Source organism: Phodopus roborovskii, unplaced genomic scaffold (genome assembly GCF_943737965.1).
Source record: "Phodopus roborovskii unplaced genomic scaffold, PHOROB, whole genome shotgun sequence".
NCBI lineage: Eukaryota > Metazoa > Chordata > Mammalia > Rodentia > Cricetidae > Phodopus > Phodopus roborovskii.
This window is the reverse complement of record NW_026125281.1, coordinates 41,137,462-41,269,534: the sequence shown is the minus strand read 5'-3', so window position 1 is coordinate 41,269,534 and position 132,073 is coordinate 41,137,462. Positions and strand designations below refer to the sequence as shown.

The window sequence follows — 132,073 nt, the reverse complement described above, 5'->3', positions numbered from 1 at the left end:
CCGCTCTGGTGTGAGTCCCTGCCCTGCTGTGCCGCTCACCTGCCACTAGAGGTCCCCATGCAACGATGTCTGCAGGCAGGGCCTGGCACCTCCAAACTGCGATCCACGATAAACTTCCAGTTAACACACACAGCTTAACGTTATCAAACACCAGAAAACAGGGAACCACAAGCAGTTCATGGATAAACACTGAAAAATTATTTATTCATAGACAGACTCTCATGTAACACAAGGTGGCCTCAAACTCATTATGTAGCCAAGGATGGCCTCGAACTTATGATCTTCGTGCCCCCTGCTCCCTAGGGCTGGGGTTACAGGCATTTGCTATTTCCCTCTCCCTCGTGTGGAGGTTACTGGCTTATGCCATCATATCCATTTTTGTTTGGTACTGAGTGTTGTTCTTTTGCTACAGTTATAGGAATAGAGCTGGAGAAAGGGGTGAGTGGTGGTCCCACGTGGGAGAGCATAGCAGGCTCCATAACAGGTGAGGGTGACCGAGGCGGGAGGGAACAGCACACCAGGCAGACAGAGCTTAAATGGGGAGTTTATTTAGAAAGGGGAGTGAGGGGGGAGGGAAGAGAGGCACGGGGAACAGGAGAGAGAGGGAGAGAGAGAGAGGGGAAGAGAGAGAGAGAGAGAGGGAGGCAGGGAGGGAGAGAGGAGCCGGCTGTGGGGCGCTTGCTTAAAAAAGAGAAACCTGCACATGCATAACTGCATCCCTATGCAGCCCCCCCCCACGTAATGAGTGACACATGGATGACATGGCTATGCAAGTCCCGCCCATCGTTGTCGTTAGGGGGCGGGGTCAGCAGACTGCCAGTTTCCAACACTGGGGATGGAGCATAAGGTCTTGTATTTATTAGGCAAGCACTTTACTAACCAAGCCCTAGGTCAGAAGCTTGGGTGGAGGGGAGAGACAGCTCTGTGGCTAAGAGCACTGGCTGTGCTTACAGAGGGCCCAGATTCACCCAGCCCACAGCGCCCACGTGGTGGCTCACAACCACCTGTTGCTCCAGTTCCAGGGGACCTAACACATGCTTCTGGCCTATAGGCATCCGTGTGGTGCCTGTACATGTATGCAGGCAAAACATTCATATACATAGAAATAATAAAAATTAAATGTTGTCTTGTGGTGGTGCACGCCTTTAATCAGGGCTTGGGAGGTAGAGGCAGGCTAGTCTACAGAGCAAATTCCGGGACGGCCAATGCTACACAAGAAACCCTGACTCGGAAAACCAAGAAAGAAAAAGAAAACAGATTTAAACGATTTAAATGCTGATTGTTTTCCACAGTAATCCATCTTTGTGGGACCTAGAGTGTAGAAGCAGACTCCTGAAGCGGTCAGCACATTCAGGACTTACATGTTAACGCAGAAGAATTAACAAAAGAACCTCACAACTCCCAAACAAACTCACCTCCATTCTCTGCAGAGTCTGCTTCTCAGGAATGAACTTCCGGCCCACCACCACCATCACTGCAGTGATGGTTTGCTCCTCAGACCCTAGGAAGACCGGGGGGGGGGGGGGGGGGGGGGGGGGGGGGGGGGGGGGGGGGGGGGGGGGGGGGGGGGGGGGGGGGGGGGGGTTGAAGGGGGAGTCCAACCGGAAAAAGACAACGTCAGACCCTCAGAGAACATGAAAATCCTCTTTCCTCTTTAATCAAGTATTTTTTATTTTTATTTATGTGTGTGCATGTGTGCCAGTGTGTGTGTAATGTTTGTGAGTGCGCCTGTGAAGGCCAGAAGATAGCACAGATCCCTTGGAACTGGAGGTACAGGCAGCTCTGAACCACTCTACATGGGGTTGACGGCTAGCTAGCAACTGACCTGAGCTCTATCTCCAGAACATGCGTGTTGGAAGGAGAGAACCGACTCCTGAAAGTTGTCTTCTGACAACATGTGTGCTAAGCTGGGCGTTGTCCCCCACCCCCCTTCTCTGTCCCCACATACAAGTGAGCGAATATGTGTAATAGCAAGATCATTTCAAACTGCCTCACATACCATCTTCCAATGGCCTGTTCTAGACTAACGACTGGTCATGCTCCCTGAAGGCCGACCCTGGAGACTTTGTGTTGGATCACAGCACAGAAGAGGAAATGATGACCTCAGATGATCACTCAACCGCTGCCCAGGAAAAGCGGCACAAAAGAACCCTAGAGTGACAAAATCCCTACAAGTCTGCAGCAATAAGGATGAAGAGATTGGCTTGCGGACTTGGGTAGAGAATATATGGCTTAGGCCCTGGCCTCCAGCTCTGTTTCAAAATGACTCATTTGGGGCATCTCTTTCATCTCCTGGGAAGACTCAGAAGATAGCGTATGTCAAACAGTTTTGTCCAGGATTCAAAGCTCATGGAGTGCTGGAAGCGCTCCCTCTATTTGCGGGAGGTGTCGATAAGGCTGTTAGCAGAATTCGGCAGTGAGAGGGCCAGTGAGACAGATCTGTGGGTAAAGCGAAATCCTGACAACCAGAGAGGCCAGGCCCTGCACCCAGGGAAGAGGCAGATGCGGTGGCGTGGAGAGTTACCATCAGCCGGAAGCTTGTGGGCCAGCTAGCCTGCTGTGCTGGAGCACAGACTACTGGAGAGATCTAGGCTCAAAGCCGTAGAAGGTGAGGACCAACTCCTGGCACACTTCCGCTTTCCCGCGGCACCCCGCATTCCCTCCCCGTTCCTCTGTCGGTCTGTCTCTCTCACACAGAGCATAATAAAAAAAATTAAAATCTACCGGATTAAAAGAATTCCACTGTAAATGAAGTGTCGGGTACAGGTTACCAAGCACAAGCAAATACTAGTCAGGAAAATGCATGCGACTATCTTATTTCCTCCCTCCCTCCCTCCTTCCCACCCTCTTCACTGTAACTGGGGCCTTTTATGCCCCTCACCCCCAAGCCCTGCAGCCATTTCTCAATAATCATTCAGAGATTTATTATTAATTATAAGTGTTTGGCAGATGGCTCAGGCTTATTATTACACAGCTCTTACATTTAAATTAACCCATTTCTATTAATCTGTGTATTACTCATGGCCCATGGTGCTGTGCTCTGGTGTGCTGCTCCTCGGGAGACTGCTTTACATGTATTATGTACTTATGATGAGTACATACTGTATTTGTCTTTCTGGCTCTGGGTTAGCTCACTCAGTAAGTTTTTTTTCCTAGTTCCATCCATTTGTCTGAAAATTTCATGATGCCATTGCATTTATATCTGAGCAATACTCTATTTTATAAATGTACCACCTTTATCTATGGGTTGGCTGAGGGGCACCTAGGTTGTCTAGAGGCTTAGGGAAAAAGAGAGAAGAACCTAGCCAGCTGGGCAGTGACTCCAGCTGGAGCCCCACTCACAGCCCCAGCCTGTGTCAATGTCTGCAAAGCCACAGGCAAGCAGCTTTTTCATGAATTCATGCCTTCAGGTTGGGCGCCAAATGTTGCACGAGTTCTAACTGGCTTTAATAATAAAAACCCAGAGTCAGATCCTGGGGGTGAATGGTGAAAGATCAGGGTAGCAGAGCAGCCAGACACTAGAGCTCTTACTTCCATAAAATCCTCAGACTGAAGAGACCAAGTTCCTGTCTCTTCCCAGCTTATACTCCTCTCTCTGCCTATACCTACCTGCCTTGGCTTCCTGGCTGGGCATACCTTCCCTCCACTTGGTGCGAACCTATTTCAAAACCTTGCTGCAGGTAGTATGCATGTTTGGAAAGTAATCTGAACAAATAACAGATAGTTTGCACTAGGGGAGATCAACTAGATTTCCCCAGGGTTACCATATCTGCTTGCTGAGCCCGTGGCTTTAATGGTTTCTAAAAAAAAAAAAAAAAAAAAAAAAAAAGAAAGACAGAAAAAGAAATCCATTTCATTATTTGCTTTTTCTCAAGCCAAGGAGAAATATCCTTACTTCACTGTTTATTAAATACCCTTTTTTGATAGCTTTGAATTTGAACCCATAGTCTTGAAAAGGTTATTTATGGTGCTTGTGTGGTTGTTCTGAGACCGGCTCTCAGTCCACAGTCTAGGCTGACTCTAATTTACTGTGAAGCTCAGGACAGCTTCCGATCCTCCTGCCCCAGCATCCAAGCACTGGAATTACAGGTATGTGCCACCATGCCTGGTTTAATATCTAGCCTATTAGCAATTGGCATGTGAAACAGAACGGACTCGGGGCTCCGGATTCGTCTGCCTGCGCCTCCTGACTGCTGGGCTGCAGGTGTGAGCCGGCTTACACTGCCCATTCACTTATTAAGAGTAGAAGATATTTTTCTTGACTTATTTCATTTTTATTCTCGTCTTTCTTCTCTACTTTTACTTTTTCCTTTGGGCCTGCAGATCTTATTGCAGCTGCTTTCTTCATCATCCTCTTTTTATTGACATCTTTTATGGTTCTAAACTGTTTAATAACAGACATTCTGAAATGTAATCCAAACACCGAAACACCTGTCCATGTAAGTCACGTTAACTCAAGGCTTCCACAGCACTCACAGACTTGAAACCCTAACACTTATTGGAGAATGCTTGCATAAGCAAACATTTTATTGTTTTTAAGACAGGGGCTCACTATGTAGCCTTGGCTGTTCTGGAACTAGCTCTGCAGACCAGGCTGGCCTCAAACTCTGCCTCACAAGTGCTTGGATTAAAGGTATGGAAGCCCACCCCCTGCTTTATTGAAGTCTTATTACAAACAAACAAACCTCTGAGTGATTCTCATTTCCAACTAGAATTTTTCTTTCTGTTTTTTTGAAACTGTAAGCACTACATAAATGAGAAACAAGGATGACTATTTTCTTTCTTTTTTAAAAAGTTTTTCTTATTTTACATATCCATCCCAGTTCCCTCTCCCTCCCTCCTTGCCTCTCTCTCACCCTCCAATGCCCCCAGACCACCCTCCCCTCTCATCCCCCCCTCCACATGTAGGGCGATGCCCTCCAGGAGGGGTCATCTACATCTGTCAAGTCATTTGGAGTAGGGACTAGGCCCTCCCTCCTGCCTCTAGGTTAAGGGAGTGTCCCTCCATGGGGAATGTGCTCCCAAAGTTCTTTCGTGCACCAGGGATACATCCTGGCTCCACTGTCTGAGGTCTCTTAGACTGCTCAGTCCTTCTAACTGAGACCCATGTTCAGGGGGTCTGAGTCAGTCCCATGCTGGATTCCCAGCTATCAGTCTGGGGGCCCATTAGCTCTTCCTTGTTTGTTCAGGCCAGCTGTCTCTATGTGTTTCTGTAGCCTGGTCTGGTGTAGCCCAGGTATGGTGCAATTGCACATTGTTCAGTTTCTATGAGTTTGTAGGGTTTTTGCGATTTGTGTTGTTGGTGAATTCCAATTTTAAAACATGGTGGTCTGATAAGATACAGGGGACTATTCCAATTTTTTTTGTATCTGTTGAGATTTGTCATGTCACCTAGGATGTGGTCGATTTTAGAGAAGGTATATTCTTTTGTGTTTGGATGGAATGTTCTGTAGATGTCTGTTAAACCCAATTGAGACATAACCTCTGTTAGTTCTTTTGTGTCTTTGTTAAGTTTCTGTCTGGTGGTCCTTTCTAGTTTTGAGAGTGGTGTGTTCAAGTCTCCCACTATAAGTGTGTGAGGTTTTATATGAGCTTTGAGTTTTATTAGTGCTTCATGAATGTGGGTGCCTTTGTATTTGGGGCATAGATATTCAGAATTGAGACTTTGTGCTGATGGATCTCTCCTGTGATGAATAGGAAATGACTGTCTTCATCTCTCTTGATTAATTTTGGTTTGAAGTCTAACTTGTTAGATATTAGGGTAGCTATACCTGCTTGGTTCTTGGGTCCATTTGATTGGAAGATCTTTCCCCAACCTTTTATCCTGAGGTAATGCCTGTCTTTGAAGCTTAGATGTGTTTCTTGTATGCAGCAGAAGGATGGATTCTGTCTTAGTATCCATTCTGTTAGCTTGTGACTTTTTATAGATGAGTTAAGACTATTAATGTTGAGGGTGAGTAAGGACCATTGATTGTTGATGCTTGTTTGTTTTAGATTTTTTGTTGTTGTTGGGATTGTGAATATATTTGCTCTGCTTTACCCTTGAGTTGTGGTTAAGTGGTATTATCTATTGCCTATATCTTTGTAAGTGAAGTTAACTTACCTGGGTTGGAGCTTTCCTTCCAGATCTTTCTGTAGGGATAGATTTGTGGATATGTATTGTGAAATTCTGGCTTTGTCATTAAACACATTTTCTCTGTCTATAGTGACTGAGAGTTTTGCTGCATATAGTAGCGTGGGCTACTTGTAGAACATCTATCCAGGACCTTCTGGCCTTGAGAGTTTCCATGGAGAAGTCAGGTGTAATTTTGATAGGTCTGCCTTTATATGTTACCTGTCCTTTTTCCTTCGCTGCTCTTAATACTCTTTCCTTTTTCTTTGGTCCGGTCTATTTGGTGTTTGGTATGCTCCTTGTACTTTCATAGGCATGTCCTTCTTCAGATTGGGAAAGTTTTCCTCAATGATTTTGTAGAATATGTTTTTGCACCTTTGAGCTGGTCTTCTTTGCCTTCTTCTATGCATATTATTCTTAGGTTTGGCCTTTTCATGGTGTCCCACATTTCCTGGATGTTTTGTGTTAAGGATTTGTTGGATTTATGATTTTCTTTGGTCAATGAATCTATTTCCTCTAGTTTATCTTCAGCGCCTAAGGTTCTCTCTTCAATCTCTTGTATTCTGTTGGTTATGCTTGCATCTGTAGTTCCTGATCATTTGCCCAGTTTTTCTATTTCCCCCCACTCCCTCAGTTTGTGTTTTCTTTACTGTCTCTATTTCAGTTTTGAAGTCTTGAACTGTTTGAGTTGTTTTCTTCAACTGTTTGTTTTTCCTTGGCTTTCCTTACTTTCTTGAAGAGATTTGTTCATTTCTTGCATTTTTTTTTTTTTTTGGTGTGGTCTTTTCCTCTATTTCTTCCAAGTTTTTCTTTGTGTTTTCTTCAATTTCTTTAAAGGATTTTCTTTGTCATATCATCTTTGAGGGTCTCTATCATTTTTATGAAGGTGATTTTTAAGTCATTTTCTTTGGCTTCATCTGCTTTGGAGTGTTCAGGTCTAGTTGGTGTAGAGTCCCTAGATTCTGGTGGTGTCATGCTCTTCTTTCTATTGTTGGGTGTTTTCTTGTATTGCTGTCTTCCCATAGCTTCTTCCAGTGGGTGCAGGTGGGCTCTCTCTCTCTCTCTCTCTCTCTCTCTCTCTCTCTCTCTCTCTCTCTCTCTCTCTCTCTCTCTCTCTCTCTCTCTGTTACTCCCCCATTGGGCTTAGCTGGGTCAGGAGTTCCATGTCTGTAGCTCTGGCTGTTCAAGCTCTCTAGGCAGTCTCTCCTCAGGCAGGGGCCTGGCGATGGGGGTCAAAGACCAGGCAGGTGGAGACTCAGGGTGGTCCTGCCTGGATAGGTGGGTCTAGTGTGCTCAGAGCAGATCCAGGAAGTTCACAGGAGGTGGTGGGATTGTTGGACTCACCCTCAACCAATGCAGCGGGGCAGTGAGCTAGGTAGGGCACAGGGAGGGGGGAGGGCAGACTCTGGGTGGGGGTGAGGTTATGGATGAGAGCACGGGGGGGGGGGGGCAGCGCTCTCGCTGGGGACAGGACACAGGATGGGGGAGCGAGGTTCCGGGCCAACCCAGGGAGTTCCCAGGGAAGGGCGTGGATCGGATTCAACCTGAAGTGGTCTCAGACTCACCTCAGGCAGAGGCCCAGCGATGGGGGTCAAAGATCAGGCAGGCAGGGACCCAGGGTGGTCCTACATGGATAGGCGGGTCTCCAGCAGAGGTCCGGAGCTCTGGCGTATGTCTACTTTTTTCACAGAATACATTTTTATTTATGTTTTGGTTTTTGTTGGCTCAAACCCATATGCATGCTTTGCAAATATGTCCCCAGCTCCAGAATGTTTTTTAATTGCTCTCGGTGTCTGGATGCTCTCCTCAGTGCACTTTGATTGGGAAATGTATGGAGTAAGGGTGGGGAAGGGAAGTATGGAGAGTATGGGGTGAATATGCTCGGTGTGTAAATGTCCTACATAACAGAGAACCATGTACAATGAGTACACACAGAAGAAAGTTAAAAAGATAAAAACCTTGTGTATCCAAATTTAAAACCAAACTAAACCCAACTGACCCAAATCTACCAGTTTTGTCTGACAAGAACATTTATTTTTCTGTCACCCCTAGAGGGCAGTACACTAATACTGTACAGCTTAACACCGGCATACTTGACTTTACAACTGTTCTTGGCGGGTACCATGTCACTGTCAATGTATTGGTACTTGAGACTTTACTCATTGCTTGTTGGTGTAAGCTCACACGGGTAAAGAAGGTTGTTCTATTACTTGGTAAGGTGACAACTGTGCCGCCAACAAGACAGCTACCTATGCTGTTTTGGCTTGGTTTTCTTTTTCTTCCACCATGTTGGCCCTGGAGTAAAATTCAAGTTGCCAGGTTTGGTGTGAAGTGCCTTTATCTACTGAGCTATCTAGCTGCCCATTTTAACCTACCATCAGTTAGTTTTGTGCTGAAGTTTTGTTCAGGTGTAGTATTCTCAGAGATCTGCTAATTTTTACTTATCTTCAAATATGAGTTAGAACAAATATTGAGGAGGATTGTAACTCCTATAAAACTTTTGTTGAGGAGATTGTCCAGTCTCAATGAATGTTCACAGCATTTTAAAGAGTGTTGGCTGTGGTGCCTGAGTCCATGCCTTAGGTTTTGACCCTTTGCTGGCATGCCTGCCTTTATGCTCAGATTGGGATTTTGATTGAGTGTTTGGAAGTTATGTTTTAGAATGATTTTTGCTAAAATGGTACGCAGTATCTCCTCGTGGCGCCTCTCTGTCTCTCTCCCCAGCCTTCTCCTCATCTCCTAGCCCCTCCTCCCTTCTTGCTTTTACTGGACAACAGTGTTGTATTCATCAACCAGTAAGAGAAACATATGTACAGAAGGACATCCCCATCAGTTTGATTCTTTGTATTGTTTCTTTTATTTCTATTATATTGATTTCAGCCCTCAATTTGATTATTTCCAGCCATCTACTCATCCTGGTGAGTTTGCTTTTTGTTCTAAGCTTTGTTGTTCTGTTATTTTGCTAGTGTGGGATTTCTCCAGCTTCTTTATGTAGGCATTTAGTGCTATGAACTTTGCTGTAACCACTGTTTTCATTGTGTCCCATAAGTTTGGGTTATGTTGTGCATTCATTTTGATTGAATTTTAGGAAGTCTTCAATTTCTTTATTTATTCCTTGACCTAGTGGTGATTCATTTGAGCTTCTCAGTTTCAGGAGGTCCCATTTATTAATTATCAATCTCAGTGTCTGTGCTACTGTGCTACTGTTCAGGAAGCAGTCTCCTGTACCAATTTGTTCAAGCGTACCTCCTACTTTCTCTTCTAAGAGGTTCAATGTGGCTGGATTGATGTTGAGGTCTTTGATCCATTTGGACTTGAGTTTTGCGCATGGCGATAGACATGGGTCTATCTGCAGTTTTCTTTACAACATCATCCAGTTATGCCAGCACCATTTGTTGAAGATGCTTTCCTCCCCCCATTGTATACTCTTAGCTGTTTTATTAAAATTAAGGTGTTGGTAGATGTGTGGGTTAATATCAGGATTTTCAGTAGATTCCATTGGTCTATCTGTTTAATTTTGTGCCAATACCAAGCTGGGTATAGTATCCTGGGCTGGCATCTGTGTACTCTTTTAGTATTTGTTAAACATCTATCTATCCAGGACCTTCTGGCCTTCAGCGTTTCCATGGAGAAGTCAGGTGTAATTCTGATAGGTTTGCCTTTATATGTTACTTGGCCTTTTTCCTTTGCTGCTCTTAATATTCTTTCTTTATTGTGTATGTTTGGTGTTTTGATTAGTATGTGGTGAGGGAACTTTTTTGTGTTCCACTCTATTTGGTGTTCTGTAAGCTTCTTGACTTTCATTGACATGTCTTTCTTTAGGTTGGGAGAGTTTTCTTCTATGATTTTGTTGAATATGTTTCCTGCACCTTTGAGTTGGGTTTCTTCACCTTCTTGTGTATCTATTATTCTTAGGTTTGATCTCTTCATGGTTTCCCATATTTCCTGGATATTTTGTCTTAGGGATTTGGTCGACGTACCTATTTCTCCTAGTATATCTTCAACACCTGGTTATATCTTGTACTCTGTTGGTTATTATGCTTGCATCTGTAATATCTTATCATTTACCTAGCTTTTTTCTATGTCCAGCATTCCCTGTGACTGTGGGTTTTTTTTTTTGTTTGTTTGTTTTTCTTCCATTTCTTGAATTTCTTGTTTGTTTTTTCTTCCATTTCCTTAAGGGATTTTCTCATTTCCTCTTTTAGGGTCTCTATCATCTTTATGGAGTTGTTTTTAGGGTCATTCTCTTCTGCTTCATCTGTGTTGGGATGTTCAGGTCTTGCTGGGGTGGAGACCCTAGATTCTGGTGGAGACACATCAATCTTTCTGATGTTGACTGTGTTCTGTACTGTTGTCTACCCATCCCTTCTTCCAGTGTGTACTGGTGGGGGCTCTCCCTCTCCTGGTGGGTATGGGAATCACAGTTTTCTTCCAGTGTGTGCAAGTAGGTCCAATCCAATGGCTCTTCTCTTCCAGTGGATGGAGGCGGGACTAGGATGCTGGCAGATTCTAGACCAGCTTGTCTTCCGGGACACCTTCCCCCATGCACAGCTCCCAGGCCTCAGGAGTCTCTGAGCAGGGCACCAGAAGGCCCTCTGAATGTACTCTTGCAGGGGCATCTACCCATTTCTTCCTCTACTCGTGCCGGTGGTGTTTGTGCCTGGGTGGGAGGGGCCCTGATGCATAGGTGTTGTCTGTGTCTCAGGAGGCCATTGATGCCATGGTGGATGTTTTTGTTTGTGGGGCAGAGTGGGACTTGTAGATTACCGGGTCCTTTGTGGGGTGGTGGAGTGGCCTCCCCACGGGATTGCCACCTGCTGACCAGCTATGGCTGCAGTGGGTAAGGGAGGGGCCCTGAAAATGCCCCCAGGCCTAGGGTCTAGAGATGGGACTGTGCGGCTGGAAGGCCATCTCTCACCCCTTTGCTCAGTCAGTGCAGGCAGGTTTGTACCTCCTGGGACCACTGATGCTGAGGTGGGCGCGTGGGTTTGTGGTGGCAGAGTGGGACTTGTAGATTACAGGGTCCAATGGGTGGTGCTAGTGTAGTAGCCTGCAGGCAGAAGTCTTACCTGTTGATGAGCTAATGGGATTGTGATGGCTTGAGGAGGAGCTCCAAATATCATTACTCACATTGATAACTACCTCACAGCTTAGTTTAAATATTTAAAACTTTCATTTCTCATGTAAACTACATTCTGTTTTCTTTTCTATATTTAGTACAGAATGACTGAGTGTTTTCTCCTGTATTCATTATTAGTGTCTTCTATAATGTGTGCTATTTTGTTTAGAGAACACAAATGACAATATGGACTTTCCAGGGAAGAAGAGTCACATGTGTGCAAGTAAATTCAGTTTATGGTAAAATACATCATTTTTTTGCAGTAAAGAGTAGAGATGATCATTAGGAAAAAAAAAATCTGGATGAAGTTCTACCTCACAGGATTTAATACAGTGAATGAATGATTACTGGGAGATTATGAGGGGTGTGGGGAGCCCTTTCCAACACTGAATGAACAGGCACGGAAGTATGAAACAACAGGCTTTATTTGGGGGAATTATAAACAGTTTGATTAACTGTCATTGTAGAACAGGTGGCAACCAAGGCGGTAGAGAGTAAAAGAGCACTGATAAGCTCTGCTAAGGGCAAGGAGCGGGTGTGTGTCCAGCAGAGAGAGGTCTGTCTTTGGTATCAGCATGTAATTCTCACTTTTGAGAGCCTATCAGAAGCAAGAGCTTTAGCTGGAATAACCCACATGAGGGTTTGAAGTACAAGTACTTGGGAAAGTAAAACAGTGAGAGATGACCATTCTTTGTTGTGGTTGCTTCGCTCTTTGAGACAGGGTTTCTGTGTGACAGCCCTGGCTACCTTGGAACTCACGATGTCGACCAGGCTGGCCCCAAACTCACACAGATCGACTTTTCTCTGTCTCCCAAGTGTTGGACCACCACATTTGGGCCTATCATGATTAACCCTTTTGAAAGGTTATGTAACTTTTGTCTTTGACTCAATATTTTAGAAAACAAATTTCTAGTATCAGTCTAGTACAAGTGAATATTCCTAATGGGGGATAAAATATACTTATTAGAGAAAAGTTACCCAGCACACTTCAGTTTTCATAAAATTGTGTTGTTTACGTGTGTGTGTGTGTGTGTGTGCGCGCGCATGCGCGCATGTTCCTGTGGAAGCCAGAAGAAGGTGTCAGATCTCTAGGAGCTCCAGTTGCTTACTGATTGTTGTGAGTCACCAAGAGTGACTCCTGGGAGCTACACTCTGGTCCTCTTAAATGCCAAGCCATCTTTCTAGTTCTTACTATGAAGTTTTAAAATGTTGTCAGTTTTTTTTTTATTTGTTGAGATTCCATTGACCCATGAATAAAATGGTATTAATTACTGAATGTGCAAGCTAGTAACTGAACCTCCTAGTAATACAAAAAGGCAGAGGTCTTACAAAGTCTTAGACAAATAGGTTTATTATTTGTGGGGGGTGTTTTTAATCATAAGCTTCTTGGATACTTGTACAAAAATTTATTAGAATTAGGAATTTTAGAACACAAAGCTTCACTATCATACCTAATACATAATTTGAATAATAAAATAGCCTCTTTTATTTTTAAATAGAGAAAATTGATATTCATTAGCATGCTTATTGAAAACAATGAAGTATTTCATTCATTAAAAATGTGTCAGGAAAATACATAATAAAGTATAATTTGTAGCATAAATATAAGCTAGTAAATTCATTTCTATTACTTATATTATGATTTACTTTTATAAACATAAAAGTCTAATATTTTTAATCATTAGTAAATGCAGAAATACAGAATTTATTTGCAGGATTCTCAAAAATAATGATTCTCTTAAGTAGTGACTGTCACAGTTGATCAGTATTTTTTCTGCACTCTGGATCCAGCATCAGGGGAGAGCCTGGCCCTTGGCTGGGCATTCTGTAAGAGAGTTCAGAGAGTTCGCTTATTGTCAGACCCACAGATGTTAGCAGGTCATTCATCAATGCCAAAGGCGCTGTGCCTGCTCTCTGTAATAATTCACAGTCTGAATGTGTTGCCTTTGGTAATGTGCTTCAAAGGAGTTTCCGCTGAGCGTGTGCATGGTTGTGGTTGTGCGTGGGCAGGTGTACTTGTCTGTGTGCACTTGGAGCCCAGAGGTTGACTTCAGGCATCTTTTTCTCCTCCCACTCATTTTATTATTTCCTTTTCGAGATAGGCTCCCTTCACTGAACCCGAGGGTCACCATTTTGACTGCCTGGCTGCCTGGCTGGACAGCAGAGCCCTGAGATTCACCTGTGTCCACACTAAGGATGGGGTCACAGACTATATATCCTGTTTGTACGTGGGCTGGGATCTGAACTCATGTCCCTACGCTCACTGAGCCACTCTCGTCTCCAGACCCTTGAGAGCAGCTTTCTAAATCCAGGGGTGCTACACCCTGTAACCTCAGCAAGTGAGAGGCAAGAGGCCGGCAGATCAAGAGTTCAAGGCTAACTGCATGATGCCCTGTCTCAAAACGCACAGACTCTGCAGAGGGACTCACGTCATCTGCTGAGGTATAATAGTTCCTTCTTCCTTTTTTTTTTTTTTTTTTTAAACAAAAGCACTTGGAAGTCATGTAAGGCCTTAGGGATGTTTAACATATATTTTAGACCAAAAATAACATTGCTTCTTAAAAATTCACTAAATCTATCTTATTTTAAGCCAGGTGGTATCAGTGAATACCTTTAATCTCAGCTCTAGGGAGGCAAAGGCAGGCAGATCTCTGAGTTCTGGTGTACAGAATGAGTTCTTGGACAGCTGTCTTGAAAAATGAAAGAAAAAAAAATCCACTAAACCAGCATTTGGACCTAACGTAGTTAGATGGTTATCCATCATTAGTGGGTTAGTACCCATCATGGTAAAACTCTTTTTCATAACTCACTGAAGTTATGCTTGCATAAATGCTAAAGACTTAAGTATCTGTGTCACAGATGTGATATTCTAGGTCATTAGTTGACATTTCTCCATAGATTCTGATGCCCTTTGAGGAAAAAGGCACTTAAAGTTTGAATTGAACAATGTGTCATAATGCACAAATCAAAGATATTTAAAATTTGCAAATTTTGAATACATTACATTTTTATTGGGAAGAAAAGGTATCACTGGAAATACTACCATATTAGGTAATATTTAGGTAATATTAGGTAACAAAAAACGTAGGGAACTACCAAGCTAGTACGAAACAAGTACTTGCCAACAAGGATGCTCCAATCCTGTGTGCCTGAGGGTGAGCGGTGCAACACTGCGCCACAGAAAAAAGGACTAAGAGGTGTGGAAGCTTCAACAACCTTCCTCTGTCCTGTCAAGATTTTAGAACTCAGGGCGCTCAGCCTTCATCTTCTCTCAAAGCCTCGCAAGGCTCTCACATTAGAAAAGACTTATGTATTTTATTCTGTGTGAGTGCACACCATGTATCTCTCCAAACCTTGCAAGGCTCTCACATTAGAAAAGACCTATGTATTTTATTCTGTGTGAGTGCACACCATGTGTCCCTGGTTCCCATGAGGTCAGAAAAGGGCATCGGATCCCCAGGAACTAAAATTACTGATGATTGTGAACCACCACCCTGGTCCTTTGCAAAAACAAGTGCTCTTAACTGCTGAGCTCTCTCTCCAGGCTCCCTGTGACGTCTTTACCTCAGTAATGTCTACATGAAACAACCACAGGAGGGACTTAGCAAATACTTACCAGAAGTGGTATTAACTGCAAAGTATTTTTGATGGATGGGTTTTTGCAAATGGCTTCTTGTACATCTGAAAAATCATACCATAACACAAAAATAGTTATGTATATAAAGAGAATCACTAAAGAATTAATGACAAAATTGTGATGTGTCAAAATATTCAAAATTTAATGGTACTCTTTTCTTACTGACCCCAGAAATAGTCCTTGTATGTAAATACAAGCAATTTGATTAGGAACAGTTTTATAAAGCTGAAAAGAGGAGTTTATAAAACAATCTTCATTCAAATGTCAGATTTCCTTTTGTTTTGGTGGTTTTGGTAGCTCATACCTTTAATGACAATAGTCAGAATGCAGAGGCAGGCCGCTCTCTATGAGTTTGAGCTATCCTGGTCTACGTAGTGAGTTCCAGGCTAGCCAGTCTTACACAATCAGCTTCCCCCATTTCCTGTGCTGGGACTTGAACTCAGAACCCCTCTCACATTCTTTTTAAAATGAATTTCATGTGCACTTGTGTTTCGCCTGCATGTGTCTGTGTGAGGGTGTTGGATCCCCTGGAAATGGGGTTTCACACAGTTGTGAGCTGCCATGTGGGTGCTGGGACTTGAACCCAGGTCTTCTGGAAAAGCAGCCAGTGCTCTTAATCACTGAGCCATCTCTCCAGTCCCTAAGAGTTTCTTCTTTCTTGTTTTGAAATGGGCTTTTCACTCTCCATGTTGGTAGTGCTCATTAAATTGGAAAGCCATGACCCAGTCTCGGGTCTTACAGCTTTGTCATTTAGGATCTCCTTTGCTATTTCCCACCGTGTGTACCTTATTCTCGACAGGCTTTTCTGATTTATAGTCTAGTTATTAATTCTCCCTTCACATGTCTATAATCTGTTGTTTATAAATAATCAGCTGAATTTTAAATGTATTTTTTTCTCTTCCGCTCACAGGCTTTGTAATTTTCCAAACAAGCTACATCATTTTATATTGCATATTTCCTTACTGGATTTTGAAACATATTTCTGATTTTATTATATTTTTTGTGTCTGGTAAAACGTTCTTGGGGTCTATTTAGAATGTACTGTGATTTCTTTTAAAGGTATATATTTATTTTATGTATGCAAGTGTTCTATCTACATGTACTCCTGCACTCCAGAAGAGGGCATCAGATCTCACTACAGATAGTTGTGAGCCACCACGTGGTTGCTGGGAATTGAATCTAGGACCTGTGGAAGAGCAGCCAATGCTCTTAACTTCTGAGACATCTCTCCATCCATCTTTTGATTTTTAATGGATTTTTTTCTTTATGGATTAGCTTTTTTTGGTCACTATTGAGTATTCATTTTCCTTAGATCTCATTTGTGATAATTCTTTGAAGACTGGAATATAGGCCATATCTCAAATAACATCAAAAGGAATATTAGTATGCATTTTATAAATTATTCTGGAGGTGTCAGCGGTTTGGGATCATTTTCAATTATGTCCTTTGCTTCAGGCTTTATAGACACACAGGTACTATGGGCATGGGCTGTAATTACTGAGGTACACTCTAGGCTCCATCCCTAGGGATGCTTTCCTCCCTTCCCTTGGCTGCTCAATACTGAAGTTCAAGAACGGTGAAGCTTTGTTTTTTTAAAAACCTCCCCACTTTTTGTGGTTGAAAGGCATAGATCTTTTGATGGCTCAAGTTAATGGTGGACCATCTTGTCTGAAACTACAGGGAAACTATTGTTCCCTCTTGATTATTCCACTAACCAAATATCTTCAGCTTGAAAGTTCGCTGTGGCTCTACCATTATTTTCCTAGTGAAAATATCTTGTCCCTTAGGGACAGGGTCTCATCAAAGTGGCCTGGGGCTTGGTAGGCCACCCAGGCTGGTCTCCAGCTGTGCTGCTGCCCCTGCCTTAGGCACTCATGTGCAGGTATCACAGGCATTGCTCCATGCCCACATGGAGCTGAGGATTAAAAAGCACTTGATAAGGTTATTTCCATGATGGTAGGTATAGATACTTAGTCTGTTATTGTTAAAACACAAGTAGTATGCTCATATTTTTCTTTTCTTTCTTTCAAGACAGGGTTTCTCTGTGTAGCCCTGCCTGTCCTGGAACTCACTCTGTAGACCAGGCTGGACTCAACCTCAGAGATCTGCCTGCTTCTGCCTCCCAAGTGTTGGAATTAAAGGTTTGTACCACCATGCTCAGCTTATGTTCAGATACTTCTAAAACAGAATAAAGTACAGAAGTTGGTATCATTATAAAAGATATGTTATATAATCTAAAATATTAACAATATTCTCAATTTTAGATGATTTATTAAGGTGATAACTAGATATATCTTGTATTTTTACTTCAAAGTCTTAAATTAAAGATTTGACATAAGCTTATGCATAGCATGTTCCTGTCTTACAGAAGTTGTGCCCCTGAACTTACAGTATAGCCTTTCATTGAGGCGATGGAGGGACCGAAGGACCTTCTGCTCTTCAGCTGACACTGCACACATGTTGGATGGCTGGGCCTTACTCAAGGACAGGTTTGGTTTCTGTAGCTGCTTGCTGTGTATAGCAGTTAGAATTTCATCCTCAGGTACTGAAGAAATCACGGGGTTTTCTGCCACCAAACACTCAGAAGTATTACCTGAAACTACAGAACTGACATGACTCTTTGATCACTTAGTTTGGTTTTTCGAGACAGTTTCTCTGTATAACAACCCTAGCTGTCTGGAACTAGCTCTGTAGACCAGGCTGGCCTCAAACTCACAGAGATCAACCTGTCTCTGCCTCCCAAGTGCTGGGATTAAAGGTGCAACCACTACCATCTGGCTTTTTTTTTTTTTAATTGTTTTTTTGAGACAGGGTTTCTCTGTGTAGCCCTGGCTATCCCGGGACTTGCTCTGTAGACCAGGCTGGCCTCAAACTCAGAGCTTTGCCTGCTTCTGATTCTCAAGTTCTTTTTATTACACACACACACACACACACACACACACACACACACACACACACACACGGTGTATCAACTTAGTGTTGCATATATATGAAATTTATATCTGTCTATCTATCTATCTATCTATCTACCTACCTACCTACCTACCTACCTATATCTATCTATCTTTCTATATATCTCCATCCATCCATCCATCCATCCATCCATCCATCCATCCATCCATCCATCCATCCAATTAGGGGAAGACTAATTTTTCCCCTCTCAGCATTTCTTAGTTGCCTGTTCTTTGTTTAGGGGTGGGACCTATGATATTCCCACCCTTCCATGTTAGTATGTCTGTTGGTGGTGTCCTTGTTCAAGTCTTAGGCAGACATATTGCTGGCATAATATTTATTTACTTATTTGTATGAGTGTGTTGCCTCTTAAGTATATCTGTATCCCACGTGCTTGCAGTACCCAAGGAGGCCAGGAGAGGGTGGTGGATCCCCTGGGACTGCAGTTACAGCTGACGGCGAGCCTCCATATGAATGCTGGTAATTGATCCTAGGTCCTCTGAAAGAAAAGCCAGTATTCCAGCTCTCCAGCTCAGTGTACATTTTAATTTTCAGGATCCTCTATATTTGGCATTTTCTCACCTCCAGTTAAGAAAGTATTGGCACACACCTTTAATCCCAGTACTTGGGAGGCAGAGGCAGGCAGATCTCTGTGAGTCTGAGGCTATCTTGGTCTACTTTGTGAGTTCCTGGATGCCGGAGCTACACATTGAGACCCTGTCTATGTCTACTCCAAATTTAGTTCTGAGAACCTATCCTACATAAACATTTGACAAGTCAGGAGATAGTTTGCTATAGAAAGATGTTTAATAAGTACATTAGCATTCCAAACAACAGCTAACTGTGAATGAACTGAATATTCCCTCATAAAGAGAGTTCAGGTCTATGTAAGTGCACAATACACAAGTACTTGAGAAAATACAGCACTTGTGAGTTTGAGGCTAGCCTGGTCTACACTGCTAGTTCTAGGATAGCTAAGGGTTCACAAAGAAACCATGTCTCAAAAAACAAAACAAACGAACAACCTCCCCAACACCCAGAATAACAACAACAACAACAGAAAAAGGATAAACCACTGGGAACAAAACACCAATAAGAGGCTTCCAGCAGCACTCCTGTAGGTTAACTACAGATCTCTCCCTCTGCTCCTCCAAGCCCAATCCCCCATTTCTGTGGCAGAGCACCAGCGGCAGCCTCCCCGATCCCTCCAACCTTCCTTCCTACTCGTCTTGTTATTCCATCCCCAGCTCCAGCCAGCATTCTCTGGGAACCTTCCAGCCAAGCCTGATAGGGAAGCAAGTGGGCCAGCTTAGCGGGTAGAGGAGCTTCAGACCTCCACTCACCCTCCTGTCCTCCATAGCCAATGCCCCATAACATTCTCAACTCTATAGCAGACTACCTGCTAATGCCTCTCCTTATGCCCCATCCCCTGGAGACTAAGCAGATCCTGGAGGAACACCTAGCTCTCCTACCTCCAGCACAGCTTGAGAACTTGAATCTCCTAGCCCATCCCCATTCCCAAGTGTCAGCTCTCAATACCCAGACACACATTTTACACAGAACTCCCAGTGGACATACCTAGCAGGCAACAAACAGCTACCACCATCCCCTAAGGACCAGACAGAGCAAGAGAAGCCAAGGAATAAAGCATACACCCAACAAAGACACAACCAAGTATCAGCACCTAGAATTATAATCTCTTTGAACCCAGAAGCCTAGACACCAGAGAAAAAACACAGTCTATAAAAGTAAGGACAGTATATCTTTGCTAGTGGTCAGAAACCTTACCACAATAGAACCTGAGTATTGCAACACAATTGGAATACAAGACAAAGACTTAAAATAGCCTTTATGAATCTGAGAGTTCCTTAAAGAGGAAATGAATAAATCCCTCAAAGAAATCTATAAAACACAAACAGTGGAAGGAAATGAAGAAAACCATTCATGACCTGAAAGTGGAAATAGAAACAATAAAGAAACAATAAACAAAGAGAAATCTGGACATGAAAAATTTAGGAATTCAAACAGGAAATCTCAGGAGGCAAGGCTGACCAACAGAATAGATAGAATAGAGATCTCAGGCCTAGAAGACAATAGAAGAAATGGATAGCTCAGCCAAAGAAAATGTTAAGTCTAAAGCATTCCTGACACAAAACATCCAGGAAGTCTGGGACACTATGGAAAGACCAAATCTAAGAATAATAGAATTAGAGGAAGGAGAAGAAACTCAGGTCAGTGCAGAAAACATTTTTTTTTAATGAAACAATAGAAGAAAATTTCCTTAATCCAAAGAAGATGCCTTCTTTATCAAGGTACAAGAAGCAACCAGAGCACTGAATAGAATGAACCCGAAAAGAAAGCCTCCTCAGCACACAATAATCAAATCACTAAATTTACAGAACGAAAGAATATTAAAAACTGCATGAGAGAAAGACCAACATATAAAGACAGACCTATTAGAACAACACCTGATTTCTCAATGAGGACTAAAAGTCAGAAGGGCCTGGACGGATGCGCTGCACACTCTGAGAGACCACAGATGCCAGCCCAGACTACTGCACCTAACAAAACTTTCAATCACTATTGATGGAGAAACAAAAGCAATTTTAATCAATATCTATAAATAAATCCAACCTCAAAGAAGGTGCTGGAAGGTAAACTCCAACCTAACAAGGTTAACTACATCCAAGAAAACAGAATAAATAATTCCAGATCAGAACACACATAATCAATCTCTCTCTCTCTCTCTCTCTCTCTCTCTCTCTCTCTCTCTCTCTCTCTCTCTTAAAAACATGCATACCACCACCACAACCAACAACAAAATAGCACGAGTCAATAATCATTGGCCATTGATATCTTTCAATAACAATGGCCTCCATTCCCCAATAAAAAGACAGAGGGTAATAGAGTGGGAGTGAAGACAAGATAAAAGAAATACATGTTAACATTTGGCTTCTTCCTCCGTTTAAAATGATGCTTATATGTGTATATTAGGTGTTAAGTAAATGATAACTAAGATATAACCACAGAAGTCAGGCATAAGTAAGGGACTGGCTTGGGGTAGGGGCAGATAGAGCTCTCTAAGAAAGGAAAATATAATAGCTATGGATGACTGGAAGACTGGGATGAGAGAATCAAGTTGAGAGAGGGAAGGAATACTTAGAGACAGCTAAAATTTAGGGCCATTTGAGGGATAGTATAGAAATCTAGTACAGAAGAAGCTTCCTAAAATATACACATACATGAAGACCCAGGCTGTTGGCAAGACCATTGGTTGCTCTCTACAAACTGATGCAAGGCCTCATTACTGAAGACAAAACCTATATGACTGGCTGAATGTGGAGAATTAAAACTGGGACCTAGCTTCTCCCTTACGTACAGGAAGGTACTATGAAGATCACCAGAGGAGAAATGTAAACACCAACTCAGTTACAAACCCTTTGATCTAAAATAATGTCCTACATGCAAGATATAGTAGTGCAATGGTGGTGGCACAAAGCTTGTTGCAGTAAGCAAGCAATATCTGACTTGACTTAAGTCTCACTACCCAATGGCTGGGTGACTAAGAACCAGAAACTAGATTGCCCCAGGGACCTACAGTAAAACCTAATACTATTGTTCTAACACAAAAAGCAAAACCAAACTGTAGCAATGGAATGACTCCTAATGACATTTTGCTGTGGTCATAGCTACGGCCTTTCTCGGCTACCATCAGATGGGACAAACAGACACACCCACAGGCAGACATCATGCAGGGTGAGACCTCGGAACACCCAGCTCTAACTGGATGTCCCCATCCAATCCCTGTACTCAAGGGAGAAGAGTAAGCAGTAAGAGTGAGCCAGGGGCGAAGGAGGACACCAAGAAAACAAGGCCATCGACATCGAGACTGACGCACAGACGGGCTCACAGAGTCTGAGGCAGCATGCACAGGACCTGCATGGCTCTGCACCAGATGGGGTCCTAGAGCAGAAAGAAAAGCACACATGCCCCATCCCTAACCTAGGAGCTATCTCCAATTGATAACCAATTGCAAATAAAAATTTAGTTCCTTTCAAGGGAATCTGTCTCTGGGTAAGCGAATTACTCCCTGCTCCTCTCAAGACAGGGTTTCTCTGTGTAGTTCTGACTGTCCTGGGACTCAACTCTATATACCAGGATGGCTTTGAACTCAGAGACCTGCTTCCCTCTGCCTCCCGAGTGCTGGGATTAAAGCCATGTACCACCACTGTCCAGTGGAAACAAAGTACTCTTAAGGGTAGGCCAGGTGCAGATTGTTAACAGAAAACAAACTCAGTGGCATCCTTGTCTTATAATGTTGTGGCAGGAATTTTTATTTTTTTTTAGTGTGTGTGTGTGTGTGTTAACCTACAGGTCTTTTTCTCTTGGGCTTTGTTTGTCTAATGTATTAGTTTGTGTTTTACCTTATTATATTGTATTATTATTATTGTCCCTTAGAATTGTTCAGTTTCTTTTCTTTTTTTTTTTTTTTTTTTTTTTTTTTTTTTTTTTTTTTTTTTTTTTTTTTTGAGATAGGGTCTCTGTGTAGCTCTGGCTGTCCTAGAACTTGCTCTGTAGACCAGGCTGGCTATCACTCATGGAGATCCACTGCCTCTGCCTCCCAAATGCTGGGATTAAAGGCATGTGCCACCACTGTCCGGCTACAAGAGTTCATTTTCTAATGTGAGACAGAAAGGGGATGGATTCAGGTGGGAGAGGAGGTAGAGAGGAGCTGGGAGGAGGAGGGGGAGAGGAGCTGTAATCAGGGTATACTGTGTGATATAAAAATCTATTTACAGTAAAAGGAAAAAGAGAAAGCGCTTACAGTCAAACATACCTTCTTCAGTCTTGAGGCCTCTTTTAGCGTGTATTGGCTCACTTGCACTTAGTGGGACACTTTGTCCAAACTGTTATAAAAATAGGTGAAATACAAATATAATTCCACATTTAAAATTCATGATATGGTCATGGCCTTTAAAGAACCTTTAATTGTTGCCTGCGTTTTTAGTTGTCACTGTTTGTATAACTTGCCTTTCTCTTTTGTTTTGGAGCAGAAATCAAGAATACTAGATTAAAGCCTTTCATGGTGAATAAATATTTAAAAATGTCTTAAGTCTAATACAAAAGTCCAGGTTGTGCTGTTCTCTTGGATAGCAAGAAGAACAAAGTATGCTGGGTGGCAATCAACTGCTTGGAATACAATACTATTAAAGCCCACCACACTTTACACTTAGATGGCTTTGCAAATGCCAGGTACCACTAGCCCCGTTCTGGGTGTGGCTGGCATGGATGACGGGAGTTCTCTCCAAGCCTGCAAGCAGAAGCAGCTGCCTCTTTGCTGCAGAGGCTCTGACCGACATCACCCCCTGTCTACCTGGCAGGGGCTTACACTTAGCTCTGTCAGGCTGATCTGGGGAGTAGCTGAAAAAGGCAGCTGCGCCAGCCGTCCGCCAGCGCCAGCCCTACCTGAGCCCCTCTCACACTTTTGGAGACATCTCAGACTGAAAACCGGCTGTAAAATGGCAAGTGTGACTTTATAGCTCTCATGATCTGCTTCACATTCTTTGCACACAGAGTTGGGCAAAAGGTGGCACAATAAAGCACATTCCCTAAGACATGGTGACAAGGACCACCGCTGTAGCAACTGAAGTTTCATCAGGCTCTAGAGAAAAAAAAAAAAAAAAAAAAAAAAACCAAACAAAATAGTAATGCTCTGCGATTTTCAAATTTGATTTTGGTCCAGAACACTCACGTAGTCTAAGAGTGGCAGGCCCTTGTGAGATGCCTTAGGAGATGAGCCAATAACAGACATGGGAAAGAAGAAGCAGAGCATTATACTGGAGGAAAAGAAAACTTGAAAGACAGAATGCAAAAAAGCAAGAAAGAATCCAACAGCACCCGGGACAGTAAAAACGACAATGGAGAGGAGACTAAGCACAGGCATAAGAAACTTGTTCAGTGCTTTGTGGTTGTAACAACTACATGTTACTTCAAAACTGAGACATCTTTTTTTAAAATTTTTGAGTCAGGATTCCATTATGTACCTCTGACTAGCCTGAAACTCATACAGATCTACTGACCCCTGCCTCCCAAGTGCTGGGATTATAGGTGGGTGATACAACCAGCAAATATGATATAGCTTAATACAAGTTTAGTAAAAGATAATGTTTTCTCCTTATAGATTTTGATATGAATGGTGGGAATAATATGGAAGCTCAAAGAGGAACTTGCTAGTTATTACTACATTTGTAATCTGGAAGGTACATTCATGTTTATTACTAAGCTATAATAATATACTGATAATAACACAACTTCACAAACATAAAGTAAATGACTCACTTTGCTAGGAAGATTAGATCATAGTTGTCATCTATAATAACAGTCTTATAAAAATTAATACCTCTTGAGCTGTGGGTATAGTTCAGGGTTTTTCTTGCATGTAAGATTTGCTCCCCAGTGCTGGGAAGAAGTGTGTAAAATAACCCCTATACAAATGCTAAGACTCTCAACTTCTTTTCAGGGCACTCTAATCCAGTTCTGCAAAAAATTAGAAGTGATACGGTAGAAGCTCCAAGTGAAATGCCCTTTACTTATTCATCTCATGGTTCTAAATATCCTAAAATCAATCCCTAACCAGACCTCTATCATATTAGACTATAGTTATTCAGCTCTTGTGTAATTTTCACATCTTTTAAAACTGGTATTACCTTTGGTTTTACTCAAGATCTCTGTCCCAAAAGCCATATTAGGGACTGTTGGACTGTTCTTAAAGACAAAACCATTATGCAATTCAAAGTTTCATATAAAAGGTCCCTAGACGATGAAAATTAGGGTAGCCTAATCTGATTAAAGGGGAAGGCCCACTTAGATGCCTTCTCCATTAGGGCTAGGGGTCTTAGCTGGTGTCATCCTTAAGGGTTCCTAAGAATTTCTCTAGCACCTGTTGTTCTCCAATCATGTAATGGCTCCCTCTATCAATAGATGTCTCTTTCATTGCTCTCTCCCCCTCAGCCCCTCCCCAACTTTCCTCCCGAACTCCTTTTCTTGACTACCCGTGCTCCTATCCCTCACCCTCTCCCTTCTACCCGCCCTCCCACTTTACCCAGATTTTAACTATTTTCCCTTCCTGGGATCCACCATGTAACTAATGACAGCAGATGCAATGGCCCACTGCCAGGCACTGGGCTGAGCTCCTGGAGGACGATCATATAAAAAGGGGTGAGGGGGTCAAGGCCATATGGGGAACACAGAGATGGGTGTCCGGAGCTGGTAGGAGCTCACGGGCTATGGACTGATGGCTGGGGAACCTGCATGGGACTGAACTACACCCTCCGGATGTGGGTGCCGGTTACGTGACTTGATCTGTTTGGGGGGGGGATGGCAGTGGTACCAGCACCCAATCCCAGGACCCAATCCAGGGGCTTGAACTGGCTTTTGGAGCCCACTCCCTATGGTGGGATACCTTCCTCAGCCTTGATACAGGAGCGCACTGATGTATTACTTGTAATCTAGCAAATAAAGTTTGCCTGGAGATCAGAATGAAGAGCTACACCACTAGTTAGCTACACACACACACACCAAGCCACTAATAGCCATAGAGGACAGGTAGTGGTGGCCACACCTTTAATTCCAGGACTCAGGAGACACAGGCAGATGGATCTCTGTGAGTTCAAGGCCACCCAGGGCTATATGAGACTGAATCAGTCTGAAAGGGAAACTGAGCTCACGGCTCTAATCTCGGCATTTGGGATGACCGGCACTAGAGGGGAATGTAAGGCAGGAGCTCAGCGCAGTCTCAGGGCGGTCTGATTTTGGTGGAGACCATTGCAGTCTGCTGTCATGCTGAGGACAGGATCCTGCCCCTCACCTTGGGTTTTAGCCTTGGGAGACGTGAGAACTTTTTAGTGGCCGGCTACTTCGCTCTTCTGCTCTTCAGCTGGAGTCCCATTATCTGTCTCTGGGTTTTTATTATTTGTGCTACACAGAGGAAGGGGCTTTGTCCTACCTCAACTTGGTATGCCAGGTTTTTTTGACTCCCCAAGGGAGTCCTAACCCCCTATGAGGGATGTTGGGGGGTGGGTGGGAAGGGGAGAAGGCTGGGGGCGGGGAGGAGGGGAGGGAGAGGGAACTGGGGTTGGTATGTAAAATGAAAGATAATTTTTTTTTAAAATAAAAAAGGTCCTTAGATGGAAAATGTCTTTTAAAAAATACCGTGTAACATACAATAGTACCAGGACTTACCCTTCTTTCCTCACCCTCTTTCATCCTGTCCATTTATTACATTTTAAATAACTTCAGGGAATTTTGTTCCAAATGGCTTTTCTACAGAATTATCTATAAGTAGTAAGTTAAACAATACCTTTTCTTATTTAGAAAAACCCCTAAATTATGTATATGGATGTTTTGCCTAACTCTATGTGTGTGTGCCACTTGTGTGCCCTTATGGGCCAGAAGACTTTGCATCTCCCGAGACTGGAGTTAGAGATGGTTGTGAAACACCATGTAGGCACTGGGAATTGAACCCGGGTCCTTTGGAAGAGCAGTCGGTGCTTTTAATATTTCTCTAGCCCCAGGAATAATTGCTTAAAGGTAGTTAAATACCTTCATTGGTAACTGATTGCATGAACTCATCCGAATACAGCAAATAATTACAGTAAGCTGCCAGCATAAGATTCCAAGATTGAATCACGAATGGTTTTGGCAACATTCACATTGATGTTGAGGAACAGTTTACACCAAAAGCATCTGTCTTTCAAGTATGCTAAGACTATACTTACAATCATTTGCTCGGTGTACTTCGTTCCTGTAGATCCAGAGGTTTTTCTTTTCTGCTCTAACAGGCTTCTCCACTTACTTTCAACAACTTGCTTTCTTCTTGTAACAGAATCTTAACAAATGTCAATATAAAATATTATGAAAGTTGAGTAGGTAATATGTATCCACTCAAAATTTCAAGTTACTGTCAAGCAGTGCAGAAAGTTCTATGTATTCCCTCCACTTGGCCAGCAGTCTTCCATTAGTTTTCCTCTAAGTTCTATGCGTGGCACACAAGCAAGGATGAATGAAACACAGTTCCTGCTATGGGCAGAATATGGGCAATGTCAAGAAGATACACAAACATGGAGATTCCTACAAGATCTCCAGGCTGTTAATGATTGTATGCAAATTATGGGAGCCACACGACCTGGCTTACCTTCCCCTGTAAGTATTCCTCAAGGCTATCATTTATTAGTTATAGACCTAAGAGATTGCTTTTTTAGCATTGGCTTGCATCCTCAGGATAGTGAGCGATTTACATTTAGCATTCCTTTTATCTATTAACTTTAAAGAACCCTATAAGAGATATCAATGGGTGGTGTTGCCTCAGGGAATGGCCAATAGTCCCACTGTTTGTCAAATTTATGTATCTTTGGCCATTGCCCCCATTAGGGAAAAATCTTCAATCCCTGTATATTATATATTATACAGATGATATTCTTTTAGCCGGCCTAGATCCTAAGGAAGTGAATGAGGCTTCTGGGGAATTGCAACATCATCTTCAACTAGCTGGCTTAAGAGTAGCCCCAGAAAAGGTGCAACAAGAATTTCTCTATCAATACCTGGTTCATCAATTGTTATATTCTGGTATCTGTGCTCAATAGATTACTTTAAGGCTGGATAGACTGACCACCCTTAATGATTTTCAAAAATTATTGGGAGATATAAATTGGGTTTGATCTAGTATGCCCTTGCTTATACTAGTCAGGGTTTCAACTCCTTTTGCAATTTTTTTTTTAATCTCATATAAGTTGGGCATAATTCTCAAGGTCAGGCCACGGTGGAGCTTGCACATCCCACAATTAAAGCCTATCTTTATAAAACAAAAAAGGGGGGACTTACAGAGCCTCATAATCACCTCTCTCATCCTTTATATTTAAAATTTTTTCAACTATTGATGCACCTGCTCGATCTGCGGCCAACAGGCATTGGCGCCCTCGGCCCTCTGACTATGGCTCAGTCATGTGGAAGGATGTCACTATTGGACAATGGTGCGGCCTCAACCCAGTTCTAGTATGGGCCCGAGGGTCAGTTTGTGTCTTTCCACAAGAGGCAGATAACCCTGTTTGGGTGCCTGAGCATCTGGCTCACTCTATGGGGAGGGACCATGATTGTCGCAGCCAGTGAGATGATCCAATGGGCCTTCATCAAGGATCTACCCATTCTGATGCCTGTGGGTCTGAGTGGCCCTGTATGGCCCCTTTTTTCCTGACCACTAATTACAATTTGGGTCGAGCGGCTATAAATTTACACTTTGATCCAAAGGATAAGAATTTCACTTTCATCTCAGGCATTTGTTCATGCTCCCTTCTTTTTTGTTGTAACCAATGCTACTAATTTTGGAGGACATTTGTTTCAATCATTCTCAGCAGCTCTGCCGACTGGTTAGCTGCTGGACATATCAAGTAACAGCTGTCGTGGGCCCCATACCCCAGGTGGTCCCTATGCCAGAGACCTCTACAGATGACCAACTTGTGCAGCAGAGAGGAAAGGAGATTTCAGGATCACAGTTGCCAGTGCCGCCTCCGACACTGAAGCAACAGTTTCTAGGATAGCCCTCTCCCAGTCTGTAAATACTGCACGCACAGTGGATCAACTATCAGGTGATTTGGATGAAGCCTTAGCCACCCAAAACACACTCAATTATTTAGTACAAATTGGCATTTTTAAACTAAATCTACAAACTGGCCTCCTATATGAACACTTGGATTTTTTGTTCTCTCTTTCACACGTGTCTGTTAATGCATCAGTTTTTAAATTATACACATGCTTTAACCATGCAGATCATTAACATCAATAAAACCTGAGTACCACCTGCCAGTACAGAAGACCCTTTACAAGGACTTCAGCTTGCGGGCAGATTATTTAGAGATTGGGCAAGCTCTCTCTCACTGGGGTTCGTAACCCTTGCACGTGGTGCTACTTCGCCACAGCATTCGACAGGCCCAGGCCAACTTTCTAACAAGACAGATTCTACTGTCTTTGGCTCAAGAGAACTCCTCTGCCCATGTGTGGCTGACAGACAAACTATTCACCAAAGATGGGTAAGGCAGAAGGGGGCAAATATCCAACCTAAGACTGGAGGGTTCCGGGCCTGGGTGACCTCTCCAATGACGGGTAAGGAAATATGCTGACTTCCTCTGCCACCTAAGACAGGTGATAGTTTATATTAAAAGAAAGGGGGACCTGTAGGGCTCTGTATGGACCCCTGAGGCGCCTTGAACAAGCCTGAAGCTGTTGGCTGGAACTCCTTGCCCCAAAGCTGTTATTGGTACTCTTCCTGTTTCGATAACACACACCTCGTGGGGAGGAGCTAAGCCTAAAAATCCTGTAATTTTCCATTGTGCTGTAAATCAGTATTTAAGCCCGTTCCATCCCCTCAATAAACGGCACTTGGCATATGGCATTTCGACATTGCCATTGAATGAATGACCCGCTGTCCTGTCTATTTCAATCTCTAGGCCTTTGCCTGATTCGTGAACAGACCATAGGGTGGGCGCTACAATCCTTATTGAATGTGCTATCTTCTAGCACACTGGTGATTTTTTTGATGTGTTACCTGTAGTCTGCAGTTGTTCAATTAAAAAATTACTATCAAACACAGGGGAGGGCCTAGGTCCTGCCTCAAATGATATGACAGACTTTGATGATCCCCCCATGGGAGTCCTCACCCTCCATGGGGAGTGGATGGGAGGTGGGAAGAGTTGGTTTGGTGTGTGGGAGGCTGGGAGAGGGAACTGGGATTGGCATGTAAAATAAGATTGTTTTTAATTTAAATAAACTTATTTAAAAATCACTATCAAATATTGCTATTTTTTTTGATGGAGACAATCAAGGTGAGATTTGATCCAATCACCGTGGATACGGGTATTAGCCCTTTATTACAGCTTTTTAGTCTGTTCTTTACAACCTGTCCTATGAATGTTAGATTTGCCTAGCCAAGCCCCATATTAATTTAAATCAGTGCTTTGCAACAGACCTCTTTACACATCTTTACTAGGGACTGCTTCTCTAGCTTGGTGTAATTGATCCATATTTTTATATTTATTGTAGTCTTTTATACATTCTGCCTACGAGTCTTGATAAGTAAAAAACATTACAAATACCTTTCCCTAGTAAGTGGTGTATCATATTTTAACTTAATTTTTTTGTATGAAAAAACTCCAATTTTATTGTATAAGTATTATTCTTCTTAATAGGTTATATTTTACATACAGCATAAGAAATATGACTATTCAGCTGGGTGGTGGTGGCACACACCTTTAATCCCAGCACTCGGGAGGCAGAGGCGGGTGAATCTCCCTGAGTTCAAGACCAGCCTAGTCTACAAGAGTAGCCTCCAAAGCCACAGAGAAACCCTGTCTCGAAACAACAACAACAACAAAAGAAATCTGACTACTTTTTATTTTTCATATTTACATCTATAATTTACATGGAATTGATTTGTATGTATGAGTGAAGAATGGTTTACTTTTACTGATTATATTCAGTTATCCCACCGAATTATAAAATGAACCCCCTTTCCCTGCTACGCATTGCCACCTTTGTTAAAAATCGAGCAATTAATTAAGTGGGACTGGGTTCTATTATCATTCAGCAGAGGCCACACTGTGCTGTTGTAGATTTAGATAGATTATCTAGAAATGAAAATTCCAAGACAGGGTTTCTCTGTACACCTGGCTGTCCTGGAACTTGCTCAGTAGACATCTGCCTGCCTCTGCTTCTTGAGTGCTGGGATTGAAGGTGTGTGCCACCACCACCTGGCTTTAGAAATGAGACTGTCTCAGCTGTTCTTGGCCCATGCCTGACAATTTTCACAGAGCCTGTTGGAACGTCATGGCCTCAACAGGCACACACCTTCTTCTCCATCCAGGCCTTCGCTCATCATCCTCACGGGGCTTTTAGACTCCCCTACAGGTCCTTAAAATCTTTACATTCAATTTTTCTCATAGGCTTCTATTTTAATGTTATTTAAAAGATACCATTAGTAAAATTTCTAGGTCTGTCCCTCGGCAATCCTAAAACATTTCTATTATTATTCAGCTTTGTTTCAGCTGCCTAGTCGCACTCAGCTCTGTATTCAGTTTCGGGTCCTGCCCCATCTGGGGAGGACAGCATGCTGTGTTTATCAGCAGCAGGCAACACCATGTTCTCAGTGTCTTTCCCACCACGTTTGCTTTGCCCCAGAGGGTTACTTTGACCTTTATTTGAACCCTCTACATTTTTGTTCATTTTCAGATGAAGGTAAGCATAATTATTTCACTGTAAGGAATTTGTCTGCGCTTTAGAGTATGATCTCATATAACAAATGTTTCAAGGTATGTTTCTGTTAGCTTTAAAACTTCCTCAATCACTTTACTTATTTTTATCAACATTTTTCTTCTCTTAGTTCCTCTTCATTCTTTAAACACCCCAGCTTCTAACTCCAATTAAAACTTAGGTTTTTGTAGTAAAGAGATTTAGGTTACACATTTTGCATTTAATTTTCCATCTGCTAATGTAGTCTGTACCCATCCAATTCATGAAACGTCTCAGGGCTGGAGAGACAGCTCACTTGTTAAGAGCCCTTGCTACCATTACAGAGCACCTGAATTGTTCTCAGGTTTCATGGGGATCTGGCACCCTCTTTAGGCCTCCATAGACACCCCTACACATGTGGCGTAGACGACATACAAAGACCAAGTGACAAATAAAAATAATTAAAACATTAAGTCAGGTGTGGCTTTACACACCTTTAAATCCTGGCACCCAGGAGGCAGAAGTGGGCAACTCTGTGTGAGTTCAAGGGTAGCATGGCCAACTGACTGAGCTCTAGGCCAGTCAGTGCCACAGAGTGAGAGCCTTGTCTCAAAAACCAAATAAGTCTCAACAAAACAAAACGAAACAAAAACAACAACACAGCAAAACAACAGCCACAAAACAAAACCCCCTAGAATGGAAAATCAGGGTGCGGACAAAGTGTCAGGCCCTGTTGGGATCTGGAGTGTGAGGTAGCACACACAGAAAACCCCTGCTCTTTGAAAGCTTACGGCCTAATTAAAGAGGACACCAAGTATGAATCTGTAAAGTCCAAGCGTATCATTACTTGTTATCACTGTACTGCCCCCTCCCTCTATGGACGATCCTTGCTTTTTCTCAGTAGGGCACTAATTCCCACTGGCGTTCCCTTAGAGGAAGGAAGTGATGACTTCACAAGCTGTGACAGGACAATGGCATTCAACAAGGAAGTAAACCTTAGAACTGTTCAAAACAATGGTGTCTGTTCTTTCCCTACATGAAAATAGAAAACACAAAGCCAACAGTAGCAGAGCTGCAGTGTTCTGGAAAGGACAGAGGGCTGTGTATGTATTTAAAACCTTTTCTTTCTTTAATCTGCAGGCATTGTGCCTTATTATCTTGTGTGTGCGTGTGTACACCCATGCCGGCGATGCTACATGGAGTTTGGAGGTCCTTAGAAGGAGCCAGTTCTCTCCATCCATCATGCAGGCTTCAGGGGCTGAAACCAGGTGGCACATGCCTTTAATCCCAGGGGACAGATGCAGGAGGACCTCTGTGGGCTTGAGGCCAGTTGGTTTACATCGTGAGTTCTAGGCCAGTCAGAGCTACAATACACTCTGTGTCAAACAAAACAAAACAAAAATAAATAAGTGGTGATATTTATCTATTCAAATAAACAGTTCTCCCCCCCCCCATGGTGTTCACGTGACAGAACCACATGGGATAAGGGCCAGATGCTATTTGTTGTAGAGCTAGCAGAAGTTTCCAATTTTAACTGAGTACAGGTTGGGCAATTCTCTGAAGCACTCCAGTTGCTAGAGTGAGTTAGAGCATCGCGAGCTAAGATACCCTCATACGGCTAAACTGGAACTCACTAGCTAGTATATACACGGCCATGCACAATGTGGGAAATGCCACAGGGCTCTGAAAGGTTGTACACTTTTTTGCCATAAGAAGGTGTAAGCGTTTTCCTTACCAGTGGCCCTGTCACTTTGGCTCCCATTGTTCCTCCTTCTCCATGGGAGAATCGGGTCCTCTCCGGTGTTCCTATGAGTCAACACCTGGCTGCTCTCTTCACAAATAGGACTTCTCTGGGTGAAATACAGTGTCCCTTCTTGCTGGGAGCCTGTGCGAGTGCCACTGGAATAGTTTGCCTTTGCTGAGCTTTGGCACTCAGAACGGTAAGGAGATGATAGGGCTGGGGCCAAAGCGAGTAGGTTGGAACAAGCGTCTGAGAATGGGAGATGACTTTCCTGAGTCCGCTGGTTCAAACGGTACTCTGTTGGGAGCACACATGAACTTACACAGTTCTGTGTCATGACGTTTGGAGACTGTTCAGGTGTAGCTAACTGACGTGGAGACATTTGCATATTTTTACTAGTTTTACTATTTGTTGGTAGTTTAGGCGGAGAATGAGGTATAATTAGTTTATCCTGAGTTTGGGCCTGTGCGTTGGCTTTGCTTGAAGACGATGGCTGGTTGACAGTGGCTTTTCTGTTCCCATGTACAAGGCCTGTCTGGACCTTTGCAGACCCTGTCCTCCTAGTCCCCTTTGCTGCCCTTGGAGGCTTAGACTTCTGAGTCTTCGCGTCACCAGCACACACAGGGGCTCTGCTCTCGTCTCTTCTGCAGGCCAACCAGGCTTGTTTAGCGAAGCTACAGCCTGAAGGTGGAGAAGAGGTCAAAGGCACACTGTCCATTTCATACCCTCCCGGGTCAGTGACATGTTCGGGGACACCGTCAGCCTTGGCTTTCTTTCCACCAGCAGAGTGTGCAGTACAGTCAGGGACGCTGGTCAGGTTGCAGGTTGGCATTTGCACACTGTTGGTGTGACAGTGCTGTAACCACTGTGCAGCCACCCCTGCCCTGTTCCTCACTGGGTGGCTATCATCTACACAGCTGTCTATGATGTCACTTTCATCAAGCCACCGTAGCTTTTTAATAGTCTTTGGGGTTCCTGTCCCTTTCCCTTTCTGTTTTGTTAATTCAATACTATCTCGAATAGCTTCTGCCTTTTGATGTCTAAACCTAAAACTCTGATTTACAACTAGTGCCTTGAGGTAATCATGATCGTATCTGGATTCTTTCTTTAATATACTCTTAAGCAGCCTCGCGCCACTTTGTTCATGGACGGTGTGCTTCGGGATGTGCTGCTCAGGCAAGTCACAGGCAGGCGTTGCGCTACACAGTGCGGCTGACGGTCCACTTGCTTTATGTTTTCTATCTTTTGAATTTGAATTTGGAGGGGCACAGGTGGCCTGGACACTGTCTTTATTACCGTTAGAATCGTTTATCTTTTCACATTTCACATCCTTCAGTTCATCTAACTTATCAGAACACTGCACGGGTTCAACTTCTTTTATGTGTGTGTTGCTCTCTGATAGGGGCCCTCCCGGCTGCGGATGAGGCGACGAAAGTACAGACGAGGGAGGGTTGGGAGCACTCCCGCTGTCTAGACTTGGCGCCGCCGACAGTGTCTCCTGGGTGGGCAGTGAAGCTGCTTCCTGGGTTGGAGACTCTGGAGTAGTCCAGGCCCCACTGACTTTAAACACGGGCTCCTCAGCGCCCAACAGCCTCTCCCTCTGGGCTGTTCCACACGTGGCATCACTGGTCCTCACAGTACTCCCTTCAGGCGTCTTCTCTCTGCTTTTATCTAGAGTAACCACGGAAGGACTACATACAAAGAGTACCGAGTCATTAGCCGTTCTGGTGGCTCTGTCCACAGTTCTGCTCAGAGGAGGCGGATTTTGTTCTTTATTACTCAAACATTCCCATGAGGGCAGAACACTAGATTTACTTAAAATGTCTGAAAAAGATGTGACAGGCTGAGTATTTTGGGCATCTAAGTTTGTAAGCCAATTGTTTATATGCTGGGTTTTAGAGAAAGACAGTCTACCTTCGTCACAGCAGTTTAGATGTGCTGACTGCAGACTTGCTGACTGGAGGGGAACAGAGTTCTGCTGGGCTGAGGTGGAAGGAGTCATACTAAGTGTTATGTATATTTCTTCACGCTCTCCGGCCTCGAGGCTGTCTATACTCGAGAGAGTTTCAGAATTGGTTATCTGATTAACTTCATCACAAAATTTCTGGAGGGGGAAAAAAAAAAAAACAACACTGTTTTACGCTGTAGACTCACTGTTACTGAGTTCAATTCTCCTTGACAGGGAAAATAATGTGAGTATAAACAGTACAGGTACAAGCTACACCCCTGCAGCAGACCTCATGGTAAAAAGTAAGAAAGGCATAAAAAAGTTTTTCCTTTCCTTTCACCAAAATAAGTGCTTAATTATACTGGCTACTATGATAGCTTAGAAGTATGCTATTCCACATAGGGGATGGAGTTTCTTTATGGTCTCATACTACTAGATTAATTCTGAAAAATACTTGCTGAACCCTTCATTGGACTTAAGAGACTCTTGGAAGTTATGTGATACAGTAGCCATCAATTACACCAGCCCTTCCATGATGAGATTGTGCATGGTCCCAGGGAGGCTACCCATAATCCAACAGGCGATTCTACATACATGCCCATTCAGACAGCACTAAGTGGACTCAGTCGGTTTAAAAAACAAAGCACATCAAGTTGGGATGGAAAAGTGGTGGGTGGCTGGGACGGGAGGAGACAGAAGGGTGAGATCAAAGCACATTTATGCACATATGAAATTCTAAAAACAAATAAATAAAGAGAATTTAAAAATAGAAAGTAAAGTTCTGTGTCCCTAATGTGAACTTTCTCTTGGTAGGAATTATATCATATATATATATACACACACACACACACATATATATATATATCTGAAATAGGATTTTCAACTCTGGCTGTATGTAAGAGACAGAGAGTTTCATAAAAATAAATGCTATGCCAGGGAGGATCAGAGGTTCAAGGATAGCCTTGGTTACATACAAGTTTGAGGCCAGCCTGGGATAAATTATAACTTATGTCCAAACAAAATACTGACGTGGTTCATTTCCCATGCGAGAGTCACACAGTAGTCTTACACTTACTTAACAATTTCAATGAAGCATGTGGATTCAGGTTTAAGAACTATTGATTCTAGGGGTTGGAGAGATGGTTCAGAAGCATCTATATGCATCATAAGTTTGTTTCTTTTTAAAATATAATTTCTCATAATAATAGTTATATTACACTATACTTTCAGTTTTTATATTTGTCAGAAAATAACATTCATACAGCCTAATTTTTTTAATAGATGGATAACGAGGAAGAGCAGAAAGAAAAATGGGAAGATGTCAGGGACAAAACCCAGTTTTAGCATCTGTGATGAGTTGAGCTGACTCATCCGCAGTATTTCTATGAGCTCCTTTTAGTGGCATGAAGAGCCCTGGGAAGTAGGACAGAATTATTACTACAAACGAAAGCACTAGTAACGTAAGTCATACTTGCAAACTGCTTAAATGTTGATTCTCTAGGAGCTTCTGAGTCTCCTCCAGTTTAAGCTGGAACACATTTTTGTTAGTAGCTACGTTTGCTATGTTGTTTTCCTTCATTTCTTTTTCACAGTTAATTCTGCGTACGAGATATTTTTGATGTTTGTGGTCATTTTTTGACAACGCTGAAGGCAAGGCAGAATCTATAGCTCTGTGAACCAGATATGAAAAGATTTAGTACATTTAACTGAAATTAACTTATTTCTGTAAGTATATAAATGACACAATTGTATATATAGTATGTGCACATGTGTCCAGATAATTACATATAAGGATATTGGAGAAATCTACAGACATACTAGAACAGGACTCTAGGGCGATGAACAACAGTAAAAACGACTGTGAGAGCAGGGTGCCAATGAAGAAGCTTCACACAGGGATGCCCACCCGTTCCTGGATACGGTACTCCACTCTATCACTCGGGCGGGGGAGGCATCCTGTGCATCTGTTGTCTGTTTTTACTCTCTACACACATTTTATATGGAGAATGCCTATTAACTTTTGTTTTTAGTTGATGTCACAGCCGGTGGTTATTCCTATATCCCAAACTGAACTGGCCGAGATTCTAGCAGAAAGAAAATATGGACTAGCTTTGTTGGGGATAGGTATGAATGTCCTCCATGCATGACTAGCTATGGGAGTGTAGCTCTTACTCAATCAAGAATACAAACCTTTGTTTTCAGTTTGTTTCAGGAACATAATCAGAAATATAAGCATATATTTTTTTAAAGATTTATTTTTTAAATGTACATTGGGGTTTTAGGGTGTCAGATTCCCTGGAACTGGAGTCAAAGATATCTGTGAAGTGCCACATTGTTGGTGGGAATCGAACCTGGGTCCTTTGGAAGAGCAGCTAGTGCTCTTAACTCCTAAGCCATCTCTCAGGCCCCATATAAGAGTATTTTTTTTATGCTACAAAAGTGGCTTCAGTAGTCTACCTTTGGTGTGTCCAATCAGGACAATAGCTTTGTTTTATTTTTTTACAGTGCTGCACTGTAAACTCAGGACACCTTTTCTATTAGATTTTTGTGCTGTCTAGAAACTGATAAATTGTTACATTTCAGTACATATATACAGTGAAAAAAAAATCCAATTCCTTCAAGGATAAGTGGATGATGAAAGATACAGCTGATTGAGGGGCATTTATTACCAACTCAGTTAAATTATTTCCAATTAAATCAGGATAAAGAAACATTTTGGAAGGTGGCTTATTGCCACATGTGACATATAACTATCTCCAATACCCATATATGTTTTTATTTAGACAGACCAGAAACATCAAGGTCAGTGATTACAACATTCCTAATTATTCCTTTGTCATCATCACCAGGGGATCATGGCTAGTGAGAAGGCATTTAGTACACATTCCTGAACATTGAGGGCATGTTTCTATTTTTGTTTTTATACTTTTCTACTCTTACATAATCCTTCCCCTTTAGTGACCCTTCCCAAACAAAATAGAAGTAAATCTACAAAAATGTCTAATAAACTCAATTTATTTACCTTTAAAGTTGTCGTCTCTCAACTTTTTCTTCTCTATTCCTTTCTTCTCTACTCCACTTTCTTCTCTCCTCTTCTCTACTTTCTTCCCCCAGGGAGGAGGATTGAAGGGATGGATAGGAATAAAAGGAGACGGGGAGGAAGAAATCGAGGTAGAGTGAAGCATGGGAGGAAAGGAAGAAGAAATGATAAAAGAGGAGGAAGCAGGAGACACCGGAGAGGGAAAAGCCAGGTAAGTCGGAGGCCAACACGGAGAGGGAGATGGATGCAAAGGACAGGGCGACAGAGGGACCGATGGAGTAGGCAAGGGAGGGGAGGTAGAGGAAGAGGGCGGCGAAGGAGAAGAAAGTAGAGATGAAGAGGAAGAAACTACTGCCAAGGGCGAAGAGGACGTGGAAGCAGAAGGCGATGAAGGCACAGTAGAGGGTGGAGAGTGACGTGGAGGTGGGTGGGAGGGAGTCAAGGAAGGCAGACGGTCTACGGAGGCCTGAGGCTCATCTGACACCGCTGTGGTTTGTGGCACAGGTTTCTGAGCGGAATGGCAAGCATCAAACCTAGCGGAGTGCTCAGGCCAAGGAGTGACACAAGAGCGGGGTGGGGCTGGCTGGGCTGAGTGACTGCATAAACTGGAAGGCTTCAGAACAGGGAGACATCCCAAGGGGCTCGGGGAGACAAGCAGGTGAGCTGGAAGGGAGCGGCGGACGAGGGCTGGCTTCAGAGTTGCTGGGGGAGCATGCTGTGGCGCGAGCAAATGTTTGGGTCTCAAAGTTCTGTGAAATAATCTATTCTGTGAGTCAGGGTCGGGAATGACTGGAGAACTTCGGGATGGGGGAGGCTGAGGGACAGGTGGCCCCGAAGGAACAGAGGCCGGGAGACTAGGGAAGCTGCTGGAAGAGCTACAAGTGACTGGGGTTGCAGGGTGAGGGGGATAGCCGATAGGATAAGATAGTAATGGGGCTGGTAAAAATGTCTTTGGAAGAGTAGAGGGGACAGATGGAAGGACACAGGTCCGCGGGCCAGGAAAAGCATCAGGGTAGCTAGGAAGAATTTGAGGGTGATGGGGTAGCAATGGGGCCCGTGAAGCAGACGGCTGACCAGGTAGGTAGGGATCAGGATTGGAGATAGCTGGACAGGCAGGAATGGATCTGCATAGGTGGGAAAGTATTTGGACAGGCAAGTAGAAAGAACCTCATTAAGATTTAAAAAAAAAAAAAAAAGAAAAAAACCTTTATTACTGGGCTGCCTGTGGGCTTTTGATGGATTTTGATTTTATCCTTTGGGTCCATGCTTGATCTTCCATTTGTCAGCCAGATTCCTCTCATTCTGACTGACTGAAGCAGGTACACAGATGATTCAAGTTCACCTTTCCTCTCTTTTCAAAAGTCTGATGCACCGATATAGGCAGGAAATCTAGTTCAAACCACTAGTGTGAAGGCCACATGCAGACATCTCGGGCAGTGGGTGGTTCAGGAGGGACTATCTCATGACAAATACATGGATATTGGAGATAGATGTCTAACAAATTGTTTTGTTACACTATGCCCTCTCTACTCTACATCCACCAGAAATGCCAAACAGATTAGCTTTGTGATAAGAACTTAATTGTGATGGAAGGTTGATTATTTCTGTATTTTAAAAGTTAATGCCTTATTAACATTTTTAGATCTCATTACTCCCTGAGGTGGTTTCTTTATTCCTTAAAACATATTTGCCGATTTTTATCGAGGCTTAAGAACTAGCCCCCACTTTTCCAAACAGATTTTCATTTTAGATTATAACATTAGCATCTTAATATAGTTTTATTTACCATTAGCATTCTCTATGTCAGAACCACCTCTTGGGCTGACGCTGTGGCTGCTCAGTCCCAGCAGAAGTACTGCTATCCTCTGCTTCTCTGGAACTGTTTCATGGCCTCAGTTTATTTCTTAACCTACTCTAGGTTTATATTCCACTGGAATGCATTTGTGACATGACAATAGCTTATTAATCCTTGTATAAATATTTGTAAGAAATTTATTTCCATAAAACCAATAAATGATCATTAAGAGACTAAAATTTCATATTTATATGGCATTTATAATTTTTAGAAAACTTAATATACAGTATTTAACACAGCTATTTGGGGAGGGAAGTCAAACTTTTTATTAGTTAATCCTGATATCTTCTTTCATAGATTATATATATATATACATATATATAATATACTATATATATTATATACATATACATACACATAGATATCACAAAAATAATAGTTAAAATATATTATGAAAACTAGGTACTTTATATAGAATGCAGGTTATTTCTCACAGTGACAGTACTTACTACTTGTTATTTTAGTACATACTTGCTAAAATGATAACATACTTGTTTGCTTTGGAAGAATTGAAGTTATCTTGACAGTTTAACCCTTCTAAGATTTTAAACAACTGCACATTGCTGATCAAGAAAACCCACCATGCTTTCATTTATTGCACAAAAGAGGTGCTTTTGAAATGGAAAATATCTGGTCAGAGCAAGATAACGGTTGATACACAGAAAAAGAGGCAGAAAAGTGAAGGGTCTCTGTACAAAAATGCTAAGTCGTTCAGAAGTTTTAAGGCCAAAGCTCCCCTGAGCCTTGCCTGCCTTGGCCATTATGTGCCATCTTTTATCAGGATAAGCTTTCCTAGAATATTCTAAAATCATATAGCCTTCATGTCTCCAACTTTGGTTTCTTAACACACATTTCAAACTTGTTTCACTTCAATGTGTTGCTTTGCTTATGATTAACTACTAACCCAATAAGTGTAAAAGCAGAAATCTGAGCACTGTCTTTAATGGCTTTGGTTTCCCACTATCTTTTTCAACTTCTCTGGCTGCTCCTTTGAGGCTTACTCTTGAGGCCAGCCTTCTGGAAGTTCTGAGAGTGGCCACCCTTTTCTTACTCTACCAGAGCTCCTCATGGCATCCTGTGGAAATTGACTGTGATGTTCTCTATATCTCTGTGGCTGTACAGGGTTAATGATGTCCTTTTGTCCTTCTCAATGGACTAATTCAGCTTTCGAAGGCGATTCCTTGGGAAGTGGTTCATCATTTGTGATCACATTGTTTTACAGTGGTGCTGTCATTTGTAGGAGGTATGAACTCAGCAAAAACTAGCTTTAAACTGCTTTGTGGCCCGCCCTGAAGAATTCTCATATCCGAGGATATGGCATTCTGATTGTTGAACTCAAAACCACCACAGATATAGACCACTGTTGTGTTTTTATGTGTGATGACTGTCACATTTGTATTCATGGCCTAGACTACCTTTTTCTCTTTTCCTCCTCCTCTTCTTTCTTTTATTATAAGTGAGCCACTACAGTATTTGTTATTTACATGGATACTGGGGACCTGAACTCTGGTCTTCTTGCTTTTGAAGCAAGCATTTTAACCACTGAGTCATCTCCCTAGCCCCAGCCTAGACGTATCATGAGAAACTGGTTCCTGAATACCTTGTACTCCAAACTTACAACTTACCCTATCTTCCTTTCAACTTCCCTTTCCCTAAACCTGTTGCTTCTTCCTTCATAGTCATATTCTTTTTATTGTGGCAAAATGCTTATCATGAGCTCCACCTCTTTATCTGCATCCTTAAGTTTTCATAAATGGTCACTATCTACTTGCTGACCAAATCCTGTCTCTGCAGTCATCCCTGACTCTTCCTCATCTTCTAGTTCCCTCCTTGGAAGTTCTGAAGAAGTCATTGTTTTGTTAACTTAAGTACCAGTTTATCTGATTTCCCCACAGTTAGTCTGACCCTACTCATTTGGCAAAACTTCCAAAACATTGAGAGCTTGTTTCAATTTTTTTCAATTATTTCAAGAACACTTTACTTCACAGGCTCTTCCTGGTTTAACTCGGTTTCCTTTGTAATTTCCTACTGACAACTCTCTTTTCATTGTACATGTAAGCCAAATTAAACTAATTAAACTGTAGTAATCTTGCCTCTGATGAATATCCTCCTCATTTGTATAGCTTCAGGCCAACTTTTACCCTCAGAGTGTTTACTTATATCTATGATACTCTCCCCTTATTTCTGGAATTCGTCCAACATGTGTAACACTATAGGTAATGTATGTGTAAGACCTAGTCACTATACTGAACAAAATGACATCTGTCTTGGGAAACAAAAATACAAAACAAAGAAATGAGTAACAATAAAACCACAACCTACATGTCTCTTTCTAGTCCTCTTATCTCAACTTGGATAAAAAATTTTTACATTTATAATTGGACTCCCATCTTCTGATTAAAAAAGCTTAAATAAAAAATTTAAAGTCTCACCAAATTCTCTTTTAAAATAAATTTGTTGTAAAATACTTGCAAATAAATAAAAGCATTACACATCAAAATTAACCAGACCCAAAATCTATACAACTTAACGAACTTACATAAAGTTGGAGTTGGCATTTGATATGGAAGTTGTGAAGCTTCACATTAAATTTTATATTTTTAGTATTGAATGTGTTTTATGCATGCATCCACCACCAATTCCTCCCCCCCATGACAGAATTAGCACTAGAAAAACAGTTTTGTATCTTTTTTTATAACTCATGGCCATTTCCTGCATTCATTCCTTTCTCATCTTAATTATATTTAGCTTTACTTTCTTGTAATGCTGTAACCACATGTACATTTGCTTATACATATACATATATTATTGGCTAGAGAGAAAATATGTAGTTTATTCCTTGCCCAGATTATGTGACATCACTTAATATTGTACATATTCATTCACTTTCCTATACATTTTTAACTTAATTTTCCTTTACAACTTAGTGCACACACGCACGCACACACACGCGCACACACACACACACACACATCCCATTTTCGTTACCCATTCATCTGTTGATGAACAATAGGGCTGATTCCAATTCTTTGTTATGGTGAAGAAAGCAACAATAAACAAGGGGTCCAAACATCTCTATGGTAGGGTTAGAGTTGTCTGGGGATATTCTCAAAAGTGAAATAGCTCAATTATATGGTAATTAAATTTTTATTTTTATTTTGAGAAATCTCTAAACTTTTACTCACCAAATTCTCCCCTTTACCTTTATTGTTTTCATTGCCCTTATGGTATCATACCAAATTCATAATCTATTCTTTTCAAGCAATGTTTTCTTCCCCCCTCTCTTCCTCTCTCCATTATCTACTTTCTCTCCCCATTATCCACAATGTTCTATAATGATTGTAATGATATGTTAAAAAGAAGACTTTGTGCATTTGCTTAAAATTATCTTTAAAAATCTCAGAAGTTTATATTTCATTTCTTCTCTAGATTCCATTTATTTGTATGTGTTTCTATGTGCATACAAAAATGAGAGGTCAGCTTGTATTAGTTTGTCTCCTTTGACCATGGGGTCCTGGGGATCAAATGCAGGGTGTCAAGTTTGGTGGCCAGTGTGTTTACTCCCTAAGCCATCTCGGTTGCCCTCAAATTTGTACTTCTTAGCATACAGACGCATCTCTCTTTGTACTCTCAGATCTAGTTAAGGTCTTCGTATTTGTATTCTCTGCTTCATCTACGTTATTATTATTGTTGTTGCTGTTGTTTTGGATAGGGTCTCATGTAGCTGAAGTAGGCTCTCAACTCTTGATCTTCTTGATTCCACATCATGAACTCTGGGATTGCAGGCATGCATCTCTGCTCCTACCTCAAAATACAGGGTCTCTCTTTGTCTCTTGCCTACCTCTGCCTTCTTCCGTCACCTTCTCTCTGTAGAGGGCGGGTCAAACCCAGGGTCTGGAGCATGCTCAGTAAGCATGCTCCCACTGAACTACAGCACCAGCTGACTCAGCTCACCTTTTCCTGACAGCATCACTGCTACTTTAGCATTTGTGGTCTTAGCATGTGCTCATCTATATAGCACCACTCACCATTACCTCATACTTTCTTCAGAGCTTGGCTGAAGCATTCCTTTTTAATGAGACTCTAACAGACTCTAATGACTAGTGACCACATTGAATATCTGTTTTTTAGCTCTAGTCAGGAGAGTTATTGACCAGAGGAATTCTAAGAGCAGAATGATAAACTACATAGGTAAAATATTAACACAATTTATAGCCTGAATTATTAATAACTCCATTCAGGTAAGTGTTCTGATTATTACTACTCATGTGTGATAGGGGATGTTCTCTGTATCTGCGACTATATGCTTTTCTTATTGGTTGATGAATAAAGCTGTTTTGGCCAATGGACAGGCAGAATTTGGCTAGGCAGGAATTCCGAAGAGGCAGGGAGGAGACAGAGTGAGGGGATGCCATGTAGCCACCAGGGAGGCAGGATGCCAGGGCATCATCTAGGTAAGCCATAGCCACATAGAGATACATAGGTGAATAGAAATGGGTTCATACTTGAGAGAGCTAGCCAGTAAGAAGCCTAAGTCACTGACCACACATCCATAAACATATATTAAATCTCTGAGCGGTTATCAGGGACCCAATGGGCGGGGCAGAGAGAAAGCAGTTCAAGTAGGACCCAGACTAGACAGAGAAAAGTATCTCTTATTTTTTTTTGTTTGTTTTTGTTTTTTGTAGTGCTGGGGATCAATCCCAGGCCCTTACACATGTGGGGCAAGTGCTCTTCCACTGAACTACATACAACCACAGTGCTGATCATTTCCAAAGAATTTTAACTTCTCTCTAAGGTTCTATACGAGGTATTGTCTGTCTGTATCAGTCGATCTAGCTACATGTAGTGCTCTTAATCACTGAGCCATCTCTCCCTCCAGCTCCTAGGGATAGAATTTTTAGCAGTCTACTCCTAATTGCTTTCCAATGCTTCATCTAGTTCTCTGCATATAGTAACATCAAAAAATATTTGGAAAAAATGGAAAAGACATTTATTGGAGGAAATATATAGTGACTGGCTAGTCCATGCTATTGCTTTTATATGACTTATTTATGCAACTCTGGAGATAAACTACAGACATTGTAGTTTTGAGACAATAACAACAAAAAAATCTGAGAAGAAAACCACTGCAATAACAAAATTATTTTTTAAACTAAATTTGTATCAATACATTTTAAACAATTTTATCTATTCAATGAACAATAAACATCAATATATTTAAATAGCTTTGATATTTTTCATAGAACATTATTCACTATTGGCAGTATTTGTTTTATTACTGACTGTAAGACCGCAAATTATAATTGACATAATTCTTAATTAATTTGTAAAATGAACAAATTCTAAAACAGGGATAAGAAGTAACCAATGAGCCAAGCGGTTGTGGTGCATGCTTTTAATCCCAACCCTAGGGAGGCAGAGGCAAGTGGATCTCTGTGAGTTTGAGGCCAGCCCATTATACAAGGTGAGTTCCAGGACTGCTAGGACCATACAGAGAAACCATGTCTTGAACCAATGAAAAAGACTACACATTTGGTGATCAGAAAGCCATATGGTTATTGTATGTTAAGTGATAACAGTCTAATAATATTAAAACAGTAATAATAAATTACTTACCGCCAACTTGTTGCTGGTCTGTGGGAAAGAGGAATGTTTACTTCTGATTTTAAGTTGGATTCCTGAATTTGTTTAAGGGCCTCTTCTAATGGAGGAACTGGATTGTGAAAAACTAAGGGAATAAAAAAAAACAAATAATAATAATTTTATCACCAATGGTTTATTGGTATATAATTTAATTGGCCAATAAAATATTTCAAAGTTCTTGTATAAAATTTACAATAGAATACAAATTTAAACTTTGATATGTAAGTCCTAAGAAAGGTATTGTTACTTTGAGATCTTTATCATCAATTTTATTTGAAAAAAAATTTGAAAAATGTGTAGGTTTTTCTGATGTATGAACTTCTCTATATTTAATCTCATGGTCTTAAAATTTTTACATATTCCTCTGAATAAAATGAAAAAAATAAACTTACACTCCATCGCTGTGCCTCTGCTAGACCCTCAGCTGTAGAGTGCCAGGTCCCGGCTAGATCCGCCTCTCTGTGCAGGGACATCCTGAGTCCCTGCCTGCTGGATCTTTGTCCTATAGGCAGGCCTCTGCTAGAGGTGAGTCTGGTAACAGTTCTGGTTGAATCTCGCCCAACACCCTTCCCTGGGACCTCCCCGGACTGGCCCCGAACCTCGCTCCCCCCTTTGTCATTAAATATCTTGCAAAGGAAGAAGTCAAACTTTCTCTATTTGCAAATGATATGATAGTTTACAAAAGCGACCCAAAAAACTCTACCAGGGAACAGCTGATAAACACCTTCAGCAAACTAGCAGGATACAAGATAAACTTAAAAAAAAAATCAGCTGTAGTTCTGAAAACAGCCTGGTATTGGCACAAAAATAGACAGGTAGACCAATGGAATCGAATTGAAAATCCTGACATTAACCCACACGCCTATGAACACCTGATTTTTGACAAAACAGCTAAGAGTATACAATGGAAGGAGGAAAGCATCTTCAGCAAATGTGCTGGCACAACTGGATGAAGGTGTGTAGAAGACTGCAGATAGACCCATGTCTATCACTATGTACAAAACTCAAGTTCAAATACATCAAGGACCTCAGCATAAATCCAGCCACACTGAACCTCCTAGAAGAGAAAGTAGGAGGTTCCCTTGAACAAACTGGTACAGGAGACCATTTCCTGAACATAACTCCAGTAGCACAGACACTGAGATGGACAGTTAATAAATGGGACATTCTCAAACTGAGAAGCTTCTGTAAGGCAAAGGACACAGTCAATAAGACAAAACAGCAGCCCACAGACTGGGGAAAGATCTTCATCAATCCACATCTGACAGAGGGCTGATCTCCAAAATATACAAAGAACTCAAGAAGCTAGTCAACAAAACACCAAATAACCCTATTAAAAAATGGAGCACAGAACTGAAGAAAGAATTCTCAATAGAGGAAATCAAAAAGGCTGAAAGACACTTAAGAAAATGCTCCATATCCTTAGCTATCAGGGAAATGCAAATCAAAACAACTTTGAGATACCATCTTACCCCTGCCAGAATGGCTAAAATTAGAAACACCAGTGATGACTTATGTTGGAGGGGATGTGGAGAAAGGGGAACACTCCTCCACTGCTGGTGGGAGTGGCAAACTCATTCAGCCATTTTAGAGATCAGTATGGCGGTTCCTCAGGAAAATGGGAATTAGTTTACCACAGGACCCGGCAATCCCCCTCTTAGGCATATACCCAAAGGATTCACATCCATGCAACAAAGACATCTGTTCAACTATATTCATAGCAGCACTATTTGTAATAGCAAGAACCTGGAAGCAACCTAGATGCCCCTTAACTGAAGAATGGATAAAGAAGATGTGGTACATCTACACAATGGAATACTACTCTGCAGAAAAAAATAATGGAATCTTGAAATTCGCAGGCAAGTGGATGGAACTTGAAGAAACCAGTCACAAAAAGAGGAACATGGTATGCACTTGATCACATATGGATTTTAGACATAGAACAAAGGATCACCAGCCTATAATTCACACTGCCAGAGAAACTAAGATACAAGGAGGATTCTAAGAGATTCATATAAGGTCCCTCACCAGAGGGGAAAGGGACAAAATCTCCTGAGCACATGGCGAGTGGGGGCAGTGAGTGGAGAGGGAACTGGGAGAAAGAGAGGGGGAGGAGAGGAGAGCATGTGGGACTAGGAAGATTGAGTCAGGGAGGAACAGACTAGAGGAGGGGGGGCATAAGAGAGGGGGAGCCATCATAGGTTTGAAGAGAAAACTGACTCTAGAGAAATGTCCAGTACAAGTCTGACCCCAACTAACAATCTGAGCAACAGTGGAAAGGCTACCATAAATGCTCTTCTCTGATAATGAGATTGGTAACTAACTTATCCACCATCATGGATCCCTCATCTAGTAGCTGATGGAAACAGAAGCAGACACCAGAAGTAAACACTGAGCCGACCTGGAATCCAGATGCAGAGAGGGAGGACAAGACCAGGTTGCAGAAACACATAGAGACAGCTGACCTGAACAAGGAGGAGCTAAGGGGCCCCCAAATGGATAGCTGGGAATCTAGCATGGGACTGACTCAGACCCCCTGAACATGGGTCTCAGTTAGAAGGCCTGGGCAGTCTAAGGGGCCTCAGACAGCGGAACCAGGATGTATTCCTGGTGCACGAGAGGACTTTGGGAGCACATTCCCCATGGAGGGACACTCCCTTAACCGAGATGCAGGAGAGAAGGCCTAGTCCCTACTCCAAATGACTTGACAGATTTAGATGACCCCTCCTGTGGAGTGGGGGGGGTGGTAGTGGGGGGCATGAGACGGTGGGAGAGAGGGAAAGAGGGTGGGAGGAAAGGAGGGAGAGGGAACTGGGATTGATATGTAAAATAAAAACAAAAAATAAATTAATATATTAAAAAAAATGAACTTACTTTGGGCCTTTACTGCTACACAGCTTATTGGAAGTGTGTTCGCCCTGGCTATGGCACAGGTGTTATTTGAATTTTACAACTGAGGAGGATCTATGAGGAAGGCAAGCTATGTCTTCATGACAATATGGTGCACAGACACTAGCCCACACTGCTCTTTAGACCCTCGCTCATTCTTGATTCCCGTGTACACCCACGTTCATTCAAAGCCCTCCAATGTGCATCGCGGTACTCAACATGTTCCTTTCCTTCTAATGTCCCTTCCACCGTTGGGTAAAACACAGCTGTTTTTAAAAAATGCTTTCCCTTACAGCCTTTGCATATGGAAACATGTTCCACTCATTAAATTCTATACACAATTCAAAGCCTGTGGTAGAGGACATGATTTTCTAGCTCAAACTCTTTGTGGAAACCTAGTATTTTTTAAAAGAACAGCTATACTTTTGAAACATCCATGTCACTATACTTCCTCACTATTCTATTGGCAGGGATTTTTTCCGAAGCACTTAAGGAAAGCCAGCATACCGTTACCCAGGTGTTAGGTCAAACTTTAACTCTAAACATGAGAGAGGGTAATAGGTGTGAATAAGATAATATTTTATACACGTATAAAGATATTATGAGACAGAATGAATACATGCTAGTAAAATACTGCCATTTATTAATGCAGATTATGTGGGATGCTGTCTGCCAAGTTCCTAAGGCATTGTTCTTGTAGCTTTTCTTCTCCTGTACTAAGTAATTCTACCAATTGTGGTGTCTGAGTAGATTACCCCTTCTGTGTATACACAGTTACTGCTCAGCTGAGGAACTTAATGCATCTTCCCAGAGGTCTTCTCCCCCTAGCCTTTAGCTTCCATCCACATCCCATGCTGTCACTATAATTACCCTTCTAACAAACAGATCTTACCATGGGAGGACTGCCTTATAGTCATTTCCTTTTGTTAGCAACGAAGCTTATACTGTTAGGAGTAGAAACAGCGCCAACATTGAGAATGTTTCAGCTTCCCTTACAAATGCAGCCAAATAGATAAAATTACACAAATGGAGGCTGGCCTCTAAGAAAGTGACTTAAAGGGAAAGGTTCAGAGGCATAACCTTTATGTCCTTTTTTTTTTTTAAAAATATTTCTGTCTAGTATACCAATTTTATGGTTGGCGATGTAGTAGCTACCATATCCAAGAGTAAAGAGAGAAACCACTTGTAGAAAGTGGCTAGCTGAAAGACAGCAGGCATCCATAGAGCCATGGAACCAGCTCTTGACCTCTGTCTAGTATACCAATTTTATGGTTGGCGATGTAGTAGCTACCATATCCAAGAGTAAAGAGAGAAACCACTTGTAGAAAGTGGCTAGCTGAAAGACAGCAGGCATCCATAGAGCCATGGAACCAGCTCTTGACCTTATGAGAGGAAAAGAAAACCCTACCATGTTTTGGTGTCTTCACGCTATCAGTGTTCTTTGCAGCACCTATTAATACTAAGATACCTTAGTAACACAGACATGGATTTCTTTCCAGTTCAAAAATGGCATTCTGTATAAAGATGAACTTCCTAGCATGGCATACAAAGTTCTTCAGGAGTTGGCTCCAACTCACTTCTAGTTTCAAATTAATATTCTTCTCTTCTTACCCACTAACTTATGCTTCTGACACACTGAAAGACACAGTGCATGTGTATGAGCTGTCCCTTCTGTCTGGCAAGATACTGATTCAAGAGTCATGCATGTCATTATTCTAGAAACAATGACCTAATGTCCTGATACATGCTAACGTTCTTTCCTGTGTTTTCACAGTAGTTACACATTCTGCTATCACATCAATTATTGTACCAATGATACTGCTTAAATTCTTATCCACAATAAGTTGTGGTTTTTAGTGTTAGAGCACAATTCCAGTTTCTGTAGCTCAGTACAGCTGAGGGCAGAATAGAGCACAGTAGAGTCCATGATGGCTGGGTCCATCACAGTACTGCCAACTCTCTTTCTTTAGTAAGCTTTGGCATACTGTTAGCTCTCTCTTGCTATCTAAGGTCTAAAATTGTGGCTGTGATATGAAAACATCAATTACGGTCATACTTAAATTCCTTTTTAATGTGTGTGCCTGTGTGTATACGTGCTGATATGTGGAAGGCAGGTATGTGTGGGTATTTGCAAAGGTGAGTCTGCTGCAATCACATTCCACTGTTTACTCAGGCAGGATCTCTCACCTGAACAGAGAGCTTGCCAAGCCTAGCTAGCCTCTTGCTCCAGGGATCCTGTCTGTGCTTCTTAAGTACAGGCCGTGGCCACATCTGCCTGGCTTATTTAGTTCTGGTGATGCAAACTTCAGCCCTCAGGCTTCACAAGTGCTTTATACCAAAGCCATCTCCCTGGTCCAATTACTTCAATTCTTAATTGGTTTGGGGCCTTATATTGCTGGATTATATTATTTTGTATGTTGTGCTTTACCAATCTCTCAAATAAGAATTGGAAGTGAACCAGAAGTAAAATACCAGAATGAATGTGACAGCAATTTCCTGAGCCCAACTGCTACATTTTCTGTTAAGTTACTTAAAAAAAGTTGATTTTAAAAACACAAACATTGTGAACTAGCATGAAGTTGAGAAAAACCTGTGGGTGAATAGAGAATTTACTAATGTAGCCAACACAGTATTCTCCAAATTCAATTTAAATCCAATTCCTGATCTTCATTTGGTTAAAGTGCCTGCTACCCAGACAGCACACCAGGCTGCCGTGGTTTTGCTTTCTACTTGTTCTTAATGTGTAATTTTATTGTTTACTCTATTTCAGTCCTATTACAACTTTCGGTTTTGTTTCAGAATTGTTCCAGAAATGAAGGTACCTGCCCTCCTCCTCTGAGAGAGAGGGACATGGGCACGCTGAAATTTTTCCGTGACTTCCTCAAACTTCTGCTTCCTCTGTTGCAGGATGCGCTCTCTCATTTGATGCTCTCTTTCCTCTTGCTCTCTGCGTCTCTCTTCGAAAGCTCTAGATTTAAGATATGAAGGAGATGGGAGAGACAGACAAGAAACTGAATGAAACAACAAATCATTTGAAAGTATCACTACTTATGAAATAACAGTATTTACATTGTACTTAGAGACAACACATTTGTGATTTTTAACAGGGCATTGGCTAAGAATTTACATGTATAAAATGGTAATTTCAGGCTCTGCAGTGAGGCCCCTTTCTGATTTCTGGCAGGCACGCCACTGTCTCATGCCCTCCCGTGGTAAAAAGCCTTTTCTAAGAGTCATGCTGTTTCTGGCGTTCACTGGTGAAAGAAGTAGCCTTGCCAATTATGGGGAAGTCAGGGAAATGGCTTCGTCCTTTTACATCAAAAGTTTAAAATTGGCTGTCATATAAGTCTTAACTACTAAAATTACAACTTTTTATAAAAATAAGTGTTGGTTTTCAGCTTCTGTTATAAATATGAAACCCAGAACTCTTCAGTAGACAAAGTTACAAACATCTGCCCTGTAATATTCAGTTTTTAAAAGTATTTATTATTATTATTGGGGTGGGATACATATTCTATAGCATCCTGTGGAGGTCATAGGTCAACTCTGAGGCACTGGATTTTCTCCTTCCATCTATACGGGATTCTAGTGGTCAAACTCAGGTGTGTTAAATTAAAGCACTGTTAGAATGTGGCCTGCAAGCCAATGCTTCTCTTGAGCAATGCGACATGCCGTAAAAGCGAGTCTGAAAAGTTAATGCAGTGGTGTTTACACTGTGCTTCTTGCCTTCCTCAGTCAGGATCTGCAGGGTTTCTCTTATTTGCTGATGTGTCAGGCACTCTGATAAGCAATGGAGATGTAGAAGCAGTGTGGAAGCGAGGAAGAAAGCTCCCCACCTCTACAGAGCTGACACTAGGGAAGCCATGTTGTCATTCCATCGCCTCTGGGCTTGGCAGTTTCCACAGAAGACACACAGTCTGTCGTGGTGACTTCTGAAGGGTCTGTTCAACCTGTGGAGTTCTGCTTCATGAAATACGTGCAACACCTTGGCTCAAGGTAATCGACCTCATTAAACGACAATCACATGCCAGGCTGTTGGTTTTGCTTTCCCAAGAGCCTATCACTGTGTGATATCATTTGCTCCTGCTGGAAGTATTCCTAGGGACAAATAATGTGCCATGGTGACAGTTTTCAGTAGCAACACAATAAGCAGTAGCACTAAGAGCACTCGAGGCCCCAAGGGATGGCGCATGGAGCTGGAGGTTGCCGTTGTGATACCTTTCCTTTTCCTTAACAAAATCCTATCTCAGATGTAGTAGTTACAACCTTAAACATGACACTTAACTTTAAAGCTCTACCACATTGAGGCATTAGAAATTAAAAACTAGGGTCAGAATATCTTTTAAAATTGAAAATGCAATTGGAAGAAATCATTTTCAAGGATGAAATATATTAAATGATGGTGCTGACAGCCTTGCAAGAGGCAAAGTCAAGAAGATTCTGAATTTTCTACATGGCAAAGAGGCACATGCTTCACATTATTAGCCCTGTTCTTGTCAAGATAAAAAAATATTTGAAATCCCCCAAATCTATACTGAAATTCCTATTTTTTCAGTGGGTAAGTTTTCACTTGACTAGAAAACCAGCCAGCCAAACAAACAAACTGGTGAAGTAAACATCCAAATACAGAACCCCCACATTCTGATTACCAGACAGAATTAATACTGTATATAAAACAAAGAAAATGAGCAAGGCATTCCTCTAAAGACTGCAATATCAGTAAAAATAAGCATGTCACTATCAATTAACCAAAGCTTATAACTTGTAATCCCGAGATTAAGATCCTTAAGTCCTAGTCACATGTCTTCTTAGGCTCAGTTCTAACACAAATCTTACAGATCATATCAGAAGTATCAGGGGTAGAAAAGAAAAGCAATGCCACTTCCAAACGGAGGCACACGGACATCAGAGAGGACCGCTGCTCTGGGCAGATGAGGCTCAGGTAAGCACTGATGTTCACATGGCAGTGAAATCGTCCAGTGAAACCCTTCTGAGGATAGACACACTGCTAAAAGTTCATCTATCTGTCTCCTACCTACCCATCCACCCATCGATTGATCTGTGTTTTTTCTTTCAAGCGGAATCTGAGATGAAGAACAAAAAACGGATAGGCTAGGACTTTTGGACCTGAAGAACAACATGGTGATAAGTTCTAGAATAAAGAACCTAAAACTTAACAAAGACAAGCAATTCGGAAAAAAAAAAATCACAAAATCATCTGCCTATACACCACAAAACGTGGAATAGAAATATCCAACAAATATATGAGAAAACACTCACTACTATTAGCCAACAGGAGAATACAGAAAGCTACAATGAAATAGCATCTTACCCCCACTGGAATAATACATTATGACAAGTACTGGTAATGGTGTGGAGAAACAAGGTTCTTTCATGCTGCTGGCAGGAATGAAAGTGAACACAGTCTACTGATAAAAATAAAACCAAACAACAACAACAACAACAACAACACCCACAACTCTCACCTCAAAGGGAATAAGAGATTATTAGTGCTGGAGTCAAATGTAAGTGGCCAATGCCTGGCAGTGTAGATTTGAGTTATTCCAAGTATCATGTTCCAATATGGTAGTAGTTTCATGATGTTTTCAGTAAAAAGGACATAACAAATTAAGATACTTGAAATATATATTGTTAGAAACATCAGGGGGGTGGCTTCTAGCAAATCAGGGAAATTGCTGCTATTATGCTTAGATTGTGTTTGCAAACTGCTTAGCTCTAGAGTTAGTGGAAGCTAGACATCTTTAGTGGAAGCTAGACATCTGTTTATATATTTTTGAAAGGGCTTACCAAGTAGCCACAGGATATTAGGTTAAACAGAGGTGGGCAATAGATTGTTCTTTAGAAAACTAAGAATAGAAAACTAAGAACTAGAATAATTTGGTTCTGGACCGGCAGTCTTCCAACTCTCCACATTCACCAAAATTATAAAATCCACAAATCACCATGTAAAAAGTGTGGATGTCTCTCAAATAACTGGAAGCAATATCCTATGAGACAGCTATGAGACAGGGTTTTTCTGTGACTTTGGAAGCTGTCTTGGAACCAACTTTGTAGACCAGGCTGGCCTCAAACTCACAGAGATACACCTGCCCCCCCTCCCCAGTGCTGGGATTAAAGGCCTGTGGAACCACCACCTGCCTCTGGGTTTTTATTATTAAGACCAACTAGAATTTGTGCTACACAGAAGGAAGAATAAGACCCTGTCACTTGCAGGAAAATGGATGGAGATAGAGGATACTATGCTACACAAATAATCCAGATGCAGAAAGTCAAGTAGTAGCTTTTCTTTCTTTTGTATGTGAAAACTTAAACAAAACAAAGCAAGGGACCTAAAACTTCAGAGGAGATACCGGGGCTGGGATGTGAGTGGGGCAGAAGACAGAGTTCAGTGGGTGGAGGGGAATGTGACTAGTGCTGGGAGACACAGTACAGACAGCAGAAAGGACCTGACCGTTGAAAGCTGCATGTCTGTATGAAGACACACACACCACACACTCACACACACACACACTCACACACTCACACACACACTCACACACACACACACACTCACACACCATACACACACACATACACCATACACACACACACTCACACCATACACACACACCACACACTCACACACACACCATACACACACACCACATACACACACACACACACTCTCACACACACACTCACACATACACTCACACACCATACACACACACCACACACTCACACACACACACCATACACACACACCACACACACACACATCATACACACACACATCATACACACACACACTCACACACCACACACACACCACACACTCACACACACTCACACACACACACACTCACACACCATACACACACACCACACACACACTCACACACCATACACACACCACACACACACACACACCACACACTCACACACACACTCACACACACTCACACACACACCATACACACACACCACACACTCACACACACACACACTCACACACACACACCATACACACACACCACACTCACACATACATACCATACACACACACACCACATACACAAACACACACACACCACACACTCACACACACCATACACACCACACACACACACAAACACACACACACCACACACTCACACATACCATACACATACACCACATACACACACAAACAATACACACACCACACACACACAAATAACACACACCACACACACCACATACACACACAAACAACACACACCACACACACCACATACACAAACACACACACACCACACACACACCACATACACACAAACAACACACACCACACACTCACACACACACACCATACACACACAAACACACACACACCATACACACACACCACACACACACACCATACACACACACCACACACCACACACACACACACCACACACCACATACACACACAAACAACACACACAACACACACACCACATACACACCACACACACATACACACACACACCACACACAAACACACACACCACACACCACATACACACACATACAGTAAAAGTGTCAGTATGCAAACAGATTAAAATTACAGAAAAGGAAAGACAGAAGGCAAACAAGTGCATGAAGAATCTTCTATGCCACTAGCCGTCAGGGATCTGCAAACATAAACCTCAGTGAGAGCTTTCTATACCCCTAGCAGAATGGCAAACATAAAGATAGTGACAACAGCAAGCAGTGAGCTATGTTATAATGTTGTGGGTGCAGTGGGTCACTCTGTAAAACACTACATGTTTTTTAAAAGGAGTAAGCATATAGCGGTCATGCATATGAGTCAGTAATGTACTCCTTGCCATTCATTCCAGAGAAATAAAAGCCTTATGCTCATACAAAAACTAGACATGAATGCTTACAGCTTCTACCCACAATACCCCCACCCCTACAACCAGAAATGACTCAGATGTCCATCAGTGGGTAAGCAGTTAAAAAAAATTCTGCTGCAGGGCTGTGGCTGTAGCTCTGTGGTAGAACTATGGCAACAAACAAACACAACTGCCACCCAAAACTCAACCAACCACCCCCACCAGTCTCTCACCAGCTGGAGCTCAACACATCTCTGGTACGTGTGGGGGAACACTACCCCGCAATGTAAATGAAAGAGCTCCTGAGGAGCGAAACAACGTGGATGAATGTCACAGAACTGTCCCGAGAGGGACAAACGTCAGTCACCAAAGGCTAAATAGGACATGATTTTATTTATTTAAAGGTGTAAAAATAAACCAAACCAAACCAAAGCAAACTAGAAATGAAGAACAAGAGATCAGCGGTCAGGAGGGAAAGGTTGTAACTATGAAGGGGACACATGAGTGACCTTTGCAGTCATGGCAATGTTGTGTCTTGGCCATCTCAATGTTACTACTTATTGTTACAGGCAGTCTTCCTGGTGGCCTGGTCCCACAGCTGCACCAGCCCCAAATAACACACAGACACACTGTATTAGATATAAAGCTGTTAGCTTGTTACTAGTATTTCTTATTGGCTAGCTAATATTTAAGTATTCCCATGTGATCTCATCTTACCGGAGAGAGATCTGGACCTCTGTTCTCTTGGTCCTACATTTTGAATCTCCTCCCTACTTCTTCCTCTCTCCTCCTAGTCTCCTAGTCCGGCTTTCCTATTGGCCAACAGGACTTTATTCATTAACTAATAAGAGAAACATATTTACAGAATGACATCTCCCATTAACCTGTTTTTGGTATCATATTGTAATTTTGTAAAACACAAGTCATTAGAGGAAACTGGCTCAAAAGCATATGGAAAACTCAGAATTCCCAATGAAGTTAAAATTATGTCATTAGAAAGTGCTGAGAAGCAGCAACAAAGTATTTCATTACACAAGCCACAGCTTCTATAATCTTTCTACTAGCCATTACAATAAACTTCAAATTTTTAGGAACATGAGTAATTAGCTCTCAGACAGACAACACAATTATTACGTTAATATTTATCTCCCTAGCAATCAAACTAGGAAATCTTTAAGTAGGTTACATCATTGTTATAGACGAAGACAGGTTGTATTTAGTATTCTTACTTTCCAATTTCTGCATTTTAAATTACTGAAATTAAAATTGTATTACTTCAGTTTAATAAAGAGCTGAATTTCAAAAAAGTTAGAGAAGTAATAAAGTCTTCAATAGAAGAGTTCACCAGTTACCTCTCAGAGCCAGCTATTGTACATTGCATGCGCATATGAAAAAAAAAAAAAAAAAAAAAAAGGCTTGGCCCTCCTACACCCTCTGCTTGAGGTGAGGATTTGGTCAGCTCAGGTCCAACCCCCACCCAACCTTTCCTTTGAACCTCCTGGGTCTGCCCTGCATCTTGACCCCCTTCGACTGCTGCCTGAGTGGTCCCTCCTCTCAGTTTTAACCCTCCTACACCTTCTGCATGAGGTGAGTGTTTGGCCAGCTCAGGTCCAACACCCCTGACCCTCTCCTTGGAACTTCCTGGGACGGCTCTGCACATAGTGGACCCGCCTCAATCTTGGACCTCCTATGCCCTCTGCTTTAGACCTCCAAGAGAGCTTGGACCATCCAGAGTTATTGACATCGAAGTCCTGATCCACCTACACCCACCTGGAGAGGTGAGAAGAGAGAGAGACCCCACCAGCACCCACTGGAGAAGTGATGGGAAGACGGCAGTATGAGAACACATTCAACAGTAGAAAGACGAATATGACATCACCAGAATCTAGGGACTCTACACCAACAAGACCTGAACATAACAACACAGAAGAAGCAGAAGAGAACGACTTAAAAACAACTTCATGAAAATGATAGAGGAATCCCTTAAAGAAATGGAGGAAAAAAACAAACAAAAAATTGGAATAGAGGAAAAGACAAAACAAAACAAAAAAAAAAATGCAAGAAATCAACAAATCTCCTAAAGAAAGCAAGGAAAGCCAAGAAAAAACAATCAAACAGATGAAGGACATAATTCAAAAGTTCAAGACCTGAAAACTGAAATAGAGACAATAAAGAAAACAAAATCTGAGGGAATGCTGGAAATAATAAAGCTGGGTAAATGATCAGGAACTACAGATGCAAGCATAACCAACAGAATACAGCAGATTGAAGAGAGAATCGCAGGCACTGAAGATAAATTAGAGAAAACAGATTCATCGACCCAAGAAAATCTTTTTTTTCTCTTTGTTTATTCTTATTTTACATATCGATCCCAGTTCCCTCTTCCTCCCTCCCCCTACTCCACCCTCCCATCCCACTGCACCCCCACTCCACAGAGAGGGTGATCCTTCCAGGAGGGGTCATATAAATCTGTCATTTGGAGTAGGGACTAGGGCCTCCCTCCTGCCTCTAGGTTAAGGGAGTGTCCCTCCATGGGGAATGTGCTCCCAAAGTCCTTTCGTGCACCAGGGATACATCCTGGTTCCACTGTCTGAGGTCCCTTAGACTGCCCAGGCCTTCTAACTGAGTCCCATATTCAGGGAGGCCTGAGTCAGTCCCATGCTGGATTCCCAGCTATCAGTCTGGGGGCCCTGTTAGCTCCTCCTTGTTCATGTCAGCTGTCTCTGTGGGTTTCTGTGTAGCCTGGTCTTGTCCTCCCTCTCTGCATTTGGATTGCAGTTCGGCTCAGTGTTTAGCTGTGGGTGTCTGCTTCTGTTTTCCAACAGCTACTATATGAGGGCTCCATGATGGTAGATGAGTTAGACATCAATCTCATTATCAGGGAAGAGCATTTAAGGTAGCCTTTCCACTGTTGTTCAAATTGTTAGTTGGGGTCAGTCTTGTAGGTCTCTGGACATTTGTCTAGAGTTAGTTTTCTCTTCAAACCTATAATGGCTCCTTCTTTTATGGTATCTTTGTCTTTTCTCTCTCGTCTATTTCTCCCCTGAGTCAATCTTCCTAGTCTCATGTGCTTTCCTCTCCTCCCCTTTTCTTTCTCCTAGCTCCCTCTCTACTCACTGCTCCCCCACTCCCAATATGCTCAGGAGATCTTGTTCCTTTAAATCTTAAATCCAACAAATCCTTAACACAAGATATCCAAGAAATGTGGGACACCCTGAAAAGACCAATCCTGAGAATAATAAATACAGAAGAAGGCAAAGAAACCCAGCTCAAAGGTGCAGAAGATGTATTAAACAAAATCATAGCTGAAAACTTTCCCATCCTGAAGAAGGACATGCTTATGAAAGTACAAGAAGCATACCTAGCACCAAATAGACTGGACAAAAAAAAAAAAAAAAAGTCCCCTTGCCTTGTGCCTCGCCACATAATAATCAAAACACCAAACATATAGAATAAAGAAATAATATTAGGAGCAGTGAAAGAAAAATGCCAAGTAACATATCTATCAGAATTATACCTGACTTCTCCATGGAAAAACTGAAAGCCAGAATAGATGTTCTACAAACATTAAAAGACCATGGATGCCCAGACTATTATACCCAGCTATACTCTCAATCACTGTAGATGGAGAAAACAAGATATTCTATGATAAAACCTGATTTAAATAATACATACCCAAAAATTCAGCCCTACAGAAAGTTTTGGAAGAAAAACTCCAACCCAAAGAAGTTCACTATACTCACAAAAAAAAAAAAAAAAAAAAAAAAAAAAAAAAAAGCAATAGATAATCCCACTTTACTAGAAGCTAAAAAAAACCCAACAAATCCAAAACAAACAATAATTAATAATCAATGGTCCTTAATTTGCCCCACTATTAATTGTCTTAACTCACCTATAAAACAACACAGGTTAACAGAATGGATATGAAGACAGACTCATCCTTCTGCTGCATAAAAGAAACGCACCTCAACTTCAAAGATAGACATTACCTCAGAGTTAAGGGTTGAGAAAAGATTTTCCAATTAAATGAACCCGACACAAGTGGTTGTAGCTGTCCTAATATCAAACAAGTTAGACTTCAAAATAAAATCCATCAAAAGAGATAAAGGTTATTTCATTTCATCATAGGAGAAATCCATTAGGATGAAGTCTCAATTCTGAACATCTATGCTCCAAATACAAAGGCACCTCACATTAGTAAAAGAAATATCACTAAAACTCAAATCACACATAAAACCTCACACACTTATAGTGGGAGATTTTAATACCCTACTCTCACCATTAGACAGGATCACCAGACACAAACTTACGAAACAAAAGAACTAACAGAAGTTATGACCCAATTGGGTTTAACAGACACCTATAATATATTCCATCCAAACATAGAAGAATATACCTTCCTCTCTACTTCACATGGAACCTTTTCTAAAATTGACTTCATAATGTGTAACATAGAAAACCTCAACAATACAAAAACTTGGGATAGTTCCCTGTATCTTATCAGACCACCATGCTTTTAAGTTAGAATTCAACAACAACACAGATCGTAGAAACCCTACAAACTCATGGAAACTGAACAATGCACAATTGCACCATTCCTGGGTCAAGGAATAAATAAAGAAAGTAAGGACTTCCTAGAATTCAGCCAGAATGAAGACACAACATACCCGAACTTATGAGACACTTTGAAAGCCATTCTGACAGGAAAGTTTATAGCACTAAGTACTCACATGAAGAAAATGGAGGATAGTCACATTAGAGAATTAACAGCAGAACTGAAAGCTCTAGAACAAAAAGAATCAAACTCACTCTAGAGAAGCAGACCCCAAGAAATAATCAAATTGAAGGCTGAAATCAATAAAGTAGAAACAATACAAAGAATCAATAAAACAAAGAGTTGGATCTTCGAGAAAATCAACAAGACAGACAAACTTTTATCCAAACTAACCAAAAAGCAGAGAGAGAACATGCAAATTAGCAAAATCAGAATTGAAAAAGGGGACATAACAACAGACACCGAGGAAATCCAGAGACTCTTCAGGTCATACTTAGAACACCTGCACTCCACATAATTTGAAAATTCAAAGGAAACAGACACATTTCTAGATAGATATAACTTACCAAAATTAAATCAAAACCAGATATGCACTTTAAATAGACCCCTAATTAAATAGAAGCAGTTATCAAAAGTCTCTCAACCAAAAACAGCCCAGGGCCAGATAGCTTCAGTGCAGAATGCTACCAGAAATTCAAAGAAGAACTAATACCAATATTCCTCAAATTGTTCCACACAATAGAAACAGAAGGGTCACTGCCAAAGTACTGTTATGAAGCTACAATTACCCTGGTACCCAAGCCACACAAAGACACAACTAAGAAGAGAAATACAGACCAACATCCCTCATGAACATTGATGCAAAAGTACTCAATAAAATACTGGCAAATCAAATCCAAGAACACATCAGAGAAATCATCCACCATGACCAAGTAGGCTTCATCCTGGGTCACAGGGATGGTTCAATATATGAAAACCTATCAATGTAATCTACCATATAAACAAACTGAAAAAGAAAAATCATATGACCCTCTCATTAGATGCTGAAAAAGCCTTTGACAATCTATTACCTCTTCATGATAAAGGTCTTGGAGAGAATAGGGATAACAGGAACATGCCTAAACACAATAAAAGCAATATACAGCAAACCAACAGCCAACATCAAACTAAATGGAGAGAAATTCAATGCAATTCCTCTAAAATCAGAAACAAGACAAGATTATACACTCTCTCCATATCTCTTCAATATTGTACTTGAAGTTTTAGCTAGATCAATAAGAAGACAAAAGGAGATCGTGGGATACAAATTGGAAAGGAAGATGTTAAAGTTTCACTATTTGCAGATGATACGATAGTTTACATAAGTGACCCAAAACACTCTACCAAGGAAGTCCTACAGCTGATAAACACCTTCAAAGTGGCAGGATATAAGTTTAACTCAAAAAAAAAAAAAATCACTCGCCCTACTATATGCAGACAATAAAGGGGCTGAGAAAGAAATCAGAGAAACATCACCCTTTACAATAGCCACAGACACATAAAATATCTTGGGGCAATGCTAATCAAACAACTGAAAGACCTATACAGAAGAACTTTGAGTCTCACAAGAAAGTAACTAAAGATACCAGAAAATGGAAAGATCTCTCATGCTTATAGATAGGTAGGATAAACTTAGTAAAATTGGCAATCTTGCCAAAAGCAATCAACAGATTCAATGAAATTCCCACAAAAATCCTGGCACAATTATTCATAGACCTTGAAAAAACAATACCCAACTTTACATGGAAAAACAAAAGACCCAGGATAGCAAAACAACCCTGTATACTAAAGGAATTTCCAGAGGCATCACCATCCCTGACTTCAAGCTCTACTATAGAGCTATAGTCCTGAAAACAGTTTGGTACTGGCACAAAAATAGACAGGTAGACAAATGGAATTGAATTGAAAATTCTGACATTAACCCACACACCAATGAACATCTGATTTTTGACAAAGCATCTAAAATTATACAATGGAAGAAAAGAAAGCATCTTCAACAAATAGTGCTGTCACAAACTGGATGCTGGCGTGTAAAAGACTGCAGCTAGATCCATATCTATCGCCATGCACAAAACTTAAGTCCAAATGGATAAAAGATCTCAACATCAATCCAGCCACACTGAACAGGAGAAAGTAGGAGGTACCCTTGAACAAATTGGTACAGGAGACCATTTCCTGAACATAACACCAGTAGCACAGACACTGAGATTGACAGTTAATAAATGGAACCTCCTGAAACTGAGAAGCTTCTGTAAGGCAAAGGACACAGTTGACAAGACCAAATGGCAGCCCACACACTGGGAAAATATCTCCACCAATCCTACATCTGACAGAGGGCTGATCTCCAAAATATACAAAGAACTCAAGAAGCTAGTCACCAAAACACCAAATAAACCAATTAAAAAGTGGGGGTACAGAACTAAATAGAGAATTCTCAATAGAGGAATCTAAAATGGCCAAAAGACACTTAAGAAAGTTCTCAACATCCTTAGCCATCAGGGAAATGCAAATCAAAACAACTCAGAGGGAACATCTTACTCCTGTCAGTATGGCTAAAATTAGAAACACCAATGACAACTTATGCTGGAGAGGAACACTCCTCCACTGCTGGTGGGAGTGCAAACTTGTACAGCCATTTTGGAGATCAGTATGGCGGTTCCTCAGGAAAATGAGAATCAGTCTACCACAGGATTTAGCAGTTCCACTCAGGCATATACCCAAAAGATGCACATTCATGTAACAAAGACATCTGTTTATCTATGTTAATAGCAGCATTATTTGTAATAGCTAGGACCTGGAAGCAAGGTAGATGTCCCTCCACTGTAGAATGGATAAAGAAAATGTGGTAAATTTTCACAATGGAATACTACTCATCAGGAAAAAAAAACAAAAACAAAAACAAAAACCAAAAACTGGAATCTTGAAATCTGCAGGTAAATGGATGCAACTAGAAGAAACCTTCCTGAGTAAGGTAACCTGGTTACAAAAAGACAAACATGGTATGCACTCACTCATATGTGGATTTTAGACATAGATCAAAACAACACCACCCTACAATGTAAACCACCAGAGAAGCTAGGAAACAAGGAGGTCCTAAGAGAGACATACATTGTCCCTCACACGCGGGGAAAGGGACAAGATGTCCTCCTAAATTGGAAGCTGGGGAAGAGGGGAGAGGAGTTAGGAGAAAGAGAAGGGGAGGAGAGGATGGGAGAGGAGACCATGAAGGAACAGGAAGAATGGGGGAGAATAGAGGAGAGCAAGCAAAACCATACCATAATAGAGGGAGCCATTATAGGTTTAAAGAGAAATCTTGTACTAGGGAAATGTTCAGGGACCTACAACTAACAATCTAAGCAATAGTGGAGAGGCTATCTTGATGACTACCTTATATGCCATCCTAGAGCCTTCATCCAGTAGCTGATGGAAGCTGAAGTAGACACTCACAGCTAAACACTGAGCCAAACTCATGGAATCCAGTTGCAGAGAGGGAGGAGTGATGAGCAAAGGGGTCAAGAGCAGGCTACAGAAACCCACAGAGACAGCTGACCTGAACAAGAGGGAGCTCATGGACCCCAGTCTGATAGCTGGGAAACCAGCATAGGACTGACTCAGATCCCATGAACATGGCTATTTTTTGGAAGGACTGGGCAGTCTAAGGGACCTCTGACAATGAAACCAGGATGTATCCCTAGTGCAGTAACTTCGGGAGCCCATTCCCAATGGAGGGACACTCCCTTAGTCTAGAGACACAGGGGAGGGCCTAGGCCCTACCCAAAGCGACTTGACAGACTTTGATGATCCCTTATGGAAGGCCTCACCTTCGCTGGAGGTTGGATGGGGGATGGGATTAGGGGGGTCTATGGGGGCATGGGAGGATGGAAGGGAGAGGGAAAGAAAAAATTAAATAAAGAAAACCATTGACTAAGTCAGCGTGCAGGTAGTTAATATTTAAGAGAAGGAAAGGCATGGAGAGCACAGGCAAGCAGACATACAGTAATATGACAGCACAGGCAATCTCACGCTAGCTATACCCACAAGTCTAAGGAACAAGATCAAACTAGTTTTATCAATGCAGATAGAAGCTTAAAATCTGAAGTTATTCTAGAAAGGTTTGCATTAAAACATCATTTTCCTGACTGCTAAGGATTCTGACCATTGTCTTTGAGGTCATTTATAACTGCCTCTTGGCTACGGTCTAAGTTCATCTCCACGCTCATTCACTTGTCTAGACAGTGTAGCAGCTTTCTTATGGAACGTTTGTGTCACATCTGTTGTTTGTTTGTTTTTATTCTGCTGCTTCTTTGGTATAATGAGCTCAGATACAAATTTGATCATAGACCATCTCTAATTTTACTTCATTATAAGCTAAAGATAATTTCTTTATAATCTAGCATGGGGCAAATTCTTTAATTTCTTTAGATTGGTATAGATATTATTTCATAAATTATCTCTGTCATCTGATACTCATCCACATTTTTCCACACAGCACTTACATCTTCTGCCACATTTTCTAACATAGACTTTCCTTGTATGTTCCTTGGTTAACATGTGGCTAACTGTTCTTCCAGGGACTCTTCCTTGTCCTACAGTCTATGAGATGTGTTTCTGTTCTATGTCACAGAAAATTTAATCACAGAATTTACTGACTGTCATCTTTCATTACTATAATGTTAACAATTTGAGGGTATAATGTCTTTTACTTTCTATGTTTTAGAATATGAACTCTTAGAGATTCTTAGTCTATGACATTTTAAGTAGTTAAACATAACTTCCAAAGATAATTGAAAAAAATAGCAGGTATTTTTCTTCTATCTGAAGGGAAAATACTAAATACTGAAAACCTACAATTCTCTGACTCCAACTTGAGTAGACAGCATAAACTAGATAAACATATATAATCATCTCTACAGTAGACAGTTGTTATGTGCCTTCTATGACCTTCAGGAGTCAAAAGGTAACAGGAGAGCAGAAACATACAAACAAGATCAAAATATTCATTGAATAATTTTAACATTGCTGGATAATGAAAGGATTAAGCACAAAAGAAATACAAAGGCAGAGAAAAATGACAGGTAAACAATTCTGCATCCCCCAGATGGGATTTGTAGCATATGTCCAATGATAGAGTTAATAACTCCAGGGATTTCCCACTACTATGAAGTACAGGAATATGGGTAAGGCTCCAATAGAAATTTTAAAAATTGTATAACCACCTTGCCTTAAACAATTTAATACAAATTTTAAGCAGCAGGGTTAGAAAGATGGCCTGGTGGTTAAGAGCACTTGCCAAGGACTTGCTGAGGACAGGAGGCTCACTACCATCTGGAACTGGAGCTTCAGGGAATCTGACAGTTTCTTCTGGTCTCTGTTAAGTGTCAGGCATGCATGAGTGAACTTACATACATTCAAACACTCACACACACTTACATGAAAATGCCTTTACAATGTTAAGCCATGTCTTGAAGCGTTCTGCAGGCAGAGGCAGGAGGTCAGACTGTCTACAGAGTCAGTTCTAGGACAGTTAGGGCTACATAGAAAAATCCTGTCTTCAAGAAACGAAACAATTTGATTATTAAAAATCCTAAAAATGATAACAAGTGGTTGGACACTTTTGATTTTACTTTATTTTAGTTTATAATCTCCACAGACAGCTTTGTCTGTAATGACATAAATACTTTTTTTAAGGCATCCTATCAGTGTTCATCTTTCTCCTCTTTCTGTAATTGAATGGAGAAGCTTAGCACATAAGTTATATGAATTGAAGAGTAAATCAAGTCATTATAGTCTAGTTGAAGTTAAATACTTGTTGATCTTTTAGTTAATTATGATATGATATGAAACCAATAAGACATTAATATATTTCACAGTCATTTTAATAAACATCGCTGTCAGTGTAACAAACTGTTTTGTAACAAGAAAAAACCATGATAGTCACAATTAGTAGCTAGAAAATAGATGTGATCTTTGTTGTGCCTACTGGGATTCCTCTCAACTTCCAAGGAATTGACTCCCAACTGCAAATGCAATAGGTTTTTGCTCTATCGGAAGGGTAAGGCGCCCACTTACAACTGTAAAGCATGTTTAAAAGGAAAAAGGGAACGGGAGACTTGAGACCACTAGTCTCAGCTACCAAGGTTTCCAAGGTTACAGAGATTTTACAGAGTACAAAGTTTCTTTACAAGGCTCAGTGGCCTTGTTCTCGAGATAATGGGACAGGGAGGATGCTGGTGGTGGGCTCTGGCTTTCTTCTGTATCTCCCGAGAACAGCATGCGGGCTCTGTACTCTGTAGTCAAGGAGTTATCTACTGGCAGAAATTCTTGTTCTCTCTAGTTTTCCCTTCTGGCCATAAGCCCCAATTTTATACCTTTTAAATTTTTCCATCACAGTCCTCTAGGCAGAAAAAGAAAACTTACAAAATCATGAGGATCTTTAAATAAACTATGGTCATGACTCAGGTCTGGGAAGCACCTCAAAGTGGACAAACTATTAACTTAGAGTATCTTTCAGTTTCTATATTTCTGAATAAAATACAATTACTTACTTCCTTCTCCGGTTTGACTCCATGAAATATTTACGTGCTCGATTCCTGCATATTTTTTGTTGCTGTAGTAGTATCTGGCGTTCTTCTTCTAAATTTTTCTCCAGATGGATTTTCATATCTCTAGTGATGCCATTTAGTTAAGACCAACAGTTTACATCTTTGGTGGTTAAGTTTCAAGACTGATGTAATCAGAGCCTCATGGTAATGCTTTTGTGGGACAGCTAATATTTGTTAGTATATGATAGCAAAATGATATGTATATGTAAATACATATATGTATATATACACATACACACACACACACAAATACACATCTATAATCTTCCCTCAGGCTGATCTCCAAAACATACAAAGAACTCAAGAAGCTACTCAAGAAAACACCAATTAAAACGTGGGGTACAGAGAATTCTCAATAGAGGAATCTAAAATGGCTGAAAAACACTTAAGTTCTCAACATCCTTAGCCATCAGGGAAATGCAAATCAAAACAACTCTGAGATACCATCTTACTCCTATCAGAATGGCTAAAATCAGAAACACCAATGACAGTTTATGCTGGAGAGAATGTTGAGGGAGGGGGATACTCCTCCATGCTGGTGGGAGTGCGAACTTGTACAGCCATTTTGGAGATCAGTATGGCGGTTCCTCAGGAAAATAGGAACCAGTCTACCACAGGATACAGCAATTCAACTCTTAGGCATATACCCAAATGATCCACATTCATACAACAAGGACTTCAGTTCAACTATGTTCATAGCAACATTATTTGTAATAGCTAGAACCTGGAAGCAACCTAGGTGCCTCTCAACTGAAGAATGGATAAAGAAGATGTGGCACATCTACACAATATACTACTACTCAGCAGGAAAAAAAAAAAAAAACCAATGGAATCTTGAAATTCGCAGGCAAATAGATGGATCTTGAAGAAACTGAGTGAGGTAACCCAATCATAAAAAGAACATGGTATGTACTCACTCATATATGGATTTTAGACATAGAGCAAATGATCACCAGCCTACAATTCACATTGCCAGAGAAGCGAGGATACAAGAAGGACCCTAAAAGCAGAATACGAGGTCCCCCACAGAAGGGGAAAGGGACAAGATCTCCTGAGCATATTGGGAGGGGGCAGTGAGTGGAGAGGGAGATAGGAGAAAGAGAAGGGGAGAAGAGAAGGGGAGAGGAGACCATGAGGGACCAGGAACACTGAGTTGGGGGACAAATAGAGGAGAGCAAGAAAAGAGGTACCATAATAGAGGGAGCCATTATAGGTTTGAAGAGAAATCTGGCACTAGGGAAATGTCCAGAGACCTACAAGGATGACCCCAACTAACAATCTAAGGAATAGTGGAGAGGCTACCTTAAATGTCCTTCCCTGATAATGAGATTAATGACAACCTTATATGCCATCCTAGGGCTCTCATCTAGTAGTTGATGGAAGCAGAAGCAGACACCCACAGCTAAACACTGAGCTGAACTCCTGGAATCCAGTTGCAGAGAGGGAGAAGTGATGAGCAAAGGGGTCAAGACCAGGCTACTGAAACCCACAGAGACAGCTGACCTGAACAAGGGGGATCTCATGGACACCAGAGTGATAGCTGAGAAACCAGCATTGAACTGATTCAGACCCCCTGAACATGGGTCTCAGTTAGAAGGCCTGGGCAGTCTAAGGGACCTCTGACAGTGGAACCAGGATGTATCCCTGGTGCAAGAAAGGACTTTGGGAGCACATTCCCCATGGAGGGACACTCCCTTAACCTACAGACAGGAGGAAGGGCCTAGATCATACTCCAAATAACTTAACAGATTTTGATGATCCCTCCTGGAAGGCATCACCCTCCCTGTGGAGTGGGTGGGGAATGGGATGTGAAGGGGTGGTTGCGGGTATCGGAGGATGAGAGGGAGAGGGAACTGGGATGGATGTGTAAAATAAGAAAAAATAACAATAAAAAATAAAGATAAAAAATTTTTCCTTCAGACTTTCCCAGAGTTGAAAATAAATCACCTTTAGAAATCATGAACTTAATAAAAATGCATATTTTTGCTCATTATCAGATATTTGGATAGCTACTGGCAAGGTATTTTTTGGGGCTATATGTAAGGAAATGAAAGATTTAGTAACAGGGAGTAGATGAGTTAAATGTTTCAACAGATCCTTTAGTCTACAGTATAAAATAAAAAATTGCAGTGTTTAGGATTAAAGCTTTCCTCCTCCCAAATCCCTGCTGATGGCTTATGAAAAGGCCCTGGGAAAGCCCTGTCGGTGGTGGTGGCACATCTAGTCTCCGAACTTGGGATGCAGGCAGATTTCTGAGTTGAGGCCAACCTGGTCTACAAAGCGAGTTCCAGGACAGCCAGGGCTATGCAAAGGAACCCTGTCTTGGAAGAACAAAAGAAAAAAAAAAGTAAAAACAGAAAAAAGTACAGGAAACAAAACAAAACAAACAAACAAACAAAAAAAAAAAAACAGGGGGGGGGAGTAAAGAATAAGTCATCACACCATTCCTGTAGTTTTCATGATTCTGAATTTCAATAAATGGTCAATGAATTACCACTTAACTCTGGTTCTCAATCTCCCTAACCCTGTGACCCTTCAATAGTTCCTCATGTTGTGGTAACCCTCAACCATAAATTTTGCTGCTACTTAGTAACTGTAACTTTGCTACTGTTATGAATTGTAATGTAAATATCTGATATGCAACCCCTGTGAAAAGGTCACTTGAAGGCCAAAGGAATTGTGACCCACAGGTTGAGAACTGCTGACTTTAACTATTTACACCACCCCATTATGAAATGAGTGAGATTTCAGCAAAGTTTCAAATCATATGACATGACTATTTGTCTGTTTTATAATAAACAGCCGTTCAAAAGCTTTTCCCAAAAAACTGAGGTCCAAAATTGTTTGTTGACAGTAATGTAGACTACAATAAATATATATAATAATGTTCTGATATATATGATTTGTTAATTCAAAATGTGTCAATTCCAGGACCTTATAGTGTTTTGGCATGAATATTAAAAAGAGACGGTATTTCAAAATAATATTCATTTGAACTTTGTGTTTGATCCCTTTATAATGGGGAGCTTACTTGTTTTTAATAGTTTTGTCATTTTATCAACTTCCTTCACAGGCAAGAATTAATTTTGCTTTCATTTTAACTAAAATTCTGTGATTAACATAAACACAAAGACACACATATAATATCTTTAAAGGTGTCTTTCAAAGGCTTTTTAACAATTATGTAAAAGGGAAGGGAATGTAATTTTAACAGCACTAAAACAGGTCTAGCTGTATCTTCCTTTTCTGGTTGAGTCCTCTATTAGGATCAGACCCTGAAGATGGTTAGCTTTTCAAAGTCAGCAGCAGAAGCAAATATAGCATTGTTCTTTCAAGAGAACATTGCAGGAGGGACTCTTTGGGCCAGATGGGAAGGATGGGGGTAGATGCATGAGGAGAGGACAATTTTGCTCAATATGTTTGTGATCTTACCTTAAGAACATATAGAAAATCACAAATGTAATGTTCTGAAACCCATATAGTCCTAAATTTATCCAGATAATTATACTACACTGAAAACCTAGTTCATACATTAGCGGATACACTACTTGGGGCATCCTTAATAGTGCAGTGTGATCTTACTTACTATGCCATAAAGAATGCTTCTCTTCCCACCACTTAAAAATGGTATTGAAGTTTTTAAGATGCTCAAATACTTTTTGTAAGCATCATCACAACAACTGTCCCTAAACATCTACCTCCAAGGATGTAATTTCTATGTAGTTAATATTAAAAAATAACAAAGAATACTACAGGCATTCGCCTCCCCACTTAGTTTTTTTTTTTTCCATTTACGTTATCAACAAAAGTAACTATTTGCCATACAATGCATTTCCTACTAAACCATACCCTCTTACTACTGTCTCCACTTAAATACTCTTGAACTATATCAGTGCCTTTTAAATCCATCTCCTTACTCATTCTTGCTCAGTTCAATATTCCTATCACATAGATTTTAAAAAACTGGTATGTCATTAATGAAAATAATGCAAGAGATAGATGTTTTGTCAATGAGCCATTTTCTTGTATTCTGAATTAGAGATAAGTTAGGGGCACTATATTAAGAGTTCAGTATATAATGTCATCGGGGGTGGCACACACCTTTAAATCCCAGTTTTCAGGAGGCAGAGGCAGGTGGCTCTCTATGAGTTCAGGAGCCCACCTGGTCTATAGAGTGAGTTCCAAGACAGCGAGGGGCTACACAGAGAAACACTGTTTTGAAAAAGAAAGACGAAAATACAGTGTCAAGCATGAAAAGTCAAATTCATAAGACAGTAGTATTTACTTCAGACCACAGCAGAAAGGCAAAGGACAAGATGACAAGATGACAAGAGCTAGCAGCTGCTATTGCAGGCTGCTGTCCCAGTGAACAAAGGACTTAGGGAGGGAAGCTTGGGGAAGCACCATCTGAGGGGGTGTTTTGGCATTAATGGAGCCCTAACACACCTGTCTTCTCTAGTAGGTATGTGTGAGTCCTTAGAACCCAAAGCAAGGTCTGGTGATGAAGAGCCCCTCAGCGAAAATTGGTGATTTGCTGTTAAAACTGTAATTCCAGAAGAAGTTGGGACCTAAGGAGCTAAGGAGATGGAGAGAGCTGGTGGTGGTGGAAGGAACCCAACTGAAGATATTCCATCATCGCCATCAGCCAAAGTCCTTTGAGAATACAAAGGCTAAATTCTAATTATCACGGCGTTCTCTGAAGAATAAAAGTGCTCTATATTCTTTTAAAACAAAGCTCACTGACATTCCCACCACAGTAACAACAAATGCGAGCTCAACTATTCCTTAGGGGGAAAAAAAATCAGAAATAATCCAGATTGTCAAGGCTCGGGCCCCCCGCTTTTCCTTTCCTCTGTTGGACCACAGAATAGGCAGAGGAGGAAACAAAACGATCAGAACCTGTTTGGGTTCAGCAGCTCCGGGGGGGGGGGGGACGGGGTGGGAGGTCAACTACTAAAGCAGAACAGCGCAAGATTGTTCTCTGCGTTTCTCTAAGAGACCCGAGTCAGCACGGAGTGTATGAAAGTAAGAGCATTAATTCATGGCCGATGCACCTCAAAATTCACAAAGATGTGTCAGCCAAGTCCAGGTCCGGGTGTGGGGAGCCCGGGTGGCAGGGGACGAGGGGTCACACCATAGGACAAGAACGTCTAACTTCGGGCCAGGGTGGGTGGGTTCAGGGTGGGATGGGCGGGGTGGGGGTGGGTTCAGGGTGGGATGGGGTGGGCGTGGGATGGGGTGGGTCGGGTGGGATGGGGTGGGCGTGGGATGGGGTGGGTCGGGTGGGATGGGGCAGGATGGGATGGGGTGGGGGGATGGGATTGGGATGGGGCGGGATGGGATGGGGCAGGGCGGGATGGGATGGGGTGGGGCGGGATGGGATGGGGTGGGGTGGGCGGGGTGGGGGTGGGATGGGATAGGGTGGGATGGGTCAGGTGGGGTGGGATGGGTCGGGATGGGACGGCATGGGATGGGGTGGGTCGGGGATGGGTTCAGGGTGGGATGGGCGGGGTGGGGGGTGGGTTCAGGGTGGGATGGGGTGGGGGTGGGCGGGGTGGGGGTGGGATGGGATAGGGTGGGATGGGGTCGGGGTGGGATGGGGTCTGGATGGGATGGGGTGGGTCGGGATGGGTTCGGGGTGGGATGGGATGTGTTGGGGTCGGGATGGGGTCGGGATGGGATGGGGTGGGATGGGTTGGGGTCGGGTGGGATGGGCGGGGTGGGGGTGGGTTCAGGGTGGGATGGGATGGGTCGGGATGGGATAGGGTGGGATGGGGTCGGCATGGGATGGGGTCGGGGATGGGTTCGGGGTGGGATGGGGTGGGTCGGGATGGGATGGGTTGGGGTCGGGTGGCATGGGATGGGGTGGGATGGGGTGGGTCGGGATGGGGTGGGATGGGATGGGTTCGGGGTGGGCGCAGCTGCCCAAGCGAACGTCCCTACTCAGAATGGCTTGCCAGGCCCCTTGCCCTGCGCGCTGCCCCGCCGAGGGCCGGGAAGGATACAGGAAAGCGCCGGGTCGCGGCCGCCCGCCGTCCCGGGCGCCCAGCGGGTCCGAGGGCCGCGCTCCCGGGCCCGCGCCTGCGCTCTGGGCTCCGGGCCTGCCGGCCAGCATCCTTCACCCCAGCGCCGCCCGCATGGCCGCTCGGCCTCCCTCCTCCTCGGCGCTCCCGGCCCCGCGCGTCTCCCGCCCCGCGTCACGGGCTCGGCCGCGGCAGCGCTGGCTTCGCGGCCCCGGCGACGGTGGCGACGGCAGCGGTGAGGGCGGCGACCTCGCGGGGCGACAGCGGCGCTAGCGGCTGCGACCCCGCCGCAGCCATCTTGACAACCAACCGACGCCGCGTCCTTCGCGACGGAAACCAGGCGGAACGCGGGGCGGGGCCTGGGCGGGCGGGGCGGGGCCTGGAACGGGGGCGGGGCCTGAGCGAGGGCGGAGCCGGGGCGGGCGGGGGCGGGGCCTGGGGCAGGCGGGGCCTGGGGCGGGCTGAGGTCGGGGCGGGGCCTGGGCGGAAGAGGGCGGGGCGGAGCCTGGGCGGGAGGGGCGGGGCCTGGAACGGGGGCGGGGCCTGAGCGAGGGCGGAGCCGGGGCGGGCGCGGGCGGGGCCTGGGGCAGGCGGGGCCTGGGGCAGGCGGGGCCTGGGGCGGGCTGAGGTCGGGGCGGGGCCTGGGGGGGGCTGAGGTCGGGGCGGGGCCTGGGCGGAAGAGGGCGGGGCGGAGCCTGGGCGGGAGGGGCGGGGCGGGGCGGGCTGAGGTCGGGGCGGGGCCTGGGCGGGGCGGCCCATTGGGGTCAGCTCGCTCAAAGTGGGCGGTTGTCTGCCAAGGTAAACTGAGGCGAGCCGAGGTTAAACCGGGGTAAACTGAGGTAAGCTGAGGTATACTGTGGGGCTGGCTCTAAGGTGAACTGAGGCGGGCCGAGGTTAAACCGGGGTAAACTGAGGTAAGCTGAGGTATACTGTGGGGCTGGCTCTAAGGTGAACTGAGGCGGGCCGAGGTTAAACCGGGGTAAACTGAGGTAAGCTGAGGTATACTGCGGGGCTGGCTCTAAGGTGAACTGAGGCGGGCTGAGGTTCCAGTGGGGTGAGCTGAAGCAAGCTGAGCTAAGCGGAGGTGAGCTGGAGCAAGCCGAGGCAGAACCTAAGTAAACAGGCAAGCTAAAGCAAGCTGACTTGTGCACTCGTCGTTTCTCGCCAGCCCGCAAATCAAGGCCCCGAGACTTCTTATTAATCGTGAAAGCTTGGCCTGTAGCCAAGGCTGGCCCCCGACTAGCTCTTATAACAAGTTACCCATGTACAGGTTGTCTGTACAGACCTCCAGACCTCTGTAGTTAGCTACTGGCACGCTCTACCCTGTGGTCTTCACACAGCCTTTATTTGTACAAACAAGATATCAACACATTAATCTGCATTCTATCTTGTGTTGCCCTGCATCCATTTTGCACCTCCAGCTTCTCCTGGCATCTTTGTGGATCTAGATTATCTCCTCCTACTTCCTGTTCCTACCAGGAAGTCCTGCCAATACCTCCTGCTTAGCTATTGGCGGTTCAGCTCTTTATTAAACCAACCACAGCAATATATCTTCACACAGTGTACAAATACCCGACAACAGAGTTGGGCAGATGGCCGCCCCTTTCTTCCTGAGACTCGAGGCTGTGAGAGAGTACAGCTGAACTATGCTTTAGATCTTGATTCAGTTCTCTCCTTTTCTAAGAGTTTTCTTGAGAGTATTCACAGGTGAAAGACAGGGAATGGAAAAAAATCCCCAAATATGGACAAATAATACTTGGCAGCTTGGGGATAAGTATCTGGTGCAGAATTTGTTAGGCATGGGATGTTGTTAGTGAAGTTTTAGGTCATGAGATGTTCCTGTCGTGGAAATCACTATCTCTTTTTTGAAAAGGAAAAAAAAAAAAAATAGAAAAGAAACAAGAAAGCTTCACAAAGTAGAAAATGTCTTTCCCTACTTGCTGCCACCCAATGCCTCGGTACTTCTGTCACCCTCTCTACTGCCCTACTTATAACGGCTTCACTTCAAAGCATCATCATGGGCCTTGCTTGGCTGCCAGCTTCTGCAAATGGACCATCACAGCAAAAGAGGCCTGGAAAGAAACCAGACTTAGCTTAATAACCTCCTGGGAAGAGATGCCGGAGAGATCATAGCATTGAAATGGTTTCTGTATTGGAAATTAAACTGAGTGAGCCACTAGGCTAGTGGCTATGTAAGGGAAAATTTGGAACAAGGCTGAGCTTTTTGTTGGAGTTCAGTGTAAAAACATAAATTTTGACTGGATCTTAGTTAAAAGTTAATTAATTTTTTTTTGTGTGTATAAAAACTTCCAGATTGCTTAGCAGATTGTACAGACCAAAGAAAGAGCTCCTCATCGTTCCAGCATCTTCACCTTTGTGAACCTCTAACAATTCAAACGGCAAACTTTTTCAACTGAAACTATTTAAAACAGACTTTTCTTTTTTCTTCCAAATGGAGATATACTGATTCAAATTGCAACGTGTTCAGGGGACTGAGCTTTTTAAGCTGCCACAAGTCCTGGTTTGATTTTTAATTGCAAAGTGTTTAAGTTTCATTCAATATCATGGCAAGATGACAAAAACAAAGCATTTAACCCTAACAAAGAAAGGGCAAACATGTATGCTTAGACAGTTAGCTATGTTGGCAACTTTTTGAATGTCCTAGCCACAAGCACCAGCCCTGATTCTGTTCCCAATGCTAACATGAGAACTCTGTCTCTCCAGGACTAGTTTGAATCTTAGCAAAGTAGGACACTGCAAAGGGCAAAGAAAAGTGAGAAATTTATGGTTGCTCTTTGCAACATTTGCATTTTAGCTTTCCTAAAAGTTTTTCTTAGACTGTATTATTTAGTAAGTGGAAAACCCTAGCCACATTACCATTGCTTTGTGCTATATATTGATTAACATCAGCATGATATCATTCCCGTAATCCCAGCACTTGGGAAATGGGGCCAGGAAGATCAGTAATTCAAGTTCATCCTTAGCTACATAGTGAATTTGATGCTAGCCTGTGCTACTGGAGGACCTGTCTAAAAAACCCCACAAAGAAAAAAAGGGGGGGGTCATGATTTGTTTTCTCCATTATGTACAGATGCTTGCTCACATAATTATTCTTCGTTTAAGTGTTGCTTTACAAAGGTAATAAAAAGTAAAAGAAAACTTTAACTTAGATTCATTTGCTGCCAGGTCCGATGACGTGAATGGAATGCCCGTTGTGGCAGGTGTGAACCTAGTCATGAAAGTTGTCTTTTGGCCTCCATAGCCATGCAAGGGCATGTTGCATGGGTGCATGTGCACACTGATGTAATAAAATTAAAACATGACCTTCCGATTCTGGATTTAATAAAATGAAGCAGCCCCATCCATGCCCCAGTGCCAACCGGCTCCATCCTCTGTGTGAACTGTCCCAGCTGCTGTGGAGGGAAATAATTATGGGTTAAAGAAATGAATAAGAGGCTTCAACTTCATTAACACTTCCCCATAACTTAATAATGCTCTACTTACAAAAGAAACTAAAAGTCATTTTGTTATGAAATGATCTCAGTGGAATACTGTACCAATTAATAGGAAAACTTGAGACAAATTAAATTTAATAGGGTTTATTGAGAAATGAGTAATTATTGAATCAGGCAACCCTCAGAATCAGGAGCAGCTCAGAGAGCTCCAGCCAGCAATGCAGCCACAGACTTTTATATGCTCCACACAGAAATAAGACAGAGAAATCTGACTGGGCACTAGGCATTTTTAAACGAGTTAAAAAACTAAAGATGCATTTTATATGTAGAAGTAGGCTTGCATGTCTACATTGTGTATGTGGTAGGGCCTGTGGAGGCCAGAGGACAGCACTGGATCACCTAGAACTGGAGTTCTGGATAATTGTGAGCCACCACATGGGTTCTGAGAATGGATAGGTCCTCGGAAAGAACAGGTGCTTGTAACTGCACATCAGCCATCTCTCCGGTCCTAGCCAGGCATTTGTTACAGCGCTCGTGGTTTACTCTGTTAGGTATCTGCTACTGGCTGGAGCTCAACTGTTTATGTTAAGCTGAAACATAGCTTTTCATAACGAAAAATATATTCTGAGGGTAGGTTATAGTATTCTTCATAAAGGGAGTCTCAAAGTATGAGTGAGCCTAGCCAATGACTCCTGCTTATTTAATCTAGCAGCTGTTACACACTGGCAAGTCACGTGGCAGCCTGTGATGCTCGAGCTCTTGTGCTTCCAGTTTGGTCTTGTCTGCAAACAGCTTTTTTTTTTTTTTTTTTTTTTTTTTTTTTTCCTGTTTTCTGCAGAAGTATTTCCCTGCACAAATGAGTTTCCTGAGTTTATCTCTGGAAAAGCTGTGAAAGAACAAAGTATTTTAAGTTCTATCTGATTTAGAGTGCTGAAGATAATTCCTTCTTCATTGACTTTCATAATAATTTAACTAGAAGCTTAAAATTAAAAGTACATGCCGATCTATTAATGTATTATTAAGGTTACCAATATTGCCAATAGTGTTGGAATTGTATATAGATGGAGTGAAATAATAAAAAGTGACACTACATCATATTTGATTGCTTGTTGCTTCTAACATAGTGTGTTAAGTATGGATCTATTTTACCAGATTTAATCCACACAATGATTCCAATTCCATAAAAGGGCCAACTGAGCTATGGCAATATTGGGGAAATTTCTCCAAGGCTCAAGAGTAAAGGAGTGATGGAATGAAGATTCAGACCAGGCACACTCCAGCCACTTGTGTTTCTTTGCTGGTGACCCTAAGAAAGTAGTTTCAGTAAATGATGGTTAGGAGTGTTTGGGTTTACACAGCTGGTAGCGAGGAAGTAAAGGGAAAAAGAGGTAAATAGTTTAAACTAGTTCTTTGTTAACTAAATATTTGTATACCTATTATATACAAGCCACTGTGCCAGCACCATAAAAACAATGTCTCTCTTTTGACTCTGGAAGGAGGTAGAGAAGATAGTATCTCAAATGAAAAGACAGACCCAAGGAAGCCTTACTTCCTTTTTTTATTTTTGGAATTAGTGGTCTTAAGTATATTTCTAGAATGAAAAGAAGCAATTGTAAAGGAAAAACTTAAGACTCATGTTAGCTATGGATCTTTTAGAAAGTGATCTCTTTTTGAAGGTGAAGTTCTTATTAGCCACGTTGAAGGCGCCATTTTGTTACGAGTAGTTTTTCCTGCCAGCCTGGTCCCAGAGCTGTGCCACCCCAAATAACACACAATGGAGTCTTTTGGATATATTCTCAGAGGTGTTGTAGCTGGGTCACCATTTTCAGTTCAGGATTTCTGAACTGTTTTTACTAATGTAGTTGTAAAATACATCAACACATTTCTAGCTCTAATGTGGTATTTAACTGGTTAATATAACCATTGATGATTAAAACACTTTTTTTTTAAAGTTTAGTTATCAACTTTGGATATAGACATAGAACATAGAACAATACTCAAAGATAAGTCAACATAATAGCGTTCTTGTTCTGCCAATTATCTCTACTTCATATTTTTACGAAAGCCATTGTTATAATTAAAAACTTTAATTTTATGTGTATGGGTCTGCGTGTATGTCTGTGCACCATATGTTTGCTTGCTGCCTAAGAAGGCAAGAAGACAATAAAGGATCAAAAGACCCACAAGAATCAACACATGTGCTTATAAATATCCCAGACCCACATGGGTAAATGTCAGTGTAAGAATACATCCAACAATATCAAGAGCAACATGGCACCACCAGAATCTAGTCATTCTACAACAGCAAGACTGAGACATCCCAATGCAGATGAAGCAGAAGAAAATAACCTTACAATAACTTTATGAAGATGATAGAGACTCTTAAAGAGGAAATGGAAAATTCCCTTTAAGAAATTGAGTAAAAGACTAACAAAAAATTGAAAGAGATAATAAATCCCTCAAAGAAAGCCAAGAAAAAAATAATCAATCAGGTAAAGAAAACAGTTCAAGACTTGAAAACTGAAATAGACACAATAAAGAAAATATAAACCAAGGGAATTCTGGAAATGAAAAATCTGGGTAAATGAATAGGAACTACATACAGATGCAAGCATAAGCAACAGAATGCAAAAGATGGAAGAGAGAATCTCAAGCCTTGAACATACAATACAGGAAATGTTTAATACAAAACATTCAGAAAATCTAGGACATCATGAAAACACCAACACTAAGAATAATAGGAGAACACCAGATCAAAAACCACAGAAAATATATTCTACGAAATCATAGAAGAAAACTTTCCCAACCTAAAGAAGGACATGCCTATGAAAATGCAAGAAGCTACAGAAGACCAAATAGCCTAAACCAAAAGAAAAGTCCAAGGAACATATAAAGGCAAACTTTCTATCAGAATTACACCTGACTTCTCAGTGGAGGTTTTGAAAGCCAGCGGGTCCTGGACAGATGTTCTGCAGACACTAAGAGACCATGGCTGCCACCCAGACTACTATATCCAGTAAAACTTTCAATAACCATAGACAGAGGAAACAAGATATTCCATGATAAAACCAGATTTAAACAATACCTATCCAGAAAGCCAGCCCTATAGAAAGTACTAGAAGGAAAACTCCAACCCAAGAAAGTTAGTTCTACCCACAAAAATGCAAGCAATATATAATTCCATACCAGAAAATCCCAAAAAAGTGAAATACACATACACTACCACAAAAAGAAGAAAACCAAAACAAACAAAAATAACTGGTCATTAATATCCCTTAATATCAATGGACTCGATTCACTTATAAGAAGACACAGGATAACAAAATGTATACAAAAACATGAACTGACCTGTTGTTGCATGCAAGAAACACACCTAAACTTCAAAGACAGACATTTCCTCAGAGTAAATGGTTTGGAAAAGACTTTCCAATCAAGTAGACCTAAGAAGCAAGCTGGCATAGCCATCCTTGTAGTGAGATAGTCCTTCTGTGGCACTGACCACGCCCATTGGGGGGTGCCATGGGCAGAAGTGACCTGTGGAAGAAGGTCGGAGGAAGAGCCAGGAAAAGCTCTCTTGCTGGCGGGACTTGGACAGGAGAGCATCGGGTGGAATTTCCTGGTGTTCATCTGTCTAGGTTGTAAGTAATTTCTCCCTGAATAAACATCTATTCGGCCTATTTGTTTATCCTGATCCTTATTTAACCACGATACATCCTAATATCTAACAAAATAAACTTCAAATTAAAATTAATCAAAAAAGATGAAGAAGGGCATTTCATATTCATCACAGGAAAAATCCATCAAGATAAAGTCTCAGTTCTGAACATTTATGCCCCAAATACAAGGGCACCTACATTTGTAAAAGAAACGTTACTAAAACTCAAATCACATATAAAAACCCATAAACCTTTAGTGGGAGACTTCAAAAACCCACTCTCACCAGTGGACATGTCTGCCAGACAGAAACTTAACAGAGAAATAAGGGAACTAACAGATGTTATGACTCAAATGGGAGTAACAGACATCTACAGAACCTTCTCAGCACCTCATGGAACCTTCTCCAAAATTGACCAAAAATCTCAACAGATTTAAAAAAAACCAAAAAAATGAGGCCACAGTTACCCTGATACCAAATCCACATAAATATGCAGCTAAGAAAGAGAATTACAGACCAGTCTCCCTCATGAACATTAATGTAAAAATACTCAATAAAACTGGATGAAGTAGGCTTCATTCCATAGATGCAGAGTTGGTTCAACATATGGAAATCTGTCAATGTAATCCACCATATAAGCAAACTGACAAACAAAAAAATGTATGATCATCTGATTAGATGCTGAAAAAGCCTTTGACAAAAATCTAACAATCCTTCATAATAAAGGTCTTGGAGACATAATAAAAGCAATATACAGAAATCTGACAGCCAACACCAAATTAAATAGAGAGAAACTCAAATTGATTCCACTAAAATCAGGAAGAAGACAGGGTTGTCCATTTTCACCATATTTATTCAATATAGTACTTGAAGTTTTAGCTAGAATAATAAGACAACAAAAAGAGATCAAGGAAATACAAATTGGAAAGGAAGAAGTCAAACTTTTGCTATTTGCATATGATATGATAGTTTTGGTAAGTGACCCCAAAAACTCTACCTGGGAACTCATACAGCTGATTAACACCTTTAGTAATGTGGCAGGACACAAGATTAACTAAAAAGAACCAAATCAGTAGTCCTCCTATATACAAATGACAAAGAGGCTAAGGGGTAACTCTAACCAAACAGGGGAAAGGCCTGTATGACAAGAACTTGAAGTCTCTGAAGAAAGAAATTAAAGAAGATATTAGAAAATGGAAAATCACCCATGCTGTTGGATAGGTAAGATTAACATAGTAAAAATGATAATCTTACCAAAAGAAATCTACAGATTCAGTGCAACCCTCATCAAAATCCCAATACAATTCTTCACAGACCTCAAAAGAATAATACTTAACTTCATATGGAAAAACAAAAAACCAAGGATAGCCAAAACAATCCTGTACAATAAAGGAACTTCTGGGGGCATCACCATCTCTGACTTCTATAGAGCTATAGTAATAAAAACAACTTGGTAATGGTATAAAAACAGAGAGGTGGACCAATGGAATAAAACTGAAGTCCCTAATATTAATCCACACACTTATGAACACCTGAGTTTTGACAACCAAGTTAAAATTATGAAATGTAAATAAGAAAGCATCTTCAACAAAAGGTGCTGGAATATTGGATGCTGACATGTAGAAGAAAGCAAATAGATCCACGTGTATTGCTGTGCACAAAACTCAAGTCCAAATGGATCAAAGACCTCAATATAAAACTAACCACACTGAACCTCTTAGAAGAGAACGTGGGAAGTATTCACGAACCCATTGGCACAGGAGACCACTTTCTAGTAGCACAGACACTGAGAGTAGTAATAAATGGGACCTTCTGAAACTGAAAAGTTTCTGTAATGCAGAGGACATGGTAAATAAGACAAAATAGCAGCCTACAGAATGGGAAAAGATCTTTACCAACCCCACATATGACAGAGGGCTGATCTACAAAGTATACAGTGCACTCAAGAAACTAGACACCAAAATACCAAATAATCCAATTAAAAATGGGGTACAGATGTAAACAGAATTCTCAAAGAAGAATCTCAAATGGCTGAAAGACATTCAAGGAATTGCTCAACATCCTTAGTCATCAGGGAAGTGCAACCCAAAACAACTCTGTGATATCATTTTATACCTGACAGAATCAAAAACTCTGATGACATCTTATTCTGGAGAGGTTATGGAGTAAGGGGAATACTCCCCTACTGCTGGTTGGTGTGAAAACATGTCCAACCACTTTGGAAATCAGTCTGGTGGTTTCTCAGAAAATTTGTAATTAATTCATCTCAAGACCCAGCAATACCACTCTTTGGCATATACCCAAAGGATGCTCAATCATATCACAAGGATACTTGGTTAACTATGTTCATAGCAGTATTATTCACAATAGCCAGAACTTGGAAACAACCTAGATGCCCCTCAACCAAATAATGGATAAAGAAAACTTGGTACATTTATGAAATGGTGTATTACTCAGTGGTAAAAAGCAATGACATAAAATTTGCAGGCAAATGAATAGAACTAGGAAAAAAACATGCTGACTGAGGTAACCCAGATCCAGAAAGACAAACATGGTATGTACTCACTGATAAATGGATAATGCATGTAAAACAAAGGTTAGCCAGACTACACTCCATAGACCCAGAGAAGCTAGGTAAAAAGGGGACCCTAAGAGGGATGCATGGATCACCCTGGGAAGGAGAAATAGATGAGATTTCCTGTGTAAACTGGGGAACATGAGGGAATGGGATGGTTGAGTTGGGGGAGGCGTGGAGAGGGAGGGCAATGAAAGAGATTCCTTGATAGAGAGAGCCATTATGGGGTTGGGGAGAAACCTGGTGCTAAAGAAATTCCCAGGAATCCACAAGAATAACCCCAGCTAAGACTCCTAGCAGTAGTGGGGAAGGTGCCTGAACTGGATTTCCCCTGTAATCAGATGGGTAATTACATTAAATATCATCACAGAACTTACATCCAGTAACTGATGGAAGCAGATGCCGAGGTCCACAGCCAAGCACCTGGCTGTGCTCCAGAAGTCTAATTGTAGAGAGGAAGGAAGGACTATATGAGCAAGGGCGGTCAAGATCATGATGGGAGAAACCCACAGAGAGAGATGATCCTAGTTCACGGGAGCCCAGGGACTCTAGACCCACAGCTGGGAGCCTGCATGGGATGGAACCAGACCCTCTGCATGGAGGTGACAGTTGTGTGCCTTGATCTGTCTGTGGGGCCCTCCACAGTGGGACCTGAATATGTCCTTGGTGTATGAGCTGGCTTTTTGAACCTATTCCCTATGGTGGGATGCCCCACTCAGCCATGATGCAGGGGGGAAGAACTTGTTCCTGCCTCAACTTGATGTGTCATGCTTTGTTGACTCCCATGGGAGGCCTTACTCTTTCTGGAGAATGGATGGGGGGTGGTGGTAGAAAGGAGGTGGAGGGAGGGAACAGAAGGAGAGGAGGGAGGGGAAACTGGTCAGTATACAAAATAAAATATTTAGTAAAAAATGTATTTGATGACTTTATAAAACGTGGGTTTGCTGTAGGTAGGAAGCAATGGGAAAGGCATGCGTCAAGGTATGAGTGTTGCTAGGCGCTGACTTGTTTTTCATCAAAGGGTGTTTTTTGAGACTAGAGCATGGAAGCTGGTAAGTACTGGTATGTATAACACTATAGATAACACTAACTCCATGAGCGGTTATGTTTTAAAATTATTTTAAATAAAAACAAATCTTCTTCCTATGCATCATTTTTCTACAATTTTTAAACAGTTGGTGGCTGAAAGTTCATTTGGCTAGAGGTATTGGGGATATATCTGAGGAATCTCCTTAGTCCTTTTCAAGGGATTGTTGCGTGCGAATTTGTAGGAAGTAAAGGTCGAAGTCATGGTGTCATAGACGTGGAAGCAAATCCTAAGGGAATTGGTTTGGAGTTTGAGAAGAAAAGGAGATATGCACGTACTGAACTATCTATCACATGCTCACTGACCACTACCAAATTGTCCCTTTAAACTAATTGGGTCAGCATTTATTTTAAGTGATCATCTTCATTGTATAGTCCAAGTGCCAGTCTGTTTTCTGTAGTTTTCTTACTGCGTAGGAGGTCTGACGGCATATTTTCATGCATTGTTCTCATTTCTATCTTAACAACTTGAAGGATTCCCGAGTCGGTAACAATGTGGAAGATAAAGTGAATTTCGAAGATGAAAGTCAAACTGTGTACATGGAAGACTGCAAGGAGTCACGTGATACTAAGAACAAAGTAACCGGAGAAGGAAAACATTTTACGGGCAGTATGTTTTAAACATTACCACAATTGCAAAGATATCAAACTTTGACAGAAAAATATGCCTTCATTATTTTATATTCACCTGATCCAAGGCCAGATGCTTGGTGTTTGACATTTAGTAAGTATGTGCTTAATAGATACTTGTTAAGAATCGTCTTCCTTCCAGAGTACAGTGATGGCAACATGATCACAAGTGCCTTAAGGGAAAGTATTTATAGTATTTGTGCAGCCTTTTAAAAGTAAGGAATACCAAGTATTTTCTCTGAAATCAAAGGGAAATGTATTGTGCAAGTTCAGCCAGAAATGAGCAAACCAGCCAAACCAGAATCTTAATGTTTCTTAACGTGCATGCGTGTGCGTGCGTGCATGCGCGCGCGTGTGTGTGTGTGTGTGTGTGTGTGTGTGTGTCCCCACATTCCAGGACACACTTGTGGAGGCCAGAGGGCAATTTTTAGGAGTCAGTTCTTTCCGTTTACCATGTGATTCCCGGAATTGAACAGATTTTTCAAGATTGGTGGCAAGTGCCTTACCCATTGAGCTATCTTGATGGCCTCCAAAGCTTTGGTTAATATTTATTATGCATATGTATGCTATTCATTTGGCTATATAAAATATAGAACTAGAAAAAATAAGACAGATTTATTTTTAAAATTAACTGGCATGGTATATAAGTAAAGTATAATTGCATTTTCTTTATTGTATAATAGTAATTAATATCTCAGCAGGCTGGCAGAGGTCACAGGTATGTAATCCTAACATTTGAGAGTTTGAGAGGTGGAGGCTGGAGGATCAGGAAGGCGTTAAAAGCCAGCCTGGACTACATGAGACCCTGTCCCCCACCCACTTTCTGTACCTTCCTGCCTCTAAACATCTCACAAAGTAAGAGTAAGGCATTGAGCACATTGTTTCTTAAGCAAATGAATAATTTGAGGGAATCTATATTATTAGGAAGTGTAATTTCGTTAAGAACGTTGAAGCAATTGCTTTTTGGCCAATCCCACTTTAAATACATATATACTAACTAAAACATGGTTATAAGTTCACATAAATTGAGATACTAGTCTTTATTTTAAATCATGTGAAATTCATTGTTATTGCTGTAATTGTTTTATATAAGGATGTTATTTTCTTTCTGATTAAGGAAACTTGCAAAATTCTATTTTTTCCTATACAAGAAGTACCAAAAAACTACTGAGAAATATAATGGATGCGCAGTAAGCATCTCTGGATTATTTATCTAGTCAGGTATGGAATTCTTTTGGCATTTCATTGCATTACATGTGCGCATTGGCATAGCTGGCTGGAAGTACAATCATTTTATTTTATGCATGATTGTTCAATATCTATGACGTGGAAGCATGTAACAGAAAGCAATGAAGCAGACCTTTGTTCAAGGGGTAAGCAGCCTGGTGAGGAGAATACAAGCATGGGGGAATAGAAAATCAGAATGATGGGCAGTCTCTCAGAAGAGAGCCTGTGAGCTGAGCAGTGAGAGATGAGTGAATGTTTTAAATTTCACCAGGTTGGAAAGCTGGGGAGAGCCTCCCCTCTGGGCAGTTCTTATGAGTTAGTGCAGGGGTGGGAAGGCTGGTGAGGTTGGGGATGTGTAAGGAAGCCTCACTACAGGAATCAGGAACTAAATCTCGTTAGACCACAGCTCACGGAATCATGTGAGCAAGGAAATGGACACCGCAGAAGTCATGGCAGACAGAACTAGCTTGTAGGAGATGCTGCAGGATGGGATGTTGGCTACTTATGCCTTTATTGTGTCAGGACAGTAAGAATCCACCCTAGAAGAGAAGGCATCCTGCTGTAGAGAGGCTCACAGACAGTGTTTATAGAATTTAGCTAAGTATGCCCTTGTCTGGTGTGTCTGTGTTTAGGTTAGCGAGCTCATGAATCGAATTCTCCTTTTGTCTACAGAAGTTTCTAGAAAACAGCTGGCTCCTTTTCCTTCCTGGCCCGTTCTGTCGCATAGTGAGAGTACTGCCATTTTAGCCTCTTCACACTTCTGTTTGATTACTCAAAATTCTCTGCACAGCTTGGTGCATTGAAAAGTTTTAGAATTCACTGTTCACTCTTTCCTAACAGTCTGTAGGACTAGCATCTGCTACTAACCCAGTTACACCACGTGTCCTGTCCGAAGCTGAAGAACTTTTCATCGTTTGGAAACCAGAGCTTAAAATAATAGCAGGAATCTGTTGAACATCAGGTAACTTTAGGTTCTGTGTTCTGAACATCCCGCCCTGGTATTTTATTAATAATTGCTTTTTACCCAGAAGAGGAGCTCCAGAGGGCCCCCGACCCCCGTGAAAAGTGGGTTATGTAACATTAAAATGGAAAAAAATACAGAAATAAATACAAAGTTCTTTTTTTTTGCATTAAAATACAACATTTATTCCTACATGCTTGTGCTTCTAAGAAAATGCTGTGTAAATTGTACAAATACAAATTTATATAAAAATTCCAAGCAAATGAATATTACTGAGGCCCAAGTAGGTTTTCCTTAGGAGGGAACAGATGGAGATTGAGTATCTTTGTAAGGACTTTAAAATGACTTGTCCTGTCACTCTCTTCTCAGTGGTAGAGCAAAATGTAGCAGAGCATGTAAGTGTGTGTGCCTGTGTGAGTTTATGTGCATCTCATGCATCCAGGGGACAGAGAGTGTTGGATCCCCTGGGACTGAAGTTACAGACAGGAGTACTGTCTGGGTGCCAGGAACATAGCCTGGGTCCTTTGCAAGAGTAATAAGGGCTCCTAATTGTTAAACGTTCTCTCTGACCCCACAATATTTTAAACACTAATCGCTAAAAGACATTCATTGCAAGGATTTGCTGCAGCCCAATTCTTTAACTGCTGTTTTCATTTGAATTCCAAATTTGTGATCACTTCATTTCTAAGAAGTTAAAGTCATGGTATCACTAATAGCAACAATTTCAGACAGCATTGTCGACTGTCTTAGGTACAGTCCTGTGCACTAAATGACTACGTTTATTTTCTAGGCTTGGATTGCACTGATATTAAAGATCTAGTTGGTTCTGTCACTAAAACCCCTAGTGGTTTATATGTAATCTTTCCAGAATGATCTAGCTATCCATTTGAGGTAAAAGTTTTCCCTTATTATACAGAATAAACACCAAGCTAACTTAATATTGAAATTATAATTTTTTACTATTTATTTAAAAATGTTTGTCTTTAAAAATTTAAATAAATTAGCAAAATTCACAGTTTGAAAAGTTTGGTTTCCTTTACATCTTATGCTCAGACCATGAATTTCAGCTTCCTACCTGAGCTTCCATAGTTACACTATTTAAAGTAAATCCATCTGTTGCAAGGTTTTATACTATGCTTATTGGGGCAGAACTGTGCATTATAAATCCTTGCTCTAATTAGTAAATGGAGACTAGGCAACATTGATATGCTGTAGCATGGGGCTTACTAAGCTTTTATTTTGCTTCCTACTTACAGCTATACTTTTTGGATGATAGATTATTTTACAATGTGAGACTTTGTTTCAAAAATTAAAAAAGAAGTGAATAGAAAGTCTTTTCCTTCGGCATAAGGAAGATTGAAAAACTGATCCATGCTTATGTGAATAGTATGAATTATACTTTGTCTATCCTTAGTACTTGTCTGCTTTATTTCTAGAGGACACACAATGCTGATGGACAGAAATGTGTGTATATGCATATTTTTTTCTGGGTACTTTCTCAGTGTATAGAAGTTTTATGATCAATAGTCCATATTGTACAACAACCTTTCTTTCTAAGTTGATGCAAAGAATTTCTGTTCTTAGCATTATTATCAAAATTCCTCTTGAAATCTATTGATGAGATTACCAAAAAAAAAAAAAAAAAAAAAAAAAAACCAAACAGGGCTTAGGTGGGAAATAACTTTAAAAACTAAGTCTCTTAGCCTACACATTGAAAACTAGGTCTGAACAGCTGTAGAAGGAAGCCTTCTAACTTTGCAAGGAGTGGGTTGCATAATTACTTCTCCTGTGGAAAGTGCTGGTGCCTCAGCTTCCTCCACACTGCTTTTTTTTTCTGTCTCTGTGTAGGAGGTCTCTGGTAGAATGGATTACTTTGATTTCCCCCCCCCCCCCGTGGTTTCTGAGTGCCCCAGGCAGGTGCATATCACACGCATTCAACAGGAGCTCCATGTGGTCACTGCTGAGTGGTACAGCTCAGGCTTTTCTGTCTTGAAATGTCAATCTCAACAGCAGTTTGTGGGAGAAAAGAAAAGCCAGAGGCAGGCAGACAACATATTTAACACTAAAAAACCAGCATCATAATCCAAAGCACAGTCGCAGCATTATAATCCAAGAACAAAGGCATTCGTGAAGCCATCCATCTCTGCCATAGCACCTCAGCACTGCTATCCTTGAGGCAATGAATAATATGATAACCTTAAAATACTGCAAACACTTGAGTCTTTAAAAAAGTTACCCATGCAAGCCTGCAGTTAGGCTAATAATTAGTTTGTCTACATAGTCGGATTTCTAGAGAGTTGAAAATATGAACACATTCATGGGAATGAAAACTTTCTTGTGTTTATTTTCCTGTAGATGTATGGATGAGGTCTGTGCTGTTAAATGCCGAAACAATGATGTGTTGCTTTGGCATTTTCTGGGATCATTTTAGGTGATAGGTGACATGGATTTCAGAGGAGGAGGATGGATGGTGTTTCAGAAAAGGATCTCTAGGACAACTGACTTCCGGAGGCTGTGGTGCGATTACCTGGATGGATTTGGAGACCTTGTAGGTAAAATTTCATGTATTTATGCTGTGGCTTTTCTCTTTCTATTTAAAACGATTGTTTTCAGTTAAGACCTAGCAATCTGGGCTGAAGACCTGTATTAGCAATTAATACCACCTGCTGCTCCTCCGGAGGACATAGGTTCAATTCCCAGATCCCACATAGCAGGTCACACTTCTCTGTAACTCCTATTCCATGGGGTCCAAAACCTTCTTCTGGCTTTTATAAGCCCAGGCAAGTGCTTCCCGGTTGTTCATGGAATGAGGAAATGTAGTGGGATATTCACTTTGTCTCCTTCTGTGTCGCTGACCACACCCATTTGGGGGTGGAGCCAGAGGCAGAAGTGACCTGGGGAACTAGGTCTGAGGAGGAGCCGGGAAAGCTCTCTTGCTGGTGGGAGGTGGAGAGGAGAGCATCCGGTGGAACTTGCTGGTGTTTATCTGTCTAGGTTGTAAGTTATTTCTCCCTGAATAAACATCTATTCGGCCTATTTGTTTATCCTGATCCTTATTAAACCGCACTAGGGGAAAAAAAAAGGAGGCAGGGTTGTCATAGACTTAAAATAATATAGATAGAATATATGACCATTAACCATTTGAATAGAATGTAATTTTATAAAACTATGATGTACATTATTATTCTCTAAATTTGAAGAGACTGTTGACTAAGCAGATCTATAGATCTATAGGCAAACACTTTTTTTTTTTTTTTTTGGCAAACCCAGGGTGCTTTATATTTAGCACAATTAAAATATATTGGGGATGCAATAAAATGAGCTGTTAACTCTTAAATACGAGACCAGAATAAAGCTGAAAGAAATTAAAGCCAATAACAACTGTGAAGCTAACATCGCCTGTCGGAGCCCTTCCTACAATCTGTGTACTTTTTCTTGTACTTCTATCCAGTCCTAACAGGGTGGTAGCTAAAATACCCAGGGAAAAGACCTTAATATCTTAGTCACAGCGTCCCGAGTTTTAATACTGTCTATCTGTGAGATTTAAATTTTATATCCTGTCACTTCATAATGTAGCATCTCAGCGATGCTCACATTTATAATTCACCGTGAGTGAGGGGAAGAAATGTGCATGCAGCAGCCCTGTCTGAACCAGGAGCCCTGTTAGTACTGTCCATCTCAGATCTACAGCTGTTTTAGGAATACTGACTCCAAATTTGGGGAACCCTCAGTGTGCCCATGTTCTGTTTCCATTGATAGGTAAATGCAAGCTGCTTTTAAAGAAAGAAATGCTTATTTATAAGGATTTTCCAAGGCAGAAACAGAAATTTCAAACGAGCGCTTTCAGCAAATGTTTCTTTCTTTGAAAAACAGTAAGATTAACTTTTTTTATTTTACATATCTATTTTTTGTTATTTTTCTTATTTTACATATCGATCCCAGTTCTCTCTCCCTCCCTTCTTCCCTCTCTCCCACCCTCCCATGCTGGCAGACCACCCTCCTCTCCCATCTCCCCCACTCCACATGTAGGGTGGTGCCTTCCAGGAGGGGTCATATAAATCTGTCAAGTCATTTGGAATAGGGACTAGGCCCTCCCTCCTGCCTCTAGGCTAAGGGAGTGTCCCTCCATGGGGACATGCTCCCATGCTCCCAAAGTCCTTTTGTGCAGCAGGGATTCATCCTGGTTCCACTGTCAGAGGTCCCTTAGACTTCCCAGGCCTTCTAACTGAGACCCATGTTCAGGGGTCTGAGTTGGTCCCATGCTGGCTTCCCAGCTATCAGTCTGGAGGCCCCTTAGCTCCTCCTTGTTCAGGTCAGCTGTCTCTGTGTGTTTCTGCAGCCTGGTCTTGTCCTCCCTCTCTGCATCTGAATGACTGTTTGGCTCAGTGTGTAGTTGTGGGTATCTGCTTCTGTTTCCATCAGCTACCAGATGAGGGCTCCATGATGGTGGATAAGTTAGTCATCAATCTCATTATCAGGGAAGAGCATTTAAGGTAGCCTTTCCACTGTTGCTCAAATTGTTAGTTGGGGTCATTCTTGTAGGTCTCTGGACATTTGTCTAGAGTTAGTTTTCTCTTTAAATCTATAATGGCTCCCTCTATTATGGTATCTCTTTTCTTGCTCTCCTCTATTCTTCCCCCGACTCAATCTTCCTGCTCCCTCATGTCCTCCTCCCCCCTCCTCTTCTCCCCCCTCTTTCTTCTAACTACCCCTGCCTCCTCTCAATTTGCTCAGGAGATCTTGTCCCTTTCTCCTTGTCCAGGGGAACATGTATGTCTCTTTTAGGGCCTCCTTGTTTCCTAGCTTTTTTGGCGGTGTGTATTGTAGGCTGGCGGTCCTTTCCTCTATGCCTAATATTCATATATATGTGAGTATACACCATGTTTGTCTTTTTGTGACTGGGTTACCTCACTCAGAATGGTTTCTTCAAGTTTCATCCATTTGCCTGCAAATTCCAAGATTCCATTCCTTCTCCTCTACCCCCCGCCCCCAACACTGAGTAGTACTCCAATGTGTAAATGTGTCACATTTTCTTTATTGGGGCATCTAGGTTGCTTCTAAGTTCTGGCTATTACAAATAATGATGTTATGAACATAGCTGAACAGATGTCTTTGTTGCATGGATATGAATCATTTGGGTATATGCCTAAGAGTGGAATTACTGGATCTTGTGGTAGACTGATTCCCATTTTCCTAAGGAACCACCATACTGATTCCCAAGTGGCTGTACAAGTTTGCACTCCCACCAGCAGTGGAGGAGTGTTCCACTTTCTTCATATCCTCTCCAGGATAAACTGTCTTTGGTGTTTTTGATTTTAACCATTCTGACAGGAGTAAGTTGGTATCTCAGAGTTGTTTTGATTTGCATTTCCCTGATGGCTAAGCATGTTGAACACTTTCTTAAGTGTCTTTCAGCCATTTTGGATTCCTCTATTGAGAATTCTCTATTCAGTTCTGTTCCCCACTTTTTAATTGGTTTATTTAGTGTTTTGGTAACTAGTTTCTTGAGTTCTTTGTATATTTTGGAGGTCAGCCTTCTGTCACATGTGGGGTTGGTGAAGATCTTTTCCCATTCTGTGGGCTGCCGTTTTGTATTGTCGACTGTGTCCTTTGCCTTACAGAAGCTTCTAAGTCTGAGGAGGTCCCATTTATTAACTGTCAATCTCAGTGTCTGTGCTACTGGAGTTATGTTCAGGAAATGGTCTCCTGTACCAATTTGTTCAAGGGTACCTCCCACTTTCTCTTCTAGAGGTTCAGTGTGGCTGGATTTATGTTGAGGTCTTTTATCCATTTGGACTTGAGTTTTGTGCATGGTGATAGACATGAATCTATCTGCAGTCTTTTACGTGCCTGCATTCTGTTGTGCCAGCACTATTTGTTGAAGATGCTTTATTTTTTCCACTGTATAATTTTAGATGCTTTATCAAAAATCAGGTGTTCATAGGCGTATAGGTTAATATCAGGGTTTTTAATTTGATTCCATTGGTCTACTTGTCTATTTTTTGTACCAATCCAAGCTGTTTTCAGTGCTATAGCTCTATAGTAGAGCTAGAAGTCAGGGATGGTGATGACTCCGAAGTTCCTTTATTGTAGAGAGTTGTTTTGTCTATTGTGGGTCTTTTATTTTTCCATAAAAGTTGAGTATTGTTCTTTCAAGGTCTGTGAAGAAATCTGCTGGAATTTTAAATGGGGGTTGCTTTTGGCTAGATTGCCATTTTTACTGTGTTGATCCTACCTATCCAAAAGCATGGGAGATCTTTCCATTTTCTGGTATCTTCTTTAATCTCTTTCTTTAAAGACTCAAAGTTCTTATTATATAGGTCTTTCACCTGTTTGGTTAGCATTACCCCAAGATACTTTATGTTGTTTGTGGATATTGTAAAGGATGATATTTCTCTAATTTCTTTCTCAGCCCCTTTATCATCTGTATATAGTAGGACTACTGCTTTTGTTGAGTTTATCTTGTATCCTGCCAGTTTACTGAAGGTGTTTATCAGCCATAGGAGTTTTCTGGGTCACTTATGTAAACTATCATATCATCTGTGAATAGTGAAAGTTTTACTTCTTCCTTTCCAATTTGTATCCCCTTGATCTCGTTCTGTTTTCTTATTCAGCAAATGTTTCTTAAGGAACAGTTGATTTGAGATTAAAACTACATTTACTGAGTTACATAATTTGTTAGTTTTAGTAAGTTTTCTCTTGACATGCTATAAAAGTAAACCTTGGTCTTTTATTTCTTCTTTAAATACACTTTTATGCTGAATTTTGGGAAATAAAATTGAAGCAGTTTGATTCTGTTCACTCTAGAGAATTAATAATATAAGTAAATTAGATAATAGTTGATCGATGAGTTGAGGCAGACCATCTGTTGTCCTGGTTATGGAAATGGTGAATAGCTTCAATATTCACTAATAAAAGATTGTCCTCATTTAAATAAATGTATTAAAACAAAGCATTTCTTTCATAGGAGAATTTTGGCTAGGACTGAAAAAGATTTTTTACATAGTAAACAAGATTTAGTTTTATGCTTCACGTGGCCCTGGAATCTGAAGATTACACCTTGGCTTATGTTTCATATGATAATTTTTGGTTAGAGGATAAAATGAATTTTTTTAAAATACACTTAGGATGATATTCTGGAAATGCTGATAAGTTTTTAATTACTAAAGTGACACTAAAGTTGAGCTATTATTTGCCCAGTATTATGTAAAGATAGTGATAATGCAGGACATAATGATGATATAATAGAGGACACTGTGTAAGTCTGGAACTCTGTTGTGAACACTTTCCTTAATGGCCTTGGTGTGTTTATGTCTTGCGGATGGAGATGCTGGGGCCGGTTGTGTAAGCAACATTCCTAATTTCACACCCACGGAGTAAGAGCCTCCCAACTTTGTCAGTGAAGAAACCTGAAAAGGAAGAGTCTGGCCCAAGACTTCTGTGAATCATACGTCTTCCATCCAATCCCAGTCCACACAGACACCAAGTTCTTTTCTCTCTCCCTTGATGCATTTCCAAAAATGTAACTCATTGGAACTTCAGAATACTTGATGATAAGTTTGTATTTTGGAGCTGAAGTTTGAAAGACATTTGAGTGAATACTAAGTTCCATTTCCCTATTTTTCTCTTATTTTGTACTTGCTGGATACACACACACACACACACACACACACACACACACACACACACACTATGTATCAGTGTTAGAAAGTCACAATGAATGCTATATATCCTTTGGCTGTGATACAGAGGCAACACAAATGACCCTGAAAACACAGAAGACTGATCGACCTTTAGGTTTAAAGAGAACTTGTGTGATTGCAACCGGGAGATTTTTGTGGGCAGATGGGTAGATTTAAAAAGGAGGCGAACCTTAATGCTTTTTGAAAGTAGACATTCATGCGGTCACTTGAGGTCAGGTGGACGTGCTGGCATTCTGAGAACTGCACACTGAGTCCTGTAAGAAAAGACAGGCCTTTGGCGAGTGAATGTTGGCAAATGGGCCAGCTTGTGTCACAGCACAGAGGAGGAGATGGCCTGCAGGGGGACTGCTTGGTGTGGCTGGAACTCATGGCATATTAGGGGGGTTTGAACTTGAGACATTAGGTGAAAGTTGAAATTCAAGTATTCATAGATATAGGAAAACTTGGAGGATGATTTATGAGGTTTTCAGGGTTCACTTGCAAATGTGTAAAGAATTGCCTTTGTATGGAGCATGCCACATCAGGAAGCTTATATGGAGATCTCCAAAAGATGATTATGCTTTTGTAAGAGAATGTTTTATTTTCCTTACAGAGCTGTTAAATTTCCCATGGTCATTAAGTAGCGTTTGGAATCAAATGATGAAGTCAATCTACGGCAAGGAAAAGGTGCAGTGTAAATAGATATGTAGATAAAATCTTATCAGGCACAAATTAGGCACTGAGCTTGTGACAAAAATACAAATATGAACTTGAACATTTGAGTAAAGATGGACAATGACCAAGGAAAGAGATTTGGGCACGCACGCACATGTAGTACAAATATATCTCATAATAAAACTCTAGACAAATTTCCGTGGATTCTCAGAGAAAGCAGCATTGTATCTTTGTCTTTGGGGTAACTAAAATACTTAACAGAAACAACTTAAGGGAAGAGGGGCTCATTTTGACCCACATTTCCAGAGCTGTTTCAGCAAGATTGCAGAGGAGAGCAGTTCATATCTGTTGGCTAAGTAGAGAAGGGTAGAGACAAGACGTAGCTCTGAGGTCATGTGACCTACTTCCATCACTGTCAGGTATCATTTCCCTGTCTCTCGGTAAGGCCTCTGTGTGATTGGCAGGGTCCCCTGGCTGTCTGTCACTCTCCAGAAGTGCCATCGCAGACTCACCCAGATGTGTGCTTAGTGTATCTTCTCTCTAAAGATCATCAGTTAGTTTAATTCTGAGAGCCATGTTAATGCAAACATGGTGGGTGAGGTCTAGTGAACTGTTTTCCAGGAATAGCCTGTGTGTGCGTGTGCTTGTGTATTTAAAAGGAGTGACTCAGTATAATCCATTAAGACGTCATCTGGTGTAGATTCTCTTGCTGTTGAACTTTGTCAGTGGAGAATGTTCATGGCATGGCCACAGAATTTAGGCACTGCTCCCCAGCTGAATTGCGAATTTTTTTAAAATGGCCTTTTATTTATTTATTTTGTGCATGTGTATGTGTGTAGGCACATTCATGCCACGGTGCATGCGTTTAAGTCAGAGAACAACTTGGAAAGCCTGCTCTCTCCTCCTAGTATGTTAGTTCTGGAGGATGACTTCAGGTCATCAGGCTTGTTAGCAGGCGCTTTTACCAATCCACCCAGTTTCCCAACCCACCAGGTGAACTTTTCAAAGGTACCGCACAGCATGGATGCTGAAATTATTAAAGGTGCAGATACATACTTCAATCAGCATGTGTCTCCTTATGGCATAACTTGCAGGGTCAGGGGACTTCACTAACCAGCAGCGCTGGCTTAAGAGAGGTCACACTAACGAAGTTCTTCAGGGTCCCCAAAGTATTTACTGCAGAAGATCCCAAAGCACAGAAGCATAATCAACAAACGCAGGTCCTTTACATAGCTTCTCTTCCAGCTGAACACGTCAGTCAAAAATTCTATGGAGGTGCAATGTAGTTATGAATCCATTAACTTCATGGGACTGTATGAAATAAAATATAGATCCCGAGCTTGCAGTTTAATTAGTAGCTGGACGGTCTTGGTCAAGAAAGTTAATCCTGGAAGCCCCTGGTGAATATCAGGCATGATAGTCATACAGTGTTCAGTGTAAGCTCCTGAAAAATGAGCCATCTACACTGAATGTGAAAAACCACGAAGGAAGCACAACTCCATAGAACATCAGAACTTTCTGTGAGCTCATTAGTCATGCCACAGGGACACTAGATTCATAAATGGAAGCCAACAATGTTGCAATTACAAATCTAATACTCTTTTAAAATTTTAAAATATTTTTGTGCATTGGTGTTTTGCCTCCATGTATATCTCTGTGTGAGAGTGTTGGACCCCCGGGAACTGGAATTACGGCAGTTGTGAGCTGCCATGTGGGATGCTGGGATTGAACCTGGGTCTTCTGGAAGAATAGCCAGTGTCTTAACCACTGAGCCATATCTCCAGCCCTTAAATCTAAATTGTTTGATTTTTGTTTTTGGTGACTGGGTTTCTCTGTGTGCCTTTGGCTGTCCTTGGCCTCGAACACACAGAGATCCACCTGCCTCTCCCTCCCAAGTGCTGGAATCAGATGTGTGTGCCACCAGAAGGCTAGGTACAAATCTAATATTCTGAAGGGTAAATGCTTCGCCTTCATCCATAGTAAAATAAAAACTGTTGTGGGGGAAGGGTGAAGAGATGGCCCACTGGTTAAGAGTTCTTTAACACTCTTCCTGAGGACCAGGTTCAAAGCCCAGCACTCACATGAGACTCACAGCCGTCCGGTATTCTAGTTCCAAGGGATCCGACATGCTGTCTGGCCTTCATGAGAATTCCGTGTATGTGGTGCACAGATATACAGGCAGGACAACAAACAAGGAAAAAGAGTGTTAAAACCCCATCATGTAATAAAAAGAAAGCATACTGTGTGTAGGTTGTTTTTTCTTTTTTTTAAAAAATTGTCAGTTACCATGCAGATCACCTTCAAGTGTGTCAGGTACATGCACCACAGTCCGAGTTTGTTTGGATAGCCAAACCTCCATGTCAAATCTTCACAAGGTTTTGGCACACTGTGTGAGAGAGATTTTAACAGGCCAGATAGAAAATTAATTGGTACCTGTGTCTAGATGCAGTATTTCTGCATAACTGATTAAAATAATAAAAATTCTCTGACTTCAATTTTTGAAAATAATCTGTTTTATGCAGGCGAAGCATTCCGAGGCTTCAGAGAAGATGGTAACAGAATGCCATGCCTTTCAGCACCTCAGGTGTTGATAAGGATGGGTGCCACCCTGCTAGTCTGGTCAATAGTCAGTCAGTGACCATAGCAACACTGACTGAAGGTTCAACCAGTGCCATCTCACAAACCTGAATGGGACCCATCCCAGTCATGGAAAACGGCATGCAACTGCAATTCAGTGGGGTGCATGGACCCAAACAACTCAGTTGTCAAGATTAGATCTGTCTCAATGAAGATTAGAAGAATTTACAACCCGTATTTTAAGTAATCTTATCTGAAATTGTAGCACCTTTTCTGTAATTTTTGAAAACATGTTAAAAGTTTTTTTTTTTAAACATAGTTTCTTGCTTAGGCTTTAACATATTAGTCAAAAATTGAACATAGATGTCATATTAGTGTAAACCAGTTTTGTAGCACTTATAAAAGCAACCATGGCTCATCATGCTATGTTTTCTATCGCCTATATTTACAGTATGCGATTGTATGTAAGATGCATAGTGTTTTTAAAGGAACTTGCCTTCTCTTTGAGCATGTAAATCATAGTAAGTTGTTAGGAAAACTGAGGAGAGAATCTTAGTTATTTCTTTATTTGTATGCATACTTACATAATTTATAGATAATTTCTCCTGAAAACAGTTACAAGGGGTAAGATATGAGGAGTGATACATGAATACCACAGGGTTAAAAGTTTGCCAAGTGATAGCACGATATTTTAAAGCTGGTAAGAATTTGCTGATAAAATAAAATGTTTCATATTTTATCATGAGTAATAATTTTTGTTTGTAATACATTTATTATACATACGTCCTGATCAGTTGCATTCTAAAACACTTGTATTTTAAATCTTTTAAATTAATTTTTGATGCTTGTTTTTTAAGTTTTACTTGGTAGCTCAGCCATGCCTAGAACTTTGTATATGGCCCATACTATCTTGGAAGTCATCATATAGCTCAGGCTGGCCTGGGACTTGTGGGCAATCCTGCTTCAACCTCTTGAGTGCTAGTATTACAGATGCAAGCCACCATATCTGGATCTTGGCTCTTTTTAAACCAAGAGATGCGAACTGTGAGTGAAGGGCGTGGTGGGAGCAATGTGCCATTGGTCTATATGTGCGTGAGAGAAATCCTGTGCTCTCTCCATGTTCTCTAAGCTGGAAGTGATGAATGGTAAAGATACTATGAAGAAGATGCGGGGAACATACTGGTGCAGGCATCAGTTAGTGGTGACTGAGGAGTTGGGAAAAGTAGAAAAGACACCTTAACAAAGGGAAAACTATTCTTTTCATATGATGTATCACAATGCGAGAGCTTCCTTACAAAATAGGCACATGTTGAGTTAGCAGTTGACATAATACAACTAACTGGTCAATAAACAAATTTGTGTCATTAACTATCATAAAATTTGTATCTATTTTGTTAGTATTTACCTAGTATTTGCACATAAGCAAAGACATTATACCATTCATACCTTTGTAATATAAATTGATACACCCTTGCTGAAGATGTAATAGGAAACAGTAGGGGAAACTGTCTGTCTCAATTTTAGGTATCACATACATATATATGATTATGAGTATCTGGCCGGAGAGGACATTTAGTGTGTGCTTGGCTTCTGACACTATGACATATCATGCACGCGTCTCAGTTCTTAGAAGAGTCCTATGCTGTTAGTGTGATGAAGGCGGTGGAACTGTGTGGAAGCACAGTTATATATGCGGTGATATATTACCTATGATTTATTAAAGCTTGCCCAGGGATACAGAAAGCAAAGCTAGCCACATGCTACAGAGCCAGGCAGTGGTGATACACACCTTTAATCCCAGCAACCATACTAGTTAAGTCACAGAGCCAGGCAGTGGCGGCACACACCTTTAATCCCAGCACTCAGGAGCCAGAGGTAGATGGGTCTCTGTTAGTTAAAGTCCACACTTAGCTACACGAAATTGATCCATTCCTAAAGAGAAGCAGCTCATGCGAAGGTGATCTCAGCACGTGAGAACCACACGTCTTTGATCGCAGGATGTGAGAGGTATTAAAGGAAGAGGCAGCAGTTTGGGATGGCAGCCTGAGGATTCGTGGAGCTAGCGGCATCACCCCGAGTTAGAGGTTAGAGCTAGTGACCAGCTGCTTTGCTTCCCAGATCTTCAGCTTGAATATCTGTGTCTGGGTTTTTATCAATCACGTTATAGATATCTCTAACATGTTAGCGGTCTGGGATTCAAGCACAGGTCTTTGCCTACTTGTCCTTTTTACTAAAATGCCAGTGAGGAGGGAATGTGGAAGCCCACAGATGTCTGGTTATGTCCTGATCTGCCTCCCACCACACTGGTTCTCTTGCATCAAATGTTCTTCTGTGTAAAGAACAAATTGATCCTTATGTCAATTCTGAAACCACTTTGAAAAGATGCTCTAAAGGAAGAGTTCAGTGGATTGGAATCGGTTTGAAGCAGGCTTGCTATTGGTGTTCACAGTGGCTCACTACCTGAGGAATGATGTGAGAGCATCCTACGACCTGTGCTCCAGACTCAAATGAGCACACCTCAGAAAGTTTGCAGAAGTAGGAATGAGAAAACTAAAAATGTAAAAGGCTACTTTAGTGTAGTGATGTTGTTTTCAGTAAATGCTGAATTTAAGAAATCAAATATTTGTTAGGTTACACTAAAGAGTTTAATGCATTAAACAGCTGTGAAGAGACTGTAGGCATTTAATTTTCCACTAATGCTGAAGCAGTTTTATTCAGTGAGTCTAGGCTTCTGAAATGGTAATAAGTGGCATAATGATAATAACTTTGATTAAGGGTATATAATTTTTTAAAAATACACAATTTGAAAATATTTAATCTTTAATAATATTATAATTTCATACTTGTACATACATGCTATTAAAAAAGCATAGACAATCCACAGACAGCCCCAAGTAATACCCACCATAGATTTATTAACACTAGGGGGAATCAGAGTAGCTGATAGCCTGGTAGTTAAATACTTTAGTCTTCTACCATACACATATGCACGTGTCCAGACAGTCCTAAGTGAAGAAGTAAGAATGGTTAAAATTAGGGCTTGGGGAAGCAGGGCCTATTGGCCAATCATGTGTAAGGTGTAAGGTTTTTTCTCCTGCTGCCAGTCTTGTCCCACCGCTGCGCCAGCCCCAATTAACACACAGAGACTCTGTATTTGATACAATCCTGTTGGCCTGTTACTAGTTTTTTTTTTATCAGCTAGCGCTGTCTTAATTATTAACCCATTTCTATGTATTTCCACGTGATCTTACCGAGAGCGGAGGAATGGCGGTTTTGTTCTCTCCAGACTCTCCATCCTGACTCTTCCTTACTACTTCCTCTTTCCTCCTTGTCTCCTAGACCCACCTATGTTGCTTTTTTATTGGCCAACAGTGCTTTATTCATTAACCAGTATGAGAAACATATACAGAATGACATCTCCCATCATCTCCTCTTTTATGACTAAAATAAAAAGAAGGGTTTTAACCTTAACATAGCAGAATATATCACATAACCAATATCTTTTTAAAGGAAAAAAGGGAATTATGATATAGATATGAATACTTTGTTTTGGAATAGATTTTCATTTATTGATACAATTTAAGGTCAATCTTATGATGTGTATATTTCTCCTTTTGTTTAGGTATTGTGTTTATATAGCTCATTTAGAAATGTAATGTATAATTGAGTACAGTTTATAGATAGTACCTATGATAGTCAGATATTATAGTTAAGTTAGTTAAAATTTCTAGATATACAGACATGTACTTGAGATGGATAGGCATTCTTCAAACCTTTCAAAGACCTACAGAATATGGCATTTAAAATAGTTTAGGGTTTTTCTTGACAGTGAGACATAATTGTTCCTGGCAACACCACCTGCATCAGAAAGGAAGATGGACATTGAAGAAACGCGTTATGAAGTTTGCTTTCAATATGGCAAGACTAGCCATGTGGACAAGATACTGCTCTTGTCTGGACTGTTTGACTTTGTGCTATATAAACTGGACATGCAGGACCCATAGAAAAGTGATTGCTGATTCAAGATGGACATTTATATAGAGTTCCTGCTTCATGGAAGAGTCTGCCAGACAGTCTGCAGGACACAGAGGAAAGTGACTGACAAACTGCCAATACAAGAAGACAGTTTAAAGTTTCCTAATTTGCTGAAGAGTCTGCTAGACACACTATGGCCTATGGGCTGAAGATGGAAGATTACTAAAGAACTTCGGGTGACCAGGCAGTGAGTTGTCTCTGTCATTTCTAGAGTTTATATATTATCCTTCTGTGGTCTTTGATGGAGTTGAAGACAGATAGTTATGGTTATAGTTTTCCTTAGTTAAGCTTAAAGATAAGTTACATATATGATTTTAGACTCACAAATATAGGATAGATGATAGAATAGTTTCTTTTAATCTTGCTAAATGTTAATGGACTAAATATTGTTAACTGTGATTCTTACTAGATAACTGTTGTGTAATATATTTTGCTATGTTAAGGTTAAAACCCTTCTTTTTATTTAGACAGAAAAGAGGAGATGATGGGAGATGCCATTATGTATATATGTTTCTCATACTGGTTAATGAATAAAGCACTGTTGGCCAATAGGAAAGCAAGATAGGAGGGACTAGAAGACAAGGAGGAAAGAGGAAGTAGTGAGTGAGGAGAGCCAAGATGGAGAGTCGGGAGAAAGCAGTATGCCGGCCGGCTCCCCGGTAAGAGAAATACACAGATCAACAGAAATGGGTTAATAATTAAGGCAGGGCTAGCCGATAAGAAACAAGTAACTGGGCCAACAGCATTGTATCAAATACAGAGTCTCTGTGTATTATTTGGGGCTGGTGTGGTGGCGGGACAAGACCAGAGGTGGTGGGCGGAAAAACCATAGTCCTTACAATCATGCACCGCCATTTTGGTCAATAAACTTTCAATGGTGTGCAAACATGGCCACTCATTTCTGTCTGTATCTTCATTCATGCTATAAGAACAGAGTTAAAGAACGTCCATTAAAAGTATACATTGTATAAAACCTTGAGATTCACAGGCAAATAGATTGAATTAGAAAAAAACCATCCTCAATGAGGTAACCCAGCACAGAAAGGAAAAACATGGTATGTACTCACTCATAAGTGGATTTTAGACATAGAACAAAGGATCACCAGCCTACAATCCACATCTCCGGAGAAGCTAGGAAACAAGGAGAACCCTAAGAGAGCCATGCATAGTCCCCTGGAGAAGGGGAAAGGGACAAGATCTCCTGAGCAAACTGGGAGCACTGGTGGAGAGGGGAGGGAGATAGGAGAAAGAGGAGGGAGGAGGAGAGGGGGAGGGGAGCATGAGGGATCAGGAAGATCGAGTTGGGGAAGAATAGAGAAGGAGAGCAAGAAAAGGGGTACCTTAATAGAGGGGGCCATTATAGATTTAAAAAGAAATCTGGCGCCAGGAAAATGTCCAGAGATCCACAAGATGACCCCAACTAAGAATTTAAGAAGTAGTGAAGAGGCTACCTTAAATGCCCTTCCCCGGTAATGAGAATGATGATTATCTTAAATGCCAGCCTTCAACCAGTAGCCAGTGGAAGCAGAAGCAGAGAGTCACAGGCAAGCACTGAGTGGAACTCCTGGACTCCAGTTGCAGAGAGGGAGGGGTCAATACCGTGCTGGGAAAACCCACAGAAGCAGCTTACAGGAGCAAGTGACAGTGCATGGGCCCCCGTCTGACAGCTGGGGAACCACAGGACCAAACTAGGCTCTCTGAATGTGGGTGTCAGTGAGGGGGCCTGGTCTGTCTATGCGGCCTCTGCCAGTGGAACCAGTATTTATCCCTAGTTCATGAATAGACTTTGGGAGCCCCTTCCCTATGGAGAGATACTTTCTCAGCCTAGATACATGGGGGAGGGCCTAGGCCTGCCAAATGATGTGACAGATTTTGATGATCCCTATTGGAGGCCTCACTCTCTCTTGGGGAGTGGATAAGGGGTAGGATGGGAGTTGGTGAGGGGCATGGGAGGGTGGGAGGGGGAGGGAACTGGGATTGGTATGTAAAATAATATTGTTTTTAATTTAGATAAAAATCTGTATGCATTGTAAAGGGGGCGCTATCATCTGCTATCATCTATACGCATTGTAAAGGGGGCGCTATCATCTATACACATTGTAAAGGGGGCGCTATCATCTATACGCATTGTAAAGGGGGCGCTATCATCTATACGCATTGTAAAGGGGGCGCTATCATCTATACACATTGTAAAGGGGGCGCTATCATCTATACGCATTGTAAAGGGGGCGCTATCATCTATACGCATTGTAAAGGGGGCGCTATCATCTATACACATTGTAAAGGGGGCGCTATCATCTATACACATTGTAAAGGGGGCGCTATCATCTATACGCATTGTAAAGGGGGCGCTATCATCTATACACATTGTAAAGGGGGCGCTATCATCTATCTGCATTGTAAAGGGGGCGCTATCATCTATACGCATTGTAAAGGGGGCGCTATCATCTATACACATTGTAAAGGGGGCGCTATCATCTATACACATTGTAAAGGGGGCGCTATCATCTATACGCATTGTAAAGGGGGGCGCTATCATCTATACACATTGTAAAGGGGGCGCTATCATCTATCTGCATTGTAAAGGGGGCGCTATCATCTATACGCATTGTAAAGGGGGCGCTATCATCTATACACATTGTAAAGGGGGCGCTATCATCTGTACGCATTGTAAAGGGGGCGCTATCATCTATACACATTGTAAAGGGGGCGCTATCATCTATACGCATTGTAAAGGGGGCGCTATCATCTATACACATTGTAAAGGGGGCGCTATCATCTATACACATTGTAAAGGGGGCTATCATCTGTACGCATTGTAAAGGGGGCGCTATCATCTATACACATTGTAAAGGGGGCGCTATCATCTATACGCATTGTAAAGGGGGCGCTATCATCTATACACATTGTAAAGGGGGCTATCATCTGTACGCATTGTAAAGGGGGCGCTATCATCTATACACATTGTAAAGGGGGCGCTATCATCTATACGCATTGTAAAGGGGGCGCTATCATCTATACACATTGTAAAGGGGGCGCTATCATCTATCTGCATTGTAAAGGGGGCGCTATCATCTATACACATTGTAAAGGGGGCGCTATCATCTATACACATTGTAAAGGGGGCGCTATCATCTATACACATTGTAAAGGGGGCGCTATCATCTATACACATTGTAAAGGGGGCGCTATCATCTATACACATTGTAAAGGGGGCGCTATCATCTATACGCATTGTAAAGGGGGCGCTATCATCTATACGCATTGTAAAGGGGGTGCTATCATCTATACGCATTGTAAAGGGGGGCGCTATCATCTATACGCATTGTAAAGGGGGCGCTATCATCTATACGCATTGTAAAGGGGGGCGCTATCATCTATACGCATTGTAAAGGGGGCTATCATCTATGTGCATTGTAAAGGGGGCGCTATCATCTATGCGCATTGTAAAGGGGGCGCTATCATCTATACACATTGTAAAGGGGGCGCTATCATCTATACGCATTGTAAAGGGGGCGCTATCATCTATACGCATTGTAAAGGGGGCGCTATCATCTATCTGCATTGTAAAGGGGGCGCTATCATCTATACACATTGTAAAGGGGGCGCTATCATCTATACACATTGTAAAGGGGGCGCTATCATCTATACACATTGTAAAGGGGGCGCTATCATCTATACGCATTGTAAAGGGGGCGCTATCATCTATACGCATTGTAAAGGGGGTGCTATCATCTATACGCATTGTAAAGGGGGGCTATCATCTATACGCATTGTAAAGGGGGTGCTATCATCTATACGCATTGTAAAGGGGGCTATCATCTATACGCATTGTAAAGGGGGCTATCATCTATACGCATTGTAAAGGGGGCTATCATCTATGTGCATTTTAAAGGGGGCGCTATCATCTATACACATTGTAAAGGGGGCGCTATCATCTATACGCATTGTAAAGGGGGCGCTATCATCTATCTGCATTGTAAAGGGGGCGCTATCATCTATACGCATTGTAAAGGGGGCGCTATCATCTATCTGCATTGTAAAGGGGGCGCTATCATCTATACACATTGTAAAGGGGGCGCTATCATCTATACACATTGTAAAGGGGGCGCTATCATCTATACACATTGTAAAGGGGGCGCTATCATCTATACGCATTGTAAAGGGGGCGCTATCATCTATACGCATTGTAAAGGGGGTGCTATCATCTATACGCATTGTAAAGGGGGCGCTATCATCTATACGCATTGTAAAGGGGGCGCTATCATCTATACGCATTGTAAAGGGGGCTATCATCTATACGCATTGTAAAGGGGGCTATCATCTATGTGCATTGTAAAGGGGGCGCTATCATCTATGCGCATTGTAAAGGGGGCGCTATCATCTATGCGCATTGTAAAGGGGGCGCTATCATCTATACACATTGTAAAGGGGGCGCTATCATCTATACGCATTGTAAAGGGGGCGCTATCATCTATACACATTGTAAAGGGGGCGCTATCATCTATACACATTGTAAAGGGGGCGCTATCATCTGTATGCATTGTAAAGGGGGCGCTATCATCTGTACGCATTGTAAAGGGGGCGCTATCATCTATACACATTGTAAAGGGGGCGCTATCATCTATACACATTGTAAAGGGGGCGCTATCATCTATACGCATTGTAAAGGGGGCGCTATCATCTATACGCATTGTAAAGGGGGCGCTATCATCTATACGCATTGTAAAGGGGGCGCTATCATCTATACGCATTGTAAAGGGGGCGCTATCATCTATACGCATTGTAAAGGGGGCGCTATCATCTATACGCATTGTAAAGGGGGCGCTATCATCTATACGCATTGTAAAGGGGGCGCTATCATCTATACGCATTGTAAAGGGGGCGCTATCATCTATACGCATTGTAAAGGGGGCGCTATCATCTATACGCATTGTAAAGGGGGCGCTATCATCTATACGCATTGTAAAGGGGGCGCTATCATCTATACGCATTGTAAAGGGGGGCGCTATCATCTATACGCATTGTAAAGGGGGCGCTATCATCTATACGCATTGTAAAGGGGGCGCTATCATCTATACGCATTGTAAAGGGGGGCTATCATCTATACGCATTGTAAAGGGGGCTATCATCTATACGCATTGTAAAGGGGGCTATCATCTATGTGCATTGTAAAGGGGGCGCTATCATCTATGCGCATTGTAAAGGGGGCGCTATCATCTATACACATTGTAAAGGGGGCGCTATCATCTATACGCATTGTAAAGGGGGCGCTATCATCTATACGCATTGTAAAGGGGGCGCTATCATCTATCTGCATTGTAAAGGGGGCGCTATCATCTATACACATTGTAAAGGGGGCGCTATCATCTATACACATTGTAAAGGGGGCGCTATCATCTATACACATTGTAAAGGGGGCGCTATCATCTATACGCATTGTAAAGGGGGCGCTATCATCTATACGCATTGTAAAGGGGGTGCTATCATCTATACGCATTGTAAAGGGGGGCTATCATCTATACGCATTGTAAAGGGGGTGCTATCATCTATACGCATTGTAAAGGGGGCGCTATCATCTATACGCATTGTAAAGGGGGTGCTATCATCTATACGCATTGTAAAGGGGGCGCTATCATCTATACACATTGTAAAGGGGCGCTATCATCTATACACATTGTAAAGGGGGCGCTATCATCTATACGCATTGTAAAGGGGGCGCTATCATCTATACGCATTGTAAAGGGGGCGCTATCATCTATCTGCATTGTAAAGGGGCGCTATCATCTATACACATTGTAAAGGGGGCGCTATCATCTATACACATTGTAAAGGGGGCGCTATCATCTATACACATTGTAAAGGGGGCTATCATCTATACGCATTGTAAAGGGGGCGCTATCATCTATACGCATTGTAAAGGGGGTGCTATCATCTATACGCATTGTAAAGGGGGCGCTATCATCTATACGCATTGTAAAGGGGGCGCTATCATCTATACGCATTGTAAAGGGGGCTATCATCTATACGCATTGTAAAGGGGGCTATCATCTATGTGCATTGTAAAGGGGGCGCTATCATCTATGCGCATTGTAAAGGGGGCGCTATCATCTATGCGCATTGTAAAGGGGGCGCTATCATCTATACGCATTGTAAAGGGGGCGCTATCATCTATACGCATTGTAAAGGGGGCGCTATCATCTGTACGCATTGTAAAGGGGGCGCTATCATCTGTACGCATTGTAAAGGGGGCGCTATCATCTGTACGCATTGTAAAGGGGGCGCTATCATCTATACGCATTGTAAAGGGGGCGCTATCATCTATACGCATTGTAAAGGGGGCGCTATCATCTATACGCATTGTAAAGGGGGCGCTATCATCTATACGCATTGTAAAGGGGGCGCTATCATCTATACGCATTGTAAAGGGGGCGCTATCATCTATACGCATTGTAAAGGGGGCACTATCATCTATACGCATTGTAAAGGGGGCGCTATCATCTATACACATTGTAAAGGGGGCGCTATCATCTATCTGCATTATAAAGGGGGCGCTATCATCTATACGCATTGTAAAGGGGGCACTATCTATACGCATTGTAAAGGGGGCGCTATCATCTATACGCATTGTAAAGGGGGCGCTATCATCTATACGCATTGTAAAGGGGGCGCTATCATCTATACGCATTGTAAAGGGGGCGCTATCATCTATACGCATTGTAAAGGGGGCGCTATCATCTATACGCATTGTAAAGGGGGGCGCTATCATCTATGCGCATTGTAAAGGGGGGCGCTATCATCTATACACATTGTAAAGGGGGCGCTATCATCTATACACATTGTAAAGGGGGCGCTATCATCTATACACATTGTAAAGGGGGCGCTATCATCTATACACATTGTAAAGGGGGCGCTATCATCTATACACATTGTAAAGGGGGCGCTATCATCTATACACATTGTAAAGGGGGCGCTATCATCTGTACGCATTGTAAAGGGGGCTATCATCTATACGCATTGTAAAGGGGGCTATCATCTGTACGCATTGTAAAGGGGGCGCTATCATCTATACACATTGTAAAGGGGGCGCTATCATCTATACACATTGTAAAGGGGGCGCTATCATCTATACACATTGTAAAGGGGGCGCTATCATCTATACACATTGTAAAGGGGGTGTTATCATCTATACACATTGTAAAGGGGGCGCTATCATCTATACACATTGTAAAGGGGGTGTTATCATCTATACGCATTGTAAAGGGGGTGCTATCATCTATACGCATTGTAAAGGGGGCGCTATCATCTGTACGCATTGTAAAGGGGGCGCTATCATCTGTACGCATTGTAAAGGGGGCGCTATCATCTATACGCATTGTAAAGGGGGCGCTATCATCTATACGCATTGTAAAGGGGGCGCTATCATCTATACGCATTGTAAAGGGGGCGCTATCATCTATACGCATTGTAAAGGGGGCGCTATCATCTATACGCATTGTAAAGGGGGCGCTATCATCTATACGCATTGTAAAGGGGGCGCTATCATCTATACGCATTGTAAAGGGGGCGCTATCATCTATACGCATTGTAAAGGGGGCGCTATCATCTATACGCATTGTAAAGGGGGCGCTATCATCTATACACATTGTAAAGGGGGCGCTATCATCTATACGCATTGTAAAGGGGGCGCTATCATCTATGTGCATTGTAAAGGGGGCGCTATCATCTATACGCATTGTAAAGGGGGTACTTTCATAACCATTTACAGCAATGAGTAATTGAGAGGATCCACCAGAGATTAAGCTGATGGGACAAGGAAGATCTCTATACCTCTCTACAGATATATAGTTGTATTTTGGTAGAGAATCCCAGATTAAGCTGAAAGGATTTGTCAATTTCAGGCCAGATTTGAGGTTTTACTCCACAGCAAAGTTCGTCTTGCCCAATTTCTTCTTCTTTCAAGAGACATGGGGTCCATCTGTTCCCCAAGAATGGATCATCATAAACTTAGCTCCTGAGGCAAATAACAGACATTCAATACTCGTTTAAAGATTAGTTGCTATGGCTTCATGGTATCTTTGGAAAGGTTTGCCTGTAACTAAGATCCAATAGGTTATTTTAGGGAGTTTCTGGTGGCTTTCTAGAGGATGTCCCTGGATACTGGCAAAGCTTCATCAGGATGTTCTGTATATCAGATTTCCCCCTAACTGCCAGTAGAATTGGCTCCAAGTTCTTGGCCATTAAAAAAATAGCCAAGAGTCAGGTAGGCAGTCTGTATAGTTAGTTTATGCACACACCAACAGGGATAAGCTTCTCTGAACGCCAGTGAACTCTATGGCTTGGTTCTGTTCTAATCTGGGTTTAAGGGACTCAGGCTAGTGAGCACAGATAGGAAACCCTGGTGTTATATTGCTACAGCACAGAACTGGTTCCTCAGAGCCACAGAACTGTTCAGATTGTCATCTCCTCAACCTTGACCTTTCCCTTCCCCATCTTGTTAGTGTCTTCAGAAGGAAGCTTCACCTTTCGGAGAGAAGTGTTTATATAGGTCTGTGTCTATTGATTCTTGAGATGTTTCACATGTCAAGTCTTGGGACTCCTCTGTCTTTAGCTAAGTCTTGGACCTCCCAGTTCCTCGGTTTTCCCTGTAAGTGGCTCTTGGCTGATGGGCCTCCTGGATGGTTCCTTATGTGGATGCTCACTTTGGTCTTACACAGGGAGAACACTTGGCTAAAGCAGATGTGATGTAAATGGAAAAACGGTCCATGGTTATTAACTACTATCCAACTTTGTAAATGGTGGCATTTGTGTCTGAGGTTAGCTTATCCATCCTTCTTTGCAGAATTAACAGCTGTGATCCCTGGAGACATGCATCACCTCAAACACTGCAAGTGAAGAAAATGGCTCCTAATGGTACCTGTCTGAGAACAGCAATACTCAAGCAGGAATTTTATATAGCTTTGTAAAATACCTTCCAATCATGCAGAGTGCAAGCTTGCTGTCCTTAAAGTGTGACAGGTCTTCTTCAATACTCTGGGTGTCCAAGGTCAAGAACTTAAGTTAAAATACATACCAGATCCTCACGGAGATACTGATGACCATCACTCGCTTCCTCTCTTCTTTCCAGCCTTGCTCTGCAGGAGACCAAGCCTGAGCCACTTTCCTCCTCATGGCTGTCCTACACTAGCTCTGAATATCAGGCTGGTCTTGAGTACACAAAGATCTGCCTGTCCCTGCATCCCAAGTGCTGGGATTAAAGGTGTGAAACACCACCGCCAGGCTAAATTGTCTTCTATTAGAAACACAAACTGCTCAGTGGTCTTGGTAAAGCAGTTTACAAATATCCATAAACTGTAATCCTAACTCTCAGGATGCTGAGGCAGGTAGGGAGAGTGCCATGGGTTCAAGGTTATCCTGGGTTATATACTGAGTTCTAGGCTAGCTCAGGTTAAAGAGTGAGACAAACCCCAAACCAAATCAATACAAAAGCCCAAAACCCCTTCTAAAAACAAAATGGAAACAAACATATATATATATATATATATATATATATATATATATATATATATATATTAGTTCTCTTAGAAAATGTAGAAAAAGAACTTTTGGACTATGCAAATAAGGACCATGCTATACAGTTGCTCAGGGTCTAGATTCCTGGTCAGACCAGAACTCCTTAAATTTAAATTTATTATACTCATGGCCCGCTTTAGTCTGAGAAATGTTTACATGACCAGTATTCAAATTAAACAGTACTGATAATAAATCATAATTTTATTTTGAAACACATTCAACATACATATAATTTTGTAATTTGTTAAAGAAAAGCATCTTTGAATACTAATGAGATGATATGCTTTTTATTCTTACATAGAGAATCAAATCTTGGTTGAATATTTATAGAGCATCTTCAACCTTTCTCTGAGCTGATCAGTATTTTGGTTTCCTAATCATCGAACTCAAGAATGGTGCTATGCATAAATACACAGTACAAACGGCAGTGGTAGTTTAGAGGCATTTCAGAAATTGTTGGAAATTGTCTTAATCCCATTTCAAAATCTCAAACAGCAATTTAAAAAAAATCTAGCTTTTAATACAATAAGATCAAAGATACATTCTCTAGTTACTTACATGCCGAGGAATGACAGTAGAGTGAGCACATCACACAGGCAATGAAAACATTACAGTTCATAGTCTTGAATCTGAGTGTTGGCTTGTGCTGTGTGGCGTGGTACCGTGTGCATCCAATGTGCTCAGGAAACATGCTCAGAACCAAGGCTGCAAACACAGCACAGCTCAGTGCTAGTCAGACACGTCTTGAATTCATTACAAATTTGACTTTGACATAATTTTTGTTGCACTTTCAGAAAACTTCTATTGTCACATTTTTTTTTTTTTTTTTTTTTTGCAAATTCATTTATGTGACCTCCACATGGGTTGGTGACACAGAGTTTGGGAAGCTGGGGTCCAGATGGTGTAGGGTGGGCCAGTACACTGGAGTAAACTGTGAGTGTTTGGGAAGGGAGGGCTCTGTGTCTCCCTTGCTTCTAGGCCACTGGGAAGAACGTCTTCCTCAGCATAGGCTTCTTTCCCACAAGTCTTGCATCAGGTCTGAGGAAAGCACTTCGGTTGCTACTCTGGACCTTCCCCCCCTTTTTCTTTGCTTTCCTTTTGTATTTAGAAAGTTACTTTTAAGTAAGTATACAAAGTAATGAATGGTCTTCATTGTGGCAGTTACACACTCTTTGTCCTCATTCAGCCCTTTTTGTTGCTTTTCCTTACCCTCCCTGCCCACCCTCTGCTCCCCGCCCCCCACCCCACCCCCACTTGTTGGTTCCCTTTCTCCCCTTAGACAGTCCTTCTGCCTTTATGTGTCACCAACTCCTTTACCACCCCGACAAGATCTCTTATTGCTCTTTCATGGGCCCCTTTCCATTTCTCTTCACACACACATACACACACCACACACACACACACACACACACACACACACACACACACACACAGATTTTGTCTGTGAGAAAAAGAAATTACATTGCCTTTGTCTTTCTAAGTCTGTCTTATTTCGCTTAACAGGATGATTTCCAATTCTATCCATTGTCTTGCAGATGTCATGCCTCCCATTTTCTTTATGGGTGAACAGTAAACACAAGAACAGTGTGATTCCATCCCTGGGTCATGCCAACATTCCCAGAAGCTTCTCATGAAAAGAGATGCCAAGGCAGTAGCTGAAAAACAGAACCCGCCCAGATCCCATGAACAGATTAACAGATAAAGAACATGTAGTACACATGCATGCTGGAACTCTTCAACCATAAAGAAATGTAGGGTCTACATGTTTCAGGCATTAGGAAGGGTCTGCACACGTCATACTTCTTTTTCAGAGCAGGGCAGTGGGGGGGGGGGTTCAACTTTAAATATAGTGAACAACATATTCCAGAACAGAACACAAGATCACTGTGAACAGCGTAATCCTTTACCAGGAACGATCCTCCTCTACCCATGGCTTTTAGTGCAGTGCCTTCTCAGCTGCTGTTGAAAGACCCTCGGAGGGCTTGGGCCCTCACGCCCGGACTCAGGGGCCCCCCTAAATCACTCACGAGAAGCGGTCTTGATGCAAAAGCATGAGGTCTTTTATATTCCAGTGCACTGGGATCCGCAGTCATACTCCACGTGGGGTAGAGGACTGGGAACCCTTGGTACAGGGTTCAGACAGCTTTTATAGGGATACAACAAAGCCCGCGCATCATAAACCAATCATCTCACAGCATCCAGTGTGGACCAATCAGTTTGAACTATCCAAGCCCATGCTTGGCCCAGGAAGTCTGCTTTCCCTAGGGCTTCTGGGAAGTGTGGCATGGCTCATTTCCTGTTCTCATTCACTCACAGGTGCTGTTGGTAAACTGCCCTGTCAGTCAAGAATGACCTTTTGCTTACTCACTGCTAGGGGGCAGAGTCTAGAGAAAATTAGGCTAAATTTTTCCATCCTTACACTGTAACTTTTGACAGCAATTCTTCTTATAATTAAAACATGTATGACACTATGGCCCATGAGCATAGGGCTAATATCAAATTGCTGCCTGAAACATGCAACCCCACGGCACCTGGACGCGTGTACCACCCCCTCATCTCCATAGCTTGCACGTCTTTATTTCTTCTGTGTTATCTAATACCTTCCCTCATGCCTGCCATCCAACTGCCCCCCATAAGTTCAGAACGTCAGACTATTCAGCACAAGATGTCATTTCCAGAGTTTGCCACAAGCTCCCTCATGCCCTCTTCAGCTGAGTAAGTCGTAACAGTCTTGATGCCTCCTCCTCCAGGGTCTGTTGTGTGACTTGGAGTGTGCCTTGTGATGTTTATTTTCTCCTTCAGTCCCAAGACTGTGCTGTGGTTTTCTTTATTGCTGTATTTCTCCATTCTATTTGGTAATGGAGATGCATTCAGTGTGGTGTGTTGTCCTCAGAGTTTGAAGCTGATGAGTTCTCCTTCTGTTTGCTTGTAGGGCTGTTTTCAATATTAATCTAGGCGCCATTGGTCATAGTTTGTCGGCGGAGGGTTGTGTTGGGGGTGGTGGGGATGTGCTTTGACAGTGCCCACAAAGATGGCTGCACTCCAACTTGGCACAAGGACAGAGAGTTCAAAGCTGTCCTCAGCAAGTCATAAGACCTAAAGGTCCAAAGGTCCATGTGGCTACAGTAGGATGTTTGGCTGTCTAATTCTAAATAACAACAGTCCTGAATCTGAGGTGTGGCTACTCCTGACCCTCCAGGCTAGGGAACAAGAAATCGAAGCTAAGGTGTAGTTACTGAACCCTTAGAATAAGTGAGGAAGAAAATTCTGTTCCGTATACACGATACTGTGTTCCATTTTTTGGTTAAGTTATATAAGAGTGGTGAAAAGTAAAGTCGTGGCATTTCAGTATTGACTGATCTGCCCTCCTGACTTTTATTCTGTGTCTGTCTTTTCTTTATCGTCTGTAGCTAGCCTTTCCCTCATCCACACTCCCCCACTCAGGTACGGACCCCAGGCCGCTTGGCTGGTTCGGGTCTCAGCCCCACGAAGACAGCTCTGGACAATGCTGACAATACTAAGGCATGACCCTGTGATGGTAGGTCCATCCACATAACCTGAAGGGGCAGGGCCCGGCCAGGGGCAGGTTTTGGCACCGCCTCTATCTTGTTTTGGTAGATGTCCATAGACTCCAAACCTTTAGAGGTGTGCGTGCTCAGAAACAGGCTTCCGGGTTTCAGTAGTCGGTCTTCCTTCAGTGCTCATGGGTGTTATCATTAAAACAGATGTAAGCCAGGTCTTGCTCTTTATATTGTTAATCCTCCAACCACATTACTGTAGTTGGATCATAAAACTCCGCAATATTATCTCAGGTGATCCCAGGTCCCAGTGGAGTGGAGATCAGGTACTTGATCTGTTCAGAAGGTATGTACTGGTAAAAAACAACCTTTTCTTATTTTTTTTTAATTAAAACTCTCATTTATTTTGCATACCAACCACAGTTTCCTCTCTCCTCTCCTCCCCTTCCTTAACCCACCTCCTATCTGCCTCCCATCCATTCTTCCATTCAGAAAGAGGCAGGCCTCCCATGAGAGCCAACCAAGCATGTCATATCAAGTTGAGGCAGGACCAGCCTCCTCTACCTGCATCAAGGCATACCAGCATGGGGATCAGGTTCCAAAAAGCCAGCTCATGTGCAAGGGGCAGGTCCACAAACAGGCCAAGCGACACAACTGTCACCCTCATGGAGAGGGCCTAGGTTGGTCCCATGTAGGCTCCAGAGTCCGTGAGCTCCCAATAGCTCAGGTCAGGTGTCTCTGGGCCTTTTCTTAATGTTCAAGCTAATCCATCATGTATCTTATTGTTTAGGGTGTGCAGCACTTTAATCCATCTTCCTATCCCTTGTGGAGGGGCCACTAGAGTGGATGGGTGAGAATTCCCAGAATTTTAAATTGATTCCAAAATTAGGATTAGAGCTGTTTGTGCTTGGTCATGGAATGTGGACCTGTAATGGGGTGGTTGGTGTTACAGAGGATGTTTGGTCTAGCAGAAAAGGAGTGCGTGTTTGTGCACACGTTAGGTTTCAGACAAGGGACAAATGGCTCAGATGCCTATAATCCAACCATTTTTGTCCCCTTTTGTCTACTCTCTTTGAGGTGGCTGCTACACCTGCTTCTCTTCTGTCCCCTCTCCCTTCCCTTCCCTCCTCCCCTCACGCGGTTCAAGGTTGAGTCAACACCGGACAGACTCTCCCAGATGTCCCTGCCTCTGCCTGCGCTCTCCCTTTAATCTATAATAAACTCGAGTATGATTGACAGAAAAGATGAGGGACATGTAGCACTTTGGTAGGCGTCAAATCCTGAGGTCAGTGTGCTTTCCTTCAAGGACCAAACTGACAGGACAGTTTTCGTGGAAGTTGGAGATGTTGGAAATGAGATGCAGAGATCAGTGAGCATCCCAAGAGATCATGGGAGCAGGGCATGGAATCCTGTTGGAAGTCGTATAGTAGGCCGAACTTCAGGTTCGGAAGGGGTTGCTCAAGCGATGGGGCTGTCTTTTCACACTGTTGCCTCAATGTCATTGTATAACATTCTGTAAGGAATTGAGATTTTAGTCCTGAATCTTTTTTCTGATTGCAAAGCATCTTGTTTGCAAATCATAGTTTCTAACTGATAGACATTTTTTTTTTTCAAAGCTGAGAAGAGACACAGTTTTGTTCTGAGAGGTTATTTGGAAAAGAAGCCAGGAAGCGTTGGCAAAGGAACATGGAGGTGAGTAATAGGAGGGGACACACAGGAGGTAACAGAAGGAGGAGAAGAGAGGTGCACACTTCCAAGCACACTGCTCTGTGGGCAGCTGTGTCTCATTCCTCTGGGAAGCTCTGGGAAGCAAGGAGGAAGTGACCACCCCAGAGCTCTCCCAACCAAAGGCTTCTGGGAGGCTTTGACTGATGTTTGTTCCATGGTGCGGTGAACTTCACATTGTGGTGGGTTCTGTTCTTGGCCAAGTGAGCCTGGTACCCAGTGGAAGCCCAGAGACAAAGACTGACTTGCTATGAGGCTTTCATATACAGAGTAGAAAGGGGGCCTCTCCACTTGCGTAAGTTTAAAACAGGTATCCCTTCTCATCCTGGGCTAGATGAGAAAATTAAATGGGATGTGCTGTGAATCCTTCAATGAAATTCCTTCAAGGTTTTAGAGATCTAGTACTAACATAGATGAGACTGACTTTGATTTCTTTTTAACAGAATTGGAAAGCTAATAACATATGTATATATCTTGCTTCTCCACGAGCCTTTACTCTGTAGGTCCCATTGGGTAGCTTCTGTCAGTCACTTAGGACAATTGCAACGAAACCTAGAGGAACTGGGGAAGGAACCACATCCCCTCACTGCCGTATGGTCCCTGAAGGATTGGGGCATTTCTGCCCATTTAGCCTTGACCATCTGAGCATTGTTCTATCATGAGATGCCAAGGGAATTGTAGCAGGATTTCTTGGACGACCAGCCTCCAAATCACGACACAGGCATTAATCATTAATTATGAATGCCAAGTCTTAGCTTAGGCTTGTTTCTAGCTAGGATTTCTTAATCCTTAAAACTTAAATCAATCCACTTCTGTTTATCTATGTGCGGCCCCAAGGCTCATTTTCCTCATGTACATACTGTCTATCCTTCCTGCTTACTCCATGTCTGTCTGTCTGGCCCCCTTTCTCTATGCCAGTCGGCCCCGCCTATCCCTCCCTCCTCTGCCTAGCTATTGGCTGTTCAGTTCTTTTATTAGACCAATCAGGTGCCATAGGCAGGCAAGGTAAAAGAGCAACATATCTTTACATAGTTAAACAAAAGCAACACATTTTTTATATAGTTAAACAAATCTTCTATTCCACAACAGGGGACAGATCACCATTCTACTTGAAGCACTAAGGCTAGGTTCTCCATGGGCTCATTGGACTTCACCACTAGTCTTGAACAAATTAGAAAATACCCAGTCCGCCAGGCACTTTGTTGCTTTGTGTTAGAAGTGCATCCTAGTAGTGGTGATGCCTGCTGAGGCTGTGCAGTGATGTTTGGCTCTCTGTATGTGTCCCCTTCTTATAATCAATAGGTTCTCGAAGGTATTGAGACTCTGGTGTAATCACAGCTCTCAGGAGGCTACACTGGAGGATTGTGAGTTTGGAGCTAGTTTGTACTAAAAGGTGAGTTTGAAGTCAACCAGAGCTACATGGCAAGACCCTGTCTTAGAAAAAACAAAAACCAACCAACCAAACAAACAAAAAAAACCCCTGGGCTGGTAAGATCCTAAAGACTTGGGTTTGATCTTACTATGCACATGCTGGAGCAAAGGACCAACTCCCATAAATAATCCCCTGACTTCTAAACACTGGGGCACATGTGCATCCTGCTCCCACAACTAGCTAGCTAGCTAGCTAACTAACTAACTAGATAAAATGCAATAAAAAACCTAAAACAGGAAATCTTAAAGTGCTTTGGCCTATGATCAGAGATAGTCCTAGGAGCCTGCTAAGGAAAAGCTCCAAGTTGCTTTGGGGTCTTAGGTCAGATCCTCAGCGTACAGGACATTATAGAAAGAATCCACACATCATTGGATTGCTCAAATCTTGTGATCTTAGGTATCTCATGTTCCAGCAACAATTAGCAGAGACAAGGGGTGATGGGAGATGTCATTCTGTAAATATGTTTCTCATACTGGTTAATGATTAAAGCGCTGTTGGCCAATAGCAAAGCAAGATAGGAGGAACTAGGAGACAAGGAGGAAAGAGGAAGGAGTAAGGGGTAGTCAGCATGGAGAGACTGGGGAGACCAGATGTCGACCCCATTCCCCAGTAAGATGAGACCACGTGGAAACAATTAGATTAATAGAAATGGGTCAATACTTAAGACAGAGCTAGCCGATAAGAAACTAGTTCCTGGGCAACAGCATTATATCTAATACAGAGTCTCGGTGTGTTAGTTGGGGCTGGCGTGGTGGCGGGACAAGACCAGTGGCAGGCAGAAAAACCTTACCCTTACAAAGGGGTCCTGATTTTATAAAGCAGAGCAGAGTGCAGAATCGTTTGAGTCATGCCTTCCACCGGCCTTCTGATCCCCAGAGACCCTCCGCTGTCGCCCTTCACAGATGCCTGTCTCTTCTGTCATGACGAAGAAGGGAGAGCTGAAGGTAAAGTCAACCCATCTCACCATGGTCTCAGGCGGGCAAACCTCTCCCATTACTTCTATCTTGTAAGATCCTCGGCTGACAAGGAAATTCTTTGTTTCCAATAGAGGAGGCAGAAGCTGGCTCGGGCCACCTTTGAGCCCAAGGCTGTATGAGACGCAGGAGAGTGACCTCAGATGCTTGGACCTTTACAGTTGGATCCACAATTATACGCATCACCAAATAGAGCTTGCGCCAGGATTTGGTACCTGCTTGGGCCCACAGCCTCATGTTTTCTGATCTAATCTCTTACACCCACCCCATATTTAAACTTTAAATAGCAATTTAGGTTGCCCGCTGTTATATATATATATATATATATATATATATTAGAAACAAGCTTGTTTTACATATCAATCCCAGTTCCTGCACCCTCCCGCCCTCCTCTATCCCCCACACCCCCATCCCATCCCCTCTCTGCTCCCCGGGGGAGGGTGAGGCCTTCAAAGTCTTCATATCAGTTGCAGCAGGGCTCAGGCCCTCCCCCATGTGTCTAGGCTGAGAGGGTATCCCTCTATGTGGGATGGGCTCCCAAAGTCCATTCATACACTAGGGCATTGCTTTTGTAGGATGAATTTTTACTTTTTAGCCCTAAGCCTAGACTTTCCTCTACTGCCACCATGTGGTAGGTCTATAAATGTGCAGGATACCTTCACTTGCTTATTTTTTTTTTTTTTTCTTTTCTGTTCATTCATTTGTGTGCATTTGTTTTCAAGGGTCTGAATGTTTGTATGTGTAGATATGTGTGCGCATGCAATGTGTATATGTGTACGGAGGAGAGAGAGCATCTGCAGCTGGATGTTGGTTGTAGATACCATCTATCTTGTTTTTTGAGACAGTGCCTCTCATTGGTCCAGTGCTGCCCAATTAAGCTAGGCTGGGTGGAAATCAAGCAGCTAGGCTGGTCTCTGCCTTCCCTGTACTGGGATCACACGTGTGTGTCACCACACTGACCTTCTTACACTCATTCTGGAGACTGAACCTAGATTTTCTGTTTGAACAGCAGAGACTTAACTAACGGAACAATCATCCAGCCAGATAGGTACTTGATAAAGTGAAAGTAATTATGGTTGGGAAAGGTATGGTTTAGATAGGATATAGGTAGATTAGCCTATCTTCTTGTGAATTATTTAGTAAGAGTGAGATAATAGTACTATAGAGCTTACATTGTTCTATATTCTTATTTTTGGTAAGCTATGTAGAATTAAGTTTATATTCCCTTCCCGGAAGAATTGTATATTATATTCTGTTATAGTGTGTGAAATCTTTCCACTTAAGATGTTTTATGCACATTATTCTTACCACATTCTATGTATGTATACTTTTACTTATGTTTAAAACATTTTGTATATTGATACAATTTATGCACATTTATTTTCATATTCTATGTATGTATACTTTTCTTGTATTCAAGACATTTTGTATATTGATAAATTTGGGATATTTATCATGCTGCCCTTTATAGTTCTACCTCTAGTCTTGACATTTCTACTCAGCCTCTATTTTAGGGATTTATATGTATGTATATGTACATAGTTTTATTGTTTAGGTATTTGTCCCTGCTTTACTCAGAGAAGTTTCATTCAGTTTTTTAGCTAAGTTCCTGAGTAGTACAGATTATCTTCACTCATGTTTCCTTTACCTATGAGATTAGTCAGACATAGATGCTTAATCTTCAATCACTTCATAGACATGCAGAACATGGCATTTAAATGTTTTAATATTAGTACTCCATTGACATGAGACACTGTTGCTCCTGACAGCACCGTGCACTTTCCCGAAAATATGTTGGACACTGTTGTTGCTCCTGCTGGAGTCTGTTCTCACCTCAGCTATTGGCCTCTTGGGCAAAGAACTGCCCCCACCTTGACCACTGATTTGGACATGCAGTCCTATGTGCTTGCAGGAGACAAAAACTGGGTGTACCAACATTGCTGTGAGACCTTGGGTGAGTGTTCAGGTAGCCTGCTGTTTCTGTCCTTGCTGCACCTTTTGGAAGTTGCCCATCCACACTTCCTGTCTACCCTAGTATTGTTATTTTCCTTCTCAGGTCTTTGATGAGGTTGAAGATTAAATTATCACAACTATTATTCTCTCTTCCTAGTTAGATATATTAGGTACTAGACTTAAGTTTTCCAGCTTAGGATAACTCTATTGTAAACTCCATTATGTCTTCACCCTAAGACTACATATGTAGGTCGTTTTGTTCTCGATTTTCCTTTTCTTAGAGCACACTGTTATTCACTGTTTTGTATATAGGTTTTGTATCAAGCCTAAATTTTTTCTTTAGACTAAAAGGGGAATTGTAGTGGAATATTCACTTTGTCTCCTTCAGAGGCTCTGACCACGCCCATTGGGGGAGGAGCCAGGGCGGAAGTGACCTGTGGAAGGAAGTCTGAGGAGGAGCCTGGGAACGCTCTCTTGCTGGCAGGAAGCAGAGAGGAGAGCATCCGGTGGAACTTGCTGGTGTTCATCTGTCTAGGTTGTAAGTTATTTCTCCCTGAATAAACATCTATTCAGCCTATTTGTTTATCCTGATCCTTATTAAAACTGCAATACACTGAGCTTCTTACACTCATTCTGGAGACTGAACCTAGATTCTTCTGTTTGAACAGCAGAGACTTAACTAACGGAACAATCATCCAGTCACATAGATACTTGATAAAGTGAAAGTAATTAGCTGGTGTGAATCCAGGTACCGCACTTCTCCGGTGGATGGGAGGTGAGGTCACAGGGAAGCCAGGCCCGGGAACTAGCAGCCCAGCAGAAATAAAGAGGACTCCTTGCTTTACAAACAAGCGAGAACAGAATTGAGTCCTGAAAGTTGTCCTCCGGCCTCCACATGTACACACACATGCACACGCACGCATCATACATGCAAACCACAACAATGATACATAAAATCATTAATAAGGAAAACCATAGTTTAAATATTTCTTAGCTCATGACAACTGAAGTTTTGTCTTTATTAAATTTATGTTTATTACCCATAATTTTTGTATCAACCAACATTTATGAGTTTGGCCATAGTCTCCAGCTGTCACCATGTCACCATGTCTGAGGTCAGTGAGTAATTACAGCACTGCATGGCAGCCACAGCAGGAGGCATCTGGTGTAAGGGCAGCTGTGTTGATACCCATGCAAGAAGCATCTTGTCAGACATCTTTGAGAACTTCCACGTGTTTGGAAGTTGGAAAATGTATTGAGTTTTGTTCACTCATTCCTTAGGCATGGATCACAACCACCCCCAGAGGGGTAGATGTGGCACTGACCACGCCCATTGGGGGGGTGGAGTCAGGGGCGGAAGTGACCTGTGGAAGGAAGTCTAAGGAGGAGCCTGGGCGCTCTCTTGCTGGCAGGACGCGGAGAGGAGAGCATCCGGTGGAACCTATTGGTGTTCATCTGTTCGGCCTAATTGTTTATCCTGATCCTTATTAAACTGCAATAGGTAGAGTACCATGTAGGTGACATCGTTCCTAATAGTTCTTCTATGTACCTCTACATGTATATAATTGTGGAGTTATATACATGCAGATATGAAAATGATTTTTGTGTCCACCTCTCTTTTTCTAGTTTTTATGTGAGTGCTGTAATTGAGAGCTTCCCAAAGCTGAATTTGCCTGCCTTAATCTTTAATGCCTTCAGGAAAGAGTAATCTCCCCTTTGTGAGATCCCTTACAGAATCCCATTACAGGTATTTTCCCATTTTGTCACATGCTTTAGCTCTTTTGTAGAATTATACAATAGCTAGATGTTTTTTGCTTTATGAGTTCAAACTGAAATATGAACTGGAAATAGAGTTCAGTAGTAGAGTACTTATCTAGTAAGTGGGGAGGCCTTTGGCTCCATCCCCAGCCCTATAAAAATCAATTAACCCACCAATCAATTATCAGTCTATCTTTGCTCACTATGGTGGGGGATGGAGGTAGGAGAATCAGGAATTGAAGATAATCTTCAGCTACGTAGTGACCTTGAGGCTTGCTTGGACTGTGTGAGCTCTGTTTCAAAAAACCAACCTACCCACCCACCCACCCACCAACCAATCAACCACAAAATGGAACATGCATCACTGAAGTTAGTAGCAAAAAGTTAAGCAAGTATCACACTATATGAGTTTCTTAAAAGGTCTACCAGCAGATGGCAACATAGTCTTAAATATTGCTGGTAACAGGAAATAAAGTAATTTACACCAGCTGGAAATAGTTAACTCCATAGATTAAATTCAGTTTCACTGATATGACTTTCCAGTACTATAATTAGTTATAACTTAAAATATCTCATATTACTAGAATACAACTTAATAAAATGGAACTAAAGTGTATATCATAATCTAAATTTGTGACAATTTAGATGTGGCCTATCTAAGTATTACTGATTTGTAAACTTCAAATGCTTTTTCAATTGTCAGGACATTACTTACTAGTGAAATCCTAAAGCTGTGCCTTGTTTGGTCAATCAAAACTTTCCAAGGGACTTTGGCAAGTAGCTGGTAGCTTTTAGAACTGGACATTGTGTAACTAGAAGATCTTTTAGCTACAACATAATTTAAAATTATTTATATTCTCTGCCTCTTCCGATAGCTATGCTTATTGTGTGAGAGCATAAGTGAAATCAGTGAAACAATTTCTTCAAATTGCTTTTCATATTTCTTCAGCCAGGTGTGCTAAGTCTGTAGGTTTAAGCGCAGACTATCAAGGAACTCCTCTTCGTTTACAGAACAGGGGCCAGGAACACAGAGGAGGGGGAGGAGGGGCAACTGTTGCATGAAAAATTTCTCTTTTCAATGAAAAAGAAAATTCAACTAAAATAAATTGTGCACGCACTACCTGGGATAATTGGTTAAAACTGCCTCATATCCTGCTACACTTGAGTGAGCACTGTGTGCGTTATCAGTTCCCCTGGTGGCCTGATATATATCACAGCTGAGAATGGCTGTTTAAGATCCCAGAATGTCCACAGTTCAGCAGCGCCCAAGATTACACTTGAGGTATTTGTTTCTCTTTGATGACTTGGCCACAAGCTGATCAATCAGATTTAACACTTTTCCGTCTGGCTGTAGAAATCCTGTCCTTCATAGCCCTGAAGTAGCCAGGACTTGTCTGGGCTCTTTGATAATCACCTCCCGTGCATATTTGGCTTCCCTACCGCTGTCCGCCGGCAGTACTATCCTCCTCCTCCAGTGTCAAGATTAGAGCCAGAAGAGAAGCTGTTTTATTGCATTTCTGTATTTCTTTCTTCCTTGGAAAGCTTCCTTGACTGGATTTACCTTTTATGTTTCACTTCGTCTCCATGGTGGCCTATGTTTGGAACTTGATGGCATGAACATTTGTGTCTTCATAAATGGACAAGTACCCATCTTCCCCAGGAAGAGGTGACATGTAGTGACACGTGTACCACGATTACAGATGATGTGTGTGGCTTGCTACCACAGTCACTGTGCCTGAGTATTTTCAAAGGTACCATTGGCAACATCTGAAATGTTGCATCAGCAGAATGGAAAGAAATGAAAGTCAAGTCCTCAGGCATTTTAATAGTGTTATAAAGGTGTGAGAATCTGTCTTGAAAGCACTATTGTTGATCTTGTTGACAGAGAAATGGTGTGATTCATTTTATGATAACCTCAATTTGGAGAGCTTTGATAATAGTAGGAATAGTGGGTTACAGAAAGAGACAGGAAACAGAGATCTGTTATAAACATATTATATGTTAGATATGTAATATAGGTTACCATCATTTTATTGAGTACCTTTGATGCACTTAAATATTAGGTACATAGATTACACAGTATATAGCTGTATTTTACAGATCATGAAATCTCTGCTCATAGAGGTTAATTGACTTGTCAAAAGACATCCATGAATATTGGAACTTGTACTCAAGACCATTTAACTCCCAAAATCTTACAATACAATGATAGTTATAGTAATAATTGCGATGCCTTGGATATAGTTTGTCCCTTCTGGGATATGTGTTAAAGCATTTGGGATATGTGATAAAAGTACTATGTATTCTTCATATATACATGCATACACATTCCTGGAAAGGGGCTGGTAGTCTGGTAGTTGACTGAAGCATCAAAGAAAAAAAATCCTGAAAGGCGAGGAAGCTTGTGATAGGAGAGTGTGCACAGAGAACTGGGAATGGGTATGGAATGTGGAAGATTTCTAATTATACATAATACCAGACAGTCAGGATCCAAATGCATTGGAGTGACTGATGCATTAGGAGGGCCCGGCCTTGATGCCAGTCATCTTAAATTGGAATTGAAGTCCCATAAGGATAACAGCTGCAAATGCGATCATTATTAGCATGACATTTATTAAGTTTTCCATGAGCATATATGTAAAAGTAGATCATTCCAGAACTGCGGTGTAGGTGTTGATAGTCATGAAGAACTTCTGTTCAGGTACCTTGTAAGATACAGACTGCTTACTATTTGTGGGTTTAGTTAGCTAAGAGATTCTAGCTGTGGTACCTTCTAGATCACAATGACTCATGCCATGCTGTTTTCTATATGAACTAGAGTCACCTGGGAAGAGGGAAATTCAGTTAAGGAATTGTCTAGATCAGATTAGCTGTGGGCATGTCTGGGGGGGCATTTTCTTGAAAATGATTGACATGGAAGAGCCCAGTCTACTAGGGGCTGTGTCATCCATGGGAAGGAGGTCTTGGGGTATATAAGAAAGCAGGCTGAGCAAGCTAAGGGGAGCTAGCTGGTGAGCAGCATCCCCCATGGTCTCTGTTTCCGTTCCGGCCTTGACTTCCTTCATGAAGGACTGTTAGATGAATTAAATGCTTCCCTCTTTGAGTTGGTTTGGCTCTCTGTTTATAACAGCAACAGAGAAGCAAAGGAGGACACATGACCATTCTGTTTTATCAGGAACCGTAGCCACTGAGCCCAGTGAGGACAACAGAGTATGACCCTTTCGGCTCAGCGCAACAGTCTCTCACCAGGAATCTTTGTGCAGAGCTAAGAGGCAGCGTTGCCTGTTGCTTTTCCTACACAGTGCTTTCCCTGTTCTTATTTTTCACATAACACATTTTTCTCTGTCCTTCCCTTTCTAGAAAACCAGCAGTGAGTCTTTCCCTTGCCCGAGGGTCCAGTACCTTCAGTCTTTCATTATTATGGCACAGAACCTAATATTTCAAAATGCGTAATATTTTAATACTTGTGTTCCTGGCTATGTGCCTATTTGTACTAGTCTTTTGTTACAGAATACCTTTGACCATAAATCAGAAATGTACTTGAAAACATAAATCATTCACAAAGCATACTTGAGTGTGTCACTAACAGGGGCTTAGTAGAGCAATTCTATAAAGCAAGTGATATCTATAAATGATGATTGTGATGTTGGTTATTACATAAATTCCAATTCTAACCAGTAAAATGTATCTCTAATCTGTTGTGTAACAGACACTTCAGACAGGTGTGTCACATGGTCAAAGCACCCAGGCATTATAGAGAGCATCCCGGAAACGTGACATGTGATCACAAAGTAGTTTGAATATTTTATAAATCTTAGGAGATGTGAACTCTGGCATGCGTAAGTATCGAGTAAATATTTGCTGAATGACTGCATGAATAAAATAGTTGGCACGTAACAAATTGGTCAAACAGCATTTTTTTCCTTAGTGTTGAGAGTCAGAGTTAGAAACTATTTTACTCTAATTATATAAAATGACTGGAATTAGATAAGAAATTATTTTACTCAAATTATATGAATGACTGGATAAGATAATTATGAAAAAGCTTGGACTTTTCAGTAACCCAGCAATTCTTTTGCATATGTCTATTTTTAAAAACTTTCTTAGCAATTTCATACATGTTTACAATGTATTTTGATTGTCTTCATGCCTTATTACTCTATTACCCTCCTCCCATAGTTTTCATATTGCTAGTGTCTTCAGGTCTCATGAGAGTTCTGTCCTTAGTCCACTTATATGATGTATTACATTTTTTGACTTAGTGAGTCAAACCATCCCTGCATCTCAACAATAAAGTGAACTTGGTCATGTTGAATAATCTTGATGTGTTATCTTCTTGAGTGTGCGCATGCGTATGTGTGTATGTTCAGCTTAATGTGCTTATAAGTGTATGTGTGTGTACAGCTCACACATATAAGAAAGCGTATGGTAGCTAAAGGAAAACTTACATATTGTTCTTCAGATGTGCTCCACCTTGGTCTTTGATAAGGATCTCTCATTGGTCTGGAGCTCATCAAGTATTTAGGCTGACTAGCTAGCGATCTCCCAGGATCTGCCTTTCTCTCTTCTCCAGCACTGAATTGCAAGTGTGTGCCACCATGCTGAACTATTTTTTAAAGGTGGATTCTGGGGGTCAAATTCAGGTGTTTATGCTTGCAAGGCAAGAACTGAGTCATATACCCAGCCCTTGATATATTGATGAATTTGTTTGTAAATATCTTAAGATTTCTTACGTGTGTGCTCATCACAGACATTGGTGTATGAATTTATCACTTCTATGTGTGAAGACAGAGTTTCTGTCCCACCTGGTCCAGCAGTCCCAAATAAGCACACAGAAGCTTGTATTAATTATAAACTGCTTGACCAATGGCTCAGGCTTCTTATTGGCTAGCTCTCTTTTAATTATTACCTCATTTCTATTAAACTATGTATCACCATGAGGCTATGGCTTTCCCATAATGCTCTAGCATGTTACTCCTTTGGCAGCTACATGGTGTCTCCCTCTGGTGACTGCTCCCTACCTTCCTCTTCCCAGGGTGACTGTTCAGGTGGCTTGCTGTTTCTGTCCTTGCTGCACCTTTTGGAAGTTGTCCATCCGCATTTCCTGTCTACTCTAGTATTGTTATTTTCCTTCTCAGGTCTTGATGAGGTTGAAGATTAAACTATCACAACTATTATTCTCTCTTCCTAGTTAGATATATTAGGTACTAGACTTACGTTTTCCAGCTTAGGACAACTCTATTGTAAACTCCATTATGCCCTCACCCTAGGACTAGATATGTAGGTCATTTTGTTCTCGATTTTCCTTTTCTTAGAGCACACTTGTTATTCACTGTTTTGTATATAGTTTTGTATTAAGCCTAAATCTTTTCTTTAGACTAAAAGGGGAATTGTAGTGACATAGTCCTTCTGTAGCACTGACCACGCCCATTGGGGGGTGGAGCGATGGGCGGAGGTGACCTGAGGAAGGAGGTCAGAGGGGGCCAGGAAGGCGCTCTCTTTCTGGCATGACTCGGACAGGAGAGGATCGGGTTGAATTTCCTGGTGTTCATCTGTCTAGGTTGTAAGTTATTTCTCCCTGAATAAACATCTATTCGGCCTATTTGTTTATCCTGATCCTTATTTACCGCAATATCCTAGTCTGGTAGACCCACCTACACTTCTTGCCTGGCTACTGGCCAATCAGCATTTATTTATCAACCAATAAGAGAAACATAGATTCACAGAACACAGAAAGGCATCCCCACCGTATGTGTGTCATACTAAACTTCGTAAAAGGACTTGGCAATGTCCCTCCCTTTTCTTTCCTATGGAGTCGGTGGAGATGCACTGTGTTGTCTCCTTGGAGGTGTGTGATAGAATTCAGCAATGTGTCTGTCTGGGCCTGGGTGGTTTTAGCCAGAAAACATTTGTCAGTGCTTCAGTCTTTATGGTTGCTATAATTTGTTTAAGTTAATGTTCCCCCCCCCCAGCTTTTGATATGATCCGTTTTAGGGACATTTCCATGCACTACAGTCTACATGGAAGATTATGTATACTTTGTTGTTTGAATAGAATGCTCTGCAATGTCTCTTAACTCCATATGGTCTTTGATGTCTTTATGTTTAAGGATTTCATATGTGGATCCAATAAAATATGATTATATATATAGCCCACCATATCTCCCCCAACATGTCTACCTTCCAATTTCATGCCTTAAAATATATATTTCTAGAGTCTAGTTAATGATGTGGGTATGTGCATGGGTGTAGGGCCATCTGCTATAATGTGGCAATCCTATTAGTTACCACAACCTCTAAAACCTCTCCCCAGAAACTACAACTGTCAATAACTCTTCAGTTAGGGGTGGGTGACCTGAAGATCATTTCCTTCACGTTTGCTGAATTTTTTGCTGGCTTGATCTTGTGTAGGTTACTCCAGATGCTGCAGGTTCATAGTGTGGTAGCCCGCCTCATGTCCCCAAGACTGCATTTGACAGCTGTCCCATTGTCCAGCTCTTACATTCTCCCACCTCTTCCCTCAATGTCCCTGAGCCTTGGGATGTCCCATTTAGGGCTGAGCACTCAAGTCTCTTATTTTCAGCTCTGTGACCAGTTATGCCTCTCTCCACTGACTGATGCCCACTGCCAAAAGAAGTTTCTTTGACAAAGGCCAAGAGCAGGCCAAGTCTATGGCTGTAAACACAAGCATTTAGAAAGCACTTTGACAGCATCACCATTTAGCAAAATAATAATTTTGCTATCTAGTGCCTATGATTGTCCCAGCTTTTGACTAGGACTATAGTATCAGGTAAGACACTGCCTCCTGCCAAGTAGATCTTAAACCCAATCTAAAAGTGGTTCTTTACCCTGCAGCAGTCACGCCACTATTGGGCTAGTGGGCAGTCTTGTTTGTAGTGTAATGTTGACGTCGCAGTTCAGGGTCCAGTGCTTGTTAAGACCATGATGGCTTTTCTTCTCCAGAATCCTGTACTATAAAAGCTAGTCATCATGCAGGAAGTTTCCTGGTCACTTTGAGATTATTGCTTTATGTCCTGCAGCCAAAGTGTGTCATTTAATTTATTGTTTATCTATTTGTTGTTGGGTGCTCTGTTTCTGGTGAAAGTAGGGTACTGAAGTCACCCACCATTATGCTAGGGGTTAATCTGTAATTTTACATCTAGTAGAATTTATTTTATGAATTTTATGAATTTTATTTTATGTGTTGATTAATATGTTTAGAATTGTAATAGTCTCTTAAATCTTCTCCCTAATAAGTGTGATATGATCTTCTTCATCATTTCTCACTACTTTTGGTTTATAGTCTATTTTATTTGATATTAGAACATTGACCACCATTTCCGACTGTGGACAACTCTAATTCTTTGGACTTGCAGGCTTCTTACCCACCAGACCTTCTGTAGCTCAAGAGAGCATCCCCACTCTATCTGCTTGAAATGCCCTATAATCAGTGCTCTCACTGAACTTCTTTGGGTTCCATATTTTCCTCATAACCCTCCAAGTCTACCTGGATTGCAGAGTTAAGTTTATGATTATGAATAAAAACTAAGTAAGAAAACCAAAACAGAACATTGACAACTGTTTGGTTCCATTTGCTTATAATAGCCCTTTTCACCTGTAGGTAGCATCTTTGGACTGTTTTTGCTTGGTCTACTTTATCAGATGTCAATGTAATTAACTTTTGACTTCCATTTACTTGATATGTTTGCATATTTGTTCACTCTCAGTTCATGCATGCGTTTGCCAGTGGGTGCATTCCTTATATAGAAGAAGTAGAGCTTATGTTTGAAGTCAGTCATAGGTTGGTTTACTCCAACCCTAAGAGGGAGGGCTTGCTAGTTCCTATAGCAGGGAATGTCATTATTGTGCCCTTATTCATGTAAAGAGTTGCCGATTTAATAAGTTGGACATGATTTATTCTTTCTTAGTTTTTCTGTGATCTTGTCTTACTCTTTTGAATTTTATTTCTTCCTGGGAAATCATGATTGAGACTATTTTTCCTCTCCCTGTAGTAGGATTCCTTTCGAGTATCTTCTGCTTGATGGTCATAAATCCCTTTAGTTTGTGCTTGTGTTGAGCAGCTTGTTTTCCTGTTGATAATCACTTCAGACATGTATTTGTTTTCAGGGCTTGATGGATGCCATCCCACACTTCCCTGGGGTTTAGAGTTTGTGCTGGGTGGTCTGGTGATACTCTGACAATTGCTTTCATGGATTGTTTGGCCTTTCCCCTTGCAACTTTTCTTCTTATTTCTCTGTTTGGTAGTCTTGACATCTTGACTCTAATGTGTTGTGGAGAAGTCTTCTCAGCTCATGTTTTTGAGGTTCCAAAATCCTGTGCTTGAACATTTCCTTCCTTAGATTTGTGGACATTTCTGCTATAATTTTATTTAATACATCTCTGAATTTATTTTTATTTTAGCTCCTTCTACCTAGAGTATTCTTAGGTTTGGCCTCTTGACCAAGTTATTTAGTGTCATGGCAATACTTTGGCATTTCTTTGGTGTCTGAATGCAGTGTTCACTTATCTCTGTGTCTGTCCTTGATGCCATTTCCTCTGCTTCATTGGTCACCAGTAATGAGTGCCTTTCACTGTGTGTTTTATTTGATCGACTGACTTCTGTTTCTGACATCTACTTGTTTTTCAGTATCATCATTTTACCGCTGACTTTGTCATCAGTATTGTTGACTTTTTTTGTCCACAGCCTAAATTAATTTCCTTGCTCCATTAGTTTATGTATTTACTCTTTGAAGTTTCTGATCAATGTTAGAATTCTTCGGCACTATTCCAGTATCTTGGGATAACTGAGTTGCAGTTCCTTAGTTATGTCGCACTACCTTGCTTTGTCATGCTTCGCGGGCTGTGTTACGGTTTTCACCTCCATGGTTGTGGGTGTCTCTTGTGGCCTTATTTGGGGACCTTAGTGAACAGCCCACATTTTAGGGGTCACTGGGCTTCCTGCCACTTACACTTTTCTGCGGGCCTGTGTCAGTTCTTGTCCCTCTCCATGACGGCCTCCCATGGCTGGTGCTCACTTTACAAGTCTGGCAGGTTACCTCAGCCTCCCTGATTTGAGATTGTTCTTTGTTATCCGACCCCAAGGGCGATACAGTCTTAAGCAATAAGTCCCCTCTACGAACAGCCCCCAGCCACAGTCCCTCTGTTAGCTGGGAAGTGACAAAGTGGATCTGAAGGTTTTGAGAACCATGGGCCCTTCCCCTGGGCAAGGTGCCTGTGGTGGTCTGAAAGAAAGTGGCCCCCTTAGGGAGCGGCACTATCAGGAGGTGT

The 132,073-nt window shown here is 41.8% G+C and overlaps 2 protein-coding genes across 2 annotated transcripts; one reads left to right on the top strand and one right to left on the bottom strand.

Moving 5' to 3' along the window:
* Window positions 1-12,564: 12,564 nt before the first annotated feature.
* Window positions 12,565-73,643, bottom strand: Cep126 (centrosomal protein 126). Its single transcript, XM_051199151.1, has 11 exons — window positions 73,278-73,643; window positions 67,216-67,335; window positions 51,037-51,182; window positions 45,299-45,410; window positions 36,256-36,454; window positions 32,831-34,940; window positions 26,589-26,707; window positions 22,658-22,727; window positions 17,258-17,467; window positions 14,848-14,912; window positions 12,565-13,056 (listed from the first exon to the last, which is right to left on the bottom strand). The coding sequence occupies exons 1-11, from the start codon at window positions 73,385-73,387 to the stop codon at window positions 12,994-12,996; spliced, it is 3,324 nt and encodes a 1,107-aa protein (XP_051055108.1). The 5' UTR covers window positions 73,388-73,643; the 3' UTR covers window positions 12,565-12,993.
* Window positions 73,644-84,504: 10,861 nt separating this feature from the next.
* Angptl5 (angiopoietin like 5) lies at window positions 84,505-98,065 on the top strand. Its single transcript, XM_051199561.1, is given in 10 exon segments — window positions 84,505-84,676; window positions 85,814-85,917; window positions 86,556-86,649; window positions 87,675-87,775; window positions 89,316-89,436; window positions 93,852-93,897; window positions 93,899-94,052; window positions 97,786-97,876; window positions 97,879-97,989; window positions 97,992-98,065. Coding segments are annotated over 10 exon segments (1,068 nt in total).
* The last annotated feature ends 34,008 nt before the right edge of the window (window positions 98,066-132,073 follow it).

Coding starts and splice junctions, on each gene's coding strand:
- Cep126 (XM_051199151.1), bottom strand. CDS start 73,387: ATGCTGGCCGGCAGGCCCGGAGCCCAGAGCGCAGGCGCGGGCCCGGGA. Junction 17,468..22,657: donor AGGCCTCAAGACTGAAGAAG/GTATGTTTGACT, acceptor TCAGTTCTGTAG/TTTCAGGTAATACTTCTGAG. Junction 14,913..17,257: donor CCTCAATGAAAGGCTATACT/GTAAGTTCAGGG, acceptor ATGATTTTTCAG/ATGTACAAGAAGCCATTTGC.